This window comes from Carettochelys insculpta, chromosome 12 (genome assembly GCF_033958435.1).
Source record: "Carettochelys insculpta isolate YL-2023 chromosome 12, ASM3395843v1, whole genome shotgun sequence".
NCBI lineage: Eukaryota > Metazoa > Chordata > Testudines > Carettochelyidae > Carettochelys > Carettochelys insculpta.
The window spans coordinates 42,882,479-42,992,708 of record NC_134148.1 but is presented as its reverse complement, the minus strand read 5'-3'; the positions used below and the strand labels follow the sequence as shown (position 1 = coordinate 42,992,708).

The window sequence follows — 110,230 nt, the reverse complement described above, 5'->3', positions numbered from 1 at the left end:
GCACACACAATTTTGTTCTCAAAGTGGTAAACAAGTCTATAATCCACTGGGGCACCGGCTTAGACCTTAAGGCTGCATCTGCACAGCATTCCCCTTTTGGAGGAGGAATGCAAATGAGAGAGATTGAAAATGCAAATGAAGTGCTGGTTTACAAATCTCACACTTCATTTGCATAATCTAGTGCAATGGCATTTCCAGAAGAGGCTTTTCTGAAAGCCAAAACAGCCATGAAGATGGGGTTCCTTTGGGAAAAACCCTGTTTTTGAAAGATCCCTTCTTCTTTCTTCAAGTTGGAGGGTTTTTACATGCTGCAGTTGCGGAGGATCCTTTGACCAAAGTTTCCAAGTGGTACCTTCAGCGATGCACAACCTGTAGGAGCCCAAGGGACGGGTGACCACATAAGTAAGTGTGTTATCAGGAACATGAACCTCCCAAATGTCTCTATGTATGACACACTCCCCCTTACACCAGCAGCTATACCCATGTCCAGCTTGATAACAGGGACCTGCTGTCCTGCTATTGGACTTTGCGCTGTGAATGAGCAACGGGTGTGCCAGCGTTCCCAAGAGAAGAATGACCAGACATGTCTCCATGGCCATAATCAACTGGGAAGTCCAGAGTTGTTACCAAGGTTGGTGGGCCATGCACCCCTATTTAATGAATTCCGAGTTTCCTGTAGTTGATCATTTAAAAACATTCGTGCCTGTGTACACGCACTATTCCATCTCACATTACCTGCTTCACTGATTATTTCTCTAACTAACTTGGTCAGTGAGGTAGTCAAGTGAGTCGCTACTATGGCAAACAGCTGGGTTGTCTGGGGGCCTTTCACCCCCACTCTGGCCATCTGGGTTTGCTTATCTTTTCCAAAAAAAAAACAAAACATTTTTCCCTCTCTCACTAACACAAACAAAGCACTTACATAGTTGCAGCATTGAGCTGAAGGCAGGAAGCCAGAGTGGAGTGTCTTTAAACACAGTGTACACCGTGTTTTTTCTAATGCTAATATTACTATTTTATAAGTTAACATCAGAATATACTAACATCAAACAGAACTGGAGCTAAGTTATCAAAGCTACCTGTTGCTTGTTTGTCTCACATCTTGTGCTTGATTAGCATTATAACATGCATTTATCATAGCTGACTAGCTGACTGCCTACCCAACTATTTGGCTATATTGTTCCCCCGTCTTAGCCCTCAAGAACAATCTTTGAGTGGTTTGTTTTTAAAGCTTTTGTAAATGATGTATAGCAGTATATTGAAACCTTACATGGGTTTATGGTTTTGGATTGACACACGTTCTTTTGATCCAACAACACGTAATAATAAACCTAATTACTATTAATGCCAATATAATGGTGATGCATGTTTAAGGCAGAGGTCCAGGGTGGCAGCCATCCTTTGAATATATTATACCAATGATGAACACTTAATCTTTGAGCCTGGTCTGCTCTACTAAGCTTTTTTTTTCTTGGTGAAGAATGGCCATACTCTGAGCTTGGATTTTGTGTTGTGCAGTCTTAGTTAGCTCGCTGATCTGTTGATTGTTATAGATCCATCAACGTAACTGAGCCCAATTTATTCCTAAGGAGACCTCAAAATCTAAGAGATTAGTAGCATTTATTTCAACTTCTGTTTTCTCTCTCATGGGAAAATAATATATCAGCTCGGGGTGCTAAAAATAGAAACATTATATACACATTGTTGTGCTAGAGGTTCTGCCCCAAATTTATTTTGCCAAATTACTGTTTCCAAGCCTGCAGCACAAACATGATTGTTTCCATCACAGTATACTTTTGTAATAGTATTGTTTAGTTTATTTCAGAAGCAGTTGTTAATTTCTTGGTCTGTAATGAACGGGGTCCTTTATGGCTGGAAGTGTGGAGCATAGCCACTGTTTTGGGGATCATTACTTACACCCTTTATGGTCCACTGTACTTCCTTGATTGCTTACATATGTGCCAGCCAGATGAGGCACCCAAATATGCCGTCCCCATATTACAGGGAACACAGAGAAGGGCTAAATATAGGCTACCTTTTGTATGGGATGTGCTCTTAAAACCTGTACTGAAATGCTCGCACTTACGTTTCTGGCACTGACATTTGAATCCAGCGGCTTATACCACCCAGCTACATAAGGTACAAAAGATTGCTGCTCTGTCACACTAACAATGGAGCTAATACATTTATCTCCTTAGCTCTTATCTAGTCCATCTTTGTTCTATTATTACAATGGAAAGAAGCTGCAGCTTGGAGCACCACAAAGCTGAAGCAGTTTTCTCACACTAGCTTCTTCAGGTTTTCTTGAAGACAAAAAGAAAATTTTCTGCCCCTTTTGGGGTGGCAGATTACACCTTAAAATACTCCTTCTACAAAAGTATTTGCTCGTTTTGGACAAAGCAGAGGCATTGCATTGATTCCAGGCTTATTTGGGGTTTTGTTCTGTGGCCAGGCAAGGTTTCAATGGATTCTACCCTTTAAGCTGGTTCAGGGTGAATTAATCATTCCACTAGTCAATTATCAAAATTTTTGAGGTGGTGTCCCTCAGTCTCCTTTTTAGACAGCACACCAGCTTTGTAATTGTTTTTCTGTTGTGCTAATCTTTGGGCCTATTCACAGATAACTGAGACGCATTATTACTATGATGACCCCTTTTTATCACAAGGGGTGTTTCCAGTTACCATTTTTAACGTTGCTGAAAGGCTTTTCATTCACCAAAAGAAGCTCGTATACATTGCACCTTGCCACAGAGTCAATCATGTTCAGTGCATACATTTTTTTTGAACACCTCTTTCACTACTTTAACTAATTTTACACTGCTGTATACAGATAACATTCCCTTTTATACATTTGGGGCAGTTAAATTTCAATAGAAATCCCTTATCTTCTTTTAGCAAGTTTTACTAAATTATGCAGATTTAAATCAGATGATCTCTTCGCCTGGCTTATATACAGACATTCCTTCGGAAAAAGGGCCCATTTTTCCTTTTGAATGGCTGCAAAGAAACCAATAGTTTTCCATAACATTTCCACAATATTTAACTGCTTAGTTTCCTTCTAATTTTGGAAAGTTAATTTACTTTTTCCTTAAATTACTTGCTTATTCACCAAAATGACATTTATTAGATAGTACTGTCTTAAGTATTACTCCAGGGATTTAAATCTTTCATGCCTGGACTTACTGTTTTTCTTTTTCCTGTCACTATGCTCCTACCCTGGGCTTTTAGCAAACAGTTCACTTATAGTTCACTTATTTTTGTTCCTTGTATCTGGGATAGAGCATTAGGCATGAGGCAACTACAGGAGCCCATAGCAGGGGTTGCAGCATCTGTTTTTTACAATCTATAGTAAGCTACCAGGGCTTTTCATCTGCTTTTAGAACTGACCAAATTTGGGCTACTGAAGGGGATCTGGATCTTATTTAAGACACCTTTCTTTGGTAGCTCTTGGATTACCCCCTCCATTCCTGTCTCCGCTTGGGCAGGGTAGGGATAGCCTAGGTTAACTTAAAGGCTGAGAGCTGTTGGAAGATTGGTATTAAACCCTTCCTCTAACTTATCTGTTTGACTTACCAGACCGCACAGATCCCAGTGGTCCTGCTGGGCATAGAGCTTAGCAGCTGATTCCAAATACATCTCAGCCACTATTGTTGTATATTGATGTTATCTCTATAAATTACTTAGTTTTACAACAGAAGAAAAACTTAACCCTGTAAGTCTATTTCGGCATTACACAGTCTCTGTACTCTGAGACTGGAAAGGGTCCAGCCCGGAAGGCGTCCCCTCCTTATGGACACACTGGCAAAACAAACAAGCAACCAAATTCCCTCAGACCGCTCACAAAAGCAAGGAAGTCCCAAACACAAAAGGATGAGGACTACAGATTCTGATTGTTACACACTTGGCAGCACAAAAACCAACACCAGCTCCTTGTTGCCACAAGGGTGAGTTGTCAGATTCTGACACAACCACTTGTTAGCAAGACAATTAATTTAAATTAAGCCCCGTGACACACACACACACACACACACTCTCTCTCTCTCTCCACAACGTGAATACTTGCATGCCTATACTCTGTAAATGGCCACAAAAGAGTTAATGCTTTGGGGGTAAAAAAACGTAGACAAGCAGTTTTCCAAGCCCGGCAGTTTCTTCAAGGTCTCATAGTCTGGGCAGCTATTCGGAAGGCTTTTTTTTTTCTTTTTTTTTTTTTTTTTACAGCCTGGATGCAGTTACCAAGTTAGGCTTCTATTTGCTCCACTTATTTTACCTACCTCCAACATTTATGGCATAACATGACAGCTCCTGTCTCTCCTTACATCTGCCCAGACCACTACAGCAAACTGAGTCTTAAACCCCTCACAGGGATCTTCCCCACGTTATTGCACATGCCAGTTGCAAAGCCTTAGCTTGAATTTCCTCCTTCACATACTCCGTCCTTTTGCATGCACCTGTCTTCTCCCACTTGATTTGTTTGTTTAACTTTTGCACCAGGGACTGTAGGTCCTGGTACCAATTTTGCTACTTTCCATAAATCCTCAATTTCTAATCCCAACATTTCCTTCATTTCTTTCTCCTTTCTTAACCTCTCGCTCACACCCTCCCATTGCCCTGCACTACGCTCACTCTCTTCTTCGTATGCTTCCAAATCAGCCTGCAGCTCTGTGGCTTGTGCCCCCTCGCTCTACCAGTGCTCAAACCTTCCCTCGCTGCAGCATACGTGAGTAAAACTGCTGCTGCCAAGCTACCCCTTTGCCTGGGCTTACACACAAGTTCATGTTTGCTGAAGGTATCCTCTAAACCTTCAGATTTAGATATGCCCCTCATCAGACAGGGATGAGCAGCCCATGGCAATGGTCCAGCCGACAGGAGCCACTTTTCCAGACCCGATGGGGATGAGACTAATTTACTTGCTGCCCCAAAATCTACCTCCTTCTTTTGTTCTTTTTCCCCTCTCTTAGGAAGCATGTTGGCTTCCAGCTTCCCTCCCCTTTTGGCTCTTAAAATCCCAGTCCTCTCTGGTTGTAGAAAAGGGGATTGTCCTTTCCTGAAGTATTTCTTATTTTTCCCCCAGACTTGAGGTATTGACTCCCAGGCAGACACCCCTCCCCAGCATCACCAGATAGCTCCTGTATAGGGACTTAGATTCAGGGTATTTATTTCCAGGCAGACAGATCCCCTTGTCAACAAATATTATTTCTGCAGCAGATTGGACGAGGTATTTAGCCCCAAGCAGACATCTTCCCCGTAGTCCACAAGACACTACTTTTTTCCCACAACCCCCTACAGCGGTGTCATTGTTATTTTTACTGTGGAATTAATGTTTCTGCCCCATTTCTCCGGCACTGTCACACACCGGGCACTGCTGCACAGTTGCTCAGGCTGCCAGCAGGTCCTGGAGAAGCACTCAGAGAACAATTCATTTCCACAGCAAAAGTTACTTTCTAATTTTTAACCCGATTTAACAGCCTAATTCTTAATCCAGTTAAGTACATACACACTCATAAAACCATTTCACACATACATTTTCTCACCCTCTGAAGCTGGTCAGACTCCAGGTAACGTTGGCTGGTCGATTAAAATAAGAGTCCAACGTACATGTCACCCCATTATGCTGAATTGATGGACTCTCAGGCTGCATCCACACTGAGATAAAATCAAGTTTATTAATATCGATTTTGTAATTCTGGAATTTAAGTTCAAATTTGACTATCCTCACTTCCCACGTGCTCCTCACAAAGTCGACTTACTGTTGTCACACTCCGTTGGCAAACATCGACTGTTGCAGTAGTGCATTGTGGGAACCTGTTCCACAGTTCCCTCATCCCCGTCTCATTCTGGGTATGCTCCTTGGTCTTTGACATCATCTTTCCACATTGCATTTTCCTCGTTCCCCTCCCGTGCTCCGCAAACGTCCATTTTTCCCATTGAAAGGAAGGAAAAGTAGGGCATCCGCAGAGATGGCAGAAAAGTTGGCAGAAATATCTTTCTTCTGTAGCTGACTTCTCAGTGTTTCCCCCTCCCATGATTGCATCCAATCCCTGAAAATAATACAGGAACCCTGAAAAGCTTCCAGAAAGAGAAGAGAAGATAAAGTTTTTAACAGAAAGTTGTTGAAGGGAGAGTCTTTGGCTTTCCAGTATGCTGTAAGGCTTCTGTGCACAGGCTGTTCTGTTCTCAGCTGGCCATCCACTGAGTGTCCCCCTGCCCGTGATTGCATCCAAACCCTGAAAATAATACAGGGACCCGTACTTTACTCTCAAAATTGGAAGAAAGAGGATAGAAAAGTCTAGGAAAAAAGATTTTTGACTTCCCTCTTTATTACACAGACATTGCGAACACGGCTGATGGCAATATTTCTGAGGGGGTCAAAGCAGAAGGACAGACAGGAAATGTTAGCAGAAAACAGAAATGTCAAACCAGCAGGTGTCTGCAATGCACACCAAGCTCCCGAAAATATTTTTGGCGGGTGTGGGTGGCTGCTGTGGTCTGAGGCTGCAGAGCCGCTTGGAACGTTGAAGTAGCTGAAGTAGTGCCCCCCGACTATCTTAGCTGCCAGGGGAGACTTCTCCCCAGGGGCTGCAAGCCCCAGTAGTCCCATGCTATAGGTGTGAGGGGGGCAGTTGAAGTGGACCCCCTCCTGACTATCTTAGTCACTGATGGAGATTTCCCGCCGGTGACTGCAAGCCCCTGAAGCTCTTCCTTGCCCTTGAAACCTGAAACGTGTGCAAGCCAGGACATGGTGCTGCATGGCAGCACGGTCAGCACCAAACAGCAGGCACACCCTTTCATTGGGTTGGGGGCTAGCCACGTGAGGTGGCTGAGTGATGGAAAGACTCCGACTGAGTGGGGCCTGTGAGGGAGGGAGGAGGGTTCACGCACAAATGTAAACCGCTGAGAAGAAGTTTCTCAGCATCTTATGCAAGCACGACCCCCACAACAGCCTTGCTGCCACGTGGTGTGATGGGGCAGCAGCTGGTGCCAGGCAGCGCAGAAAAAAATAACAAATGTAGAAACAGAACCACGAACTCCCTGCAGGGGATAGTTGTAATGGGTAGATGCGCTCACAGTGCTAATCGCAAAGAAAGACAGACATTTCTCAGGCTTTCCTGCAAACATAAGCCCACAGCCACAGGTTTCCTCATCCTGCTTTGAAATTCACAGGCTTCCTGTTACCTAATTCTGGTACACCTGGAGAGCAGCGGCCAGAGCGGAGCACTGAGGGGCATTGTGGGTTACATGCCGGACACCTTGGGAGGCTAGTAAATTCGACTTTAAGACGTGTCGCTTCCACAGTGGCCTTTAATTGACCTTTTGAAGTTGAGCTTGACGCTACACCCATCGGGCAATGGCGCTATTGTAATCTCGATATTAGTGCTCCCAAAATCAAGCTAATGGTATAAAAAGTGAAGACAGTCACATGGGAATATCAAGCTAACGGCCTTAAATTCAAATTTATCTCATAGTGTAGACACAGCCTGACTCGCGTGGCAAATTGATATAGTATTTATCTTCTTGGTAGGAGACGGTCTGCAGGGAGTGATGTTCAGTTCATTGGCTGTACCCCTCAATCCGGGTGGGGTGCTGCTGAGGCCAGTCATCATACTTCTCAAGTCAGGGGGTTGCTTGCCAATGACCAATTTTGGAACATTCTGCTTACGTCACCCCAATACATTAGCCACAAGCAATGAGCAACAGAGTCTCATTGGGGTTTGTTTCTTCCATGTTAACTCTTTTATCTGGGAACTGGCCAGCTTTTGTACAAACGTCCAAAATCCACTGGGGCAGCAGCTTAGACCCAAAGTGATGAACAAGTCCATAATCCACCAGGACACTGACTCAGGAAGGTCTCTCTTCAGCCCACTTACTGTCAATTCACTCGTACCAATCACTCATGATTCATGACACAGTAACAGAGACCATCTCCCTGCTCTCAGTTCCTGTGTTTTGTACCAGAGCAGTCAGGAGCAGCAACTGCAAGTAAAACCCTGCTGATGGCATGTCTATACTTAGGGGGCAATCAGCACTCTGGTGAGTTAGTGGACCTAGCGAAGACCCCCTGAATCGACCACCAGCCACTCTCTTGTTGATTCTGGCACTCCACCAGAATGAAAAGTGTAAGGAAAGTTCATGGAAGAGAGTCTTCCTGCCTTCCCTCCACCCCCTCAGTAGAGACCCTTGCATAACTTGACCTAAGGGACATTGATTTCAGCTATGGTATTCACATAGTTGGAGTTGCATACCTTACGTCGACACCGGCCTGTAGCATAGACCTACCCTCAGCCCCTGCAGCCTAGACTGGAGCAAGTTCAGTATAGATGGAATGTTCAAAGAATTTAGCTGCCAAACTCTGTGATGTCTCTAATTGAAACTTTTCAAAAGCTAATAACTTAGATGAATTTGGCATTTTTCAAGGCAACAACTAAAATGAACATCCCCCAACTAGGCCAGATGTCAGGCCCCTGACACAAAACCCACAGGTGTGAAAGCTTCTCAAAGAAACTGTTATAGGAAATGTTTAATGTGAGCAAAATAATGTACTACCCGTCTTGTTCTCAGAAGTGGCAGACCCACTTTTGCTGAAACTTTAAAAAAAAAAAAACAATCAGACCAAGAAACACACTTGGCATGCAAAGTTTTAGCCCAAGTGGTTAAAGTTAAAAGTAACTAAAAACAGTGTTCTATAATGGGAAGTATCATGTAACCGTAACCACTAGACAGCATTACCAACTTCACTTATCATAAGAATGGCCATGCTGGGTTGGATACATGGTCCATAAAACAGAAAGAGAGAATGCTCAACAAGTTGTTTCAAATCATCCCTTGCGTCCTGTTCTATTAAGCTAAAAACAACCCTGGCAGATCCCTGAGCCCATTGTCACATCACACCTACAGGAGGCAACCAATGGGGCTCATTGTAAGAATTTTACACTCAGCTGGAGAGGATCTTCCAATGATATATCAGGTATTTTTATGTCCAGTTTCTATGTACGTGACAGACACATACAAACCAGGATAAAGTAGTTGCCACACGGATGTAGTTTTTATATACTATGTTATAAAACTATCTATAAAGGCAAATCATTACCAAGCTGTGTACCGCTTCACAAAGTCTTTTAATTTATGATTTCACACATTTCCTGACTCACATCTGCTTCTTGTATCATACCTTAAATTGCAGCCTCGCCATTCTATTGCAGCATCATACTTAAAATGTAGCTGATCACAATTGTTTGTTATTCTTTTAATTTCCTTTATTTCATATGGCTGGCTTCATTAAAATATCTAAGCGTGAAAATTGTGCCCTGCCACATGCAGTAAAGCGTTCATATTCACACGGTCTCAGTCCTTATTTACTAGCCATCAAGAACACATGGGGAAATGTCTTTTTCATGCTGCAACCTTCATTTGTTTTTGAACAAATCCTACCTGTGAGACAGTAACCTGTGACTAAATTGGGGGAAGGTTGCCATGGGAATGTCAGAACCAGAAACCCGATAGTAAGCAACTTGCGCTTTACTACAAACTGATGTAATAGGCACTTCAGGTCCCTGGGTGGTAAGCCAGTTAGTTTAGAAAGTAAAGTGCAGCTTGCACAGCAAGGGGTCTGGTTTCACTTCATCCCTGGCGTGGAGGCAGCAAATCGCATTTGGAAGGCTCCCTCTGTTTTCTTAGTTATTTAAAACACAGTAAGTTATGGAGCTGACACACTAGTTTGTGCAATAAAGGAAAACTCCAGGCTGAATGCAAACATGGCAATACTGAATTGAAACACTCGCAATTCAGAAATCTTGTAGTACACAGTTTACAGCACAGAATTACATTTAGTTGAGATTCTGGACAGTACAAGGGGGTCTTATAACTCTTCAGAGATGTCAGAGCACTTTGCAAACCTCTTTAGCCAACATCTGGCCACAAGCTGACCCAGACTGTTTTTACACCAGTTAATTCCAGTAAGTGCAATGGAGCTGCTTCTAATTCACTTTCCTGTGAGATCAGAATCAGACACTATTGAATGGTTTGATTTGCTGGCTGGGTTTATTTGCAGATGATATATCTGAGCTGTCAGCATTTTCCCCAGAGTGAAGACAGTATTTTCTGAAAGTCTGCTGCTTACTTTTGACAGTTTATAAAGCAAGTTAAGACCATGGAAGTATTTCAGCATTCTCCGTGCTGCAAGTGTACTTTGCACTTGGAGCCTCTATGCTTCCTTTATTCTAGTTAAAATTGTCAAAATGCTGCATTTCCCTTTAAAATAACAAAAAGTGTAGCTGGATATGTTCCCAACTACAATGCTCCTGCGACAGGGACCATACTACTACCACTGCTTAACACTTGTACTCCACGGGGAACATAGGTCATCTACAAATCTCCACTTCACTCTGTCTTGGGACAAAACTTCTAGCTGGCTCCAGGAGTACCCCAGTTGTTGTCCTTCAGTCTCAGTAGGTCTTCTCCACATTGTCGAAGGTCTCCCTCTTTTGCATTTTCCTTGCGGATTCCATTGGAAAGCTTGACAGACTATGTTGGATGATGGTTTTCTGAGAGTGTGACCTCGCCATCCCCACTCTCTTCTCTTGAATGCCATGTGGTTCTTGTCCTCCTCTGTTCCAAAGCTTCTCATTTGTGACAAAGTCCTGCCATTTGATGTGAAGGATGTACCTCAGGCATTTGTTTATGAATGTCTGTAGCATGTGACTTGAAGACTTTTTAGTACACCAGGTCTTGCATCCATACAAGAGCACACTCTTCACATTTGTGTTGAACATCTGCAGTTTCATCTTCACAGGTATTTTTTGTGAACTCCATATGGGACAGAGAGTCTTGAATGCAGCTTGTTGCTTCCCCTATCTTGGCATTGATATCCTTATCTGGTGCTCCATCTATGCCCATAATAATCCTCAAGTAGGTAAACTGCTCCACATCTTGCAGGTCTTTCCCTCCCAGGGCGATGGTGGTGGTGTTGGAGTGGTTGGTTTTCATTGTCTTGGTCTTTCCCTTGCTAATGCTCAGTTCAGTCATTGAGACAGTTTTGTCTAGTGTTGGACATTTTCTTTCATGCTTTCATGTTGGTGCAAAAGGAGGGTGCCATCAAAATTTACAGAAATATCTACAAAGAAACCTACAACTACACAAGTCTTGGGAGGAGTTGACAATCCACTCAAATTGAGTATGACGCATAGCAGGAGAGCCAAAAGGAAGCTGCCCCACAGATGACTCTCCTCTCACCCAGGACAGCCACCCAGTTTGGTACGTGGAATGTTCGGACCATGTATCAAGCGAGGAAGACAGCACAGAATGCAGGGGCGATGAAACAGTACAAACTTGCAGTTTTGGGCTTGTATGAGATCAGATGGACACAATCTGGGCAGCTAAGCCTGGCAACAGGTGAAACCCTCCTCTACTCAGGACATGATGAAGAGGGTGCACCACACGCAGAAGGTGTGGGCTCGATGTTATCAAGAGAGGCATCTAGTGCTTTAATGGGGTGGACGGCAGTGTCACCACGCATCATCACAGCCAGATTCTATGCCAAAGTGTGAAAGGGCACTTATTGTGCAATGTTATGCACCAACCAGTGAAGCAGCGGAGGAATGTAAACAAGACTTCTATGAGAAACTACAAAGTAAGGTAAACCAGAAAGCAAAGATTTTGATTTTGATAGGTGATTACAATGTGAAAATTGGAAGCATGAATACAGGTGGAGAACAGACCATGGGAAAGGAAGGCCTAGGCAACATGAATGAACATGGAGAGTGCTTCAATGAGTTTTGTTCCTTCAATGGATTGGAGATAGGTGGTAGTGTTTTTCCACAAAAAAAAAAAATCCATAAGTTCACTTAGGTTTCATTGGACCACCAGACAGAAAACCAGATTGATCACATCTGTATCAGAAGTTCTTTCAGAAGATCAATGCAGGATGCCCATGCTAGCAGAGGAGCAGATGTAGGTTCAGACCACCATTTGGTCCTAGTAAAACTCAAGTTCAAGCTCAAGAGGTACACCACAAAAAAGTGACCAAGCCAGGACTGAGATTCAACACGGAGCAGCTGAAGGATTTAGAGACAAGAGCCGGTTTCCAAGTGGAGCTGTCCAATGAATATGCACATCTGGCAAACCTCATCCCAAAAGGTGCTACCATGGAACAAATTTGGGAATACACCAAAACAGCCTGGAAAGAAACCTGCAATAAAACACTGGGAAAGAGGACAAGATGTCACAAAGAATGGGTCACAGCAGAAACTGTGAGAAAGATGAAGGAATGAAAAGGACAGAAAAACAGTCAACAACAGCAAAACAAGAGAAGCCAAGGCAGAAGCTTAGCGATTGTATTCAGAAGCCAACAGAGAAGTTAATAAAGCTATAAAATGGGACAAGAAGAACGTTGTGGAAAACCTTGCACAACAAGCCAAACAAGCTGCAGGACAGAGAAACTTGAAAGAGCTCTATAACATCATATGGAAGTTAGCTGGGTCACGGCGTCAAGTGGATCAGCCAGTACAGGATAAGGAGGGGCATGTGCTAACAAACCCAAGGGAGCCGCTCAGTGGATGGAAGGAACACTCTGAAGTGCTACTAAACTGCCCTGCCCACATGGAATCTCCCAAGTTAACACCTGCAAATATGCTGCTGCAAATTAACAGCAGCAGACCTTCAAAAGAAGAAATCAGAAAAGCCACTGCCTATCTGAAAAGCGGAAAAGCACCTGGCCCAGACCACGTCCCCACAGAAGCAATCAAGGCAGTGAGTGAGACATCAGTCAACATGATGTATGATCCATTTGGGACAGCAAGGAGATCCCACAAGACTGGAAACCCAGCTACCTTATGAAGCTTCCAAAGAAAGGCAACCTGAAGGAATGCAAGAACTGGAGGGGCAACATGTTACAGTCTATTCCAGAAAACGTATTCCACAGGATTCTCTTGGAGAGAATGAGGACAGAAATTAATAGCCAGCTCAGAGAAGAACAAATCTGGCTTCTGAAGCGAGAGAGCCTGTACTGATCAAACAGCAACTCTCAGAGTGATCACAGAACAATCGCTCAAGCGGAACTCCCCTTTGTAAATAGCCTTCATAGACTTTGAAAGAGCCTTTGACAGCGCTGATAGAGACACTTTGTGGAAACTGCTCCAACACCACGGCATCCCATCTAACGTTATTAACTTGATTCGTTCAACGTACAAACCCTCGACATGCCAGGCAGTTCATAACTGTGTCTTGACAGAATCCTTCAGCGTACTGTCAGGAGTGCTACAAGGGTGCCTATTGTCATCTTTCCTGTTCTTGATCACAGTGGACTGGAGTAGGGGCAGGACAAGAGATGGCCATCAACGAGGCATCCGGTGGACACTTTTCAAACAGCTAGAGGACATTGACTTTGCTGATCACGTCGCCCTCCTTTCACACAAGGAGGATACATTACTTCAAAAGCCAGTCATGGCTGCATCCAGAGTCTCTTCATTTTCTCCGCGTCACTGTCAAGAGTTCCATTCTTCCTAACTCGGTATCACAAATGAAAGTGCCAAGAGACATAAAGTGCTAACGTGCCTCAGAATGATTCACTGTTAAATATCTTTAAGTTAAAATGAGCCTCATGATGCACATTTGCATTGTATATTTTAAAATAGCAAATTCATTCAAACTATACCTAACCTAACTCAGGTGAGAGCTGAAAAACAGGCAGTGTAGGCACATCATATACATGAGTTCAGTGCAAAATAGGACAACTTAGAAGGAGGTTATTTTTATTAACTCCCAATATATTAATATTCCTTTTCAAATGCATGTGTTCTATACAAATTCATGGTGTCCCTTAGTGGGAATCCGAGCACATGTTTAAAAAACTGATCTAAAATTTTCAAATAGAATCAAGACACATTTATTATGATTTTAAAAGGTCATCTTGCCAGATGTATTCAAATATGCCTTGGACTTGATGCAAACAAAACTCCCATGATTCCTCACTGTATTTCTATCATATGTATGCCTTAAACTTTGCTAATTTGCCTCATGAAATGTCAACAGTCTCTTACAAAAAGGGCATGACCTACTATTCAATCATCTGAGCTTGCCTGAAGTGGGATACTGTGTCAGTCATTTTTGGACTGGCAGATGGACCGTTTGCAAGTTTCTTGTGTTTGAGCACTTGTCTTTTATGTTGCTTCTCCAAAATTGTTTAAATCAATCAAATGTTTCCAGAAAGCCCCTACTATTGCTCTGCATACAGAGAGTCATAGAATCATAGAACACTAGGACCGGAAGGGGCCTCGAGAGGCCATCAAGTCCAGTCCCCTGCCCCGACAGCAGGACCGACCACTATCTACACCATCCCTGATAGACATCTATCTAATCTGTTCTTAAATATCTCCAGCGAGGGAGATTCCACAACCTCCCTTGGCAACTTATTCCACTACTTGACCACCCTGACAGTTAGGAACTTTTTCCTAATGTCCAACCTAAACCTCCCTTGCTGCAGCTTAAGTCCATTGCCTCTTGTTCTCTCCTCAGAGGCCAAGAACAAGTTTTCTCCCTCCTCCTTATGACACCCTTTAAGATATCTGAAAACCGCTATCATGTCCCCCCTCAATCTTCTCTTTTCCAAGCTAAACAAGCCCAATTCTTTCAGCCTTTCTTCATAAGTCATGTTCTCCAGACCTTTTATCATTCTAGTTGCTCTTCTCTGGACCTTCTCTAATTTCTCCACATCCTTCTTGAATTGGTGTGCCCAGAACTGGACACAATATTCCAGCTGAGGTCTAACCAGCGCAGAGTAGAGCGGTAGAATGATTTCTCGTGTCTTGTTCACAACACACCTGCTAATGCATCCCAGAATCATGTTTGCTTTTTTTGCAACAGCATCACACTGTTGACTCATATTTAACTTGTGATCTACTAGAACCCCTAGGTCCCTTTCTGCTGTACTCCTTCCTAGACAGTCTTTTCCAATTCTGTATGTGTGAAACAGATTATTCCTTCCTAAGTGCAACACCTTACATTTATCTTTATTAAACTTCATCCTGTTTACTTCAGACCATTTCTCTAATTTATCTAGATCATTCTGAATTATGATCCTATCCTCCAAGGTAGTTGCAACCCCTCCCAGCTTGGTATCATCTGCAAACTTAATAAGCGTACTTTCTACGCCAATATCCAAATCATTAATGAAGATATTGAACAGAACTGGTCCCAAAACAGACCCCTGCGGAACCCCACTTGTTATGCTTTTCCAGCAGGATTGAGCACCATTAACAACTACTCTCTGGGTGCGATTAGCCAGCCAGTTATGCACTCACCTCATTGCAGCGCGATTTAAGTTGGAGTTGCCTAGTTTGTCGATAAGAATATTATGCGAGACAGTATCAAATGCTTTACTAAAGTCTAGGTATACCACATCCACTGCTTCTCCCTTATCTACGAGTCTCGTTATAGTGTCAAAAAAAGCTGTCAGGTTGGTTTGACATGATTTGTTTTTTACAAAACCATGCTGGCTGTTCCTATCACTTTACTACCTTCCAAGTGCTTGCAGATGACTTCCTTAACTACCTGATCCATTATCTTTCCTGGCACAGAAGTTAAGCTTACTGGCCTGTAATTTCCTGGGTTGTTCTTATTCCCCTTTTTGTAGATGGGCACTATATTTGCCCTCTTCCAGTCTTCTGGAATCTCTCCTGTCTCCCATGACTTTCCAAAAATGAGAGCTAACGGCTCAGCTACCTCTTCTATCAGCTCCTTGAGGATTCTAGGATGCATTTCATCAGGCCCTGGTGACTTGCAGACATCTAATTTTTCCAAATGGTTTTTAACTTGTTCTTTTTTTATTTCAAAAACTAACTCTACCCCTTTTCCACCAGCATTCACTATGTCAGGCATTCCTTCAGATTTCTCTGTGAAGATGGAAACAAAGAAGTCATTAAGCATCTCTGCCACTTCCAAGTTCCCCATTACTGTTTCTCCCTCCTCACTGGGGAGAAACTTTTCACTCGCCTTTTCAGCTTACAAACATAGCAGCAAAATTCACCATTTTTGCTTTCGGATTAGATTTTGTGCACACCAACGAAGTTGTCTAGGCAGCTTATAAATAAAAGGCCCAATTCTGAAGACTTATTCAGGTGTGCAGCTTTCCCCAGATGAATTGCTACCCATTGAGACCACTCACCTGTGTCAAGTTACACGTGTACGTTGGCCGCATGGAGCATTTAACTTAACACTGAACAGCCCTAACCAGCAGCTCAGGTCACTGTAGTGCCTTCTCCCACTGCTGTGTGCAGAAACTGCCCAATTGTATCACCCTCCAGCACAGACACAATAACTATGTCTACACTAGGGTTTTGTTCACAAAACTCATGGAGCATCCACATTACAAATGTGTTCTCTCGACAGTAAATCAACAGAATGAGGCACTTATGTCAACAGCTTTCCTTCTCTCCCTCATCAGGCAGAAAGCCTCTGTTGACAGAACACAAATGTGGCTGCTCTGGGAGGTGGAGGACGGGGTCTTCTGTTGACAGAACAGTCCACCATAGCACTGGCTAGCTGGCCAGGGGAGACGTCCTGTCCTCTGCAATCACAGCTCTATGCTCCCTGCCTCCAGCCATTCTTAAGCTGCGGGGAGCCCCAGAAACCCAACACTCCACATCCACTTCTTTTGCCTGAGACAAGTAACATGGCATTGAGCCAGCCACCCCGTGACTCCCCGGGGCCCTCCACGTAGCCACAGGAGGGATCCCAGGAGCCTGCTCGGGGCACAAAACACCGGGACCTGTCCTGGAATGGGCCCAAGCTGCAGGATCCCCGATCCTCTGGGCTGAGGAACTGATCCTCCTGTAACCCTCACCCAAGAGAAGGAATGTCCCTGTCTACACGTAGCTGGTCACTGCCCTGGCAGACTAGAGTCACCCTGCCTGGATGATGGAGCAAGTCCAAGCAAAGGTGAAGGACCTGCAGCACGGGTACACCCGGGCCCAGGACACACACTGGAGGTCAGAGGCAGGACTGGCCACCTGTCCCTACTTTGAGGGGCTCCATCAGCTCCTGGGAGGAGAGAACAGGTCCTCTGCAACCACTGCTGTGGACACAGCCAAGAAGGCCCCCCACACTGCTGCCAGAGCCAGAGAAGTGGCAGCCCAGAACCCTGCTGGAGCCGGACTCACACACCAGCTCGAGTTAGGCCACATTGGCGATCGCCCTGGATTCAGGCCCCTCAAGCCAGGCCATGTCCAGGGCGACCCCAGGCCTCTTTGAGGGACCCTTTGATAAGTACCCCACGTCACACTCCTTAGGACATGGGGGTGGATGCAGATGGGGCATGCAGCAAGATTTGCCAGGCTGTCTTGAGCGGAACCTCACACTGCAGTCCCAGCACATGCAACCATGTGCAAGGCAGCATGTCCCACTCGGACCCAGCAGGCAGCCCCTAGGCATGGGCATCAGCCCCCCAAGAGAGTGCACAAGCCCCAGGTCCTGCACTGGGGGGCTGTCCCTGCCACGGCTGGAAGAGGGCCAGCCACATGAATGACAACCTGACCCCAGACACACCACATCTGGTGGGGCTCCATGCCAGCTGTGGCTGGTTTCATCCAGCTGGCCACAGCTCTAGTCAGACAGGGCTGAAGATAAGAGGCAGAGGTAACTTGCAGTCAGCCCCAACAACCACCCAACATAAATGTCCAGAAACCTTTCCCGGTGGTTGACCGAGGCCTGCAGCACAATAGCGATATCCTTTGCAGTTGATACACCATGCCATGCTGTGGTCCAGGGCGTGGATGGGGATGTGGGTCCCATCAATCACCCCAAAGCAGTTTGGGAACCCCAGGGCAGTGAAGCTGGCCATGACCATGTCCAGGTCTGCGAAGTGGATGACCCTTCACAGCAAGAGCATGTTGATGGCCATCACTACCTGCAAGGGGAGGAGACCAAACACACATGTGAGGGACTGGGGGAGGGTGTCCCTGGTCCCTGGCAGGCTCCCCTGCCCCTCTTACCTCCTTCCCCCACAGGCTTTCCAAGTGACCCCACTCCGAGGCTGCTCCCCCAGCAGCGGGTCTGCATGGGGGTGGGACAGCACAGTCCCCCAGGGACAGGGCTTCTCCCCACAACCCTGCCCCTTGGCACCCCCAACCCCACTCCCCAAGGGTCCCCCTTGGGTGGAAACTTCCCTTTCCGCCGCCTCCTCCTGTTGCAGGGCCTGCAGCCCGAGAGTGCCTTACCTCCATGGTGATGGCCCCAACAATGGGCTTCCCCACACATAACTGCCTCCTGACAGAATGGTAGCTTTCAGTAGTGGTGAGCTCCCAGAGGCGATGGTGACCTGCTTCTCCAGGGGGATGGCAGGCCACATCTGGGTGTCCTGTCTGTGGAGGGCGAGGAGAGGCTGGTTCAGAGCTCCAGAAAGGTGTCCTCCTTTAGTCGGGAGTTCTGGAGCCACTGCTGGACATCTCTCTGTCCCGTGACCAGCTGGACCTGCCAGTTGGCACTGGTGGTATACCTCCAGACCTCCCTGATCACCCGAGGGTGAGCGCAGGTGGGGCACTGGAGGACTGAGGTTGTGCTCCTCAATCCCAGTGTCAGGTGTGTCCCTCCTGCAGAGGTGGAAGACAGTCATGCTCAGCATGAGTAGCAGCTCAAGCAGCTGTAAGTCGGTCCAGGGCAAGCCCAGAGGCTGCTCTGGCATCATGGCTATCTGGAAAGAGCAAAGTCTCTCTCAGGAAGTGTCCAAGCCCCGTAGTAGCTATGCTGTCCCTCAACAAGGTAGGCACGCCTCAGCATGGGCAGGGGACGGGTGTCTGAGGGAGCGCCTCTTAGGATGCACCTCGGTGGGACTCCTGGTATTGCCAGCCACGGGACCCTGTCTGACGAGGTTCCGGGGTCCGTTCCGTCGAGAGAGCGACCGAGCTATCTGGCTGCTCTCCGTTGACAGAGCAGATCGCTTTTTCCATGCACTCTCGTGTGTGGACGTGATGTTGACAAAAGTTTTGTTGGAAGATTTCTTCTGTCCGCAGATCACCTTAATGTAGACATAGCCCATGTGGGGAGTAATTTGTGAGATCCTGAACACGGGAGAGCTGAGCAGCAAAGGTGCTTCAGTACTCTGCCATACACAGAAAGAGGAGCGCTGCCCCTCCGTTGGATGACTTGGACTTCAGTGAGGCCAAGCTCCACATTGACATCAGTAGTTTTGCCTGAGTGAGGAACGTAAAACAGCTGTGTGCAGGTCTCAGGATTTGGTGCAGGATATTACAATTGAACCCACATTTCACCAAATCATTTTAGTATTGATTTATTTCAAGCCAAACCTAACAAGCCAACCACCTCAGGCAGCTTATTCTGAAATGAAACATGCACGGTTGGTGCTACTCCAAGGAGCCCTAGTATCTGCACTGTAATGCGCCAGGATCACTAACTCGAGAGACATGGTTTTGAATGTTTCTGAACTGTTTGCTGTCCCAAGTTCAAAAATGGGTCCCAAGCCTAACAGTGCCTTTTGAATCAGCATGCCCCCTCAGTAAGGAAAAGGAGCTAAAGTGGTGACACAAAAGAGAGTGACTACTCACTCCATATAAGGCTGTAATTAATGTAAAAGACATAAAGCTCAATAATACTGCTGAGCAACAATAAAGGCCACTTCTGAGCAGTCTTCCTGCATCTCAGCCGTGGAAAAGCAAGTAGCAACTCCGAAATGTTCACCAACCTTTCTGAGTTACCTGTTCAAAGGAAAACTTCCAATCCAATGGAGCAACAGCCTGAACATTTAGAGGATTGTGGATGTAGAAGGATGTCGTAAACATAAAGACAGAAGCAGTATCAAAGTTACAGAGAGAGTAGAGAAAGGATTGGGGTTATTTCTGATTGTCACGGAAGGCAGACCATTTTTTTTTTGGCTTTTAAATATTCTGACGGCCCAGCCACCACTCATAGCTGTAAGGAGAGACTGTTGCGGACAGCTTGGCACACACCAGCTATTAATGTGTTTAATTAAAAAAAATCAACAAAACTCACTGTCCTCATATATTTTGATCCTTATAGGCCTGCTCCTGCAGCCCAGAGGAACTTCCATTGACCGGATGGGCTGAATGTACTAGCATGCATTACTAGTAGTGTTGGCAATTCCTGCAACTGCATCATGAGTCTTTTGATATTTGGTGTTTTTCATAAAGCTTCAGCTCCTGGAGTCATGCAGTTTACATGAGACTCTCAGCTTTCTTTTTAAAAAGTTTTTAGCCCTCAGAACTGCAGAGGAAAGCTATGAGAAGAAATCCCTAATGTCTCAAAAACAAGAGGACAAACAAAAAGACTTAGGCTATGTCTACCATGACCCCTTTGAAGCTGGGGGCAAGTGTAATCAGGGTGATGGGAGATTACTAATGAAATGCTGCAATGAATACACAGCACTTCATTTGGCAAATTCTCCCCTGTGGCAACTTCAAAGTATATTCCTCAAAGTAAAGTAAAAGCACTTTGAAGTAGCGTGGGCATTTGACACTTTGAAATTGCTGCGGTGGAGAATTTGCCTAATGAAGTGCTGCATATTCATTGCAGCACTTCATTAGTAATCTCCCATCACCCTGATTACCATGCCTCCTTTGAAGTTGGGAGCAAGTGTAGACATAACCTTAACATTTATTATTTTTACAAATGTCATGATTTTAAGCCAATCTCATGGCTTCTGGGAACCTAACTTATGTTTTTGAAGGCTTGGGGTCAGTAATACTGAATAAGTTCCCCTTTCAGGTGACATCTATATGAGGCTTTTCCCGGCAAAACTGTGCTTTTGTCAGGAAAAACCGTGGAATGAACACATGTAAAATATGCTTTGTCGACAAAACCTGGCACATCCGTCATCAGGGTTGTAGAGCTTCCAGGCAGCCGTTCTGTTGAGAGGGGGCCAGGCAGCCTGGCTGCTCTCTGTCAATAGAGTGGGTTGCTCTTTCAATCTGCTTTTAAGTGTAGACACAATCTGTTGACAGAAGTTTTGCCAGGACATCACTTCTGACAATCACTTCTGTCAACAGATGCTTCACATGTAGCTGTAGCCTCAGATTGTGACTTCTTTCATCAAATGTCCGTAAGACTTATTTAAAGGCATCTAATTTGGGAAGAATTGGGTGTTTCACACAGATGAAAAATACCTTCTGTCATCTAAGGCACTTGAAACATCAAAAGTGACTTTTAAGAGTTATACACGTTATGTTAATGATACAAGAATGAATTTTACTTTATTTTTAATTAAAGTGGACTTTGGTGGCAGTTACCAAAAGGAGAGCATATGGTAGTATTATTACTCAGCAATAGGTCTCCAAGCAAAATCAGTCAGAACAAGAAAAAAAGCAGAGAGAAAAAAGGAAGTGCTACAACTACCTGTGAAGCTGATGAAAGAAAAAAACAAGGAGAGAAGAAATAAACTGTGCATGAAATAATTTTAATTAATACTCTTTAACACAACGTTTTCTAAAAACTCCTTTGAAAAATTACTGTGATTGACCAGTGTCAGATATTGTTTTTCAAGAACCGAAAATAAATAAAATGTACAAAATAAATTCTGCATGAGCAAGTTATGACACTGCCTTTTCTCAGATGCTAAAACAGATATAAACACTATTTTATTAAATGCTGTAAAGATTTGCTTTTTGAGAATTAAATAAAGCACACTTTTACTAATAAAATCTGCAAGTTTCAAACTACCTTAAAACCATTAATCACTCCAGTCACTTACCATTAGTATGTAAAGAATGATAGAAATGTCTGCATAGCAAATTAAAGAATTTCCCTTAAGCATAGTCTTTTTGATTTCTTCAATAAATACCTACTGAGTTGATTTGATCTTTATAATCAAAGTATTTACAATAAGGATAAAATACAAGGATCAACATTATATATCATTTAAAGAGACAGACATAAAATATTATCATTAAAATGGGTTTTTCTACTCCCACTTGTACACTTTCCTATAAAACAAATATAATAAGAAAAAAGTTTTAAAAATCTATAAAGAGGTAACAAATATTCATGACTGTCTTTTTCTGTGTAAGAGGTTTTGGTTTTTTTTTAAACCACTAGCAATTTTACTATATTGGCAATTTCACTTATTTTAGATCAAGTCACAAAAACTTGCAACATTCTGCAAAATAAAAGCCCTCACCTTAAATTATACATTTTCTATGCATTTCATTCTTCAGAATTCTTGCTTTTCCCAGTAGAAATAAAGGATAGTGCTGGTATATCCTGCTTTTCAGGTTTTATCTAATAACCCCACTGTAAATAATTTTACAGTAAAGTGTCGAGATGTCTGTCTTTTAGAGGTTTAAGTTAACTCTGTTATGCTAAAAGGTTTGTGTACTTGAGATGAAAGGATTTCAACTGAAACATTACGGAACATATGGCGGTGACATTTTAATAATTAACCTGTTATTTCATAATTACTTTCAGAGTGGCTTGTAATTACACACCTAAGTAGCCTGAAAAACAACAAAGAAGATTGTGTTTTCCAAATGCAGTCAAATCATTCTACTATGCCAATACACAATAAACTGTACACTACAAACTGGACAACCCTTTAGTAGTCTCAGCTCCACATCTGAATGTTATTTCACAAAATTCCACACAAAAGAAATTTCATTTTATTCTGGAAGACACTTTGTAATGAGACAATGCATGACAGATAAAAAAGGTTTACATGTTCTTATTCACATCGATTGTAAACTTTCACCTGTTTTTGAAGGGTTTTATGAATTAAAAAGGAAGTTTTAAAATGTATTACAAGTGATAATTTTAGACAGAAAAATGGTTAGCATAATTAAACTCCCATTGATAAGTATTGAAAGAGGCCCTCCGAAAAAATGCCACATACAACATCTCCACACAAGAGATCACAGGCATTGGGAGCTTGATCCTGGAAAGTGCTGAACACTCACTCCTTGATCCACCAAAGATTTAAGCACATGCCTAATTTTAGGGAAGAGTCATGTGCTTAAATTTAAACCTATACTTTGCAGGATCTGGGCTTGACTATTTAGCATTATGTAGGCTCAAGTCCTGCAAGAGTACTAAAGATTTTTAAAACTTCAAAAGCCAGGCCCATAAAATTACTGTCCTTTCTACAAATTTTCTTCACAGAGAAGTGAAGACATTCAGCATGTCACAGAATTTAAATCAGGCTGAAAATCACAGTAGAAATGCTGGTGTCAAAATCCTACACCTAGAGATGTCTCACTCAATATAATACCACACCGCAGCCACATCAAGTAGTCAACAAATCACACGTCTGTCCTTGATCTGAGATTGCAGACTATGGCAGGGAATATAGACGTATGATTTCTCCAAATGTGGCCTTCAAAAAAAAAATGCAAAGCCAATCTCTGCCTCTAATGGGTACACTGTTGGCATCCCTTTATCTGTGAGAGAGGGTGGGAATTGCTACCTATGATGCAAATTGTTTGCAGTGTTTCATGTGACTGAAGAGTTCAATCTGAGATTTCCATGGTCTTTGGCAGTTATTGCAAATGTATTTATCATGGTTGGGGATCTGCTTGTTTCCAACAGACTCTTTTCTCTTCAAGCTGTAGGAGCCTACTTCTGTCATGGACTTTGATACCATGGTGGAGACAATCGTATCGTGCCACTTGTTACAATCACTTGCCAGGACCCCCTTTCCCCCCCATCTGCTGCTGCTTCTGGTCTCTTACCTCTCCTGCCCATGGCATTTTGGGGTGGAGGATCCATATGCCCTCTCAACTACCCCTCACACATTGCCCCTAGGTTTGAAGAAAATGAAGCAGAATTTTTACTTCTTTTCATCATTAAGAACACAGCCTATCTGGAATACATAAAAAGCAGAGAGCACAAGAGACTTGCACTTGCAAAAACCAAGGTACAGTGAGCAAGCCGATGCTGTGCCAGTCGTTACTGGATCAAGCATGAAAAACCTCAATGGTTGCAAAGGTTAAGATAATAAGAGAACATCATTAAAGGTATTTAGAGTATTAGAGTGGCACCTTGGCAGCCTTGCATATGTTAATATAATTTACTTTGCTTCTACAAACACCCCTTCTGATATTCATGCTCACCCCAATCTCATGCTTCCTACACAAACATAATACATCTCACTTAACTGTTGCACATATTTCAGTGCTGAATATTGCTAATGTTGCTGATGTGTTTAAAAACATTTCGTGCAATGCTGTGAGGAAGATTTATTCTTGAGTTAAACATCAGAAAGTTAGCCATGTTAGTCTGTATCCACAAACACTAGAAGTTATGTGGCACCTTACAGGCTAACAGATTTATTGCAGCATAAGCTTTCATGGGCAAATACGAAGTGGGTGTTTGCCCATGAAAGCTTATGCTTCAATAAATCTGTTAGTCTGTGAGGTGCCACGGGACTTCTCGTTTTTGTGGATACAGACAAACATGGCTAACTTTCTGATACTTTTATTCTCGTGTTGTAATAAGTTTGCTTACATATTACAGGCAAAAGAAAGTTGCTTATGAAGTCTGTTAATTTCATTGAACACAAGTTAGAGTCCAATAACATATAGTTGAGTTGGGTGGGATGTCACAGTCAACAAACTAATTCTTTTTATGAAAAGTTTGTGTTTAAGAAATATGCATCAAAGAATAAATGTATTAGCCTATACAAGGAGGAAGCAAAGAGGCAGTTGTAGGAATCATCATTTTTGACTTTCCAAACTTTTGATTTAAAATTGGCTGGAGGGAATCTTTTATTTTTCTTAATATTCCTGATTCCCTATAGAAGGTTACATCATTTTAATTACATACAATAGGCAAAAATCTCAATAATTTTAATGGGATCTAAATCAAGTCCACATTAGGGCTGGCTGAACAGCTAGACTAATACATTAATATTTTCATGAATAACAGCAATAAGTTCAGTTTGCTATCAGGTCTTTTTCCTTTAATTACATCTACTCAGCAGCTGCCAGGAAGTGATGAAAATATTTACAACCCCAAAGGTATTCATAAAATTTACACAGTGATTATTTGTCCAAAACCTGTAGTAGGAAGTGCAGTATTTGTTATCCTCTATTCAAATCTTCCTGCCTAAAAAGTTTCAATAATTCAGTCAAGAAGAACCATGAATATGGAAAGACAAACAATCAAGCCTATGTATATTCAAAAGCAAACAGCCAACATGAACAAGTTGCAAATAGGCTACACGTGAACAATTATTTACCCTGTCTACAAGCAAATACTTGCAAATAAATTCTGTACATTAAAAAAATCAGGCTTGGTTTGTGCATAATTCACTAACTGGAAAAGGAGCTAAATTTGCAAGATATTACTCATAACAAAACAGTTCAAGAAGCCTCTTATGTGCATGCTAGGCAAAAAACTTATCTGTCATGTAACCGCACTTTCCTATGACAATTCATCTTTTGACCTTACAGGCTTTATTTTTCTATTCTTTACGAAGATTGTCAGTATTTACAAAGCCTTGTCATACGACAGTGAGGATCTAAACTCTGTTGTCTTCTGTGGTGCTTTTTGCTCTTCCATACCCCTTTTCAATTTCTTTGTAACATTTATGTAGAAAGACACTACCTGCCCAACCAATGAGTAAAGCCTACTGCAGATTTGTCCAAAGTTTGTTTCTGGTTTCTTATGGGGGGAAAACCAACAACCAAGTAGCAGAGCTTTGATATTTTAAATGAATACACTAAATCAGTAACAGAATGAATGGATAGGTTTCAAATCCAGAAATATATTTTCAAATTATGTTTAATTAAAATTTTGAAACATTTGAGTAGATTCAACTAAAAGACCAATAATGACCACGTTCAAGTAGTCTGACTGTTAGATCAGTACTATTATGACTTAATCCAAGATTTATTTGAAAAAGTTCCAAAAAACTCCAAGTCAGAGATACTGAACCACCAAACCTATATGATCAGAAAGGAACATAAACACTCCCAAATTAACTGTCATAATGTAGTAAGAAAAGCCAAAAAAGAGTTTGAGGAACAGCTAGCCAAAAATTCAAAAAACAATAGTAAAATGTTTTTTAAATACATTAGAAGCAGGAAGCCTGCTAAAAAAGCAGTGGGGCCCTTGGATGATAAAGATATAAAAGGAGCGATCAAGGAAGACAGTGCCATTGCGGAGCGATTAAATGATTTCTTTGCTTCAGTCTTCACGGCTGAAGATGTTACAGAGGTTCCTAAATCTGAGCCAGCCTTTTTAGGCGACAAATCTGAGGAACTCACTCAGATTGAAGTGACATTAGAGGAGGTTTTGGAATTAATTGATAAGCTGAATAGTAACAAGTCTCCAGGACCAGATGGCATTCACCCAAGGGTTCTGAAAGAACTCAAATGTGAAATTGCGGAGTTATTAACAGTGGTTTGTAACCTATCCTTTAAATCCACTTTGGTACCAAATGACTGGAAGACGGCCAATATAACACCAATATTTAAAAAAGGCTCTAGAGGAGATCCTGGCAATTATAGACCGATAAGTTTAACATCAGTACCAGGTAAATTAGTAGAAACACTAGTAAAGAGTAAAATTGCAAGGCACATAGAAGAGCACGAATTGTTGGGCAAAAGTCAGCATGGTTTCTGCAGAGGGAAGTCGTGTCTGTCTAATCTATTAGAATTCTTTGAAGGGGTTAATAAACATGCGGACAAGGGGCACCCAGTGGACATAATATACCTAGATTTCCAGAAAGCCTTTGACACGGTCCCACACCAAAGGCTTTTATGTAAATTAGGTGGTCATGGGATAGGAGGAAAGGTCCTTTCATGGATCGGAAATTGGTTAAAAGACAGAAAACAAAGGGTTGGAATAAATGGTAAATTTTCACAATGGAGAGGGGTAACTAGTGGTGTTCCCCAGGGCTCAGTCCTGGGACCGATCCTGTTCAACTTGTTCATCAATGATCTAGAAAATGAGGTAAGCAGTGAGGTGGCAAAGTTTGCAGATGACACCAAGTTGTTCAGGACAGTCAAAAGCAAAAGGGATTGTGAAGAACTACAAGGAGATCTCAGCAAACTGAGTGATTGGGCAGCAAAATGGCAAATGAAATTTAATGTGGGTAAGTGTAAGGTAATGCATGTTGGAAAAAATAACCCAAATTACACGTACTACATGATGGGGTCAAATTTAGCTACGACAGATCAGGAAAGGGATCTTGGAGTTATAGTGGATAGTTCTCTGAAGACATCCACGCAGTGTGCAGCGGCAGTTAGTAAGGCAAATAGGATGTTAGGAATTATTAAAAAAGGGATCGATAATAAGACAAAAGATATCATACTTCCCCTATATAAAACTATGGTACGCCCACATCTCGAGTACTGCGTGCAGATGTGGTCTCCTCACCTCAAAAAAGATATATTGGCATTAGAAAAGGTTCAGAAAAGGGCGACTAAGATGATTAGGGGCTTGGAAAGGGTCCCATATGGGGAGAGGCTAGAGAGACTGGGACTTTTCAGTTTGGAAAAGAGGCGATTGAGGGGCGATATGATAGAGGTATATAAAATCATGAATGGTGTGGAGAAAGTGAATATAGAAAAATTATTTACCTTTTCCCATAATACAAGAACTAGGGGACACCAAATGAAATTGATGGGTAGTAGGTTCAAAACTAATAAAAGGAAATTTTTCTTCACACAGCGCACAGTCAACCTGTGGAACTCCTTGCCCGAGGAGGCTGTGAAGGCCAGGACTCTATTAGGGTTTAAAAAAGAGCTTGATAAATTTTTGCAGGTCAGGTCCATAAATGGCTATTAGCCAGGGATAAAGTATGGTGCCCTAGCCTTCATAACAAGGGCAGGAGATGGATGGCAGGAGATAAATCACTTGTCTTCTGTTCTCCTTCTCTGGGGCACCTGGCATTGGCCACCGTCGGCAGATGGGATGCTGGGCTTGATGGACCTTTGGTCTGACCCAGTATGGCCATTCTTATGTTCTTATGTTCTTATGTTCTTATCAAAGATTTAATATGAAGATATAACCATTATGACAACAAAACCTCAAATCATTTTTAACAAACAGATAAAAACAAACAGAAAAGTAGAATAACGGTATTTGACAAAAGTCTTTAAAATTTGTTTTCATAAAAGAAATCTTAAGACAAACAATGCAGAAGAGCAAGTAATCATGCACAAGCAACAGAAAGTATAAATTATTTTTAATGTAATAACAACTTGCACATATATCATAAGAGAGCAAGTTCCCTTTGGTAAAGTGAAGAAATATTTGAAGACTTTGACTTATCACTTCACACAGCTTGGCTTTTCATCCTCTAGACCCCAAAGTCCATTGACCATTTGCAGCCTATTGAGCAAAAATATAACTCTGTAATGATCACCTACACAGCAGAATTCAGGAGATAACGCTCTGATTATTGCATCATGCTGCAGGTCTGGACATCTGCTCTGGCCCAACCTGAAAACACGGTTGATTTGGATCATCTCTGCTTCAAAGGCCACATGAGATATACTGACACACCAGGAAGAAGCCACGAAGAATGTTCAAGGAATCCCCTTCTTTCAGTATGACTTACTTTTCAAAATAAGTCTCAAAAGACTTAAAAATTGAAGTCATAAGGAAGACATGGGCTCCCTCAAAGTCAAGAGATATCAGCCTTGTCGTACAAAAAATTTAGTTGGGGTCAAATGTTGGACACAAAACCTGAATAAATAAGCTTTGTATTGAGAATATCCACAAACATTGGAGAACAGGGAAAAATCATCCCTCTTCCTGCCAAGAGTGTCAACACAACTCCTCGAGCCCAAGAAATTCCCCTAAATAATAGTTCTGTACCTGCCTTTTGTTCAGGGACCCACATGGTAGCAGGTTCATTGACCATGCTTGCACTTCTACTGTGCTTCCTTCTTTTAGAGAAAGAGGTCCCATAAAAGAACACTCCCATGAGGACTAAGAGTGTGTTGATAAATGCAAAGTATGGCACATTGGAAAATATAATCCCATCCTAAACTAGCCATTACCACTCAAGAAAAAAATCTTAGTCACTATGGATAGTTCTCTGAAAACATCCACTCAATGCGCAACAACAGTCAAAAAAGCTAACAGAATGTTGGGATTCATTAGGAAAAGGATAAATATGTCAGAAAATATAATATTGTCTCTACATACAGCCATGGTACATCTGGAATACTGTGTGCAAGTGTGGTCACCTCATTTCAAAACAAGATGTACTGGCATTGAAAAAGGTACACAAAGGGACAACAAAACTATTATGGGTATGGACAGATTCCATATGAAGGCAGATTAATAAGAATGTGACTTTTCACCTTGGAAAAGAGATGGCTAAAGGGGAATATCACAGAGGTCTATAAAATCATGACTAGTGTTCAGAACACAAAATGAGAGGTCACCAATTTAAATTAATGGATGGCAGGTTTAAAACAAACAAAAGGAAGGATTTCTTCACACAATGCACAGTCAGCCTGTGGAACCCCTTGCCAGAGGATATGAAGGCCAGAATACTAAAACAGGGTTCAAAAAAGAACTAGGTTCATGCAGGATAGGTACATCAATGGCTATTAGTTAGGAAGGGTAAGAATGGCATCCCTACACTCTGCCAGAAGCAGCGAACAGATGACAGGAGATGGATCACTTGATTATTTGCTCTGTTCATTCCCTCTGAAGCACCTGGCATTGGCCATTACTGGAAGACAGAATACTGGGCTAGATGGACCTTTGGTCTGACCCAGCACAGCCACTTTTATACTCCTATGGAGTGCTCCCAGAGGCCTCTTTGCTCCCAGCTCATTCTCCACATATCTGATCATCTGACTGCAGTTATGGCCTTCTCTACCTGCGAGCAAGAATAGGGAGCCAAGGATTGTTTCTTAATGTTTATGAGATAGGTACAGGCATCACTATTCTGTACCAAAGTAACCTTCTATGCACTCCTATCAATGAGAGTCACCTGCCCAAGAGTGTTGATCTGTTTGGTGTTACTTAATTTTAGAAAATAAACATTAAAAGATTTACTTCAGCCCTCTACATTAAGTGGTCTATATTACAAAAGCATTGCAGAGCAACCCTTGCAAAAGGAAAGAAGATTTTAAACTAAGAATGTACGTAGGCATGATGCATGCAGATGCCAACACAAATTTAACAACAGAGTAAGCTTATCCAGGGTCAACAATCCACCATGGTAAACAATGCAAATGAACATTTTTTAAAAGTGGTGTTTAATTATTGAGATAAATATTGTTACAGCAAAGATCAGGTGTAGATGACAATGACAAACTAGAAAATTTGTCTTTAACCACAAAAGGTTACCAATATATAACTATTTTAATGAACTTAAAGTCTGTTTCTTTAGAACTATGTTTAACAGATTTATATCATCCTCTAGCAACTTCTTCAACATTTTTTTGTTTTGCTCTCCCTGATTTCCACAGAAAACATGCTTCATAGCGTTAAGAATGGCAATAGCTTTTTCACTAATATTCTCTGGGACATATTTCTTGTCAGAACTCTCAATATATGTAGTTAGCTCAGGACTAAAATCATACAGCAGGTTAATAAATGCTCTTAACTTTCTTATTTCTGCTGTGTCGTGTTCTACTATTACTGTATTATGTTCTAGGTTTTCTTTTGGAGGTGATGTTTTAGGTTGGTGATATAGTTGACCTAGTGAAGTCTCTGCTTCTTTTTCGGCCATAAGAGCTTTTGTTATGTAGCTTTCAGATGATTCAACATACTCTTTGAGATGTGAATTTTGTTTAACATAATCTGGTGGCCTCTGTAACAATTTTTTTAGCTTCTCAATCTTTTCTAAAATTGCTTCACCTACAGGTCGATGTTTCACCTTCCTAAATAAATGTAGCTTTTTTACCTTTGCAACATGTTTCTGTTTTTCTACTTTTTTGGTGATATTTCCTGTTTCTTGGAGTTTTTTTACATTCTTTAAAGATTGCACTAGATTTTGGAGGGATCCATTTGTTAACTGATCAAAAGTTTTACTTTTTTTTCTTAAAACATTGTTTTCAAATGTGACAAATACTTCTTTCAAGGGTGTTGTTGAACTAGAAGACTCATTAGTGTGTAAAACAATCGAAACTTCTGTGTCAGTTCGAAGCCTCCAAAATGGTGGTGTTGTAGATGGGGTAAATTTTCTCGTAACAGCAGACTTTTGCTTTGACTTCTTTTGTTTTGTATGATGTTTTTGGCCTATGTTTAACCAAAAAGAATGAACACTTTCATTGATATATGATTTTACTCTTTTGGGTGTATGGATTGCTTGTTCAGTTGGTGTGCGTTGTGTGGGAACATTTTGTATCATATCCTGCAGAATCGCCACAAGGCTCCTTAGAGTTTTTTCTTCTTTCTTTTCTTCTGATCCAAAAGGTGTCGTATACGATTCTATAAAACATTATCAAAAATTATAAAAGTACACCCATAGAAATTGCAAGTACACATTTGCCTAGTATACCTTCACTATATCACTAGGTAAACAAATTTCAGCTCTGTCTGGACTTTTGCCATAACTTTACTTATTTTCATATTATTAGAAGATCTATGACTTATGAACTCCACCATGAAGCCTCTAGGGGTTCCATGCCAGTCCCAACCCTGGATGAAAGAGGAGGGCTGGTCAGATAAGTGATGATGTGCTGATCATGAAACAACAATATGAATGAAATCTGATGCCCGTACGACTAATTGATAAAAGAGGCCAGCTCAGACCTCACCCCGATAAACAAGGTCAGCAGCACCAATCGAGCAACTGTGGTTGGGTCAATAAGTTGGCTACCAAAAGAAAAGTACAACTAACACATATACTATCAACTGGAACATGGAACATCTGAACACAGGGGGAGACTGGAAAGTCAGAGCTGCTTTGAAAGGAGACAGAGATACCGATGCGATATACTTGGACTGGTGGAGATGCACTGGATGGCATCAGGAGAGATGTGCGTTTGCAAAGTCATTTAGATCAGGGAACAAAAGAAAGCATGAGGCAGGAGCTGAATTCATTCTTAGCATAAAAGCTAGAAGAGCACTGTTAGGATACAAACTGGTGAGTATACGAATGATGGTAGTGAGAGTCGAAGCAAAACTGTTCAACCTCTCGGCTGTTCAGCTATATGCACCCGTGTTGGACAGTATGGAGGAAAAGATCAAGCTATTCTATAAAGACTTGACAAAGATGCTGGAGAAGACACCAAAGAGAGATGTGTTGATCATTGGAGGAAACTGGAACTCGAAGGTCGGAACAGATAATGAAAGTTGGGAGAGAATCATGGGAAGGTTTGGATATGGAGAAAGAAAGACAGCAGAGAGAAACTATTAGTTTGCTATGGAGCATGAGATGATGATCTGCAACATGAGATTCCAATAAAAGGACTGTAGAAAGTGGACATGGCAATCGAATGATGGGAAGTCCATGAACATGACACATACAATCTTGATAAGAAGAAGATGGGTAACACCACTACAGCAGTGCCAAACATTACAAGGAGAGAACAGACTCGGACCACGGTATAGCGATCGCAAACATCAAGATGAAACTCAGAAGAAAGTATAAGACACGGTTTTAGAAAAGAAGAGATGTGGCAAGGTAGGCGAGGAGAAATATGGAATATGTACAGAGCAGAGCTCAAAGAGATTAGAAATGCAGGCACAGAGAAAGACCTAGATAAAAGAATCAAATGGATATCCAGGGGTATAGAAGAGGCAATTGAGCAGACTGTTCTGGAAGAAGAGAAGATCAATAAGAAGTGGATGACATAGGAGACACTGAAGTTGGTTCAAGAGGAGAGAGTGTCGAAGATCAGAAGGGATGTTTCCGAGCGGGCAGAACAACAATACAGAGTGAAATGAAATGAGGTAGGAAAGTGGCCGGAAAGCATAAGGCAAAATGGTTAGAGGAGCAGTGTGAAGATATAGAGAGGTATTACGGTGAGTGTAAAACCAGCGAGGTGTATAAGATGGTTAGGAATGTTAATAGGAAGTGGCAGCCGAAGCAGATGGTGGTCAAAGACAAGAACAACAAGGTGCTCGTGAACAAGAAGAAGGTTGTGCAGCAATGGATGAGATATTACACCAATCTGTACAAAGCACAGTTGGACCCAAGTGTCTCACAGAGATTGACTGAAGAACTGAAAGAGATATCTCTGCTGAGCATCAAGAGCGAGACCGATATTTTGAAGGAAGTAGTAGTAAGAGCAGTGAAACAACTAAAGGACAACAAGAGTGCTGGAAATTATAAGATCACAGGAGAGATGACCAAATACAGCACAGAAAGTATGATTCAGGAAATACACTGACTACGTAATATAGCATGGAAAGAAGGGAAGGCACCTAATGAACGTACAAGATACATGCGAGTGACAGTACACAAGACAGGAATTCCATTGAGTGCAAGAACTGGAGAACGATTGCCCTAACAAGTCATCTAGGCAAGGTTCTGATGATAATACTGACGGACAGCCTGAGATCGCAGATAGAAGAACTTCTAATGGATGAGCAAGTGGGATTCAGGAAAGACAGAAGAACCATACAGCAGATATTAGCACTAAGATTGGTCGCAGAGAAGCTTCACAAAAGTACAAGAACATCTACAGTTGCTTTGTTGATTTTCAGAAGGGATTTGACAGCATAGATCAGAAAGTGACTAGGGCAGTGTTGGAGTCACATGGCGTGGACAGCAGACAGATAGGGTTGTTAAAGAATATCAACAACAATGCAAAGGCAGTAGTGAGAACATGTGGAAAGTTGGGAAGCTGGTTAAGAATGAGTAGAGGTATGAGACAAGGAGATCCGATATTGCTGAGTATCTTCATCACGCACCTAGGAAAAGCAATGGATAAGATCAAGGAAGAGGTAGAAGAGATATCTGTGCAAGGGATGAGAATCAACAACTTGAGGTTTGCTGAGGATATAGTTATAATTGAAGAAGATGAAGAGAAGCTAGCAAGAACGGTGCAGGTGCTAAACGAGGAAGTGAAGTGGTACAGGTGGATTATGAACATTGATAAAGCAAAAGTAGTATTTGGAGACAAGAAAATAGGAAGAAAGATCAGTGTAGACAGGATCGAACTAAAGAACACAGAGAAGTTAAAGTTAGTAAAGTGATAGTTAAAAGTTAAAGGTAGTAAAGTGATAGGGAACAGCCAGCATGGTTTTGTAAAAAACAAATCACGTCAAACCAACCTGATAGCTTCTTTTGACACAATAACGAGACTCGTAGATAAGGGAGAAGCAGTGGATGTGGTATACCTAGACTTTAGTAAAGCATTTGATACGGTCTCGCATAATATTCTTATAGACAAACTAGGCAACTCCAACTTAAATGGGGCTTCAATAAGGTGGGTGCATAACTGGCTGGCTAATCGTACCCAGAGAGTAGTTATTAATGGTGCTCAATCCTGCTGGAAAAGCATAACAAGTGGGGTTCCGCAGGGGTCTGTTTTGGGACCAGTTCTGTTCAATATCTTCATTAATGATTTGGATATTGGCATAGAAAGTACGCTTATTAAGTTTGCAGATGATACCAAGCTGGGAAGGGTTGCAACTACCTTGGAGGATAGGGTCATAATTCAGAATGATCTAGATAAATTGGAGAAATGGTCTGAAGTAAACAGGATGAAGTTTAATAAAGATAAATGTAAGGTGTTGCACTTAGGAAGGAATAATCTGTTTCACACATACATAATGGGAAAAGACTCTCTAGGAAGGAGTACAGCAGAAAGGGATCTAGGGGGTTCTAGTAGATCACAAGTTAAATATGAGTCAACAGTGTGATGCTGTTGCAAAAAAAGCAAACATGATTCTGGGATGCATTAACAGGTGTGTTGTGAACAAGACACGAGAAATCATTCTACCGCTCTACTCTGCGCTGGTTAGGCCTCAGCTGGAATATTGTGTCCAGTTCTGGGCACCCCAATTCAAGAAAGATGTGGAGAAATTAGAGAAGGTCCAGAGAAGAGCAACTAGAATGATAAAAGGTCTGGAGAACATGACTTATGAAGAAAGCCTGAAAGAATTGGGCTTGTTTAGCTTGGAAAAGAGAAGATTGAGGGGGGACATGATAGCGGTTTTCAGATATCTTAAAGGGTGTCATAAGGAGGAGGGAGAAAACTTGTTCTTCTTGGCCTCTGAGGAGAGAACAAGAGGCAATGGACTTAAGCTGCAGCAAGGGAAGTTTAGGTTGGACATTAGGAAAAAGTTCCTAACTGTCAGGGTGGTCAAGTACTGGAATAAGTTGCCAAGGGAGGTTGTGGAATCTCCCTCGCTGGAGATATTTAAGAACAGATTAGATAGATGTCTATCAGGGATGGTGTAGATAGTGGTCGGTCCTGCTGTCGGGGCAGGGGACTGGACTCGATGGCCTCTCGAGGCCCCTTCCGGTCCTAGTGTTCTATGATTCTAAGTTCAAGTACCTTGGGGGGCAACATAACATATGATCTAGACAATAAGAAGGAAATAGAGACTAGAATGGCGAAAGCAAGAGCAAGTTTGAATGTGATGGATAAGATCTGGAAAAGCAAAGCGATTAGCTTAGGAACAAAGCTGATCATTTTGAAAACATGTATTCAGCAGCACGTTGTACAGATTTGAGACATGGGTGATAACGAAAGATTCGAAGAGAAGGATATTTTGGCATTTGAGATGAGCTATTATAGAAAGATCTAGAGAATAGGATGGATGCAGAAGGTCACCAACGAGGAGTTATATAGGAAGATATAGCTGGAAGATAACCTACTGCAGAAGGTTATACAACAGAAGTTTCAGCTATTTAGGTATATCTGCAGAATTGAACGATGAACGAAAGATCAAGACCCTGGTATTCAGCATAATGGACAGTTTGAATACGAGAGGCAGACCCCCGCTATTTCGTTCCATCTTTCCTTGTCCAGTGCAGAGTGGCTTCGTGTATGTAGACTAGTTCCACACCACTCTGCTATACCATCTACCCATTCTCCGACAGGAATAAGGGGATTTCGATGTTTCCGAGGTCATTTCGAAAAGGACTCCATGTGGATGACCTGCGCGTGATCGAAACGCGGCACTTTTGAAGTGCCGCAGCCAGCAGCATGATAATGAGGTGCTGAATATCCATTTCAGCACCTCGTTAGTATTCTCCAATTTGGCCATTAGCATGGCCCTTTTGAAATTTTGGCCAACTGTAAACACAGTCCAACTGTTGCTGAGCCCATGGTGGCGCTGGTGGTGGTGGTTGCTGCTGCTGCTGCTGCTGCTGAGACTTTTGACATTTTGAATGTAACTCTGCCTGCTCAAATGAATGATGCAGGGTACTTGCATGTAGTTTCTCTTTTGCAAGCCTGCTAGTTGGGGACTTTTCTACTCTTAGGCTGCATCTACCCTACAAGATAAAAATCGATTTTAAGCCAGTTATCCCAAATTTTCCAAGTGCCTGTCCTCACTGTAAATTCCATTAACTGGATTTATGGACCACTAAAATTGACATGATATCAAAATCCTAAAATTGTAGTACTCTGATGGGTGTAGCGTTCAGTTCAAATTTAAAATTCCAAATGAAGGGTAGTGAGGATGCGGTATGTCTTTAAATCAAATTCATAAGCCTCCCCAGACATCCCGTATGTGCCCCACAATGCACCACAGTTCTCTGCTCTAGCCTCTTACACCTCCACCGTTCTCAATGCGGAGGAATTAGGCAACAGCAAAACCTTTACAATTCAACACCTGCAAGCCCATGGCTGTATGGTCATGAGAGGCTGAAAAATCTTCCTTTTCTTTACTAGTAGCACAGCTGTGGGGTTTGTGGTTCTGTGCATACCCCTGCTAGCTGCCTTTTTTTCTGTGCTGCCTAGTGCCAGCTGCTGGCCCCCCATATCACGTGTCAGCTAGGCTGTGGGTGGGGGTCATGCTTGTCTGGTAGTTTGAGAAACTTCTTTTCAGCAGTTTACATGTTGTCCTGACCCCCACATCTCCTCCCTTCCCCTCTCGCAGAGGCTCCAAACAGTCTGGAACATTCTTGTGCCCAGCTGCATCACATGGCTTGACCCCGAACCAATAAAAGGATGTGCTGTGCAAGGTGCCAGGCAGCCTGTGCACAGTGAGGGTCACAATTTTTGGGGGCTGGCTGTAGCCAGGGATCTTTTAGCTGCCTGTGGGATGTCTCCCTTGGTGGTCACGATTTTCAGGGAATGGCTTTAGCCAGGGGTCTTTTAGCTGCCCAGGGCATGTTTCCCTTGGCGGTCACGATTTTTGGGGAATGGCTTTAGCCGCGGGTCTTTTAGCCGTCCAGGGGATGTCTTCCTCGGTGATCATGATTTTCAGGGCTGGCTGTAGCCAAGGGTGTTTTAGCCACCCCAAGGCTAAATGAAGCCTTTCAATGAAGGCAATGTATTAGCTATATGATTACCACAGTTGTTGAAGCAAAGCTTGCAGCAGGGAATATTCTCGTCCTTAGGGGCTTCTTTTCTAGGTCCAAACCTGGCTGTAGTCTGGGGTGTTTTAGCCTGATGTATCATTTGAGTTTCAGTGTAGCAACCTTGTGTACTTAGACATATGGGTCTTCTTTGGTAGCAGGCCTAAATCCAGATACCAGTTCCTGAAAGGGTCTCCGTGGGTGGTCACGATTTTCATGGCTGTCAACAGTGTACTGTCTTTTAGCCACCCAAAGCCATATGTATTTCAACGAAGACAATGTATTAGCTACACAATTACCACAGTTGTCAAAATAAAGCCTGCAGCGGTGAACAGACCCTCTTCCTTAGGGTCCTCTTTTCCAGGTCCAAACCTACCTATAGTCTGGGGTCATTTAGCCTAATGATTCATTCTTAGAGTCCTCTTTCCCAAGAGGTGTAAATCATTCTCCAAGCCCAAAATAAAGAGCAGGCACCCTGTTTCCGTGTAGCACCCATGTCCACTTAACAGGGGAATGAAATGTGGGAACGTGGCATCGTATACCCTCATCTACTTTTGGGGCCAGAATGCAATGGGGTTCAGGGAACTGTGGGATAGGTTCCCACAATACACTATTGCAGCACTCGATTTAAGCTACTTATGTGTGGTAGCAGTAAGTCGATTTTGTGGGGAGCTTGTGGGAAGGTTAAGATGCTCTAAATCGAATGGTTAAAACCCAGTGTTAAGAAACTGACTGTAACAAAATCAATTTTATCTTGTAATGTAGACACAGCCTTAGAACAAGAATGCTGAAATATGGGCATGGCACAGTTCCCCAAGAGCTAACTGCTTTGAAACAGATCTTGTCAGCACAAGTCTCAATTATTCAATTTTACACATTGCTGTGAATGAAAACTAGAGCATTCTTACCATAGATTGTTAAATTGTCTGTTCCTAAGGTTGTAACTTGGATAGATGAGGTTGGAGTCACGCTGATCTGTTAAGCACAAAAACAATTGTAACTGCAATCTGACTTTCACATTATTATAACAATAATTCTTTTTTTTGTATTATTAGTCTGATTTCCTACACACCTTCTAATTTACACAATTAATGACTTTCTGCAACTAATGACTTCATATACGGGGCAGATATCCTTCAGAAAAACCCATATGAGTGCAAAGAAAAGTTTGAAATATGTGCCCCAGGGCACAAAAAACAAATTAAATTTTTATTTTTAAAAAATTATTTTTAAACTATGCTTATGATTTTTGTGCTTTTCTTTTGATTATTGGATGCTTTAAGTTAGTAATAATTGCTTATAATTCAGCCAAATTTGGGGGGATTTTTAGAGGAGCAACAACAGACACCTCTATGAACCCAGCGAGATCCCCTCGCAAATTTCAAGTCTGTGATCCAAAGCGTAGTGGTACTAAAAAGTTTAAAAAAACTGGTCATGTGAATTTGTTAATATTGTCAAACAACATATATTCCACCGATCACTTCCTAGGAAACAGGTGAACTGTTTTTGCTGAAGCTCAAAAACATCAAACCTCATGGAAAATTTCAGCCTAAACTATTGAATTTGTCAAAATTATAAAAGTACCTAATAACAGGAGTTTATAATGGATAGCATGCAGCAATGTCAACTACAGGCATCCCTTTCAGCTCTGTCTATAATAACCTAAACACAAGGGTAAATGTGGTGAAATTGCCCGTGGGTGCAGGCAGTTCAACTAGAGTGAACGTAAAGGGATTAAAATGATTAGAAATTTTCTAATATGCTCAGCATGAGAAAAATACATTAGGAAGGGAGAGTGGAAGTTGTATACATCTTTGGAAAGTACATGAAATATTGGACAAAAGATATGTTCCTGTCTTGTTATAGAAGGGTGAATTAGAAGTGTGCTTTGTAATTCTGTAACTGTCTTGTTTATTACCTGTTTCACACTATAGCTATATTAACTCTACAGAGCTTTTCAGACATATTTGTATGAAAATCCCGTGTCAAATAAAATTTATTATTATTCCATTCTTGTATTTTAGGATGTTTTAGTCCCTATAATCCCTATTGGATGACTTTCCCTCTGCTGTACTTCAACATTGTCTTTATGTTCCACTGTAAATTTGGTACAAGTGCTCCAAGATTCAATAAGTGACACCGCATATATTTGATCTGTAATAAATCCATAAGCTTCTTCCCAAGCCTTCTTTGCCTGAGTAACTGAAGAAGCAGATGAGGTCTCCTTACTGAACTATTTTACTTCCCCAACACTTCAGACATACACAGACAGTTATATAATTATTTCTTCTACATAATCTAAATGATTAATTTCTACTCAGTTTTCCTATTTGAACCCTAACCATATTTGGAGTTTTCTGATGATGTCCAAAGATGACAAGTGCCTTTTGCTAAGTAACTCACAGCAGTTCTCTTTGCCTTCAGCAAAATTGTAAGCGCATATCCCAGTCTCTCGACTGGTACTCTAAAACATTCACAACTGTATTTTTAATGTCTTATGTAATCTTTCCATTTCCTGTTGACTGATGTTAGAGCGTCATACGAGTTTAACTGATCATCACTCTTTTATGAAACACAAAATGCATTCTTGGTGTTAGCTTACTCCCCAGAAACACCAAATCTCATCATCATCGTTATCATCAACAACCACCATATATTTGGCACCCATTGGTGTCTGAAGCCTCTCTCACTATTTCCTTCCATCTTTCCCCATCCAGTGTGGAGTGGCTTAGTTTGCATAGACTAGGTCCGCAGCAATCTACTACATCTTTTGTCTGTAACTTCCTATATAATTCCTCATTGGTGACCTGCATCCATCCTGATCATTTTGAAAACATGTATTCAGCAGCACGTTGTACAGATTTGAGACATAGGTGATAACGAAAGATGGTTACCGCTTCTGCCTATCACAAAAAGCCTTGAAGTTAAAGCATATGGTAAATTTATTTGAACAGCACTGGGTCAGATGAAAAAGCCTGAAAATATTCTATTTGGAGGAAATTCTGCATCTATGTCATCTGTGACTTGAAGAAGAATGAAAAATAGAGGGAATGTCGGAAAACGATATGTGAACAGAACAGTTCCTAAATACAATATATTTCAGTGTATCCCACCAAGCACCAATGGGTCTCTTTAAATTGAAATGAAAGTACTAAAATAAAGAAAAATGTCAACACACATTCTAGAATAACCTCAGTAGTGAAAACACTTACCCTGCTTAGGAGAAAGAATAAACATATTTACTAAGGCAAATACTAAAGTTAAACATGTGCATCTTTGCAGGACTGGAACAAAATTAATTAATTGGTTAAATCTGTCACAGAACATGCAGAGTTTCCCTTCCTTCTCCATCTCACCCAATGTAAGACTTGATCCTGCTCTCACAGAAGTCAATGGAAAAATCTCTTAGCAGCAGAATTAGACCTGTTGCATACATTGTAATTATGAAAAAAAATAAGAAAAGTATTCTCCTTTGTTTTGACATTAGTGACATGAGAAGACTGATAATCCCAAACTACAAAGAAATGCTGTTAGGCATATCTCCTAAATCAGGGACAATTCCTTCTTTTCCTTTAGAAGTATCCTAGCATACTGTGGGTATAAACAGAAACTAAAAAATACATTTGTTTTCAAAAGCCTAAAATTAAAGTTACCTTTATATGTTCAAGAGTCTCAAAGGTATGTTGGAATGCTAGAAGAAAAAAACACTTTTAAAATTAAAGTTAGTTCTTGAGCATAACATTTAAAATCTCACAATGCCAACGGTATGGCACAGACTGGTATTTGGTGTTCTTTTATTTAATAAACTTGCCCTTTATATTATACTTAAAAGTGTTCACTTCATATTATACCAACAGGGAAAGAAATCCCACTGCAAAGCTAAAATATAAAATTAGAAAAAAAAAGAGTCTCTTTATTTCAATCAATATTTTTCTGGAAGTTTATTGACGGTTTCTCAAAAACCTCAGCACAGGCTGAACCTCTCTAGTTTATCACTCTCGTCTAGCAATATCTGTGGTTGGGAATACTTTTAGTTTGCTGGATGTCCACTTATCATGGGTATGCCCAGGTTTCCCATGGTCTCATAAAATTTGTTTACCGCCACCAGTTGTGGTTCCCAGTGTTCTGTGCTGTTATTTCGCCCTAATTTACCCCTAAGTTTCTTCTAAGAGCCCAGTAAGCAGTGGAAGTATTGGTAATGCTGCTAGCCAATATTGACCTCCTTTAGTCTGGCAAATACTCTCATTTGGCACCGGTCACGTTCCAAGGGTGCTGGACTAGACAGGTTCAACCTGTACCACCTTCTCTGATTTAGGCACCCAAACAAGGTGTCCAGATTTTCTAAACTGCCCAGCATTCATGAAGTCACCTCACTAACATGAACAATGGAAGCTGCAGGGTGCTGATCTCTGAAAATCTGGCCATTTCAAAGCAAGTGCCTAAACTGAAGGCTGACCTGAGTCCTTGAAAAGCTAATGCTTTAACTTCTGCATGAAAAATAGAGAAGAAATTTTCAACTGGTTTCTCAGAACCCTAAAGATGGAGCAAAGAAATGTGACGCTTAGAATTACATGCCAAACCAGATAGTCAGGAACTCTTCCTACTTGCAAATATTATTTCTTTAAATTAGGCTGCACTCTTCTGTGGATATTGGATTGAGTGTTTCTGCCAGCAGGTGAAGAAAACCAAAAAAGATTACTCAAGACCACAGTAAGTGCCAACTCTCTCAGTTTAAGAAATTCCACTACAGTAATCAGTCACTTATGAAATCAGAAAATGGTAAAACTAAACACAAGGGGGAAAATAAACAGAATAAAGAGAAAAAGTAGAATCCTGGTCTGATACCATCCAATTTACAAATGCCATCAAAATATTATCAGTCTAGGACTGCCTGAACTATGAATCAATTCAACAAAGGTAAAGGAAACATTTCTGAACTGTAATGGAGAACTGATCTGTGGAAAATTACTTCTGCATAAGAACAGACTTCTAGACACAAAAAATCAGTTGGGGAATGAACAGAACTCTATGCAGCATCTGAATAAATTGATTGCATTGATGCATCCTATCAAAGAGTCAAGATCTTCTGGATGCCTTTGCAGAACAATTGTAGGAAATCTGGTAAAGCCTTGTTGTTGACTTCACAGATATTGTAATATATTTCTTTTTCCCACTCTGTGCTGCCTAAAAACTGTATCTGTGCTGCAGATACATTTTGAAAGCCCTTCATACATACAAAAAGTCTTAAAGAATTCCATGGCTGCATTTGACGTATCTAAAAATCAATTATTGCTGCCGTCTACACAGCAGGAGGTCAACAGGAGAGCTCTTCCCATCGACTTTCCTTACTCCTCGCAACTACCAGGAGTGCCAGGGTTGACAGCGGTGCCATGACAGTTCTATTTAGCATATACCTCCTATGCACACTAAACTGGAAGTGTAGATGTACCCGTACCTTACCAACTCTGCAGCAGTATTGTCCTTCTCGGAGAAATAGTAACTAACACACAGAGCTCTTGAGCAGAGGCATTTAAGAACTTACTTGACCGTCAAACTCACATGGCATGCCAGAGGCAGGGTAGGAGCCTCATAGCTAGCAACCTGTCTCCCACCACAAGGTCTCCATAATTGTAACTGTGTGAGAATGCCCGTGGGGTGATGTGGGACATCAGCCTCATTGCACTCTGGCTGCATTCTCATTTGGTGTTACTGACTAGCCATTTGTGTTCAGAGTCTCATAAAAAGGGATTCTGTGCTTATACAAGCACTAAGGGGATTTTGTAAGTAGAACAGATTGTAATGTTAAACATTCCTAAAATTGAATAAGTAGCAGTACTGGGCCAAGTGGCCCACACCTGGAGTGGCAGGGAAGCTGATTTCATACTCCAGGTTTAGCTGCCAGTAGACCACAGTAGTTCAGAATCTGTCCAATTCTGCCTTTTTTACAAGTTTTGGTCCATGCCAAAGTTCACAGGCATCGATGCCTCACGCTAACTGCTCACTGCTTAAGCTTACAGCAGATGTTTTCAATCTGTGGTCCACATACACAGACCCTTGGGTCCACAATCTATGTCTAAGATTTCCAAAAGGGTCCACACCTCCATTTCATGTTTTGTAGGGCTCTGAAAATTTAAAAGGTTGACTATTACCATCTTACAGGATACAGGCCTTTAGAGTCACTGCATTATTGCTTTAAATTGTCTATGCCTTACTTAGCAAATACCTATAGGCAACAGGTGAACGCTGATTAAATCATTTTTGTCTGTGAAATTAGAAAAAAGATATTGTAATTTAGAAGATGGAAAGCCTCTCTGCTGGCTGTATTGTGATTTGTCATCTTTGGAGGACAGATGTAAATTGAAAAGAGAGAAAAAGGGCTTGGGCTGTCAGGAAAATATTGATTTGTACTCAACTGTCTTCTTAAAATTTCTTTCAAACCTTCATAGAATAAGAAATCATTCTGGAGCAGAAGACCTATCAGACATGACTTGACACTGTATCTTCTTGTCCATAATATTATAATATAGTCTTGCTATCCTTTGAAATGGGAGTTATCATGACACAAAAAATGCTGACATATTATTGCTGTCAGCCAGGAACTTAAAAGTCACAGATATAACATGTGCCAGTTTCTTAAAGGTATAAAGATAAAAAGGAATTTCACATCTCCTTTAACTGTTGATTATAGTTCTAAATATTAGAATCAAGTACACTGGAACAATAACAAGCTGTCATTTCCTCTTGTCTATAAAAGCTCCTTAAAACTCACTGTTTATCATACGGCAGCACCTTACCTTTTACATATTTGCATTAACCGTTCAACTTTTGACATGTTGATTATGTTTTAGGCAACAAGGCTGCAAGTAAAGGATGCCTTTGCAACAAGTTCACCCTCACCCCAAACCAAGATTGGAATGCCACTTTAAAAACTCCATTTAGTCATTGATTTGTGAGGACAATTAAAAATATGAAGTACAAATCTTCAGTAAACAACAGAAGCAGACACATTATGACCACATCTACACTAGCTGCTTCCTTTCGGAAGGGGCAGGGTAATGAGCGAGTGGGGAAGATGCTAATGAGGCACTGCCATGAATATTCAATACCTTGTTAGCATAATGGTGGCCACATGCGATTCAAAAGTGCCGCTTTCCAATTACAAGCTGCCCATGTAGACAAGGGTCTTTCAAAAGGACCCCCCGTGCTTTAAAAGCCCCTTCTTCCTAAAACCAAATAGGAAGAAGGGGCTTTCAAATTCCAAGGGGTCCTTTCGAAAGGTCCCTGTCTACACAAGCAGTGCACAATTCAAAAGCGGTGCTTTTGAATTGCACGCAGCCGCCATTACACTAATGAATTGCTGCATGTTCATGGCAGCACCTCATTAGCATCTTCCCAACTCACTCATTACCATGCCCCTTCCAAAAGGAAGGGGTTCATGTCGATGCGGCCTATTAGTTTTTCATTTCTGTAGAACTGATTTGGAGTACCTCAGTTCAGAAGACAAAAAAAAAAAAAAAATCAGTCAAAAGGCATAGAAAAAAATGGATGGAGAAAGTCACACTTACATACAGATCATTCCATCTCCGAGCAAGCCAATCTACTTTTTGCTCCTAATCTTGCAAGTCCTTACTCATTAAACAGGTAGGAAGATAAAGTCCTGGTGCTCTAATGCTCGTGTTAGCAGAAGCTACATGTAGGCAAAAATATTTACCGTTTAGGTAAAAAAAAAAAAAAGCCTCTATTAATACGGAAAACCTATGTTTTTTGTAGCCTGATTCAAGAGTATTATCACCCGCTTTTCAGAAGCGCTGAGCAACCTATTAACTTCTTATCTAACTTTCTATCAATATCAAGATAAAATATCTGAATTAATATGTAGGGAATGAAATTAAGACACTAACGGCCAAAAACAACACACACACATTATTAACTACCAGAGACAAACAGAGTGGAGAGAGAGAGTGATCAGATTCATCTACCAATTTTCACGCTACCCCACTTGCTGGGAGAGAGGCTCAATCCATTAAAGTTTCAAAACAGTAATTTTGCCTTGCCATTTTTCCCCAAATAAGTAAACATTATATCCCCATGTGTTCTGCATAATGAGACTGGTTACGAGAATTAACATCTGACCTCTAATGACAAAGCATGCTTGTTATTTTTCAGTACCACAGAGAAACAGGGTGACTTTTAGTCCTTTGCACATATATTTTCAAGAGGAACATAAGACGTTAATTGTTTAAGTAAGTCTCCATCCACAAACACTCCTTCCTCTTTTTTCGTTCATTTATAGTTAATTATGTTGTTTGGTAAATATGCATGGAATTAAACATATCACACACCTTACCAGGCCAATTTCCCTTAGCTCTATTGGAAAAATTTGACATCACTAGCTCTTTTTACAAGCTTACACTAAACTTCAAAACTATTTACGTAATAAATAACAAATATGTCTAACCCTCCAAGCCTGCAACTGAATGCATGCACTTGGACCTTGAAGTCAATAGGGCTACATGTTGATAGACTTTTGAGACAACACACTCTACCACCAACTTCAATTAAGCTCAATCAAGCAGATCTGATTGCAGGACAGGGTTTACATTTGTGGTAATGCTAGTACATTCATGTAATAACAAGAAGTCCTGTGGCTCCTTATAGACTAACAGATATTTTGGAGCATAAGCTTTCATGGGCAAAGACAAGCAGGTCTTTACCCACAAAATCTTATGTTCCAAAATATGTTAGTCTATAAGGTGCCACAGGACTTCTTGTTGCTCCCGAAGATACAGACTAACACGGCTACCTCTCTGATACATTAATGCAATGTGCAGCTAAGGGCCCTCTTTGATCTGACGCAGTCAAGTTTCTCTTTCTGGGGGATTAAGATACACCCCCTCGGGTTTTTTTTTTTTGCTTTATCAGCCTTGTACCCCTAGAATGCTGCATCCACATCTTCGATGTGCTGTTCAGTTAATCACCTTGAAAGGTTCTGATCTATCCCACTGGAATCAATGGGAGCAGGAGCAGGGCCTCAGAGCTCATCCCCAAAGCCCTCCACGCTGCAATTGTTAAGTGTTTTGACTCAGAAGGTGGCTGCCTTCCACCACCTGACGCAGGAACAGAGCCGGCTCAGTCGGGGATACCTCCCAAGACAAAAAACCCACCTCTGGGGGGCGGTTTTCAGGCTTGTCTACACTGGGGTATTTTTGATTTTTTTCGGTCAGCTTTTTCGCTTGTTGGTTTTTGTAGGGAAGGGGAAAGCCTCGCGCCCACACCGCACACCTTGCGCCGCTGGAATCGGGGCGCTTCGCTCCCCATAGCGACCCCCCCAAACAGCGCGCTTCCGCCCGCCCCCTTTCCGCTCGCAAACCGAGCGTGTGCAGAGGCAAAGGGCCTCCGGGGGGCGCTTGTCCCACCACCGCCCTCCTCGCCACCCTCCGGGCACGAGCTCCGGGCACCGCGCGGGGGCCTTCGTTTGACTCCCGAGCTTTCCCCGGCACCCAGCGCAGGCTGCCCGCCACGTCCCCTCCGCTGCAGCCACCACGCTGCGCTCACAGCTATGGCGGTGGTCGGGGTCTCCGCCCGCAGCCGGGAGAGGCCGGCGGGCCCCGCAGCGCCGGGCGGGGAGCGGAGCGAGCCGGGGCCGCGCCCAGCGAGGGGTCCCGCCCTCAGACGGGCAGGGCGGTGCCCGCCGCCCCGGGCCGTACCCTGCGTGGCGGGGCCCGGCTCCCGCGCCGAGGCGCTCTGGGGCGGGGCTGCCGACAGGAGGGCGAGCGCCGCAGCGAGCAGGAGCAGCCGCTCCCCGGCCATCCTACGCGCGGGCCCGGGGCTCGTGGCGGGCAGGCAACCGTCACTCGCCGCGCCGAACCCGCCCCGCCCCCAGCCCGGGCGTCGTCTCTGCCGCGCCCACCAGCCTGCCCGCCTCGGGTCCCGGCCTGCGCCCCCCCCCCCCCACACGTTAATGACACCTCCGTATCTGACCATTTGTTGGGCACGGGCGTGCGCGTGAACCAGGGTCCGTCTCCATGACAACCAGCCCCACAGAGCAGGCTCCCCCCGCCGCGGTTTTCCGCTGCTGGCTGGAGTTGGGCTTGAAGTCGACGGAGCACCGAGACCGGCCTGCAACCGGTGCCACATGAGTCAGCGGAGGCTGGCACGGGCCACCGGCACGTCTCCGGTTAGTGTGCAGGCACCCTTCGGTTGAGGCGGTGTAGGGCTCAGCGGGGAATGTAACAAAACAAAACAGCCCGCCTGTGGCACTGAAAAGACTAAGAACATGATTTATCAGTCTTTAATGATCTGTTCGTCTTTAAAGTGCCGCATGAGGGCTGTTCTGTTTTGTTAGAATACAGGCTAACAGTGCTCCCTCTCCTTCCTGTGGAATGGAGACGAATGCACATGTGAAGTGTGTTTAAGCCAGAACCTATCGCAGTTAGGAGTGAGAAATATACCCCTTTTAAATCAGACTATAAACATATTAAACATACTCATTTCAATGGTAACACTGTGGCCTGCTGTTATTAATTAGGCGTGTGACCTTGGTCTGTGTTTGTGGGGGTTTTGGCAAGTTATCCAAACTCCCAAAACCTACACAAAGTGCATTCTAATAAAATTGAATCAAATAAGATCTGCAAAACTGAGTTCTGTGCAATGGCTCTAAAGCCTATAATAACCGGCAAAGATTTGTTTAAATTCATGATCCTTCAAAAACAACAAATCTAGTGGCACTTTGAAGAATAACAAATTTATTAGGGTTTAGGGCATAAGCTTTCATGAGGTACAACCCACTTTCTTCATTAATTTACAGCACTAAGCTGTGGACCTTCCAGTGCTCAGCTGCATCCATCCATCTCCTTGCTGATTGTCCCCTGCTACAGTGACTCTTCACCATTCCCTCCATAATTTTGTCAAGGTTATTTCCCTGTCTGTGTCTAATGTGATTAAAGTACATAAGCACACACAAAAAAGGGATGCAGATGTTTCATGCATGGCAGCTGCTAAACAAACTAGTATGGTTGCTCTAGACTTTCAGTAGAAATTATATATGAGCTTTCAAGGTAAATAAGACTGTCTCTCACCATAGTGCAAATTTTTACAGAAGTCTCCTGTTGTTGCACTCAGCAACGCAACAGCAAAGTCAGAGCCTAAATCTCATTTTCAAAAGGAACTTAGGCACTGTGATTTGGAGCCTGTGTCTCTATTCAGCACCTTGCACACTAGAACCTCTGTATGTTACTGTAATGCTGCTATTCATGATCACTAAGGGTACATCTACACTTACCGGGAATGTCGACTGCTGCTATGCAATTTTAGGCACGCCAATTGCGTATCTAAAATCGATTTTGCAGCCATCGACATTGGTCCCTGTCCTCACTGCAGAAAGTCAACAGGAGTGTTCCTCCCGCCAATGTTCCTTTAAACATCGTAGCTTGCAAGGAGTTAAGGGGTCAACATTGACCCTAGAATGTGCCATTTTGCACATGCATGAAACGGTGTCCCAGAAAATCGAACCTCAGCATTCGATCTTCCTCAGTAAGTGTATTTGTAGCCTAAAAAATTTTCCTTCAAGAAAGGAGGAGTGAGATAGGGATGAGTGCCACCAACCTCAACTGGACTAGTACAAACATTAGTCCTGTTTTCATTCAGCCTTGATTTACCCACCTTATCCCACCATGGTTGGCTGAGCAGAGTTTGGGTGAATATTGTATTAAAAAGAGGTATTAAAAAAAGAGTTTTTTGTTCATGTTAAGCTAATAATGTTCTTCTCATTTGCTGTTTAAGATAGACCTACTAATTTTATTGTATGGTTAAGCAGGGTCACAAATCACGCACGTAAATGATGTGTAAAGAAGAAGAGACAATCCTCTGAGATTCCCTCTGAGCATGAACATTGTTAGAAACTTTCTAACAAGAACCATGTTAAGGTATGGGTTGTTAAAAAGGGTAAGGTGCTTTTTGTGACTTTTCCAGAGAGGACCAAAGAATCGTTATCTACTGAAAGTAGGTATTTCTGTATCGGCCAAAGTTTTATATGCTGTATAGAAAAAGAAATTCATCTCCAGCAAACCAGCTAGTGATCCTTGATAAGAAGAAAACTATCACCCTTAAGAAGCTGAGAGGGATTATTTACTATGGTTGATCAAACTTTCATGCATATTTTAAGGGGAGATGGGGCATCAGAAAGATACATTAGGATTTCTAGTTTGATCTGTCACTGCAGAGTTAGTAGAATTACAAGAACGAGAAACCTTTGGGCAGTGATGAAATATTTGGATTAGCAGAGGCTGCTGGACCTTTATAGTGTCTGAGGAAAAATGAACAAGAAGCTTTTGTATTTAAAGAGGTAACAGAATCAGGGAGTTATTAGTGGAAGCTGACAGAAATAAGCAATCTGTGGATACTGAAAAAGATATAATCTGTGCTGAAACTGACCTAGCTGTCAGAAGAAGTGACTGAATGCTCTGTTTTTCTAATACTGTAGTATTACTTCCGGACTGTGAAAGAAATCCTCTAGGGGGAGTCAGAAAATGGTTTTTAAGACTTCCCTTTCAGTCAGATATTATCAAAAGATTGAAGGACTATGAGAATGATCAATTTTTTTAAAAAAAATAAGAATAATTAAAAAGCTCTCCTTTGTTCATGAGGGATTTTTAAGGGAGAATGGGGACAACAGGCTTATAAACCAAACAGAACTGTTAATAAAGGCAGAATCTCATATGGCAAGCTACAGACTAAAAAGGACACTGCCTCTCAAGGCGACTTCAAAGACAGACACTTTCATCTGTCAAGGGATTTTTGGAAATTCAGTCCATGCAAGCAAGGAGCTTCAGGGTTCAAAGACTTACAGTGACACTGCCAGGGTGAGAGTAGCCAGACAAAATGAAGGAATGGGAGGTGGAGGGTCAGCCAGCCAAGGTCAAGACTGTCAGTCTGCAGAAATACAAGATGTGCCATTTTAGAGATGCTTGCATCAGCACTTCCAGCTTCCTGGTTAAGTCACCAGATACATATGTATAGTAAATAATTAATTAAATAGAAGTTTGGCTAATATAACTCTGCTGTTTACTGAATATTAAAATTAATTGTAAGTTACAATCGTAAATCTCTCGATGGAATTTAGACTCTGTCTTTACAAAGAATTCTGGGCAATTTACTTACAGGTTCAACCTTTCTAATTTGAAACTCTGATCTGTCAACATCCGTAACCTGACATGATTTTAGTTAGCTGAATGGCCACTTACCGTGAGTGTGACCAAGTTTCCCATGGTCCCATAAAGTATGTTTACAGCCATCAGCCCTGGCTCTCAGTGTTCTGTGCTGTTATTTAGCTGTAATTTACCCCTAAATGTTTTCTAAGAGCCCAGTAAGCAGTAGAAGTGTTGGTAATGTGCTAAACAAAATTGACCTCCCATGGACCAGCAAATTCTCTGGTTCAGCACTAGTCAGATTCTCAGGATGCTGGACAAAAGAAGTCCAACCTGTATATCCAGAAGTTATCACTCCATAGTTAGATTAAAACCACATTCTCATTAACTGGCTTACAACCCTGATCCCGCAAACACCTATGGAGTTGTTTTAAGCCTGTTAGTAGTTTTATAAAGTCAGTGGAACCACATGTCCATAGAAAATGTTAAAAAGAGAGAATTCCCACTAAGATGAGCAACATTTAGAGATTAACCTGACCACCAGTTTCAAGTGCCTCTCTGCCCATGGACTTATCTAGACTCCTCCCAATGACTGATGGCAGCAGAGTAAAACAGACTGGTTAATAAAACTGCCTTAGATGTCTATCTGGCTCCCATCACTATGGTATCTCAGCGCCTAATAATCTATCATCTATCAACACTGTTATGAGGAAGGGAAATATTATCATCCCCATTTTACTGACAGGGAACTAAGGCAGAGAGCAGCTAAGTGACTTGGCCAACATCACACAGGAAGTGGTCTGTGGCAGATCAGGGAACTGAAGTTTTCTAAATGCTAAACTATCTACTGGACCATTTTCCCACTGCCAAATGGAAGTAGCTGAGCTTTAATTTGTAACATCAGTTTAAAATAACATCTACACTAAAATTGGCTTCATTGTGATTGATGCAGTGGTGTCGATTTAGTGTGTCTGGGATGACACACTAAATCAACAAACAGGAGACCACTCTCTAGCTAATGTCTGTAATCCTCCTCCCTGAGAGGCAGAACTTTGTTGATGGGAGTGCAACATTCTAAGTTGATCTATACATCAGTATCAGCTTTGTAGTTTACATACATTAACTAGCATAACTTAGATCAACTGACAGCATTACCACGGACCAACCCTAAGTGACATAACACAGATTTACTGCATGTAATCGAGTTAGCTTTCCCATGCTGAGAAAGTATAATCCTGGGGGAGCGATGGCCAGCACTGCAACGGAAAGCCCACCTTCTGCAGAGATCAAGCTCCACAGATGATCTTGTTTTCTTTCAAGAAGGCCGAGTTCTGTTTTATAGGCCTACTTGGTTTATGTCTTCCAAGTGCTGTATTCTTCCCCATCCAAAGGTTGGCTGTAGCATATTTTTGTAATGTACTGCTTCCCCTCCACAGGACACAAACACACAGGACAGTGAGCTCCACTGTCATTTTCAAGTTAGAAATATTTCTAAGGGAATGATCCAGATCAGTGAAGACTCAGAGAGAATCTCCTCTCTTCTTCCTCAGATGCAACAATAGGCACGGCACATAGATGTTAGACCAAATGCTTCTCTGAGATGACTGCCTGCATAGATCACCACTGTAAGGGAGGTGCATACCTTTGGGTGAGCAAGCTTAGAATTTTTGCACAGCATGGCCTCAGCAGATTCTGCCATTCAAACATTCCAAGTTCACATGTTAAGGTGGTGTGCAAAATCCAGTGTAGATCAATGCAGGTGGTCATCCCAAAGAACCACAGCAATAGCAACTATTCTTTACATTATCCCACAACTGGAACAATTTCCTAATTCCTGTTTGCCAGATACTTTCTTTTAAGACTAACTTTTTCAATGAACCTTTGTTCTCATCAAACCTTCTCTATTCCTCCTTTTTCCTAAGCTCTTTTGTCCTTTTCTTGAACTGATGAAGATAGCTGGCAGCCTAAGATAGCTATCCAGCTGAGTTTACCAGTAGAGGAAAGAAATGAGATGCGGGGAGGGGGTTCTGTTTGCTTGCTTTTTAATATTACAGGTATTTGTATAAGGAAAAACTCACTGTTGGAGGAAAATTCATGTTGCAAACACTATTATTACCTCTTCCTCCACCAGAACCTGTGGGGGCCCTGGCTAAATAGACATCCTGAGCCTGGAGAGAACTACCCTAGTCCTAGTCATGAGTTTTTGGAAATGCAGTCTGTGTCCCACTTCCAAAGAAAATCAGGTGGGGAAACCTGCGGGTAAGAGAGACATCTGTCAGAGTTTCTCAGGAAGCAGGTAAAAGAACAGCAGGAGGAAGTGGCTTGTCTGCATAACATTCAGGAGCACAAGGATTATCTGGAAAGGAAGATGTTAGCCTACTGGAGAAAACTACAGTGAAGGAAGAAGAACTGGCTGCTGTATGGGGAGGAGATAGCTGCTGACCATCATGGACAGTAGACAGTGGTCCATCCCCTGTTCAAGTCACCTTCTTCCCTTGTCAGAAGAAAATTTACCAGTCACAGAGTGGTTTCCTCAGAATTCATTTCTGTCAGGGAGTCACATGTTAGAAATCACCTCAGGAGTTTCCCACCTTAACAGCTATGTAAGTCCTAAAGACATCAAGGGACCTGATCCTGCTGCAAACTATCCGGAGGTGAAAAGGACAGCCCATCCATTCCATGCCACCCTGACATCTGTGTTATCTGCCTGCAGTCCTCCTTGGGGTTCCAAATCCATCTGCAAGGGACTCCCCAGTGTTCCTCCTGACAGGCTCTCCATCAGCCCAACAACTGTAAGTCTTGAGCAACATGCCTCTAACCAAGCCACCCTAGTCAAAGAATAAAGTATTGGGGTATAACTTAATATTTAATTTCATGTAGTCCAGTTGGGATATTAAGGGGCTTGGATTTTATGTCCATTGTTCACTTCCATTGTTTTGTTAAAATTATTAGTTCTGCATTTGGTTGTATCCCCTAATACAGTTTCCTCTTTGTTTGCACCTTTGCTGCATGTCTGTTTTCCTTTAATTCTCAGACTGCTCACAGGTGATAGATACTGACAGAGGGGGTGAATTTGTTTTCTTCTGACTGGGGCATTTACTAGCAAACATATCATTAAGTTTACTTTGGATGTTATCTAGGCCCTGGGGGCAACACACCACCATTTGGTAGATGCATTTATACCAATAAAAAAGGGTTTTTATCAGAACAGCTAATCAAATAATCATAACTGTTTTCTTAATAAAACAAAGCACTTGGTCTGTCCCATGAAAGCTCATCATCGAATAAATCATTTTGTTAGTCTTGAAAGCGTTACATTTCTGCTGCTTTGTTTTGTTGGAGTACAGACTAACACAGCTACCTTTCTCAAAACAAAAAGCAGTCAAGTAGCACTTTAAAGACTAGCAAAATGGTTTATTAGGTGAGCTTTCGTGGGACAGACCCACTTCTTCAGACCATAGCCAGACCCTGTTCTGGTCTGGCTATGGTCTGAAGAAGTGGGTCTGTCCCACGAAAGCTCACCTAATAAACCATTTTGCTAGTCTTTAAAGTGCTACTTGACTGCTTTTTGTTTTGATAGTGTATAGACTAGCACGGCTTCCTCTCTGTTACTATACAGCTACCTCTCTCTTTTCGTAACAGATAGTTAAGCAGGCACAAACAAGCCCTGAGAATGACCCCTGCTGCTGAGTACTCTCATCACCAGGCTCTTGGCTATCCTAGGGGGTCTCTCGTTATTTTTGCCAAAAAAGTTAATTTTGTCCTGATTAACAATGGGAACACTCTGAAATCTTTAATATTTTCATGAGAAAGGAAGAATTACTTGCACAGATCTAGTTGAGAGTTCCTGGCATTTTCAATTAAGGGCTGAAAAAGAAGACTTCAGTAGAACAAGGAAATTCAAGACTATTTATCTGACATTTCAATGGAATAAAACATGATTTATTTTTAAGACTCTTGTATGCGTCATATGAAAGAAAAACACCAGTTACCTGTTCCGTAAGTGGTGTTCTTCAAGGTGTGTTTTTCCATGTCCATTCCACAGTAGGTGCTCATGTGCACCAGTGCCAAAAGTTTTTCCTCAAGCAATACACATAGGCAATGTCTACACTACAGCGATCTGGCGACAGAAGTTACTGTCAGAAGCGATCTTCCAGCAAAACTTCTGTTGACAGATCATGGCCCCACACAAAAACGATCAAAAGAGCAATCTGCTGTCACCAGAGAGCAGCCAGACTGCCCTGCCACTCTCTCGATAGACCGGCCAACCAGAAGCTCACCAGGGAGGGCTGCCCAGTGAACTGGAAAGCCCTCACTGTTGACAGAGGCCCACCCCCACCCCGAGTGTCTACATAGCTTTTTTGTTGACAGAAACTGTTGACAAAGGAGTTGTTCCTCATTACAGATAGACAGAATGCTGTTGGCAGAAGTGCCGAGTGTTGTTGACAAACTGTTGACACGATGCATTTTGTGTGTGATTTGCAGTGAGTTTTGTTGGTGTGGTGTGGTATAAAGGGCATTGTGTGTTCCCCCCTTTCCTCAGTTCCTTCTTGCTAGAAATTCCAATGGTGAGGAAGAGAGGGTGGGATGAAGAATGGGCAAGAGCAGCACACCTCAAAGAATGCCAGTTATGAACCAGGTAACTGTCTTTTCTTGAGTGATCGTTCATATCCATTCCACAGTAGGTGACTCCCAAAAAGGAGGGTAGGAGTTACAAAAAAGTTGCAGCACAGCTATCAAACCCAGCATTAGACCTACTCTGGGTGATGATGACTTAGTGTATAGTAAAAGTGTGCACCGATGATGCTGTAGTTGCCTGACAAATGTCCTGGATCAGGATAGGAGCCGAGAATGCCACTGAATAGGCTCGTACCCTAAAGTGCCACTTTCTAAATGCATGCCACCCATGTAGACAGGGGCCTTTTGAAAGGACCCCCAGACTTCAAAAGCCCCTTTTTCCCTTTTGGTTTAAGTTAACAGGGTCACACCTTGAGCCCTTGGGATTGGGTAAAGGTGTGTGTGTCCCTGAAGTGTGGAAGGGATAAAGGAAGGTCAGGTTGGCTGGTGCTGTTGCACAGAGCACACTGAAGAGGAGGAAGTCTGAGAGTTCCTCAAGCTCCTCTGCTTATAAGGTAAAGTTGCCCCCTCCATGCCTCATCCAGCACTGCAGCCAAGGACCAGAAGGGAGGGTTCTGGAGTACAGGGGCCACTTACCTGGTCTGGTGGCCAGTGATGTGAAAAGCGCTGTCCCCTGCTGGCCACTGTCTTTCTGGTCTGACCACCCTCTACAGTATCACTGTAACTCCGACTGTCCTCATCCCTTTCCATGTTATGGAAAACAATTGAATTCCAGGCACATCCCATTTTCCAGGCACAACCAAAGCCTGATTCTGCTTCAAGTTACAATTAGAGGAAGCTGCATATCAAATTTGGTGGTCCTAGCTCTTACATTTTAGTAGGAGTTCTTGTACAAACATACTCAGAGATGCACTGACAGACAGACTCACAACAGACACACTCTTACATACATAACACACATACTTATATATCAAATCACTGATTTAATTTCAGTGCTAAGTTAGAGCTGCACTGACAGCCAAGTCACATATGTTTTACCATGAAACAAAGTAAAGTAAATGAGAGAGAAGGGAAAACAAGCCGTATGGTTTTATGGTTATTATTTGAAAATTAAATGTGTATTTAGACAGTGCCGAACTTTCAATCTGCTGCCATGACAGAAAGGTCATAAAAAAGCAAACAAGTACATATTTAATTCTTTAGCCAAAAAAACTATTGAAAGAGTCTGTTGCCATATTATCACAAAACCACAGAAACCAGAATTTTTCAATCTCCAATATCAACTGCCAAATGTCACCACATAGCTAACAAGCAGAGAATATTACACATCAGGTGGTAGTACCTCCCCCATCAATCTGATTCCAACCCAAATAAAATGCAACTTAGTTGAGAAGATATGTGGAGAACCCTACAGTGACTTCGAGACAAATGATGGCATCTCTCACACCCAATAATACATGCGCAAGAGTCTGAATATAGTGTAACCGTCTGTTTATTTATCAATAGCCTGATGCTATTTCCACTGAGGTCAACAGGAACTTTTCTGTTGATTCCAGTGGGACATACATTTGCCTCTAGTCTATCCCCCTGCCAATACAGAATGTACCCTACAGTTCTGATGTTTTTAATTTTAAATATATCAATCATTAAATGGACTATGAGATCTCTGTAACTCATAGATAGTTGAAGAGGCTGCACTTACTTGAAATTTTTCCTGATATTCATACCACGTTTTCCTTTAATGGAATATATCTATTCACTTTGTTTTTTACACATCATAGAATCATAGAACACTGGACTGGAAGGCACCTTGAGAGGTCATCAAGTCCAGTCCCCTGCCCTCACAGCAGGAACTAGCACCATCTAGACCATCCTTGATAGATGTCTATCTAACCTGCTCTTAAATATCTCCAGTGATGGAGATTCCACAACTTCCCTAGGCAATGTAATCCTGTGTTTAACAACCCTGACAGTTAGGAAGTTTTTCCTAATGTCCATCTTAAACCTCCATTGCTGCAGTTTAATCCCATTGATCCTTGTCCTATCCTCAGAGGTCAAGGAGAGCAATTTTTCTCCCTCCTTGTAACCCCATTTTAAGTACTTGAAAAATGCTATCATGTTGCCTCTAAGTCTTCTCTTTTCTAAATTAAACAAGGCCAGTTCTTTCAGCCTTCCCTCATAACTCATGTTCTCTAGACCTTTAACCATTCTTGTTGCTCTTCTTTGGACCTTCTGCAATTTCTCCACCTTTCTTGAAATGTGGTGACCAGAACTGGACACAATATTCCAAATGAGGCTTAATGAGTGCTGAGTAGAGCAGAAGAATGACTGCCTGTGTCTTCCTCTCGCCACTCCTATTCATGCCTCCCAGAATCACGTTTGCTTTTTCTGCAACATCACATCATTGACTCATATTTAGTTTGTGGTCCGCTATGACCCCTAAATCCCTTTCCACAGTACTCCTTCCCACACACTCGCTTCCTGTTTTGTATGTATGAAGTTGATTGTTTCTTCCTAAGTGGAGTACTTTGCATTTGTTCTTATTAAACTTCATCCTGTTTACCTCAGACCATTTATCTAGTTTGTCCCGATCATATTGAATTCTGACCCTATCCTACAAAGCAGCTGCAACCCCTCCCAGCTTGGTATCATCTGCAACGTTGATAAGCATACTCTGTATGCCAATATGTAAAATGTTGATAAAGATATTGAATAGAACCAGTCCCAAAATAGACCTCTGTGGAACCCCACTTGTTATGCCCTTCCAGCATGACTGAAAACCATTAGTAACTACTCTCTGAGAATGATTATCCAGCCACTTATGCACCCCTCTTATAGTAGCCTCATCTAATTTGTATTTGCCTAGTTTACTGATAAGAAGATCATGCGAGACTGTATCAAATGTCTTACTAACGTCTTGGTATACCACATCCCCCACTTCTCCTTTAGCCACAAAACTTGTTATCCTGTCAAAGAAAGAGATCAGATTGGTCTGGCATGATTTGTTCTTCACAGATCCATGCTGGTTGTTATCTATTACCTTATTTGCTCCCAGATGTTTGCAGATGAATTCCTTAATTACTTGCTCCATTATCTTTTCCGGCACAGAAGTTAAACTGACTAGTCTGTAGTTGCCTGGGCTGTTCTTTTTTCCCTTTTTATAGATAAGCACCATATTTGCCCTTTTCCAGAATTCTGGAATCTCTCCCGACTTGCAGGACTTTTCAAAGATGATAGCTAAAGTTTCCAAAACCTCCTCCCTCTAACAGCTCTTTAAGTATTCTAAGATGCATTTCATCAGGTCCTGGTGCCTTGTAGACATCTAATTTTCACAAGTAGTTTTTAACTTTTTTTTATTATTTTATCCTCTAAACCTACCCCCTTCCCACTAACATTCACCTTGTTAGGCACTTCTGCATCAGACTTCTTGGTGAAGACCAAAACAAAGAGGTCATTAAGCACCTCTGCCATTTCCAAGTTTCTGAGTATTGTTTCTACCTCCTCAACTGAGCAGTGGACCTACCGTCTTTGGTCTTCCTCTTGCTTCTAATATATTTATAGAATGTCTTCTTGTTAACCTTTGTGTCTCTAGCTAGTTTGAGGCTCATTTTGTGCCTTTGCCTGTCTAATCTTGTCCCTGCATACACATGCTCCACGGCTTTTGCTCAGAGCTAAGAAGCTAAGTAAAGATTCAGTGTAGGCATTCCTGAAAGGAAGATGAAGAGTGAAAACAAATGAAGCCATTAGTAAGTTAAAAAAGATGGGTTGTGGAAATCCATCACTTACAAGTGACCAATGTCTCCATTTGGTCGGATCAACCAACTAGCTTCTCAAAACAAAAAAGCAGTCCTGTAGCACTTTAAGGACTAGCAATATAATTTATTAGGTGATGAGATTTTATGTGGCAGACCCACTTCTTCAGATCACAAGAAGAATATCTTCAGACACTGAATAAGTGGGTCTGTCCCATGAAGGCTCATCACCTAATAAATAATTGTGTTACTCTTTAAAGTGCTACAGGACTGCTTTTTTGTTTTGTGAACATACAGACTAACCCGCTACCTCTCTGTGACTATTCAGCTAGCTCCTGTACCCCATAACTAGATAGTGACTACTCTTCCAATATGTAAAATTACTATCTTTCTGCCTCACAAAATGCACATCCAAAGTGGGATAAAAATATTTCTGAGGTGGAATCAAATTTACAGATAGGCAAAGAAAGAAAAATGTTTTTTTTAATAACTGGGAGGGAAGTAACACCACAGAGTTCATAAACAAAAACCGAGTAAAAGTCCCCCCCCAAGTAGGTTGAGCGATGTCCTTATTCTCTCAGGTTCTTAAGTCCAGCAAACTAAATGGTCCCTTCACATGCCCATCCCTTCTCTGCAACCACTTACATTTGCTGCCCTCAGTCAGAGCACACCTACAGTTCAGAGATGCATCGAGAGAATTAAACTCCCATCCTGAGTGGGGAGGTACAGGTATCTTACTGCGCTGGTCACCCGCCATCCACTTGCTCACTGCTCTCTGCTGCCACCTGCTGGCCATTCATCTCACCTTTCTGTTGCCTCCCTGCTGGCTCTCAATTCAGCATCCCCTGCAATCCACTTCCAGACTGTGACTTCTGCCCACCAGTTTCAAATGACTTCAGCTCCCAGTGATTTGGTTAGAAGAAAAACAACTCCAACACAGTTAACATGAGAAAAGAGGCACCTAATGGTGCCTATTTAGCTCCCTTCTTTGAACAGTGGGGGTTTGGGAGGAAGGGAACAGGTCAAACCAGTCTAGGCAGGGGAAGACATATGGCCTCCTGTCCAGAATAACCTTCCCTCACGCCCATAGGCCTCTGAAAGTCAAGCGTCTGTAATATCAAGATTCTTTGCTGTGAGCCCTTTCATTTGGAACAATGTAGTACAGCCATACTTTTCTGTATTCCCACAAATTACAACATTGGTAACCATATTTCAGCTATCTATGCGTTTAATACAAACGTAGCTGGTGCTACATCACAAATTACATTGATTACAATAACCAAAAAACCACTCCATTTGCTGAATATCTCACAAATCTTATCAAAGCAGGAGCAAACTATATTTATGTAGACATAAGCAGGGTCTCTCCCCACTTCCAACTAGCTGTAAGGGAAGCAGCTCTTCAAATCCTGCTTATAAGAGATTGATTTTTGAAAGTTCAAAAGCCCAGAACAACTAATAAAAATGCAGATATAGTTTGACAAACAACTTTTACATTCTGTTACCATGATCATGTGCACAAATCAGATATGTGCATATGCAAATACATAGTAAGACAATTAAAGATCATTTACACACAGAAATACCCTATTTGCATGCCTAGCCATTGTAACTGTTTATAAATTTGGCACAGAATTTCACACATTTCTGCTTGCTGCCCTAGGCTTCTTATATTTTAGAATCTAATTGTTTTTTCACACAGCCATCTATTTCCCCATATAAACACAGTGTTTTGGTCCACTTAAAGCAGCCCACATAGACTGGCCTCCCAGAAATGTCCACAGACATTCTTTACATGTCTGTTTTCATACAAATTAGCCAGTTAGGCATGCATTTACTTGACTGGCAAGTGCAAAACACTTTGTAGTGAATGCAAATGAATATGCATGCAACATTTCTGTGGGAATTTTCAGAAACTGTATTTGAAACTGCAGCTGTAGTTATTTAACCTATCTTTGCATGATTTCTAAGCATGCTACCAGAACTTTTATTTTAATAAATTATGAACATCCATTCTTTATATATTTCCACCCTTTTATTTTTAGACCTTTGGACCCATAATTAAGGTGTGAGACAGCCAAATGTGTATAAAAAGAATTGGGAGAAAAGATATTTTAAAGATTTCTGTTAGAAAATTGTCTCTAATGAAGACATTGGATCAAAATATTATTACAGCTTATTTCCAGAATGTCTAATGTCATATTCATAGACTATAGAGGAAAGGATGGGGAATGTGTTTCTTTCAATTCCTTTTTTACTGTTTGGGTTTTAAATATACACAGGATGTTGTAATCTCTGCGAATTTTCAGTCAGAATGCAGCATAAAAGAAGCAAGAACACTTTTGAGCCCCTAAACATTCCCCTAGCTTATATCCAAGCAGACATTACCATTTAAGTTTGCCTACTAAGTTTCACTCAGAATGCATACTGAATACTGAATAAATATAAATATTCTGAACAGTTGTTATCTAAGAAATCTGATCCTGAAACTAACACTATAAACAAAAAAGACTAACTTATCAGAGAATCATAGAACACTAGGACTGGAAGGGACCTCAAGAGGCCATTGAGTCCAGCCCCCTCCCCAATGGCAGGACCAAGTACTATCTAAACCATCCCTGATAGACATCTATCTAACCTGTTCTTAAATATCTCCAGCGATGGAGATTCCACAACCTCCCTTGGCAATTTATTCCACTGTTTGACCGCCCTGACAGTTAGGAACTTTTTCCTAATGTCCAACCTAAACCTCCCTTGCTGCAGTTTAAGCCCATTGCCTCTTGTTCTATCCTCAGAGGCCAAGAAGAACAAGTTTTCTCCTTCTTCCTTATGACTCCCTTTTAGATACCTGAAAACCGCTATCATGTCTCCCCTCAATCTTCTCTTTTCCAAACTAAACTAGCCCAATTCTTTCAACCTTTTTTCGTAGGTCACATTCTCTAGACCTTTAATCATTCTTGTCACTCTTTTCTGGACCCTCTCTAATTTCTCCACATCTTTCTTGAATTGGTGTGCCCAGAACTGGACACAATACTCCAGCTGAGGCCTAACCAGCGCAGAGTAGAGCGGGAGAATGACTTCTCGTGTCTTGGTCACAACATACTTGTTAATGCATCCCAGAATCATGTTTGCTTTTTTTGCAACAGCATCACACTATTGACTCATATTTAGCTTGTGGTCCACTATAATCCCTAGATCCCTTTCTGCTGTAGTCATTCCTAGACAGTCTCTCCCCATTCTGTATGTGTGAAACTGATTGTTCCTTCCCAAGTGGAGCACTTTACATTTGTCCTTATTAAACTTCATCCTGTTTACCTCAGACCATTTCTCCAATTTATCCAAATCATTTTGAATTATGACCCTATCCTCCAAAGCAGTTGCAACCCCTCCCAACTTGGTATCATCTGCAAACTTAGTAAGCGTGCTTTCTATGCCAATATCTAAATCATTGATGAAGACATTGAACAGAACCGGTCCTAACACAGACCCCTGCGGAACCCCACTTGTTATACTTTTTCAGCAGTATTGAGAACCATTAAGAACTACTCTCTGGGTATGGTTATCCAGCCAGTTATGCACCCACCTGAAAGTAGCCTCATCTAAATTGTAGTTGCCTAGTTTTTTAATGAGAATATCATGAGAGGCCGTATCAAATGCTTTACTAAAGTCTAGGTATATCACATCTGCCGCTTCTCCCCTATCCACAAGGCTCGTTATCCTATCAAACAAAGCTATCTGATTAGTTTGACAAGATTTATTCTTTACAAACCCATGCTGGCTGTTTCCTATTACTTTACCACCTTCCAAGTGCTTGCAGATGATTTCTTTAATTACCTGCTCCATTATCTTTCCTGGCACTGAAGTTAAGCTGACTGGCCTTATCAAAGCTTTGTATCATTATGGCTACGTCTACATGTGCCCCAAACTTCGAAATGGCCACGCAAATGGCCATTTCGAAGTTTACTAATGAAGCGCGGAAATGCATATTCAGCACTTCATTAGCATGTGGGTGGCAGCGGCGCTTCGAAATTGACGCTCCTTGCCGCCGCGCAGCGCGTCCAGACGGGGCTCCTTTTCTAAAGGACCCCGCCTACTTCGAAGTCCCCTTATTCCCATCAGCTCATGGAAATAAGGGGACTTTGAAGTAGGCAGGGTCCTTTCAAAAAGGAGCCCCGTCTGGACGCGCTGCGCGGCGGCAAGGAGCGGCAATTTCGAAGCGCCGCTGCCGCCTGCATGCTAATGAAGCGCTGAATATGCATTTCTGCGCTTCATTAGTAAACTTCGAAATGGCCATTTGCGTGGCCATTTCGAAGTTTGGGGCACGTGTAGACATGGCCTATCACAGTAAACCGTTGATTTAATGGATTTTGGAAGTCATGGACACTGTCCCCCAGCTCCCTTAGCACCCCAAAGAAATGCCAGTGACTCGCCAGAGCCACTGCTGCTGGGGATGGAGAAACTGCCTAGCGTGCTTTGCAAGGTTCCTCCAGTCATGCAGATTTGGATTTAACGGACTTTCGGCACTAACGGACACTTCTTTGCCCCATTAGTCCATTAAATCAAGGGTTTTCTGTATGTGTGTACTGATTGTGCAATGCTGACATCTTATTTGCATGCTGCAGAGGTGGGGGCATGCTGTGAGTGGTTTGCAAAAGGGATCTGACTTGTTCAGTCTCCTACATTTTATCATAGCAGTCAGGCCTTCATTAATACAAATTTAAAATGAAATAGGTGCAAAGGGTCTTTATTGGTGAAAAAAACCCAAATACTACATTTGTGTTAGGACATAAATGAGTCAGACCAACGTGTTTACAGTGACTTTCTTTTTTGGTTATATTTTCTTTAGGCAGAGCAAGTGATAAATCTTTTTTGTGTGTTTAAAATTCTGTATTTAACTCCAAAATTCAATTCTGGATTCTGGCTTGTCAGGTTTTTGTTTTCCAGAGACTGGATCACAGTAGAACAACTGTACTACTTATGGATAATTATTTAATTAATAGCATGAAGGTCTCTGTCAGTGTGAACCTTTCTACATCATGTGGCAAAGTCCACCCTGAAAATCTTTTAATTTGATAAACTATTGTGAGGCTGTATCGGGCACAGGCTTGCTATTGTTCGACTCTAACCTGTCATGACAATCTGTGGTTGTGTTGATGGGACAGTTTGGATCTCAGTCATCTGGTCTGGGTGCTGTCTTGCCTCAGCAAGACAATCTTTAGTGTATTTATGCTCCTTTGAGGTTCGCCATTCAGCAGCAGATTTCAGTCTGTGCAAGTAGCTCCTCTCTTTAGCTTTTTTCTTTCCAATCATCTGAAAAAGTGCCTGCCGTTGCTTATTAAATGAGCATACAAATGGAAGATGACATGAGTACATAAGAACGGCCATACTGGGTCAGACCAAAGGTCCATCCAGCCCAGTATCCTGTCTGCCGACAGTAGCCAATGCCTGGTGCCCCAGAGGAGGTGAAAAGAAGACAATGATCAAGCGATTTGTTTGCCGCCATCCATCTCCCGCCTTCGACAAAAGGCTAGGCACCATACCTTACCCCTTGCTAATAGCCATCTATGGATCTAACCTCCAAATATTTATCGAGCTCTTTTTTAAACTCTGTTAGAGTCCTGGCCTTCACAGCGTCCTCTGGTAAGGAGTTCCACAGGTTGACTGTGCGCTGTGTGAAGAAAAACTTTATTTTATTAGTTTTGAACCTGCTACCCATTAATTTCCATTTGGTGTCCTCTAGTTCTTATATTATGGGAATAAGTAAATAACTTTTCTGTATTCACTTTCTCCACACCATTCATGATCTCAGTCTCCTCTTTTCTAGACTGAAAAGTCCCAGTCTCTCAAGCCTCTCATCATATGGGACCCATTCCAAACCCTTAATCATTTTAGTTGCTCTTTTCTGAACCTTTTCTAACCCCGATATATCTTTTCTGAGGTGAGGAGACCACATCTGCATGCAGTACTCAAGATGTGGGCGTACCATAGTTTTATATAGGGGAAGTAAGATATTCTTTGTCTTATTTTCTATCCCTTTTTTAATTATTCCTAACATCCTATTTGCTTTACTGACTGCCGCTGCACACTGTGTGGATGTTTTCAGAGAACTATCCACTATAATTCCAAGATCCCTTTCCTGATCTGTTGTAGCTAAATTTGCCCCCATCATATTATATGTATAATTAAGGTTATTTTTCCCAATGTGCATTACCTTACACTTACCCACATTAAATTTCATTTGCCATTTTGCTGCCCAATCACTCAGTTTGCTGAGATCTTTTTGAAGTTCTTCACAGTCTGCTTTGGTTTTGACTATCCTGAATAGTTTGGTGTCATCTGCAAACTTTGCCACCTCACTGCTTACCCCTTTCTCTAGATCATTGACGAATAAGTTGAACAAGATTGGTCCCAGGACTGACCCTTGGGGAACGCCACTAGTTACCCCCTTCCATTGTGAAAATTTACCATTTATTCCTACCCTTTGTTTCCTGTCTTTTAACCAGTTCCCAATCCATGAAAGGATCTTTCCTCCTATCCCATGACCACCTAATTTACATAAGAGCCTTTGGTGAGGGACCGTGTCAAAGGCTTTCTGGAAATCTAAGTATACTATGTCTACTGGATCCCCCCTGTCCACATGCTTGTTAACCCCTTCAAAGAACTCTAATAGATTAGTAAGACACGACTTCCCTTTACAGAAACCATGTTGACTTTTGCTCAACAAATCATGTTCCTCTACGTGTCTGACAATTTTATTCTTTACTATTGTTTCTACTAATTTGCCCGGTACTGACATTACACTTAACGGTCTGTAATTGCTAGGGTCTCCTTTAGAGCCCTTTTTAAATATTGGTGTTATATTAGCTGTCTTCCAATCATTGGGTACGGAAGCTGATTTAAAAGATAGGTTACAAACCACCGTTAATAGTTCCGCAATTTCACATTTGAGTTCTTTCAGAACCCTTGGGTGAATACCATCCGGTCCCAGAGACTTGTGACTGTTTAGCCTATCAATTAGTTCCAAAACCTCCTCTAATGATACTTCAATCTGGGACAGTTCCTCAGATTTGTCAACCATAAAGGACAGTTCAGATTTGGGAATCTCTCTAACATCCTCAGCCGTGAAGACTGAAGCAAAGAAATCATTTAGTTTTTCCGTAATGGCATTATCTTCCTTGATTGCTCCTTTTATGTCTCTATTGTCCAGGGGCCCCACTGCTTTTTTAGCAGGCTTCCTGCTTCTAATGTACTTAAAAAACATTTTACTATTGTTTTTTGAATTTATGGCTAACTGTTCCTCAAAATCTTTTTTGGCTTTTCTTATAACATTTTTACATTTAATTTGGCAGTGTTTATGTTCCTTTCTATTTTGATCACTGGGATTTGACTTCCACTTTTTAAAAGATGCCTTTTTATCTCTCACCACCTCTTTTACATGGTTGTTAAGCCATGGTGGCTCTTTTTTAGGTCTCTTACTGTGTTTTTTAATTTGGGGTATACATTTAAGTTGGGCCTCTAATATGGTATCTTTGAAAAGTTTCCACGCAGCTCGCAGGGATTTTACTCTAGTTATTCTGCCTTTTAATTTCTGCTTTACTAACCTCCTCATTTTTGTGTAATTCCCCTTTTTGAAATTAAATACCAGAGTGTTGGACTGTCGCGGTGTTCTTCCCAACACAGGAATATTAAATGTTATTATGTTATGGTCACTATTTCCAAGCGGTCCTGTAATAGTTACCTCTTGGACCAGATCTTGTGTTCCACTCAGTACTAAATCAAGAATTGCCTCTCCCCTTGTGGGTTCCTGTACCAGCTGCTCCAAGAAGCAGTCATTTAAGGCATCAAGAAATTTTCTCTCTGAATCCCTTCCTGAGGTGACATGTACCTAGTCAATATGGGGATAACTGAAATCCCCCATTATTAGTGAGTTTTTTATTTTGATAGCCTCTCTAATCTCCCTTAGCATTTCAGCATCACTATCACTGTCCTGGTCACGTGGTCAATAATATATCCCTAGTGCTATATTCCCATCAGAGGAAGAAATTGCTATCCATAGTGATTCTATGGAACATTTTGATTCATTTAGGATTTTTATTTCATTTGATTCTATATTATCTTTCACATACAGTACCACTCCGCCACCCCCTCAACCCATTCTGGTCTTCCAATATATTTTATATCCCGGTATGATAGTGTCCCACTGATTGTCCTTATTCCACCAGGTTTCTGTGATGCCTACTATGTCAATCTCCTCCTTTGATATGAGGTACTCTAATTCACCCATCTTATTAGACAGACTTCTAGCATTTGTGTAAAAGCACTTTAAAAAACTACCACTATTCATATGCCTGCCCTTCCCTGACGTATTGGATTCTTTTACATGTGATTTTTTCTCATCTGATCTGGCCCATACTCTATCATCTCCCTTCTTCTCTTTCTGACTGAATTCTAGAGAATCTGTATCAATGGAGTCTCGCCTAAGAGAAGTCTCCGTCCGATCCACGTGCTTCTCCACACCAATCAGCTTTCCCCCATCTCTTAGTTTAAACACTGCTCTACGACCTTTTTAATGTTTAATGCCAGCAGCCTGGCTCCACCTTGGTTTAGGTGGAGCCCATCCTTCCTGTATAGGCTCCCCCTACTTCAAAAGTGTCCCCAGTTCCTAATAAATCTAAACCCTTCTTCCCTACACCATCATCTCATCCACGCATTGAGACTCTGAAGTTCTGCCTGCCTACCTGGCCCTGCACGTGGAACTGGAAGCATTTCTGAGAATGCCACCATAGAGGTCCTGGATTTCAGTCTCCTTCCTAGCAACCTAAATTTGGCCTCCATGATATCTCTCCTACCCTTCCCTATGTCATTGGTACCCACATGTACCACGACCACCGGCTCCTCCCCACTACTGCACATAAGTCTGTCTAGATGCCTCGAAAGATCCGCAACCTTCGCGCCAGGCAGGCAAGTCACCATACGGTTCTCCCGGTCATCACAAACCCAACTATCTATATTTCTAATGATCGAATCACCCACTACTAACACCTGCCTCTTCCTAACAGCTGGCACTCTCTCCCCCGGAGAAGTATCCTCGGCACAAGAGGATACCATAGCACCCTCTGGAAGGAGGGTCCCAACTATGGGATGGTTTCCCTCTGCCCCAATTGACTGCTCTCCTTCCCTGAGCTTTTCATCCTCCGTAACAGCATCGGGGCTGTCAGATTGGAGGTGGGACAGCCCTACTACATCCCAGAAAGCCTCATCAACATAGCTCTCTGCCTCCCTTAGCTCCTCCAGTTCAGCCACCCTGGTCTCCAAAGCCTGCACTTGGTCTCTGAGGGCCAGGAGCTCCTTGCATCAAGTGCACACATAAGCCACCCGCCCACAGGGTAGGTAATCATACATATTACACTTGACGCAATAAACAGGATAGCCCCCACTCTGCTGCTCGTCTTCTGCCTGCATTTTCTCCTCTGATTTAATTTAATTCTATATGGGGTTCTTAAGTAAAAGTATCAGATGAGGATGCTATAAAAGATTTAAGGATGTTAGAAGTAACTAACTCCCGCTAAACTCCCCTCTCAAAACTCCCGCCTGTTAGCAGTCAGCCTGTTTGCAAGAGCCCTGGTCGCAAGTGCCCTGGTCGCTTGCCAGCAGGGTTTAAAAGGCTCCGGCCTTCCTGATAGCCCCTCCCTTTGGCTACAGCTCAGCCAATCAGCACAGAGGTTTCGATTTCAAACCTAATCAAGTAGCATGAAGTAGTAGTCAGAATGCTGGATGATCTTCAACAGTCCCTCTGTAACATCTCAGATATAGGCCCCTGGCAGGCAAGATAACATGTGAGAGTGACAGATGTGTAAAAGATGTAGAGGATGATCACAAGGCTGAGTGAGGGTGATAAATGATCCAGAGAACAAATGCTCAGTGTCCTAACACACAGTCTCATTTTCTGAACTCCAACTCATGATCTTAAGTAAATAATATTTTGTGGTGAGTAGCTATGGCATTTTGGAGACTGTGTAGATAAACTATGCACCTGTTCCAGAACAGTAGGGCCTCTGCAGAGAGGAAAGGAGATCAGGGCCTTCCTTGCTGATTTACATAGTACATACTAACCTTGTTATCTATCATTGTCCAAATAGACTTTGTATTACTGGAGAAAATGCTGTCAGGCATACTTTAAAGCTCTGATTTCCAGAATGTTGAGGTGCAAGTAGGACCCTGGGACACCTATTAACACAGTACAGTCCTGAAGATGAATTTCTTATCTGAGGAAGGAAATATTGGAAAACAATTGTAACACAGGCTGTTACCCACACAAATTTCTTTATCCCTTCCACTCTTCAGGGACACACACACACCTTTACCCAATTGCTAGGGCTCAAGGTAGAACTCCTTGTTAATTCAAACACCTTTAACCAGTTCCTAGAACTAAGGGCATAACTTTGTGTGGGTGTGCAGGATCTTTGCCATGAAAAAATGGAGTTATCCCCAGTACCCCCCCTTTCACTGGCATTGTCTTGGAAGTGATGTGTGCTCCTCTGTTGGAATAGAAAAAAGAAAGTTTGTCAGATCTTGATCTCAGTGCAGGGCTATGCCTACTTGCTGATGACCTTTGCTCACAAGGCACCGTGAACAAAGGACACTTCCAAGTTCTTACTACCATAACCTGCCAGTCATCCTCCCTGGTATGACTGGTACTGGCTGCGTCCCTCAGTCTCTTAATAGTCCTTCCCCAGTGGATGCATTCAGCTGCCACTGACAATAGGTTTATAGGGTACCTACTACTCCTGTGGACTGTCCCACACAGCAAATTCCTCTTCTCTTTGTCCCACTACATCACTCTCTATAGGAAACATCTGAAGAAGAAGAACAGAGAGGTAATGAGACAGCTTCACTGACTAATATATCACCAGCTTCCTCTGATCAGAGTTAACTCTTGTGGACAATTTCAAGCAATTTCTGGAGTTGATTAAGAGTGGTAGATACTCTCAAGATTCCATTAGAAGTAGTCAAAACACCAGAATAAATTGCTTGGTATTGTACACACACCATTGTCAGCCTGGGGGGACTTGCTTATAAATGAAGTGCCCTTAGAACCTGTCGAAATGAACTGGCAGGATCTGCTATTGTTCCCTAGCCCTCGCAGCTAACAGAGCATATTAAAGATATTAGGTCCTACCCAGGGTTTAGAATTCTTAGTTTCTTGTGCTGTCCTTAGTCATGGATATGGAAAAATGAATATAGTAGACAACAGCACTGAAAACACCATGTGATACACCAAACCAGCTTAAACTTTTTTGGCCATGAAAGTAATTTATCTAAAATCCTGTAAAACCATGTAGACAATTATCAGGTGGTTCTGGCAAACTATAACGTCACTTGCAGAAAAATATACTTTTCTTATTTAACGTATACCTTGTGAGCAATTTCTGTTTCAACAGCTTTTGCTGAGAATTTTCAGGCATTGCTATATGCAGTGAATATGGTTGCTTTCTCTATTTGTACAGCTATACTTAAGTGTAAAGACTCATCGCCTCAGTCCAAGATTTCCACAGTAGAGGACTTTCCCTTTGTTGGTTTGAAATTATTTAGCCTCCACAGACAGTTCTGCATTTTCTGAAGGACTCCTGGGTGACCCTTCTTTTGTTGGGCATATAAACACCCACGAATGTAAAGAGTTTGTCTTCTCAAAGAGCAGTGATCACAACCACCCCAGTTATCCAATTACCATACATCGGTGGGTGCCACATTAAACAAACTGCTCCTGCTACTTTCAAGCAGCACTCAGCTGCAAAATGCTCTTTTTGATGCTGTGGTCAAAGCCGATAAATACTCCCATGAACCAGATGTGGTACCACCGTATGCCTTTGGTTTGCCCAGCTCTGGGAGATTGTCTCTTCTATTTTTATATTGGATGGGAGAGTTTGTCAATGACAGATGAAGTTAACATCAGGGCATTCCATACAGACTTCTTATCCTCTTCCCTATTTTCTTTTCAGAGATCCATCTCATGAACCTCTTCTAAGCCAACAGGTTTTATCCTTTTTCAGTGGAGTTGTGCAACTACTTCACACTCAATACAGGCAAAGATGATTTTAATCTGACTTGGTTCCCAAAAAGAAGAGTGACTGTAAGATCAATTCCAGATTTAAAAATGCCAAATGCTTGTGTCAAGGTACAGAAATTCAAGCTGGTGACACTTGCAGCTATTGTTCAACGCCTGGATTTGGCGGACTATTGTGTGACCCCCAACCTTTGAGAGGCATACTTCGATATCAATATGCTCGTCTCCCAAAAGGTTCCTATGCTTTGTGTAGGTCAGGACCATTATCCAGTCCTTCTCTTCGGACTAACACCCTCACTGCGTTCACAAAAGTTATGGTAGTAAAGCTCCTTTAAAAGCAGCCTGAGGCAGTAGTCTCTGACCTTTTATATTCTTGACCAGATACCTCAGCAGATGGGTCATTACCAGTCTGGTGACCTTCTCCCAGACACTTCAAATGTTTAAACAATGTTTGTGTGGGTCACCTGTAGGCATAGGCTTCGCACTGCTTGTGCAGGCCTGGGCATGCAGCACGAGGGCCAGGGAAACTAGTGGACGACCCCCCCCAACTGAGCTAACCACCGATATACAAAACAAATTCTAATTAGGAACAATAAATTATATACAATCTAAACAAGTGAAAATGAAACTAGGGAGTGTTCTTGCAAGGCAACAATAGAATTCCTACCATCATCACTGGTGATTAGGAGTAACTGAGCAGTTGGAGGCTCAGCTGTTCCATATATGAACTAGCACCACCCCAGGGCCAACCTGATGGGTACCACCGGGGAAAACTCTCTGATGTTCATGCATGCAGCATGCACACACACACCTATCCAAATGGACATGAGCAATCACTCAAAGAACTATAAAATACAATCAGGGAGAGGTGGTGGAAAAGGTATTTAGGGCAGTCCATCCATCACATACTTGTATAGCCTTGGTATGGATCACAAGGGTGGCTAGGGTATGTGCACAAACCAAACGCACGCTGATGCTGAAAAATCTCTGATGGAGGGTACGTAAGGCATGTGCACACCTCAAACGGAGTCTCCTAGGGACGCTGCTTGGAGAAAGTTATGGATCTGAGGCAGAAACTGCTGGAGAGGTTGTGTAGGTTAGACAATGAAGGCAGTTGTCCTTAAAAATTTGTTTCCTCATCTTACCACTAAAGGGAATTTGTAAGTATTTTAACCTTACAATACCCGTGCAATAATTTAACATTATATAAATCTGTCCCTCTGTCTCTTATTGGGGTTAACTTCTGTTGCTGATAGGGACAAACCTGCGAGCTTCACAGATTCCCCAGGTCTGGAGAACATAATCCCAGTGTCACAGTTAAAGACAAGGTACTACTCAGAACGTTCCACAGAAGGGGATTCATTCATATATTGGGCACTTAACATTTTTGCGGGAGGACAAAGGAAGGTTAGTAGACAGCAGTGTTATAAATTGTAATGAGCTATAAAAACAGTGTCTGTTAAGTCCAGGATTTTTAGTGTTCCTCAGTTATGAATTTAAGTTCCCAGCTCATCTTTTATTGTTTAGGTTTGAGGATAAGGACTGAAGTCAGATATGGAGTTAGTTTTGTGAAAAATGTTCAACCATGGAGAATAGAGAACTTTTATATTTTATCTTTTTTTGTATGAGTTCATTCAAGGGTGTAGTTTCACTCATTTTTATTGGAACAGAACAAAACCGCAGAAATACAGCACTTTAAAATCTAAATAATTTTCTTGATGTAATCTGTTTTTAAATTCTCTTTGTTCTAGGACACAAATTCAAGAAATTTGTGAGTTGGAATTTATATTCAAATTTGACAAATTAACACATGGTATGAACAGAGACACCAATTACTTCACATATTACAAGGACTGCTTCCTTTCTTTTGATCATCATAATTATCTCAGGCAGGACACAACATCCCCCCACCCTTCTGCCACCTACTTCAGTCCTAGATACTTGATTTGTCGGTTTTTACTGAAATTTTTTTTTTGGTCCTCTGTACACATAAATGTCAGTTTGTATTGGAAATGAGGCTGATCTGAAGAAGTGGGTCTGTCCACAAAAGCTCCTCACCAAATAAATCATTTTGTTCGTCTTCAAAGTGCTACATTTCTGCTGTTTTGTTTTGTTGGAGTACAGACTAATGCGGCTCTCTCTCTGTTACTATTCATTTTTATTGGGAAAATTGATCACTAGAAGAGGTACACCACTTGTTTTCATAGAAATTTGTAAGACCCCAGGATCTTGAAAGATATAGGGGATATTAATCATAGCAATGGAGATATGCCTGCAGCTGTGAGACCCGTCCTTCTGGCAGGGTCTGGATGCAGCTCTGAATTTAAAAAGAAAAAAAAAAAAAAAAAAAAAAAAAACAACCAGTGATATTGATTCCTTCCCTTATTTTCCTGAGGTTATGTATCTCCTAAGCACCATTAGTGTGTTTGTTATTGTACAAATTAAAAAGTCCAGTCTACACTAAAAACACAGTCTCTTGTCAATGGCCAGATGCAGCATAAATTGTGCATTACAAACAAGTAATGAGATTAGTATGGAAATTTCTGAGAATCTAGTACACGATAGTTTTATGCTTCTATGTACGGAGCGACCAGATCAGCATGAATGAGACACAGTTAATGGAGAAGTGGGCTTTTCTTTTGGCCAGAGGCTGAGATATTATTATGCATGGCTGGCCAAACACTGGAGTCAAGATACATTCCTTACTCCTAGTTTAACATGGTATAAAGAAAGCACTAACAATCCACAGACAGCCCAGCACAATGCTTATACCCTGTCCAAAAAGGAAAAGAATAAAAAGTCCCAAGCAGACTCAGAAACCCAATCACCACTATATTACACTTACAAACTAAACGCTCACAAGAGCCAACAACATAAAGTACTAGAATGCATACGTACATATACACATTCACTTGCATACTATCAAAAACAATGCTGAAGATGAAAATGATGATCTGGTCTACAGCTATGCTATGAGCTAGCAGTGATACTCAAATCTCAGTGGTTCAGTAGCCAAATTGGTGATCATCAGTGCCTTTTTTCTAGGAAAAAAGGTGGTGGAACTCAAGCCCCAAACCAGCCCCTGGTGGCTTAACCCCCCTGCGCAGCCCCCCAACTGCCCCTAGGCTTAACCCCCCATATCCCTGCACATCCCCAAATGGTAACCTGACTTGACCCTCCCATGCAGCCCCTCCCACCCCTAGGCTTAACCCCCAACCCCCCGCCCGCCCACCCACCCACCCACACACACCCACACCAAACAGCTCCCAGGCTTACCCCTAACCCCTCCTCATGGTCCCAAATGGCACCCAGGTGAAACACGCCCCCAACACATGGCCCCTCCCACCCCCAGGCTTATCCACCCCCACCCCCTGTGCAGCCCCAAATGGTGCTCAGGCTTAACCCCTATACCCATATGGTAGTGATGGTAGCACAGCTTTGCCATGTCAAATATATAGTGACAGACGCCACCCCCAGGCATTATGGAAAATGGGATGAGTGTAAATATGAAAAACTCAGATACGCTTTGGAGGAAATGCCACTTATAACCTATTGTTTTCAATGGTGTAGTCTGCTCAGATTATACCACTGAAAACAAGACTAAGTCCTGTATTTATGCATATGTCATTTCTGTGTTTGAAGTTTTCAGTATTACCTACGTATTTATATTCTAAATGTTTGGTTCTGTAACATGTGGCTCCCCTATTGTGAAAAATATGGCTTGTGAGCAGTTTCACAGCTCCTGTCACGGGGCAGCCACCAAAAGTCTGGCTGCTGCCCCAAGAGGAGCTGTGAAACCGTTCCTGTGAGGGGCGGCAGCCCAACTATCACCCCAACAGGAGTGGGGAAACAGACCAGTGCAGCAGAGCTGGTCAGTTTCTCCTCTTCAGTGAGCAGCAGGCAGCCCAGAACCAGGTTATCACTGCCAGCCACTGACAAGAGCTGGGAAACCGACCATTGCTGCTGCACTGGTCAGTTTCTTGGCTCCCCTGAGTTATGCAAAATTTGACTTACGCAGAGGTTGCACTCCTGTGCAACGCCGCATAAGTTGGGGGTCTACTGTACCTAACTTATAGTACACCATTTTCACATGAAACTCTCCTGATCACCATCAGTGAATAACACTCAGCAGTTACTGATTCACCTCCTCTCATTCAAGAGAAATACCACTTGCTATTATGATGTTTCATTTAATATTTGTCATTTATTAGCAGCTTTCCAACCAAGGCTGTCAAAATGCTTTGCATATATTGCTGAATTAAACCTTCCAAACAGACAGGGGAAACTGAGGCATGGGCATTAACTTTCCCAAAATGATTCAGAGAGCTTACTCTCATGCTTTAAATCACAGATTGCTCATTTCTTGACTGTGATGGATATAGATCGTATTTTTCCCCCCTTTACTATCAGAACCTCTTTTCACAGACTGCTCGGACAATGTTTCCTGACCTGACAATTTCCTATTCCCCAGTCAGATTTAGTATGTTGCCCCCCATGGCATGTACACTTGCCTTCCTGATTCAATTTGTAATTCTGCATATGTACTGAATATTGCCATAGACAAACCACTAATTCATTATCAGTCATCATGGTGTCATTTTGTATATGAATATTCCTATTTCCATTTGTTTCCTTAAAAACACATAGCAAGATTCCAGTTACCTTGGTTTTGCTGCTTTGAACAAGCTGCTCCACCATTTGAGTTTTCCAGTTATAAAATAGCAAAAGAGTAGGTTTACCCTGATACCCAGGGTCCCAGCACCAGTAAGTGCATAACATTATGTCATATCTGTAGGACCTCCAGTGAAGAAGGCACGCAGAACTGGCAAGGATTCCTGCTGCCACTCAGCGTGGCCTGCAAAGAACAGTCTGCACTACTCCACTCTGATTGAAATGGGTCCCTCAAGGCCAGCTGCGGTGAAAAAGGGGCCTTGATCTCCCTTAAGCTTGTCCTTTCCCTCATGGGACACTGGAGATCTTCTTAGGCTTCTTCATGGGAGCCACAGGAGGAGAATTATGCTAGCTGACAGATGGCATCAGAAGGGCACAGCACCAAAGTCATGGTGCCCAGTGCCAAATCAGAGCACTGCTCCGGCACTGGAGCAAAGGCAGACTTCGTAAGGAGGACTTCTACTTCTTTGTCTTGGGCCCGAAGAACCTGCAAATTTTACATTTATCAGGATGTGTCCTTTACCCAAGCATTGTAAACATCTGTGTGGATCGCTAATCGGCATGGGCCTGCAGCAACCACACGGCATGCAGCATTCCAAGGCAAAGTCCCAATGGGGGACCTAACAAGTCTCTACGCACTATGGAGAATAAACAATAAAAACTACAGAAACAAAGTCGAAAAAGAAGTAACAGCATTCACTGCAACAGCACAATTCCAGCAGCGTTACAGAAGGAACTGAAGGTGTAGGGAGGCTGGTGGCACACTATATAGCACAGCATAAACATGCTGCTCCAAAAGGCACTAGAGTTGGTCCCCTACAGATATTGTGGAGGAAAAAGTCTTCCAGCACCAGTACATATGGCAAGCGCACACATTTAAATTAAATGAACCAATCACTTTGGGCAATCACACAAAGAATGGAGCAAAAGCCTGTAAATACAGAAGCACTGCACAGAGTTGGGCACATTTCTATTTGGTCTAAGCAGTAATTGAAAGAAATACTTTTTGGAATTATAGAACTTGAATGGCGAGTGCATTCTAGTGTCTGTGGCATGGAACTTAAGACCAGGTTTCCCAGACTCTGTTCTCAACTTTGTCATTGATTCACTACAGAATGAGGAATTCACCGAGTAACTCAAGCACAGAAAAATTTTACCTACATCCTACGTGTTGTGATTTAAAACTTCATTTTCCAAAGCATACTTAATATGATGGTTTACACTGGGTATATGGGCAGTGTGAGATTTTATCTCATACTACTTTTTGGTATTCTGTGCTAGGACTCTACTAGTAGGTGCCTCTAAAATTAAGATTCCTTGGGGGGGCGGGGGGGAAACAACAGAATAAACGGACTCCAGCAGTAGCATATGGTTAGATGCTTAATTGCACTGATTCTTACTCACATTTCAAGTACTAACTGCTTTCTGCATTTGGGGCTGGAAAACAAGATATTGGGTACGACCTTTGGAATAGCTTCAACTTTCAAAAGAAGATAAATCAGAGATCACAAATCCAATTTCCTGCTGTTAAAAGATGACGATTTTACCCATTTGTGCTTAATTTCTCTGTAAACCCTACAAGATCCCATAAACTTCACGTTATACATCTAAATTGGCAATGTATACACTGTAAAATGTAAGGGATTCAGTAGGTATATTCAACAAATACCTAAGGAGATAACTCACTTAGGCTATGTCTACACTAGCCAAGAACTTCGAAATGGCCATGCAAATGGCCATTTCGAAGCTTACTAATGAAGCGCTGAAATACATATTCAGCACCTCATTAGCATGCAGGTGGCCGCGGCGCTTCGAAATTGACACGGCTCACCACCGCACGGCTCGTCCCGACGGGGCTCCTTTTCGAAAGGACCCCGCCTACTTCGAAGTCCCCTTATTCCCATCTGCTCACAGGAATAAGGGGACTTCGAAGTAGGTAGGGTCCTTTCGAAAAGGAGCCCCGTCAGGACGAGCCGCACGGTGGCGAGCCGCTTCAATTTCGAAGCGCTGCGGCTGCCCACATGCTAACAAGGCACTGAATATGTATTTCAGCGCTTCATTAGTAAACTTTGAAATGGCCATTTGCATGGCCATGTCAAAGTTTTTGGCTAGTGTAGACACGGCCTTAGGGTTCAGTGTTGCTTCAGCTGAAGTGTTTTGTTACAGATTGAACCTCTCTAATCCAAAACACACTCATCCAGAGACATCCATAATCCTGTATGATTTTAGTTAGCTGGATGACCATTTATCATGAGCATGGCCAAGTTTCCCATGGTCCCATAAAGTTAATTTACAGCCACCAGGCCTGGCTCTGTGCTGTAATTTATGCCTACATGTCTTGTAAGAGCCCAGTAAGAAGAGGAGACATTGGTAATGCTGCTAGCCAGTACTGATCTTCCATGGTCCCACAAATTCTCTCATCCGGTACCACTTAGGTCCCCAGGGTGCTGGATTAGAGAGAGTAAATGTGTTTTACAAAGACAATAAAATTGAGCCCTTAATTATTTAAGTGCTGAACTAATTAAGGCTTTGTTATTTTAAATGGTTTTAGTTTCTTCTGGTTTTAAAACTAATAAAAATATTTCAGTGACCATTCTGACGCATGACACCAAAATTCAGCTTGTTTACAAAGCCTGACTTTCAAACACTTCTCTGAAATCATAGGATCATAGAACACTGGACTGGAAGGGACTTCAAGAGGTCATTGAGTCCCACCCTCTGCCCTCACAGCAGAAACATACACCATCTAGATTCTCCCCAATAGACGTCTAACCTGTGCTTAAATATCTACAGTGATGGAGATTCCACAACCTCCTTAGGCAATTTAATCCAGTGTTTAACAACCCTGACCGTTAGGAAGTTTTTCCTAACATCCAACCTAAACCCTCCTTGCTGCCCTTTAAGCCCATTGATCCTTGTCCTATTCACAGAGGCCAAGGAGAACAATTTTTCTCCTTCTTCCTTGTAACCCCCTTTGAGGTACTTGAAAAACACTATCGTGTCCCCTCTAAGTCTTCCCTTTTCTAAACGAAACAAACCCAGTTATTTCAATCTTCCTTCATAGTTCATGTTCTCTAGACCTTTAATCATTCTTGTTGCTCTTCTCTGGACCTTCTCCCATTCCTCCACATCTTTCTTGAACTGTGGTGCCCAGAACTGGACACAGTACCCCAATTGAGGCCTAATGAGCACAGAGTAGAGTGGAAGAAAGATTTCCCATGTCTTGCTCACAACATGCCTGTTAATGCATCCCAGAATCATGTTCGCTTGTTTTGCAATAGCATCATACTGTTGACTCATGTTTAGCTTGTGGTCCATGATAACCCCTAAATACCTTTCCGCAGCACTCCTCGTTTCCCATTTTGTATGGATGAAGCTGATTGCTTCCCTTAAGAAGAAACACTTTGCATTTGCCCTTATTAAATTTCATCCTGTTTACCTCAGGCCATTTCTCCAGCTTATTCCAACCATTTTGAATTCTGACCCTATCCTCCAAAGGGGTTGCAACCCCCCTCCCAGCTTCGTATCACCTGCAAAGTTGAAAAGCATATTCTCTATGCCAATATCTAAAATGTTGATAAAGATATTGAATAGAACCGGTCCCAAAACAGACCCTTGAGGACCCCAACTGTTATGCCCTTCCAGCATGACTATAAACTATTAATAACCACTCTCTGAAAATGGTTATCCAACCACTTATACACCCACCTAAGCCCCATCTAAGTTGTATTTGCCTAGTTTATTGATAAGATCATGTGGGACCGTATCAAATGCCTTACTAAAGTCTAAGTATACCACATCCACAGCTTCTCCTTTATCCACAAGACTTGTTAGCTTCCTTTGACAGTACATCAGATTGGTCTGGTATGAATTGTGCTTCACAAATCCATGCTGGATGTTACCTATCACCTTATTTTCTTCCAGATGTTTGCAGATGAATTCCTCAGTTGTTCCATTATCTTTTCTGGCACAGAAGTTAAACTGACTGGTCTGTAGCTTGCTGGGTTATTGTTCTTTTCTCCCTTTGCACTGTATTTGCCCTTTGGCCAGTCTAATGGAATCACTCCCGACTTCCAGGACTTTTCAAAGATGATAGCTAAAGGTTCTGATACCTCCTCTATCAGCTCCTTGAGTATTCTAGGATGCACTTCATCAGGTGCCAGTGCCTTGCAGACATCCAATTTAAAAATGACTTAGAAAACTCTTTTTTTTTTTTTTTAAATTCTCTAAACCTACCCTCTTTCCACTAGCATTCATCATGTTAGGCACTTATGCATCAAACTTCTTGGTGAAGACCGAAACAAACAAATCATGAAGCACCTCTGCCATTTCCAAGTTTCCTGATACTATTTCTCCCTCCTCACTGAGCAGTGGACCTACCCTTTCCTTGGTCTTCCTCTTGCTTTAACAGTTGTCAAAATACACGTTCTTTCAGGTTTGGGCACTCATTCTGTGCTGGGAGACACTGTCAAAAATTAAATTATGTGCTCTGTTAGATTGTGTGTGCTGCTTTCCAAAACTTACAATAATCCTTGTGATAAGGGTGAAAAAATAGGAATTTTATTTGTTTCCTCACTGAATTTGTGCAATTACACTTAATAGAAGTTAACTTTTTCATTGATTTTAAGAGATGAAACAACTTTATACAAATGCAAGGAAACAAAGTTTGTACTTATATTTTATCATTTGGGAGTAATATATCTAGATTTTATTTAGCACTTTTCATTATACATTTTCTCAAAGTGCTATTTAAAAAGCAAATATATTTGTAGTCCTTCAAAAATATTGATATGGTACAACTCCAGTTAAGGTTCTAAAATATTTTATTTCCATGAGCAACTGTCTGTCAGAGGGTCAATGAATTCTGATCACCAAATTATGAAGGACCTAACTTTGCATACACTGTCAGCCTAAGAGAATTTTGTTCAGTGTTTGAACGGTATAGATTTGGCCATTTTTTAAATAAAATTCAATTCATGTATCCTTCTTCATAATCCTAAAGTTCTTTAAAAATACTACCTTGGTTTTTGTTAAATGTAGCTTTAGTAATATGAAAACTGCACCATAGAAAGTAATTAAAATGACTTTTCCAAGATCAGTTCAAGTCATAAGCAGAACAAGAAAAAAATGATATAAACATGAATTCTATAAAGAGGAAAAAGTAATTTTGACTACTTTCTAGACAATGTTATTAAGTATGACTCTGTTTTTCTTCAAACATGTGGCCTTCCCCCAATCTAAAACAGTCTGATGAGGCTTCCCTCTATACCAAGATCTTTTCAGATCAATTTAATTAGATACATATTATTTCAGAGCCTATGAAGCCCAGGGGGAAAAAAAATCAATTCCCAAGTTCTGATGGAAGACTAGTCCCTGCCTAACTGGGTCTTGCTGCTGTTTTCCCTCCAATTGGAAGAGCCAGGCAATTCATTTTACAGATTAATACCTCTCCAAAAGTGACCTGGCTTTTACAGACTACAACAAAAGTGTGCTAAGCCCCATGATGATCTACAAAAAGCCATCTGCAAGCTACAAGAATTAAGGCCAATACAAATTCAGCCAGGCAACAGATGGCAATGCCCCTAGACTGACAATTTTGTTGGTGCTTAATATTTAAAGCTGGTCCCTCGGCACTTATAACCATCTCAACAGGCCTTCTTCCTACTCTGGAGGGGCAGAGACTGTTGTTGATAAAACAAGAGTCTCCTGAAACATTAAGTAAGGATGAATGGTAGAAGGTGCTTAACTAAGGGGTAAACTGGGCTCTCACCAACTGACTGAGATGTGAAGTGCCAGAGCTTAACTAAGGGGTAAACTGGGCTCTCACCAACTGACTGAGATGTGAAGTGCCAGACTGAGTCTTGCACATGGATTCCAATGAAAATGACCCCATCCCCGAAAAATCCATTCATAAAAGAGAGACAAGTGAGGGTGGGATTTCTCCATGAACCAATACTTGAAGCAATTAACCTTACCAACATGAATTTGGCACAATTTCAGAAATCTGTCTGGCAAAAGGTAAAGAAATACCTGTTACTGGCATGGCAGAAACTCCTCCACCTCTTAATCTGTCAACAGGACACAACACAAAGCATTCTGATATAGACTGCAAGGCCTTCCTTGTGACAATCCTTCATTTGTAAGACCAGAATACAAAGTACTTCACAGTGGCCCTTTTGGGGATTTGATTTACAAATAAATTCTTCCCTGTGTTGTTTCAGTCTCTGACACTTCGGTCACAACACACCGCCTTCAGAACTAGTAGCTTCTTTAGCTTGCATAGCCAAGAGGTCCCATCCAGCTGCATGTATGTGGGAGCCACATATCTTACCCATATCTTTGTATTTAGGAGATGCCCCATCTTGATTCAGGGGACAGAGTGACACAGCAAAAGCTCAGGCAGTAGAGACAAAACAGAATGAGAAAGTACAATAAGAGGCACCTTGGAAAGCCCATCTAAAACTCAGGCAACTCAGCCCCAGTGTAGGCACATGCACCCGCTTGAGGGAGGGACACCACAGAAAAAGGCCCTAGAGGTCCCCCAAATAATGTCCTCCTCCACACACACACCGACCCTACCCATATACCCCCTGCCTCTCCCCCAGCCTTCAGGCCCCCGTGCACCTACCCCACAATCCCCTCAGACCTCAGCCCCACAGCCTCCCCTCCCACCCACCCCGCAAGGCTCTCGGCCCTGTACGGTCCGTGGCCTCAGAGCTTTGCCCCTCACAGATTCGCCCCCACCCCCAGTTTCTCGGCCGCGCGCGCCCCCCACAGCTTCGGCCCCCAAGTTCTAGCACCCCCTCCGCACCCCCCAGGCGCTCGGCCCCACAGCTTCGCTCCCCTCCAGCGGGCTCTTGGCCCCACGCGCCCCACGCCTTCCCACTACCCCCCGCGGCTCCGCGCCCCATGGCCTGACTCAGCCTCCCCCACCCCCGCGAGCCGTTGTCCCTCAACCGCCCGCCCCTTCCAGGCGCCTCCCCACCCCGGCGCGCCCACTTCTTCCCACTGCCACCTCCCCCCGGCGGCCCGCGCGCCATTTCTCACCGCCGCCCGCCGCCCCTCAGGGCTGCGCTCCGCACCCCTCCCTCGCCTCCCCTAGGGCGCCTCCCCCCGGTCCGGGAGGGGGGAGCGCTGCGCACCCCATCCCCACCATAGAGCAACCGCCGCTCCTTCCCCATCAGCCACCAGCACCGAATGATCCTTCGCTCCGACTCGGGCTGTCCCCTGGCCGGCTCCGTCGCTCCCCTATTGGCTCCCGCCTCCCTTTGCCCGCCCATTGGCTCCAGCTGCCGGCTGCGGCGTCGTGGTTGGCCGAGTCAGGTGTCAATCCTGGCGGAGCCCCCGGGAGTGCCCGCCTCCGCTGTTATCAGGTTAGTGTTCGCCGCGGTGCTGGGGCTCGGGATTCCAAGCGGAGCTGGTTGAGCTCTCAAAGTCCCTCACCGCGCTGGGTTTGGGGGGGTCTTCATTGGTGTCAATACAAAAGAGGAGCTGAGAAAAGCGAGAGACTCCTGCTAACCAGGGACATGGACATGAAGAAAAGGATCCACTTAGAGCTGCGGAACAGGACGCCCTCAGATGTAAGCAATTCAAAAAAATCCATCCCACATTTTGGGGTGCATTAAAATTACTACAAAATTTGGGGGTGCAGTTGTACTAGGGAACGCCCGTGCGAGCTGCTGCTGAAGCCGCTGTTGTCCTTGAGGTGCCTACCGGTGGGTGTATGTCTCTGTGCACCTAAATTGGGGTGCCCAAAGGCGCACGCGTTATGGTCTAGGGGAAAACTATAAGCTGCTCCTGAGTCTGCTGGTGTGAAATGTATTAAAGGGGCTTGCAAGGCATTAAATGAAAATAAGTTGGCTCTTCTTCCTGGCTGGTTTAGTTCGCAAATATTTGCCCTGAGTATTGGGCTGGGAGAGACTGGGAGGGAGTCGAAAATGGTTTAGTTTAAAGTGCGTCTTCATTTCTTTGCAGTGATCAGGCAAGAGAGACTGGGGAGCCATATTTGTAACTTTGTAGTCCTCATGAACGCGCCCTTTCTCTCTCTCCCCTCTCCCCAGCTGCTGAGAAGACGCAAATAGGATTTTAAAACAAATGCTCAGTGTTTTTAAAAATCGGATCCAGCTGACTATAGCGCAAGCTTTTAATTAAAAAAAAACGCCCAAATAAATCCACTCTCCACCCCCTCTCCATCCACACACACAAAAAGGCTGGATGTTTTTTTTTTCCCCCTTGGGGCTGGACTTAGGTTGTTGTTCAGCGTCTGACTGAATAAACGAGAACGAGAAAGTTTGTCAGAACCAAAATAGTCCCTGGCTGGCTGGGTACAAATTATGCAGACACGAGAAAACCTAGTTACCTCGCCTCGTTTTTCGTTTGTCTCCTGGTCCTGCAGCGATTGGGGTGGGGGGAACGCAACTTGGGAAGACCCCCAATCTCTTGCCAAATGCACCCAAGGGGAAATTAAGGTTGCCTCTGGAGGTGCGTGTGTGTGTTCGCCTGTGGTGGGAGTTTGCAACGTTTTGTGTTGCGCAGAGGTGACCGGAGGTCTCTCCTCTGGAAGCATCGGTGTATGGGATCGTTGCAAGTGCCTTTCCCTAGCTTGGGAGCTTTGGGAACTTTAGCGTAATAACCCGCAGAGTAAACAGCCAGTCTGTGGGGTAACCCTCGCCCCCCACCCCCCAATCACAATAACGCGGCCATGGGTTTTTAGAAGCCAAGACAGAAGAGGTCATTACATAATGGTTTAAATACTAAGGTAGTTTGCTATTTAGGGGGGAAAAGGGTGTTTTCCCAACGATTCGCTTCCCATTTTCAGAGCAGGCTGCTCCGGCAGGCGCTGGTCGGAGCTGGGACTGAATAAGCACGTACCTTTCCAGAAATCAGAAAGTGTACGTCTCCGAGGGAGGGAGCAGGGTGGAACCTGCCGCCCCCCCACTTTTTCTGCCTCCAGTAAAATGTCTGACGGACAAAGCTGGGCAGATTTACGTAACCTTAAAACTTTTTAAAAGTAGTAGCGCAAGCGGGGGGACTTGGTTGTGTGGAGCTGGCTAGTTGGGTCAGGCAGCTTCTTGGATGCGAGCAGCACCACCTATTAATAAAAAGTGAGGTGTGTGTGTGTGTGTGTGTGTGTGTTGCGCGTGTAGGTTGCTGCATGAGCGGGGCCGCCACTGCTCCCTTGTGTTGCACTGTGAGTGTGTGCCAGCTAGCTCAGCACAAGAGGGCTTGTTGTTTGTGAGCTCCGCAAAGGGGACAAAGAGCAAACGGGGGAGCTGCCTAATGAGGGGCCTCCGTCCCTGCATCTCTCTGCCGGGGAGATGAAATATTCCTACCTCCCTCCCCCACCGTGAAATCATTCCCAACTTTGTATCCTCGCGTTGGCAGCACCACGGTAAACCTGAAGTAGGACAAGACGCCATGTTTTTTCCATCGAGCTGCAAAGGAGAAAAAGGCTGGGGTATGAAACCACGGCGATTTATTCTTTAGATCCCTGCGAACACACTACAGGCGGGCGTTCTTAAAGCCACGATTGATGAAGTTGGCAGAAATTTCTCGTTTAAATTCTGGAGGGACTGGGTGGGGCGTTGCTAACAAGGCTAATGGTTGGAACAAACTATAAAATGGGAAGCTTATCTCGACCTGCGTTTTCCTAATAATGAGGGTTATTTGTTCGGGGGTGGAGAAACGTTTGATGTTTTGTTACAGGGCAGGACAAAGCTGTGGCATTGTAACGATTAGGCGGCCGATTGAAGCAACGCGGGCGCTCTGAGGGCTCGCTCTGTGTGTGTAACGTGACTGCCAGCATTCAGGTCTGCCATTTTGTCACTGTTGTCACCGAGTGCGAGGGGGAGGGGAGGCGGCTGTTTTTAAAGAAGATTGAAAATCGTTTACCCCGATTACCAGCAAGGTATCAACGCTGTTTTCTAGCCCGAAGCCTGCTGCAGAGTGGCTAATGTGGCTTGGGGTCTTCGGGGAGGAAGGCGGGTGTGGGTGGGTGGGTGTGTGCGTGCAGTGGGGAGTCCTAGCTTGTCTTCCTGCAAAGGCGGCTGTTGGCAGCGCGGATTCGGGAGCTTGTATCTTTAAATGGAACGTTGGGTATCTCGAAATGGAACGTTGCGTTCGCGAGCGTTCTGCGGGTGCAGTGGCGAACGTTCGGTGGAGCCTGGGAAGTCCGTTGCACTCTCGCAAGGAGCCACCGGGCCGCTTCTCCCTTTGACGCGCCTCGTCCGCGCGGGCAGCGCGTTCGTTCCCGTTTGTTGTTCGTTGTCCAATTTCCGGTGTTAGTGGCTTCGCTGGAGCTGGAAGCAGCACACAGAGAAGGTGCTTTGCCTAGTGGTTTTGTCATGGCTTTAAAATGCCTGCTGCAGCTTCCAAAGGGAGGGGAGCGCATTATTGATGAGTTGGGAATATGCCTGCTTCCTGGGCAGGGCCCTGCGGGAAGGTAGGTCTTGGTTTTTTCGTGGATTATGGAGCAGTAACAGTTCAGCGCTGCTTGAGGGTTCTCTGCGCTTTCCTTCCTGCGCCCCCATTTTTAATAAAGGGGGGCAGGCGATGCAGCTTTACTCCAGGCTGCTATGTGGAACGTTTTAGCAACAATGGCTTTAAACCAAATTTGGTTTTACTTCTTTGATGGGGTCAATGTTTCTTTGCGCTTACAACTAGACCTTTGATGGGTAAAGAAACCCTGCCCAGTTTGGCCAGTCAGAAGATGTTAGATAACTAACATGTTACCTTATGTCACCGGTCTAAAGTCTTTGGGTTTTGATAATGTATTCTTATATAGCAAATGCTGTAATTCTGTTCAGTAGTACATCCCCGCATGTCATGAGGAAATCAAACTTACAGTTTGGGCCCTGCCACTCTTCAAAATACCACATTGAAATCAAATTTCATGAGTCTGTGCTTTTGGGCACTAAATGCAGCAGTCGACTGAATTTTAAGTGTTTATTGGTTGTGCCCATCCACTACTTAATGCAGCTCGCGTATGTTTCAGTATAGACAGAACAGTGAAATTAAATTAGCTATTTTATTAGCCTGTGAGCTCTTGTTTACATAGGTAAAGATGATGCTGTATCTTCAGTAAGTAGCAGTACATATTTGCTCTAAAATCCCTATTTTAGTAGTCTCTGGTCATTTAGTTCCTTTGGGATTAATATTTGTAAAAATACCATTAAAAGAATTATATTATGAAGAAATAAGTCTTCACTATGGTTTTGTAAAGTTGACAGAGCTGAAGCTTTTGAGCCATTCGTGCCTTGGTATAACTTAATTCCATGCTGTATTCAACATACATCAACCCCTTGCCAGGGTTGAGGTTTTGCAAATTGAAGGCAGTAGTGAATCATTGTATCAGAATTTCATTACCTTTGTGGGTTTATGTTAATACTCTGTAGGCTTTCGAGAGCTGTGTTGTCATTCTTATTTGGAATGCTGATTAATAAAGTGAAACAGAGCTGGTAACTGTGAGCAGTTAAATCTTGTAATCCTGTAGGTTTGGTATACTGTGCATATTTAATTAGCAAAAGTGTATAATCAAATGTGTTAAAGTAGAATGTTCAGGAACCCAGTGTCTCTCCTCCACCCCTTTTTGTTAGTTTTACATGAATTTAGTGCTGGTGAAAGGTGGTAGTACTTGGAATTGTTTTTTCAATGTGTATTGTATAATCCGTGGCTGTCCAGCTTTTTCCACTGAAATCTTCTGCCCCCCCTTTTTTTTTCTGTATCCACTGTGTTTAATGTTGAGAAAGTAGTTCCCATGCTATGCTCATACACGTCTAAGCTTATTGTGTCTATGATAGAAGGTTTCTGATGTAAACACTGGTCCATTTGGAATTGGAACAGATTATTTTACGTAAGTTACTAAAGAGCCATCAGATGGAAATGTAACTAGCGAACTAGCAGAAGAAACTTTTTGTGGACAGATTTTATGCACTCCTGTTTATTTGTGTGCTCCTGTATTGTAAATAGCCTAATTTAATTTGTTAGTGAAATAAAATTATTAGTATTAAGGTTCTGGCTGACTGTGCAACATGGACTTTGTTTGAGTTTTTTGAAATTGTGCTAAAATGTCTTTTTTAATACTTTACATGTACATTGTTGATTACTTTAGTCCAAAGACTTAATTATTGTTCTAAAAGGGACACTATTAACTTGAAATTTTTAGTCAGTTAAAATAAAAGTTGACAGTCACTTCAGTTTTTTTCATGTAGCCCTGTAATCCTCTGCCAAAAACTTCTGTTTAATTAATGTCTGTTCTCTTCTGTTGTATGCACAACATACACAAACAAAAGTGAAAATAATGTTTTATAACATCCTGCAAAATACAGAAGATTAAAATATAACTTTTACTCTCTAGTCTTTAGTTTTTGCTGTGTTAATTATAAGAATAATAATTAATGGCTTAAGTTGGGGGTCTTTCTAAAGAATTGCAGTTTTATTAAAGTATTGTAATAAAAGATGTTGCCAGTATTTAAATTTTATCTTTCCTGTGCTTAACAAATTAGAAAAATGAAGGGTTCTCTAACCCTTTTATGCAGCTATTAGCAGCCTCTGAATTTTTGACCTGCTGATATTCTGCTAAATTCTAAAAAATGTTTGAGGGCTATATATATTTGCATCTATACTGCTGGAGCCCCAGAAGTGTGTATTAGTAAAGTGTGCAAGTTGTTTGTATCAGAGAGGTAGCTGTGTTAGTCTGTATCTTTGAGAACAAGAAGTCCTGTGGCATTTTATAGACTACCAGATATTTTGGAATCTCATGCATCTGATGAAGCGGGTCTTTGCCCACAAAAGCTTATGCTCCTAAATATCTCTTAGTCTATAAGGTGCCACAGGACTTCTAGTTGTTTGTAGTGGAACAATTAATGATGGAAACACATACATATGGAGGAAACATAGTGGAGCAAATATCTACCTCATTTGCTCTGGAATAATGGATGAGAATAAACATGCACAGGTGCAGAATTTGAGTGAGATCCACAGTGAGCTGTCAAGAAACCTTTTCCTGTTAAAACTTGAGCAAGTTGTAAGCATGTGTAGGCTGTCTTTGTACATAGAAACTTGCTGCAGGGCTTTCTGATCTGTCAATAATATTGGCGATATCCAATGGACTTTTTTTCTTCTCTGTGTATGCACACGTGTGGTTTAATCTGACATTTCTCTCTCAACTGTTCAAAATTTCTCTTAGACTGTCAGTATCTCAAATGCAGTCATACATATGTCTGGTGCAGCTTCGTTGATTTGGGTGCAGAGCAAGGAAACATCCACTTGAAAAGTGGTTCGCTCCTGATAAAGGTATCAGAAACAATAGCTGAAGTTTAGTTAACAAACCACTATATTATGATATAAAGAATCACATTATGTGACAGGAAGATAAGGCAATCTGAAAAAGGACAAACAGCAGGAAGAATAACTCACTAGTGTACTGACTTTTGAGGGCCTAGGTGCTTTGATTTAAGCCTGACTCTTGTAACTTGCCCAACAGCCAGATCTGCACATACAGAATCTTGAAAATCATTGGGCAGAATGCGTCATCTGCTACACTGGTGTACTTCATACACCAAGGTGTGCCAATGTTCTGAGGTTAACCAGGTGGATTGTCAAAATGCAAAATCAGAGGTAGTAATTCAGGACCCACAGCATGGTCTTCTGCTCTCTTAATTAGCCTTGAATTCTTAAGGGCTGTATTGTCTACAACAGTGTTTCTTAAACCTTTTGAGACCACAGAACACCAAAAAATAATATATTTTATGCAGAACACTCAGGAAAATTTTCTTTAAAAAAAAAAAACAAAAAACAACAACCCCGGCAGGCTATATAGCAAACAAAAACAAAATGAAGTAATTTAATCAGGTTTCATAGCAATGAAGAAGTAAACTTGTATCTAGTTTTAATAACAGAAAATATATACCATCAGTGTATGACACCAAAAAGCGTCAGATGCTCATGGCATGTGGAACATGGTTTAAAAAATGCTGGCCTACGGTACAAATTCACTACCTTTTTAAAGATGAATACTTTTACAAAGGATTATGGCCGCATTTTGAAAATGTACTGGATCCAAATTTGGAATAATCACGCACATGGACTATGCGTAATCATTCCACATCTTTGGACATTTTTAATGTAGTTGTAGTCAAGGCCCAGGACAGGTAAGAATTGACCCATAAAAATGTAACTACTTAAGTGGTTCACACACTTGAAACATAAGCGTTAGCTATGAATTCTGCAGTTCTGGTTTCCTAGGCAGAATCTCTGGTGTGGCTGAATCATGTTTAGCATTCCATGTGAGCAGACTTTGAAAGGTAACAGAGCTGCCACAACCTGACTCTAACTTTTAAGACATTTCTTGCTGTTGGGAGAGAACTCCCTCTTTCCCCAGCACACAGAATGTGGCAACTCTTAGTAGACTGTGTGATAAATGCCTTGGCCAGGTGACATGAAATCACCTGTGTATGTAGCCAGGTAACATTGCTGCCTAATGAGAACAGTTAGCAGTTGCTCTCTGCTGATGGGCCTTAAGACTGGGAGTAAAATTTTATGCTAAGTTTACAAGAGCAATGATTGCTTCAGCGCTGAAAGACCATGGAATGTGTACCAGCTAAATGTTAACTGGAAATTAAACTATTTTTAAATTGTAACAGAGAGGAAGCCGTGCTAGTCTATACACTATCAGTACAAAAAGCAGTCAAGTAGCACTTTAAAGACTAGCAAAATAGTTTATTAAGTGAGCTTTTGTGGGACAGACCCACTGAAGAAGTGGGTCTGTCTCACGAAAGCTCACCTAATAAACTATTTTGCTAGTCTTTAAAGTGCTACTTGACTGCTTTTTGTTTTGATATTTTTAAATTAGGTATGATGCGCACAAGATATTCTGCGTTCACTGTGTGGTGCTGAAGTCATTTAATAATATCTGCTTTTCTATAATGTTCTGCATCGGTAGATCGAAAACGCTTTACAGAGGAGGTAAGTATCATCATCCCTATCTTTACAGATGGAAGTGACTTGCCCAAAGAGACAGGGATAGGCCCGAGATCTTCTGAGGCCCAGTCAGTGCTCTGACAACTAGGGCATCCTGCAGAAGGAAGCAAACTTCATTGTGCTCCTGCACACCAAGCATTTTTTTTCTTTTCCTGAAAATCAAGCAATTTAATCACTTCATTATCAGAGGGTCGGGCCCTCTTGAATGCTGTATGTTCAAACCTCAGTGGTTCAGGAGCCAAATTAGCAATCAGCATTACGTGGAAAAGCCACCATAGTGTTTTACTTACTCTCTCTCATATAGTATAGATAGATAGACAGATGTAAAAAAATTCTCACAGCAAATGACTGACCAGATTTTCTACAGTTATCTAATAACATAGTAAAAGTTTCCTGATGGGATAGTAACTTTTCGATTAATAATGAAATCCAACACTTTTCACATCCTGTACTGCAAAGAGTTCCAGGAGAGGGATTAAAGAGCAATTTGTGGCTCATGAGCCTCAGTCAGAGTATCACTGTTCTGCGGATTGCGTGCTGTTGCACAGCTGATCTGAAACAAACCTACCAGAAAAACCTGCTTATACACCCTTGAATAAAGGGCTCGCTGCATTTTCGTAGGTGGTCTTTGACCCCATTACTAGCATGATGCATATTTTTCTGTATATGCATGTAGTTACTGGTATGTTTTAATTGGAAGCATGCTTTCTCACACCATGATTCTTAACAATATACGTAAGTCCTGTTAAAGTCCTAGATCATTTTTTGTCTAGAAGTTTTAGACTGGAGGTTCTATGTAGTCAGTCCTATAAACTTGGATTATAGTGTGTATGCCATTAGTTTTCTCCTTCCCTCTCTCCCACCACTTTCCTAATTCATTTGAAACTTCAGACTTTCTTATAACTCCACTACAGCAATATAGTTCTAATACCTTGTCCTTGATTACCTGTGTTAGTTTCTGGGCTAACAGTGACACATTGTGCAGAATGTTACAGAGTGGAAATTTACTGCTGTTGGATCAAATCAACGGCACAAAGCAGCCTTAAAGCTAGTTTAACTGGCTAGTAAAGAATTATTTCCCCTGCGAATAGAAACTCTTTGGTGGAGTTGATCTATTGTTTCCTACTCCATATCCGTTGTGGGCTGCCATGCATGCGGTGTGGCTGGGAGGGATTGGACTTTGCTAGGATGTCCCTGCAGTTTGTTGAGAGCAGCTTTCTGTCTATTCTATATTACTCTGTGGAGGCCTGTTAGAGGTGTTTTAAACCCACACTTTTCTCTTCCATTTCCTCAGCACACAGAAGCACGTCTCCAGCATTCAGAGGATCTGAGCCATAATTTCTTTGAGAAGTGGCACCTTGAAACAGAAAAGTCAATAGAGAGTCTGATCTTTTGCTGTCACTATAGATTCTTCTGAGCCACTTAAAAGCGTGACAAATGGATAACCTGTAAATCCTGTGCCTGCTGACATTAGTCGTTCAGTCTGAATCATTCACTCACTTTCCCTGAATCCTCCTTCCATATTCACATTGAGTAATTCAAGAGCAAGACTGTAGGCTGGTTAGGATTTGCGATTGTTTAGAGGTGAGGTGAGGTGTTTTATGTTTTGTTTTAAATTTTTGTTAATCTAATAACTGACACTTATTAATGCTCAGATATTTCAGAGTGGCTCAACGCTATGGAATTAACACAAAAACTTGTTGAAAGTGCACTAGAAGGTAAAGTTGGGGTCTTCGTACACATACATACACACAAAACTTGAGTGAAGTGGTCAGAGAACTTGGCTAACATGATAGAAACTTACTGAGCCGTTCAGAAACATATATGCTGAAATTGTTGGTTCTAGTATTTGAAATTAAGTTAGCAGTACAGGTTGTTTCCAAGCAGAAGGATGTGTAATGTGTTTAAAGTTTGTTGTGACTGGAGCATTCGAAGATCACCCCCGATGGAATCATTAATCCATTGTTGTATTTTGCACAATGTTTGTGCAGAGATTCGGAATTCCAATTCAATAAATATGTGCCAGTTGGATAAAATAGCTTGAGATGTGAATGGGTCCCTTTCATTTTCAGTGCTATCTGTGGTTTCATTTGTTCAGCGTTCGTGAACGTGGCAGCACCAAAAATGCATATATTACAACCTATTCTAGTGTGCTGGTGCATTTGAATCTCTCTCTTAAAATTTAAAAATACATGTGTGCTCTGTGTATGCGTGTGCATGTGTGTAAATTTTTTTAAAGTGCAAAATTAAAACTTGCTTTAAAGGCACCTTTGAAGTTAGGACATGAGCCCCCAGTGAAGATGTCTTCGGGGTGTTTCCTCTTATTGAGACTACCAGAAAGCAGTGGCTCCTGTTTGAATTCTTCTGTGCTCTGACTGCTGGCTGTCCTATTCGTAGCTCAGGATGGGAGGGGTGCCAGCAATGTAGCTCTCCAAGGGGAAGTGTCCCATCCGGATACACAGCGGTCTCTGCATTTGTGTTGCATAACACCTATGAGGCTCTGTGTTCGGTAAGTGGCACTGCCACTGTGAGTTTTCTTAACTGTTGGCTTAAAAGGCTTATGGCGTTTGCTGCTAAGTAGGTGAATGAAGTTTTTTGTCTTGTCGAAGGCCTGGAATAAAGCCTGATTGAAGGATCAAAATGATCTGTTTTAGACTGATTCTGGTAACTAAATCTTCAGTAACATGCTAATGTTTAGGGGGAGGAGGAGAGTTTAGTTTACAAGTATCAGAGACTTTCCAGTATCTGTTGGAATGGAGGTTAGAAACATCTCAGATTTTGTCCATCTTTGGGTGTGTTGTCTTTGTAGCCAGGGTACACTCAGCTCTGGTTGTCCTGGAATGGCAAAAGAGTCTCTGGGAGGTGTGTCCTGTTGGCTTAAATAATTCCTCTAGCTTGATCTGGGGGCCACACTGGGTCCCGGCTGCCCTCAAGAGTGCATAAGGGTGCTATAATGCCCCCCTGCCACCTCTGCTGAGGTGTTTCTAGCAGAGCTCCAGCACCTCTGAAGATTCACCCTAAATGCCAGTATTTTCTAAATCGTATGTGTACTGTCTGCAGTTTCTTCTTAACCAGGTGAAAGAGAAAACAGCCTTTTCCAAACCTCGCTTTGTCTCATTTTGGTTGCTGGTTTAGAGCAGGAAGTGCAGAGGTTTGCATAATTGCACTGAGCTTTTGCAAATCTTCAGAGCAGCTGCAGCTTTAGTGCAGGGTGTTTAATAGGCTGAGCACTCAAGCATGTCACAGTGCCACATTCCAGATAGTATGTGAAGTGGAGATCCATAAGAATTTAGTCCTTTCTGCTAGGGTGTGGCAAAAGTAACTTCATGGGAGAAGATTGGCATGTAAAGTTCCAGGTTCTCTAACATCCCACCTCTTCTCCCCCCACCCTCCCAAATTCTTGCACCGTACTTGAGCTATGGGGCTACATGCCAGTGATGTGTTCTCCTTTCTTCATTATACTGATGGGTAGTTTAACAGGATGCCCTCTTCCCCAACAAGCCAAAACTTCCAGTGTTGTGTGCACTGTGCCCTTTTGCTGGGAATACGTCAAAATATAGTTTCTCTTGCTTCTGGTGGCAGATAATCCCAGTCTGGTTTGTTGCACCAATGTAAATTGGGGTGAATAAACTGGGGAGTTTCTGCCAGCGGATCCTGGGCCCATGAGATCACTGACTGGGAATGGAGCTAAAATGAAATCTCATTTGGCAGCCTAAAACAATGGGTGACCAAAATTTGCCTTCTAAGCACCTTAGACAATGAGTGATGCAGGAGCAGGGTCTCCTGCCAGTGGGGGCAAATAGGGTTGCGTCAACTGACTCTAAAGAGCTGAGCAGGCTGCTCTTTGTTACTGACCTTTACCCCCTTTCATGGATGGAGAGAGGCGAGCGCCAGCTGGTGTGGGAGAGGAAGCGAGTAAGTACGCCAGGCTCTGGCCAGGAGCTTTTGTCCTGTATAGTGAATGTGTTTCCCGTCATTGAGTGGGTATTGTGGCCATGTAGAATGGTGGCATTCTCCTGTCCACGGGAGCCAAATGTGTGTGATACCCTCATAATCTATGGGATCATAGAATCACAGAGCTGGAAACGACATCAAGAGGTCATCAAGTCCAGCCCCTTGCTTCAAGCAGGATCAACCCCTACTAAGTTGTCCCAGCCATGACTATGTCAAGCTGGTACTTAAACACCTCTAGGGATGCAGATTTCACTGCCTCTCTAGGCAACGCATTCCAGTGCTTCACCGCCCGACTGGTGAAGTAGTTTTTCCTGCTATCCAACTTGCTCCTCTCTTTCTGTAACTTCAGACCATTACTCTTTGTTCTGGCGTCTGTCACCACTGAGAACAGTTTCTCTCTGTCCACTTTAGAGCTGCCCCTCAGTGAGTTGAAGGCTGCTATGAAATCAACCCTCAGTCTTCTCTTCTGCAAATTAAATAAGCCCAAATCCTCCAGCTTCTCCTCATAGGTCATGTGCTCCCACCCCTTAATCATTTTCATTACCTTCCGCTGAACTTGCTCCAGCACATCCACATCCTTTCTATACTGAGGGACCCAAAACTGGGCGCAATAGTCCAGATGTGGTCTACCAGTGCCAAACAGAGGGGAGCAACAACTTCTCTAGATCTGCTTGAAATGCTCCTCCTAATGCACCCCAATATGCTGTTGGCCTTCTTGTCTACAAGGGCGCACTGTTTGCTCATATCCAGCCTTTCATCCACTATCATCCTAGGTCCCTTGCCGCTGTACTGCTGCTTAGCCAGTTGGTCCCCAGTCTATAAAAGTTCTTGGGATTCTTCCATCCCAAGTGCGGGCCTCTACACTTCTACTTGTTGAACCACGTCAGATTTCTTTTGGTCAATCCTCCAATTTATCCAGGTCACTCTGTATCTTATCTCTACCCTCCAACGTATCTATCTCTCATCTGCACATATGAGGGTGTAATCCAGTCTCTCATCCAGGTCATTAATAAAGATGAACAACACCAGCCCCAGAACTGGGCCTTGGGGCACTCCACTTGAAACCAACCACCATCCAGATATTGAGCCATTGACCACTGCTTGCTGGGCTCGACCATGAAGCCAGCTTTCTATCCATCTTATAGTCCATGTATCCAATCCATACTTCCTTAACTTACGGGCAAGAATGTTGTGGGAGACTGAATCAAAAGCTTTGCATAAGTTGAGGCATATCTCATCCACTGACTTCCCCATGTCCACAGAGCCTGTTACTTCATCATAGAAGCGAATCAGATTGGTCAGGAAGGTCTTGCCATTGGTGAATCCATGTTGATTACTTTTGATCACTTTCCCCTCTTCCAAGAGCTCCAAAATGGATTCCTTGAAGATCCTGTCCATTATTTTCCCAGGTACTGAGGTAAGGCTGATTGGCCTTCTTTCCTTTTTTAAAGATGAGCACTACATTTGCCTTTTCCCAATCATCCAGAATCTTTCCCAATCACCAAAAGTCTTCAACGATAATGGCCAAAGGCTCAGCCATGATGTCTTCCAATTCTCTCAGTACCCGTGGGTGCATTTAATCCAGACCCTTGGATTTGTGTACATCTGTTTTTTCTAAGTAGCTCTTAACTTGTTCCTTCCCCACCAAAGGGTGTCTCCCACCTTCCCATATTTTTATTATCTAGCACTGTAGTGTGGGAGCTGTCCTTGTCCTTGAAGACTGAGGCAAAAAAAAAAAAAGCATTGAGTACTTCAGCTTTTCTTACATCATCTGTCACTAGGTTACCTTATCCAGTAACAGCCCCACACCTTCCCTGATAATCCTCTTATTGTTCACATACCTCTAGAACCTCTGCTCCCAACATGAGCGATGTTGCTGGGTTTGATCCTTAGCTTTCCATTAGTAAACTTGTCCTTTAATCTGTTTAAAAACTGAGCCTTACTGGTGTGGTTTTTGCAATAGCCTTTATGTTGCTCTTCTGCACCTGCTTCCCTTTGAAGCATTGCTGCTCCAGTGTGTTGCCCAGGCAGGAGAGTGAACAAGGAGGAAAATCGTGCCAGGTACACTGTGCAGAGTGTGTAGTGGGAGTTGCTTGTGGTTGTCCCTTTGGGTGCATGCAATGGGCTGTCATTAACTGAGAAAAGATCATCACCCCACCTTGCACCCCAGGGCTACTGCGTTAAGGGTGTCACACAACCATTGATGGATCCAGCTTAATCCAAGTGGAATCCAGAGTTCTCAAACAGCCAGCAGTGCAAAGGGTGATGGGCTCAACGGCACAGAGAGAGACGGCACATGGTGGGGCATGCAAAGGGGACGGGCTGTAAGGTGATGTTGGGCTGGAAGAGTCTGATAACAACATGAAAGGTTGAAACTAAAGCCACGATGGGGGGAAAAAGCCAGGAGTCCAGGGCTGCATGCTCAGATGAGTCAGGCAAGGCGGCACAGTGACCTTGGTAAGGTTCTAGGACAACAGTTCTAAAACTGTGGGTTGGGACCCCAGAGTGCGTCACATCCCCGTTTTTAATGGCATCTTCAGGAATTGTCCCACGCTGAAGTCCTGGAGCATTGGCCTGTTCTCCCGCCAGGGGGGACAGGCTTTGCCCCCACCCTCACCAGATGGCAGAACTCAGACTTCGGTTCCCCCTCGTGGTTGTCAGAAGGGGGTCACAGTGCTGTGAAGTTTGAGAGCCGCTGCTCTAGGAGACCACACAAAAGTGAGCTTTGATGCTCGCAAACCACAGTGCAACACACAAGTGGCTGCGTATGTACAACTAGGAAACACCTGGCACAGCAGGTGGCAGTTTGGCAGGCCACAAAGGGAAGAATGGGGAACTGGAAGGCCCAGAGTTGGCCCTTGGGACAAAGAGGCCAAGATGGAGTGTCGGAACCGGTTAGGGCTCTGCCCCCTTGGCAAGATACGCAGACAGTCACAACCATGCGGCAGTCGCTGCCCTGACCCTCCAGTGCTCCAGGATCCACGAATCCCGATAAATCAAGCTATCTGTTAGCCTCTCGATTGGGCTTATTCCTGCTAGTCTCTTTTCAACCGTTCTGGTGTGTGACGCAGCTGTTCTGGCAGTTGAGTGGTCTTGTCAGGCTGGCTTAGGCACAGGGTCTCCCTTTGATACAGAGCGGCTGAAGGAAAGTCTTATCTCCGGTGGTTGCAGCTGCCCGTGTCAGGCTGTTCTTGTCTTGTTTCCCAGAATGCAGCAGCTAATTGGGGTGGGGGCAGGGGTAGGGAACATGCAGCGTGCTCACTCTTCTGTGCTGTGCATGGGCTGAGTGCATCTGGCACACTAGCTTGCTCCACTGCAGTTGTGGAAAGGAGCTTGGAGGGCGCAAATGAGGTGTGGTTACTAAGAACAGGGTTGCACAGCCTGAACCTTTCCTTCTACCTAGGTTCATACAATGGCACCCACTGCCAGGAGGCATTTGCTTTGTGCATTCTACTGTGAACAGAGCTGTTGGAGACTAGATTACTGAGCGCTGGGGTCAGATGATCACCAGAAACTTACTGCCATAGTCTCGTTTGTACCTTCTGTCAAAAAGTGTATCTTCCCTGACTTGACTCAACTGCAGGGCTCCAGTAAGGACGTATTGATTCAGATATGATATGGCAGTCTCCCGTGTTAATTCGTAATGGGTAGGAGCCATACATCATGTTCTCAAGAGTGTAACGTGCCCTGTAAAGGGGGGTTAAGGGTCTGAGTGGGCAACATCCAGAAGTGTTGGCTGTGTTTTGTTGGGCTGAAAGGAAAGGGGAGAAGTCCTGTGTGTGAAAGCGAAGAGCTCAGAAATGCTCTTGGCATGTTCAGGGGAATAGGAGCGCTTGGCCCTGAAGCTGGGTTCTGCAACTCTAGCCAGGTTCTTTTAGAAAATAATCCTGGGCAAAGGACTGAAAATCTCCATTTTGCCTTTAGATGGTTCGTCAGATATGCTTGGTGGGTGTGGGGCTCTGATTTGCTCATGGACCTTCTCATTAAACCTGCCTTTTGTCGCTGTGTGTGAAATATCTATGTAGTGTCCAGTGTTCCACCCAGACCTCGTGCTCCCGTTAGCCTCAGGGGAGGAAGGTGGTATGCAGTGCTCCACACCTTGGCCTCCAGCGTTGATTGTTGTCTTTGGTCAAGTCCGGTAATATGACATGCTAGGTATGTCTGTCTTCCTAAGCGATGCTCCGGAGGTGGAACTTCCACAGTTTGGTTAGGATGCCTAGTAGGGATGCATTAAATTAAACATTCAGGGTGCCCCATCAACCCTGGTACTCCTCACAGTTGCAAAGATTAAAGGTGTTCAATGGGAGAAGTTGTGTGTTGTTCTCTCCCTTCCCCCACCCATCAACCTCCCAGAATGGGAATGGTGGGGAAAGTCAACCTAAGGTATAGTCACCACAGCTACTCTGTTGTCATGGCTGGAGTTGTATATCTTAAGTTGACTTTCTCCCTGAGCGTAGACCTGCCCTCAGCTCTGCCTCTCTGACATTCACTGCTTCTTTGCCTACTCAGCAACAAAAGGATGAGGGAAGAGACTAGAGATTCCTCCTCTCTCTCTCTCTTGCTCAGCTTTAGGTTTTAATTCCACTTTTTCTTGAAGTGGGTTGCAGACTATATCTCACCACTAACCTTGCTGCCAGCTCTTGAAGCTGTGGGTGCTTGCTCTCTCTCTGGCTGGACTCTCACCTGGGGGTGCAAGGTTGTGTTGTCCCTGTTCCCCCCACCACCGGCATCGCCTCCCACCCAGTTTAATAGTCTTTCAATAACTGGATCCAAAAGCATCTCATGAAGTTTTGTTAGCCCTTTCCTTTGCCTTCACCGTTAAAGGGATGGGGGAAGATTCCTTTGAACGATGGATTTCAAAACTACCAGTACTTCATGCTGGATGGGTAGAGGCCATGGTGGACACAAAACTGGTGTCTGCAGTAATGATTTGTGAATACTTGCTGATAGAAAGTGGATATCCACGGATTAGCAGGGTTGTAGCGAGAGGCAGGCAGGCGGTTGGAGATAAATTGGGCAGGCAAAATCATGACACAGCCAATAAAAGGAAAACCTAGGTGTCCAATGCAAGTGTTCCTTGCTTGGGCTTGAGTACGTAGAGCTATTGGAAAAGCATGTTCTTTGTGAACTAAATGTAAACCTTTCTTTAGTTTAGGGCAGGGCACGAAGATTTGTAAGATAAACTTGTAACGGCAGGAGGAACTCGGTAGCTTCTCCCATTGGAATGTGGCCTGGTCCTGAATGATTTTTGGTGGTTTTTTTTTTAAAGTGCCATGTGGTTATTTTTGAGTGACCACAGTCGAGGGCAGTTTCTCTTGTTTTCGACTTCTCGTGTACAAGTTTGCATCTCAAATTGTTCCCGGTCGATGCTGACCCCAGTGTTGTAGCCTTGTGTCAAAGCAGTGTTGGAAGCTCTGCTCCCTGTAGAAGTCTGGTTGGTTGGTTGCTTGTGGAGATTTTCTGCCCCTGGATTTGTCTCATCCAGGTACTAATTAGGCCCCACCTGGTGTCTTTGAAGTATCATGGCAAAAGGACATTCCTGTTAGATACTCCTGGATTTACTTGTTGCTCCAGTCTTAATTTTGAAGGAAGGTATTTTTTTAAATGAGACATGTGTATATATAGGAAGTAATATATACAACTTGTGATTATAGATTCTTCTGGTCTATGTGTGGTATTTCTGCAAAACTTGGACACTTGATTATCATTCTTCTGGGGAAAAGAGCCCTAGAAATTGTTTTCCCTTAAAATCCCGATTATTTTCTTTTTCCTAGCCTCAGTTGTGCATCTTTGCTCTTTGGGATTTCCTTCACCTGCGTGGTGCACCCTTGAATTCAGCTCACTGGCTTTGTTCTCACAGTGAATGCCACTTGGAGTTAGGTTAGGTATCTAGCAAAGCCATTTGATGCACCCCGGCACCTCCCATAGCCCTTAATGTCCTGTTGAGTGATTATTGCAATAGCCATTTTCCTCAAAGTAAATATTTGCATATTAACTGCCTCCTGTACGCAAAGGAAGATTTCCACATCTCCTTAACTCTGTGGTTCTTGCAAACTCTCTTGGTCCTCTTCCCTTTATTTTTACAGCACAAATTTCTCAGAACTGCTCAGGGGCTCTGCTGCAGTACAGGGATCTGACTGTTAATATGTTTGGGAAGACTGTGCTGCCTCTAGCCCTTCCCCCTCTGTGATTTTTTTTTTTTTTCAGTGGTTTGTTGTACCTTTTGAAGGCCCCCATCATCCTGCAGGGCTCTGTAATGCAGTCAGAAGGGTGTGCTCTCTTTGTGAAGGAGAACTTGCTCTTGTAATTTACTGGCGATGTGGTAGTATGGGATGTGCTGTAGATTCCTAACAGTAGTGGGTCACAGCTCATGATGTGTCTACCAGCAGATGTGCTGAGTGTGGTAAGACTGCAATGAGGATTTGGGTTAAAAAGGAACTGTTTGATTCTTTAATCCCTGTGGTGGGGCTTTTTTGGTCTTAAGGGCTGCTTTGTTTCCTGAGTGTTGAGCTGTGTCATTTGAGGGGGGGCATCTTTGCTAAGGGCTGACGCTCAGGGAGGAACTGCCATGCAGGGATTGCTTCCAGACACCCCTAGTGGCGGCGGAAAACCATGCTTTTGCTGAATGGAATGAGGTCAGCATTTTGAGCCCACATGGGCAAATTCTGCATCCTCTTTTTCTTCCTCCATTTGTACCTTTTCCCCCCTGTTGCCTGTGGACTACAGAACAGTGGTCCCAACCTTTCCAGTAACATGGCACACGTCAATGAGACCAGCAATTCCATGGCATGCCCACTTTTTTCAGCTGAATCGATTTGCTCATCAGCGCCAGACTTACTTACATTTAATATGGTACTAGAGAGGTTTGCAACAGTGGTGCATACAAGCTAACCAAGGATCAAATGCAGTAACATTTCAAATCCACCACAGAATATGTCTGAGACCGCAAGCATAGACACATTTTCAAAACCTGCCCAACGCCGTGTTGGGGATGTTGAGTATACAAGTAACTAGTGAAAATTTCAGCAATTAATCAATTACTTGTGGGTGGGGGAGGCGGCGCCAGAGAGCAGGCTCCCTCCCCCTCAGCCCGTCAGAGCCCGGACGTGGCATTTAAACTGTGTCCCAGCTCCACCAGGCTCCTACCTTCCCTCCCTTTGCCTTGCCACAGCATTTCAGCAGCCTCCCAGCGCAAAGAGGGGTCTTGCGGTGTCAGCGTTTCCCCTCAGGCTGCCTTTGCAAAGATCCACCGCAGCAGGGAAATTGACAAACCCTGCACCATCTGGGACTCAGGCAGCCTTGGCGCTTGAGCCCCAGCGGGCCTGGGGTCCTCAAGTCCTCCACCCCCACAGTGGCTCTGCAAAGAGATGCAGTGAGGAGAAATTGGCAGCTTTTCACAGCACACTTGGGCAGTTCTTACAGCACACTGGTTGAAAACCATTGCCACAGAGAAAAGCTCCAAGCCTGGTTGCACTCTCTGCAGTACCAGGGGAAAGGGAGCATTGAGACAGAAGGAATAGGATCTCCACATGTGCTCAGGTGAGAGAATCAGGATCTATCAAGTGAACCTTCCTGTTCCAGAAGCATCACAAGTCTATCTTATAAATTCTTCAAGAATACTCCATCTCCAGGGAGGGACCATCTTGCCTTAGAACTCGCAAGCCTATATGGGGAGAGTTCCAAGAGTTCATTATGGAAGTAGGATTACAGGAGTCACAGGGAGTCAGGCTTTCCCTTAAACAGAGCTGTGCAAATTATTGGCCTGTTTCACTTCTCAGAAAAGCGCTCCACAGCCAGTGGTCTGAAATTAAAGTTTCCCTCTTCGAATAGCTTGTTTGTAGTAAATTGAGACAATTTCTTATGGTATTCTAAATGACGGATGTATTGCACTGACAGGCAAGAAGTTATCAGAGCTGGAGGCTCTTTTTAATGAAGTGTTGTAGTCCAGTCTATTGTTAAAATGTCTTTAGTAAGTTTGATGAACAGTTGTTAGGAACCACTAGTAAATCACATAAACCAGCATTAATGCAACAGAACTGGCTCTAAGCAGTTTGCACAATGCCATCAGTGTTCAAGTTTGCTTCATATGTTCTTTTCTAATGATTGTTTGTGAAACGTGCTTAAATTCAGTGTGAGATGTTAAGTGAGCACTGTAAACAATACAGCATGTGGAACTGGCAATAACCATTATCTGGTACAGTTACAAAGTAGAACAGTCAACTGTGGTATTTGGTTCCATAGCCTCAGTTTTTATCATGCTTTGCTTGTGAATTAAGTGCTAAAACATATATATGTATCGGACTGTAGGATAAACATGTTAACACACATGAATTTTGTCTCTTTCAGGTTAAGGAACTCGTTCTTGACAACTGTAGATCAAATGAAGGCAAAATTGAAGGTCTCACAGATGAGTTTGAAGAGCTGGAATTCTTAAGTACAATCAATGTAGGCTTAAGCTCAGTTGCAAACTTACCAAAGTTAAACAAACTTAAGAAGGTAAACAAAGAAGTGCCACATGTTGTATTTTCTCTCTTTTATATATGCTTTTGCAATGTTATAAGTGCAAAAGGGAGGTTCACATAAGAACCTGCTCTACCTAACTCAGGTGTGTTGTGATAAAGGTTTCTTCTAAAATCTTCTGAACCTTTCCTCCACCTTCTAGCTCGAACTAAGTGACAACAGAATCTCAGGAGGACTGGAAGTATTGGCAGAAAAGTGTCCAAACCTCACACATCTAAACCTAAGCGGCAACAAAATAAAAGATCTCAGTACGATAGAACCTCTGGTGAGTTAATGTGACAGCAAAAAGGGCTCTGTCTGTATAACGAACGGGCTTTGTGGTTGGGGGTGATTGCAAGCCTACTCGCAGTTGAAACTTGTGGTGTTTTGGTGCTCAGGCGCTTTGGGTCTCTTCCCACTGTCAGCCTTTGCTCTCCACCTGTACATGGCCACAGGTCCCTTTCTCCACAGATCAGACGTGAGGTTGCTCCCACTTCTGATGCTTTGGCCAAATGGAGGCAGGCAGTGCGAGAGTCAATTGAGGCTGCATGTGTGTGATATTGCGGCCTTCTAGTGGCCAGTCATCATCAGGTAGTCCACACACATCCCTAGAGTGAGGTGGGGCGGAGGCAGATGGGGAAGGGAATGAGTGTGGCTTGGAGGATTTTGTAGTGGGATATGGCGTCCTTAGGCTGATAGCCCAACTCTAGCGCAGTCAGTAGCAACTTAAAATTGCTCTTTGGGGGGCTGTTCACTGGGCTGTACCGTGTGCTGCATTGATGATCCCTCCGGTTTGTCTGTTGACATCCCAGCCCTCTTCTTTTCCCCATTTGAGCTTGATAGAAATTACCTTAGTCTGAACTGGTGGTTCTCACGCATTCCAAACTCGGCCCATCCTGAGGCTTCTCCTGTGTTGGTGGGATGCACAGCTAGCTGCACGTGGAAGACAGGATAGCCGTGGGCCTCTGACAACAGTTTGCAATCTCACGTCTAACGTACCTTTACACTTTCATAGGAGACCGTTGCTCTACGGCCTTCATGCTAAGCATTTAAAGGAAACATTTTGTAACACGGAAAGCAAACCCACAAGCCACCACACTTGCCTTTTATTAGGCTTGGTGTATAAGTGACTCTGCTGCCTTTTTCCACCTCAGAATTCTCTGTACCTGAACAGAAATTGAACCCATGCCACAGGTTTCGCCCTGCTGCGGGTGGTTATGTAGGCTCAGAGTGCTGCATAGCCTTTCAAATCAGCTGTTTTCTGTCCCTGTGTAGTGGAAGTTTGTCATTGTAGCCATAGAGGAAACAGGTTCCCTTCCATTTAAAGTAACAGTACAGGTTGAACCTCTCTCTAGTCCAGCAACCTTGGGACCTGACCAGTGCTGAACGAGAGAATTCACCAGACAATGGGAGGTCAATATTATCTCGCATAGTTACCAAGCCTTTCCACTGCTCTTTGGGCTCTTAGAAGACATTTAGGGGTAAATTACAGTTAACTAACATCACAGAACACTGAGAGTCAGAACTGGTGGATGGAAACCAACTTTATGGGACCACGGGAAAGTTGGCCACACCCATGATTAGTGGTCACCTGGGTAACAAAAATGTCAGATTGCAGATATTGCCAAATGAGAGTTCTGGATTGGAGAGGTTCAACCAGTACCACAGCACATGTGTTTAGAAGGCGTGGAGATACACATAATCAATGGCAATGAGTTTTATCCTCCGCTCTGCCACTGGCCTCCTGTGTGATGTTGAGTGAGGCACTTTGCCCCATTCTGTGCCTCAGTTTTCCCCGTGTAGCATTGATACAAAGCTTTGCAGAGTGCTTTGAGATCTGTGAACAGAGAGGCTGCTACATAATCCCATTTACACCAGCTTAACTGGCACAGAATGAAACTTTATGATGATGATTTACAGTGCTCCGTTTCGTCCTTAGAAGTTTCTTGCCGAGATGTGTACCTTTTTGGGTGTTAACAGGCTTCTCTTTGGCTTGTAAAGTTTGCTCACAGGACATGCCTCTGACAGAGCCTCCATTTTTCACTTACAGAAAAAATTAGAAAACCTGAAGAGTTTAGATCTTTTCAATTGCGAGGTAACCAACCTGAATGACTACAGAGAAAATGTGTTCAAGCTCCTCCCACAACTCACGTATCTTGACGGTTACGATCGGGATGACAAAGAAGCCCCAGATTCTGATGCCGAGGGCTACGTGGAGGGCCTAGATGATGAAGAGGATGACGAAGATGGTATGTTACTTGCTGCATTTAGCGTATTTCGATCATAGGTAACTGAAATGCTCGTGTCTCCTGTCTCCAAAAGCAACCTATTCCCACGACTTGCCAGTGTGAGAAGGGTTCTGCCAGCCTCCAGTTTCCTGGCTTGTGTAGAGCAAGTCCCCATTGTCTCTCCCCCCCCCCCCCCCCCGGCTCCTCCATAGAGACTGAGGAAAAGCTATGCTTGGCTAAGCAGTGCCCAACTCTTATCTTCAGTCAGAGAGCACTGGGGGGTCTGGCCAGGAGAGGAGAAAGAGACAAGCACATGGAAAGAGGCGAAACTGAGGGTGAGGGGATGGCGACGTGAGGGAGAAACTGATAAGAGAAGCAGAACAAGCCTGTTGCTCTCCATCTTCCAAGCCTGTTATGGTTAGGTAGTAGTGGGCATTTTCCCCATTTCCTCTTGAAGTGGTGGCAGGGAATGAAAAGTGGGGGGAGAGCAGTGAAGCCCACATAGCTGTTCAGATGGTGAAGACAGATCTAAGAAAGGGGAGGGTTAAGAGAGAAGCATGTTTGGGAACAGAAGTGGAGCGAGTGAGTGAGGCTGGGTTAATAGGGAAGTGTCACATTACCAGTGGCTGAGAGATGCAAAAATGGCACATGCTGAAGTTTACCGGCGGGCTAGCGCTGTCAGTCACTGGAGAAGTAAGTTACAAACATTAGGGAAGCTGCTGCACCCGTCCTCTTGGGGTCTGTTGTGCTATTGTGCTTCACCTGCACAGTCCGCATTCAGAGGCGTCCGACCTACCGGCTGGATGAATGTCAGGCTGTGTTTGGGGAATTTGCTGGACTCACTTCAAACGAGGCTGAAAAGCAAAGCAGGCAGAATAGCTGGACTTGCACTTTCCCCTCAAGTGCAGGATTTGCTGTGTGGTGACGGTGATGAGCACTGCCGTACTGCGTGGCAGGAGGGCTCTCTGACAGCCCAACACACATCTCCAGTGGGGGCGGTCTCTCTTCAGCACAGTATAAACACAGCCTGAGGGGAACTGCTTCAACTTTCTTCTCACAAATCCGCACCAGGAGCTGGGTTATGGCCCCTTCACTTGGCTCTTGCAGGCTAGCAGGGATTGAACGGACTCTGGGAACATGCCCCTCACTGGGGCAAAATAGGGGTGTTTTATGCAGCTCTCTCCCTCCCCAGGTGTAAGGAGCAACCTGGGGATAGAGTGTTTGGGTCATTCTGTGATGCTAGGAAGCCCACTGGCAGCAGCAGGGAAGCTGCTATAAATTAGAGCAGCCCCACCGCTGTTCCGACCGATGCCTGAGCTACTTATGCTCCACCAACGGCTCTGGTACACAGGTGGTGTTACGACACCATTGCATGACTGTGCAGTATTCGCTCGGGCCTCAGACCTTGCACCTGGGAAAATTCAATAAGCTAGATTTAGGCAGAACTCTTATGCGTATCTGCCTGTCATTAGCGGGGCAGGGTTTAGTTGGTAATGTTTGACAATTAAGCTTACTGCAGACAGGTAGCTGAGCTGATAATCTTGCTTGCCTGTATAGAAGAGGAGTATGATGAAGATGCTCAAGTAGTAGAAGATGAAGAGGAAGATGAGGAGGAGGAGGAAGGAGAAGAAGAGGATGTGAGCGGGGAAGAGGAGGTAAGGATTCACAGCAGTTGTTGAGTGGCAGGGGGAACCTCTCTCCAGTCTGAATACCTGCATAGCAGTGTAAGCCCAGTCGCAATCTTTGGTTTGAAGTGCACGCTCTTTTTCTTCCATCTGAAAAGCAATGAAAATAAGTTGGGACTGGTTTTGAAGAGCAATCTGCCTGTGAGCCAGCTGCCATCTAGTGACCACTGATAAATCATTCCTCTTATTGGGAGCACATTGAAAACAGATGTTACTTTCCCACATAACACCCTATTAAAAGCTGGAGTCCAAGTCTCTGTGTACAATCGAGAAAAAGAACTGCTGTCTCCAAAATTAAATGCTTAAAGGAAGGCTGAACCCAGATTTTTGCATAATGGTACTGATTTAAATAAGCTCTTAGTTAGAATGTTTGTTTGTTTGTTTGAGAAGATTGGCCTGGAAGTAGGGGAGCAAGTGTTGTTTGTGTCAGAGTCCGGCTGGGAGTTGGGAGTGTCTGTCAGTAGCGTGTTATCTAAAAATAAAGAGGCGCAGATTTTTACAATACAGAGGTTATTCCTGAAATCTAATTTCGGAGAGGCTGTATGGGTAATTCAGTGCAGCCTGTTATTCCTACAGCTGATTTTTCTCCCTCGCATACAGCTGCTTCTCCTTTGCTAGCCAAAGTGGCGAGGTCCCGTCTTGAAGTGTGTAACTTAAGAGTGCTTATAACTAGCCTTAGGCTTTGCATGCACTTGCCAGTGCAGCTGCACCAGCACTGTAACACGGTAGTTTGGTCACAGCTGCAGGTAAACCACCTCTGTGGCTGGAAGCCTGTTTACACGGGCACTTTACAGCACAGTGATTTGCTGCATTTGGGAGGGAGGGGATTTATTTCACATCTCTGAGCAAGAAAGTTTAAAGGGCAGTAAAGTGCCAGTGTGACAAGCCCTTGGGGTTTTGTTTTGTTTGCACAATAGGCTCTGATCCCATTGATGTAAGTGGAAGGATCGAGAGGAGGAGGATTTTAGATGAAAGTGGGTAATATGACTCCTTTTGAGTCCTGATGTCAAGGGTGGGCCAGCATCCTGTGTAGGAAGATATTGTAAAGAATCAGGTTGCACACACATGCAGTGGGTGTGAGGAAAATACCTGTTCAAGGGTTTGCTCAATTTCAAGATCCTGTTGTTGTGTTATGTTTACCAGTTGGGGAAGGTGTTGGACAAAAATCTTTGTTGTTTTCTCTCTAGGAAGATGAAGAAGGTTATAATGATGGGGAAGTAGATGATGATGAAGAAGAAGAAGAACTCGGTATGGCAATAATGCAAAAGTAGTAATGTTCAGCTTTTCAAAACAGTACTGTACAAAGCCAGTTCCTGCTATGACAGTTTTTGTGGCATGTTTGTTTTTATGGCCATCCTGTGATAGCTCATCAAAGCAGGCGTATAACTCAATCAATGTTTATTTTGCAGATGAAGAAAGGGGGCAGAAGAGAAAACGAGAACCTGAAGATGAGGGCGATGAAGATGATTAAACTGAATAACCTATTTTGAAAGTTTCCTATTGTGATTTGACTGTTTTTACCTTGTATTCCCCCCTCCCTCCCCCAGCTTTTTTTTTTTTTCCTCTGATTGTAACGTTGCTGTGGGAAAGAGAGGGAAAGTGTATTGGGTGGGCAAGGGGAAAAAATACTATTTTTACTGCCACTCCTACTTTTCGTTTTTAAATTTTCTTTTTGTCCCTTTTAGTTCCTGTAAACGCAATAGCAAGTATAAACCAAGTGGCAATTTGTTTCTTATTCTTGGAGTGGATAGTTTTGACATCGTACAATTTGGATCAGTAGAGCATAGCCAAAATAGGCATGTGGTCTATTTTGAGACCACTCTGATTTTTGGGGTTTAACAGCGCTGCCAGTCACTAATCCTATTATAAGCATTTTTTGGGTGGGATGCTGCAGATCTAGGCAAAGCATCCAGTCCACAGCAACAGGTGTGAGAATGGCATATTGATAAAGTGATTTCTTTGTTGCCTGTTTGTGAATGACTGCCATTTTCAGCCAATGCTTTCCCTGCTTCTGTAGGAAACTCTTATTTTGCTGTTTGTAAATAGTGACCAAATGTGTTCTTTTTGTTTTACCTTTTGTTGAGTTCCTTTGGATCTGGTTTATGGGGTGACTACTTTGCATTCCCCCTCTGTGTGTTGTGTTTTTTTGGGTTTTCTCCTTTTGTTTTTTCGGCCGGGGGTACAGCCAATACACTGAAAATGGCAGGCATTTAAATATATATATAAATATATATATAAAAAAAGTGTTCCTAATTCCTGAGTTACTAGTGAAATGAATTTGACAATTGTAATAAAAAATGTTTCAACCCTTTTAAATAAGGTGTGTACTATTTTGGTCTGTAATATATAACAACACTTAGTCAACTTTAAGTGATGAGAAACGACTTCCACTTGTGATATATACTTTGAAAATTTTTACAAAACTAAATACAGGAGACAGTACAGCATGTAGTGTAGAAGGTTTCTTTTCATACACGCAAGCACGAAATACTAATGCAAAATTGTATTTTCTTACCTAGTGGAAGTCAGTAAAATGACTGCAAATACCTAGTGAATGTACAGTTTTACTTTCATACCCCTCTTCAAAACAGCTGTAGAAGTGACTTGTATTTCCTAGTCAATATTTCATCTGTATAAATACATTTGCAAGTTTTTTTTTCCCAGAAGAGCCAAATTTGAGTTTTATGTCTGTTTGTCATTGATGAATTTCAATAAATCTTTTTATACAATTTTTTTTTTTGTGGCTTATTTGAGTAAAATGGGCCACTGGGAATAACCTGCATACCTATTAAAAAGACATTTAATGGTAACCTAGCCTGTTGAATTCCCTGGTATTTTTAATAGTTGCTTAATAAATTTTCTTCTATAAAATTGCTCTAAGTCATGGTTGGGTGACAGTGAGGGAGATATTTTCACTTTAAAACAAATAATGGTATGCTGTCTTCATTTCAGAATGTTTATTTTTAAGTTGCCAATAAGGTGACTCTTTTATTTTAGAATGTTAATTTTTGCTATCAGTGGTCTGTCCTAGCTCTGTTAATTCAAACCCAACAGAGAGCGCCTTTTGGCTTTCTTCTGATTGTTTTTGTTACCATAGTTCTACATGTTAGTTGCTAGGCTAGTCTGTTTAGCCACATTGGGGTTGTTTTTTTTTTTTTTGCTTCCTCATAAATGAGATGAAGGTTCCTACAGGTCGTCTTGTTACTGCTTGAAAACCCAAAGCAAAATCTTCCAGTTTTCATTTGTTGGGAACAGGTTCTGTACGTGTTGTACACTGATCATAAAGGGGATACACACCTAGAACTATGCATGATACAGAAGACTGCAC

At 42.8% G+C, this 110,230-nt stretch overlaps 2 protein-coding genes across 15 annotated transcripts; one reads left to right on the top strand and one right to left on the bottom strand.

Moving 5' to 3' along the window:
- Positions 1-27,700: 27,700 nt before the first annotated feature.
- Positions 27,701-82,799, bottom strand: SPESP1 (sperm equatorial segment protein 1). Of its 14 annotated transcripts, none has more exons than XM_075007206.1 (8): positions 81,588-82,125; positions 79,938-80,022; positions 76,962-77,081; positions 75,549-76,044; positions 50,193-50,277; positions 41,001-41,038; positions 38,256-38,322; positions 27,701-31,352 (listed from the first exon to the last, which is right to left on the bottom strand). In XM_075007206.1, the coding sequence occupies exons 4-8, from the start codon at positions 75,663-75,665 to the stop codon at positions 30,277-30,279; spliced, it is 1,383 nt and encodes a 460-aa protein (XP_074863307.1). In that variant the 5' UTR covers positions 75,666-76,044; positions 76,962-77,081; positions 79,938-80,022; positions 81,588-82,125; the 3' UTR covers positions 27,701-30,276. The 14 variants fall into 14 exon arrangements, with proteins under 14 accessions (XP_074863307.1, XP_074863308.1, XP_074863309.1 ...); XM_075007207.1 differs by having other exon boundaries at positions 76,962-77,037; XM_075007208.1 differs by having other exon boundaries at positions 76,962-76,994.
- Positions 82,800-82,939: 140 nt separating this feature from the next.
- On the top strand, positions 82,940-109,631 carry ANP32A (acidic nuclear phosphoprotein 32 family member A). Its single transcript, XM_075007220.1, has 7 exons — positions 82,940-83,137; positions 102,837-102,986; positions 103,153-103,275; positions 105,040-105,238; positions 106,775-106,872; positions 108,090-108,150; positions 108,312-109,631. The coding sequence occupies exons 1-7, from the start codon at positions 83,084-83,086 to the stop codon at positions 108,371-108,373; spliced, it is 747 nt and encodes a 248-aa protein (XP_074863321.1). The 5' UTR covers positions 82,940-83,083; the 3' UTR covers positions 108,374-109,631.
- The last annotated feature ends 599 nt before the right edge of the window (positions 109,632-110,230 follow it).

Excerpts from the sequence above, each read along its gene's own strand:
- SPESP1 (XM_075007210.1), bottom strand. The coding sequence starts at position 75,665 with ATGTTATGCACTTACTGGTGCTGGGACCCTGGGTATCAGGGTAAACCT. Across the intron at positions 50,278-75,548 it reads TTCAAAGCAGCAAAACCAAG|ACTGACAGTCTTGACCTTGG; the intron begins GTAACTGGAATC and ends GTATTTCTGCAG. Across the intron at positions 31,353-38,255 it reads AGACAATTTAACAATCTATG|AATCGTATACGACACCTTTT; the intron begins GTAAGAATGCTC and ends AATGTTTTATAG.
- ANP32A (XM_075007220.1), top strand. The coding sequence starts at position 83,084 with ATGGACATGAAGAAAAGGATCCACTTAGAGCTGCGGAACAGGACGCCC. Across the intron at positions 83,138-102,836 it reads GGAACAGGACGCCCTCAGAT|GTTAAGGAACTCGTTCTTGA; the intron begins GTAAGCAATTCA and ends TGTCTCTTTCAG. Across the intron at positions 103,276-105,039 it reads TCAGTACGATAGAACCTCTG|AAAAAATTAGAAAACCTGAA; the intron begins GTGAGTTAATGT and ends TTTCACTTACAG.